Source organism: Protomyctophum parallelum (assembly GCF_964188405.1).
Source record: "Protomyctophum parallelum genome assembly, chromosome: 1".
In the NCBI taxonomy this organism is placed as follows: domain Eukaryota; kingdom Metazoa; phylum Chordata; class Actinopteri; order Myctophiformes; family Myctophidae; genus Protomyctophum; species Protomyctophum parallelum.
Window position 1 is genome coordinate 91,837,087 of NC_139697.1, and position 144,179 is coordinate 91,981,265.

Sequence of the window (144,179 nt, forward strand, 5' to 3'; positions counted from 1 at the left end):
AAACCTTACCCCCCCACATAGGAGAATAAACCTTACCCCCCCACATAGGAGAATAAACCTTACCCCCCCACATAGGAGAATAAACCTTACCCCCCCACATAGGAGAATAAACCTTACCCCCCCACATAGGAGAATAAACCTTATCCGCCCACATAGGAGAATAAACCTTATCCCCCCACATAGGAGAAGAAACCTTATCCCCCCACATAGGAGAAGAAACCTTATCACCCCACATAGGAGAATAAACCTTATCCCCCCACATAGGAGAATAAACCTTATCCCGCCACATAGGAGAATAAACCTTATCCCCCACCTTATCCCCCCACATAGGAGAATAAACCTTATCCCCCCACATAGGAGAATAAACCTTTGCAGGAGAATGCTGGAAACACCAGGAGAACAGAGAGCTGCAGCAGGACATTAGAGAAGTGGCAAACACAGAGAACACAAAAAACTGGGGTTATATAGACACGGGGATAACCAGACACAGGTGAACACAGCTGCCAATCAACACAGGGATTGGCTCTAGGGACAACCAGACACAATTCTGGAAATTTTGGGGCAGAGGTTCATCGTTGGCATCCAGGGAGTGTGTGTGCAAAATTTGGCATCGACCAGGTTAACAGTGGCCGAGATTAGCTGCTCACGGACACACACACACACGGACGGACGGACGGAGTGCAAAACATACTCTCCCCCCATGCCTTCGGCCTGGTGGAGACAATTAGGGGTCCGTAGGCTAATGCATGTCAAGCTAAAAAATATATATGGCTGAGCCACGGCAGGAATTGGAAACAACAAAGATGTTATCCCCCCACATAGGAGAATAAACCTTAACCTTATCCCCCCACATAGGAGAATAAACCTTATCCCCCCACATAGGAGAATAAACCTTATCCCCCCACATAGGAGAATAAACCTTATCCCCCCACATAGGAGAATAAACCTTATCCCCCCACATAGGAGAATAAACCTTATCCCCCCACATAGGAGAATAAACCTTACCCCCCCACATAGGAGAATAAACCTTATCCGTCCACATAGGAGAATAAACCTTATCCGTCCACATAGGAGAATAAACCTTATCCCCCCACATAGGAGAAGAAACCTTATCCCCCCACATAGGAGAAGAAACCTTATCACCCCACATAGGAGAATAAACCTTATCCCCCCACATAGGAGAATAAACCTTATCCCCCCACATAGGAGAATAAAACTTTGCAGGAGAATGCTGGAAACACCAGGAGAACAGAGAGCTGCAGCAGGACATTAGAGAAGTGGCAAACACAGAGAACACAAAAAACTGGGGTTATATAGACACGGGGATAACCAGACACAGGTGAACACAGCTGCCAATCAACACAGGGATTGGCTCTAGGGACAACCAGACACAATTCTGGAAATTTTGGGGCAGAGGTTCATCGTTGGCATCCAGGGAGTGTGTGTGCAAAATTTGGCATCGACCGGGTTAACAGTGGCCGAGATTAGCTGCTCACGGACACACACACACGGACGGACGGACGGAGTGCAAAACATACTCTCCCCCCATGCCTTCGGCCTGGTGGAGACAATTAGGGGTCCGTAGGCTAATGCATGTCAAGCTAAAAAATATATATGGCTGAGCCACGGCAGGAATTGGAAACAACAAAGATGTTATCCCCCCACATAGGAGAATAAAACTTTGCAGGAGAATGCTGGAAACACCAGCATTCACATATATAATATATATATATATATAATTAAAAAATATATGTCTGAGCCACATTGGAAACAACAAAGATGTTATCCCCCCACATAGGAGAATAAACCTTATCCCCCCACATAGGAGAATAAACCTTATCCCGCCACATAGGAGAATAAACCTTATCCCCCCACATAGGAGAATAAACCTTAACCTTATCCCCCCACATAGGAGAATAAACCTTATCCCCCCACATAGGAGAATAAATCTTATCCCCCCACATAGGAGAACTAGAACTGCACTCTGTCGAGTGCATACTTGCTTGTTGCACACTAGTAGGCCATAAATGGCCAACTAGTGCGCAAGCAGAGCGCGCATGTAATGTTTTCGCCCGCTGTAAACTGCCAAATCTCAGTATCTCTGTGAAGGAATGTTTGAATATTATACTCGTATTTATCTGTGCCCGTATTGCTGGATCAATGATGACGAAATTACCATATTTCTTACGTCATCATTTAGAGCTAGTCATACATCAAATCTGTACCCATATTGCTGGACCAATGATGACGAAATGACCATATTTCTTACATACACACCACGTACTCTAGTCCCAGCAGATCAGGCACAATTTGGTAAAAATTTTTTTTATTGATTATGTATATAGTATACGTATGACTATCTCTAAATGATGACGTAAGAAATATATATAGTATATATAGTATACTGTATAAAGTGTGTAGTTGTAAGTTGATTAGCGGTATTCTGTGGTCACTTTGGTCCAAAAACCGTGACAGCCGTTCCGCCATTTCAGGACCCCCCCAGAAAAACATCAAATCTGTGCCCGTATTGCTGGACCAATGATGACGAAATGACCATATTTCTTACGTCATCATTTAGAGCTAGTCATACACATATTTCTTACGTCATCATTTAGAGCTAGTCATACACATACACACACATTTGAGGCTTACGCAGAAAAACATAAAATCTGTGTCCGTATTGCTGGATCAATGATGACGAAATGACCATATTTCTTACGTCATCATTTAGAGCTAGTCATACACGTATTTCTTACGTCATCATTTAGAGCTAGTCATACATCAAATCTGTGCCCGTATTGCTGGACCAATGATGACGAAATGACCATATTTCTTACATACACACCACGTACTCTAGTCCCAGCAGATCAGGCACAATTTGGTAAATTATTTTTTATTGATTATGTATATAGTATACGTATGACTAGCTCTAAATGATGACGTAAGAAATATATATAGTATATATATAGTATATAGGCATATACTATATATGTATACTCTATACTCTATACTGTATAAAGTGTGTAGTTGTAAGTTGATTAGCGGTATTCTGTGGTCACTTTGGTCCAAAAACCGTGACAGCCGTTCCGCCATTTCAGGACCCCCCCAGAAAAACATCAAATCTGTGCCCGTATTGCTGGACCAATGATAACGAAATGACCATATTTCTTACGTCATCATTTAGAGCTAGTCATACACGTATGTGTATGACTAGCTCTAAATGATGACGTAAGAAATACGTGTATGACTAGCTCTAAATGATGACGTAAGAAATATGGTCATTTCGTCATCATTGGTCCAGCAATACGGGCACAGATTTGATGTTTTTCTGGGGGGTCCTGAAATGGCGGAACGGCTGTCACGACAAATGGACCAGGCCGATCACATTACTTGCGCGCTCTGCTTGCGCAAGTAATAAACCTTATCCCCCCACATAGGAGAATAAACCTTATCCCCCCACATAGAATAAACCTTATCCCCCCACATAGAATAAACCTTATCCCCCCACATAGAATAAACCTTATCCCCCCACATAGGAGAATAAACCTTATCCCCCCACATAGAATAAACCTTATCCCCCCCACATAGGAGAATAAACCTTACCCCCCCACATAGGAGAATAAACCTTACCCCCCCACATAGGAGAATAAACCTTACCCCCCCACATAGGAGAATAAACCTTACCCCCCCACATAGGAGAATAAACCTTACCCCCCCACATAGGAGAATAAACCTTACCCCCCCACATAGGAGAATAAACCTTACCCCCCCACATAGGAGAATAAACCTTATCCCCCCACATAGGAGAATAAACCTTATCCTTATCCCCCCACATAGGAGAATAAACCTTATCCCCCCACATAGGAGAATAAAACTTTGCAGGAGAATGCTGGAAACACCAGGAGAACAGAGAGCTGCAGCAGGACATTAGAGAAGTGGCAAACACAGAGAACACAAAAAACTGGGGTTATATAGACACGGGGATAACCAGACACAGGTGAACACAGCTGCCAATCAACACAGGGATTGGCTCTAGGGACAACCAGACACAGGTGGAGATAACTGATAATAATCACAGGGAGGCGAGACAACACAGGTAACAGTAACTATAGGGCAGACACCAGGAACCTGCTGCAATACTACAAAATAAAAGGAACACAACAGTGAAGTAAAAACGAATATCCTAACTAGAAAAAGTGCCCTTCTGGGCACAGGTCTCCACCAGGATAGAAATGTAGGACATTGCAGCTTGCCTTCATCTGGTGGTTGGATAAAAGGGCAACAAAAGTAAATTAGAGGTAAAAACACTTTTCGGCCAGTTATAGCGCCACCTTGAGGCTGAGTTGAAATTGTTCATGTGGCATTTCTTCCTCGGCCTGGGAATGTGCCTGCACAATTTCACGGAAATCACGCGGTGTTCATGATTTGCAGCATTTTGTTTGAAACTGAGCACTCCTGTGAACTTTGGAAGCCAATCTTAACCAATCAGGATGGAGTCTGAGAAATCTGAAAGACCCGTTTCGTTGAATGGCTCTAGAGAGACTGTGTACCAATTTGTGCGATGTTTGGACAAAATCTGTAGGTGCACTGTGCAAAAACTTGTTTTGCACAAAGCAGAGTCCAGTGGAGTAGCAGATTCCAGTGGAGTAGCAGATTCCATTGGAGTAGCAGAGTCCAGTGGAGTAGCAGATTCCAGTGGAGTAGCAGATTCCATTGGAGTAGCAGAGTCCAGTGGAGTAGCAGATTCCAGTGGAGTAGCAGATTCCATTGGAGTAGCAGAGTCCAGTGGAGTAGCAGATTCCAGTGGAGTAGCAGATTCCATTGGAGTAGCAGAGTCCAGTGGAGTAGCAGATTCCAGTGGAGTATCAGAGTCCAGTGGAGTAGCAGATTCCATTGGAGTAGCAGATTCCATTGGAGTAGCAGATTCCATTGGAGTAGCAGATTCCATTGGAGTAGCAGAGTCCAGTGGAGTAGCAGAGTCCAGTGGAGTAGCAGAGTCCAGTGGAGTAGCAGAGTCCAGTGGAGTAGCAGAGTCCAGTGGAGTAGCAGATTCATTGGAGTAGCAGAGTCCAGTGGAGTAGCAGATTCCATTGGAGTAGCAGAGTCCAGTGGAGTAGCAGATTCCATTGGAGTAGCAGAGTCCAGTGGAGTAGCGGAGTAGCAGATTCCATTGGAGTAGCAGAGTCCAGTGGAGTAGCAGAGTCCAGTGGAGTAGTAGAGTCCACTGGACTGAGTGAGCTGGGTCGGTACTACAACAACAACAACAACAGATCCACCTGTTGGTGGCGCTGTAACTGGCCAATGTGAAAAGGTTGGGATATATTCCTCATATATTCCTAGTATGAAAGTCTGAAAGATTCCACGTAAATTGCACACTGCCTTCATGATTTGAGTCATTTTCAAAAATCCACCTGTTGGTGGCGCTCCTGTTCTCCTGTTGAAGTAGACCACTGGCCTATGAAATAATGCAGCACCAATGTTAAGTTCCTTTTGTTTTGTTTATTTAAAAAAAAACATGTACAAAGGCAATTTAAATAAATGTAAGCCACCTTAGCATATTTAATATAACAGAAATGCAATTAATATAGGCCTACGTGTAAATAATAATAATAATAATAATAGTAATAGTAATAATAAAAAATGATGTGATACTATTTAATACAAATAATTATTTTTGGAAATCTCTATGGGAAATATGAATAGGGTCTGGAACGATGGCACCAGAAAATGGCCACAACTGCTATGCTTATACAGTATATTTGATTTAAACTTTTAGAGTAGAGAGCAGAACATTGCATCTGGTTTTGAATGCTAGATAGATGTATCGTTTACAATATAGGACATAGCCTACATGTATGAGCCAATATTACCATGCAAGTCACTGTGGGTTTAAACTAAAGCAGATTGATTGAGGAGAAGTTATAAGTCCTGTGTATGTGCATGAAGCGATATCTCGATGCCATTTTAAAGCTCTTGTGTATGCATAGCATATTGTTACTGTCTTATTGTATCATTTTGTCACCCTCGGCAGGTGTGCAACCCCTTTTTTCAGTGTCAATATCATGGTCAGTATCGTGGTTATTGGTCAGTATCATATGGTCAGTAGGCTACGTGGCATGGTCAGTATCATGTCAGTAATAAATCACTAATAAATCACTGGAAAATAGAACAATTCAATTTCAAAATGCAATTTAGTAGCGGAAACTTGCTCTAAATGAATAATAATGCAACAATGTAATGATGCTGCCATTATCTACAAGGAAATTCAATTTTGTTCGTGGTGATATGCTGGAAATATTTGAACGTTAAAATAATATGATGCTGACAAAACACCAAACACACACGTCCATGATTTGTTTAATAACATTAAATACATGATAACAGAAATGCCAGGAGTTAGTGAATGACTCCCTGAGATATACTTCCTTCGAAAGCCTGATGTGTACTTAGTCGTACGATGCTGTTGTACGCCAAAAATAATCAAGCTTATTGGCTATTTTGGGCATGCGATATCATCATACAATCGAGCATAAATTAGGCACAATGGTTGTAAGGAGACAAAGGAGATGATGATGTTATTATGGAGATAGCTCGAAATGCAATCCAATACAACACATTTTATATTCATTTACCGGTGCTTTGAAACTGCATTTTGAAGGCTTCTTTTTCCTTCTACTTCTTTTCCCCATTTATTTTTTATTTTTTACTACAAGCCATTCAACACAGTAATTACTCAACAAACAAAAACACATTTAGGCAAATATTATGGTGGTCTGCTAGTGCTAGGTATAATCTAAAAAGTGTCCTCTAATTCTGTATAAAATGGACAGAGGGACCCATTAGTTCTGTATAAAACGTATAGGCAATCAGCATAACAAACTATGACAGCAAATGTGTTTTACAAAAACGTAGAGGGTAAGACAACATGTGGGGAAGGCCATGGGTTCAGCCCAGCAGTAAACATAAACAACATTAGCTAGTTGGGTTAAAGCGGCACTATGTCACTAATTAATTTTATAGCAAAGGGCCGATGCACACCTCAAAAGGCTGGTGACAGGTGTGTAGGGCAATAGAGCATACTGTATATTAAAAAGGGTATCTACAAATAAGAGAGGTCAGATACTTGCGTTTTTGCGTTTCGTTCAATTAGACCTTCATCAGGACATACTGATGAAGGTCTACTCTAAGGCTTAGAGTAGACCTTCACTCTACCCACTAGGCCACTGTCTGACGTTTTGGTCGCTTAGCGTCTAAGCGACCAAAACGTCAGAGCGCCCTGAAACTGGGAGGTCGGGGGTTCGATCCCCGGGCGGGTTATAAGCCTACCAAAGACCCAATGCATCGCTGCTTGGCACTCAGCGTCAATGGGTTGGATTGGGGGTCAAATCAACTAATGATTCCCGAGCGTGGCACACGCTGCGGCTCACCGCTCCAAGAGATGGGTCAAATGCGGAGAACAAATTTCACTGCGGTAACGTGTGTGACTAATCGTACGACTTTGACTTTGACCTAATAAAGAGCAATTTTTTTTGGCAAGTGTCTGACAGTGTGCAGGACCTCTTCTTTGTTTTTCAAAGGTACCCTTTTTAAACGTTTTTATGAATAAAATGTAATTTTGTCCAATCTATATGGTAGAGTATGTTAATACTCTACAGCTACATACTCTATAGCTCAATGGTGAAAATGTCAGCACATGTTCAGGAAACCGGGTTCAATTCCAGGGAGAGGAAAGTTACATAGTGCGGCAAACAAATCACAGATTTATAGGCTCAAAGGGTGACGTGTGAACTTCTAAATCACTGATTTATAACAACGTACACAGTATATAGGGTTGTAGATTCTGGCCCAGACCGCTGGCGTAGCAGTCCGGGTACCTAGGCTAGCCTGACAGCGCGATGCCGCGATACTGACGGCCTTTGCTGCGTGTCACTCCCCATCTCTCTCTCCCCATTTACTGTCACCCTACTGTCTATCTATTATATAGGCATAAAAGCCCCCCTAAGAAATCTAAAAACAAACTTGGTAACCGTGTTTGGATATCAATATGGCTCAATTTGAATGTGCCAAATTTGATATAAACCTCAAACAGCCTGGGTTTGATTTGATTTTATTGAGAGTGTAGCCAAATTACTCAAATCTCAGTATGTTTAATGGCCAGACAACTTCTTATACCCACATTAAACATAATCATTTCATGAAAATACATACATAGACATATAACTATTTCAGGCACTGCATAAACATCAGCATAATGATGAACACAGGAGGTCTACACTACGTGTGTGGTGTCTATGATACAGTCATTACAGTGAGTTGTTAAAACAACAGTGAGTTAAAACAAAAAAGAAAAATCAGAGGTGTTGAGGAAAAAATGAATCCATGACTTCAACCTCAGAAAGAAGGTCTTAGAAAATGTATGCCATGATTTACGAACACGTTTTATTCCACTGACTGTCCAGCTTGCTTACGAAGTCCTTCTCAAATATTAACTGCACTTAGAAAAGGTGTTTTGTTGTTGTTGTTGTTTTTTCCCATTAGATCCTTCAATGTGCTGTGCATCCTTCCCAAATAATACATCTGTGCGTTCCATTTCAAAAGATTCATACAATACAGTACATGGGTCTCTCTTTCTCTGCATTTTGGAGGGCACAAAAGGTGTCTCAATGGTGATATGTTGTCGGGTTCCATGCGCGGTACCAAGACCTGAAAGACAAACACAATATCTTAGTTCTCTTAACCCATTCAGGCCTAAGGCCGATTCTAAAAACGCCTCTAAATCCTGACCTAAGGTTTCTGAAAAACTTCAAATATTGATAAATAGTATTTTTTTACATTTTTGAATACTGTACAGAACCCAAATATGGGTGCCCGGCCTGAGGGGGTAAGATACAAATAGGGGTTCCCGCCCAGAAGTATAATGCTATGAAGCTATAACAGTTAATTTGTACCCAGTTAGCCAAAAGGCCATGATAAGCATTAACATCAACCAGTAAGCCAAATATCATTGAAACTTGAAAGGCAACTTTGCTTGATTTTATCATTATTATTATTATTATTATTATTATTAGTATGCCCCCATGTATACCGGTCACTGCCCTACTGATTGGTTTGGAGAGGTACTGTAGACATTGTGGTTCCTCTGATGTAGTCGATAACCACTTCTTTTCACTGACTCCATTCATTATCATTAGTGTCACCAGGACTTAACGCATGCTATCCTCCCAGTTGCACTCCCTGCTGAACAAGTGATCATGCACCGGCTCTACCAACCTGTACAAGTAGCTGGCAACTCATACAGAGATGTACTGTATTAGGTATGATGATTCCATTGAGAAATTTGAGATATCTGTTTTGATCAACACTGAGGAGCAATGTATACAACGGAATTGTATGCCGTTAAAGTATCATGGTCAGTATTATGTCAGTATCATGGTCAGTATCATGATTCAGTATCATGGTCAGTATCATGTCAGTAACATGGTCAGTATCATGTCAGTATCATGGTCAGTATCATGTCAATATTATGCCTTCATTCATTGAAAAGTAACAACTAACAAGTTACTTTTATTTAAAAAGTTGCTTTTTGAGAGTAATAACCATTAACTACAACGAGTTACTAAATCACTTTACAGTAATTTTCCACCTATATGTGTCAGTGGTGTGCAGGGAATCTCCTACCCTGGTGGTGAGCTGTAGGTTTGGTTGACCTGAGAGGAGAGCGTATTGGAAGCTAAGGACAGGGTGTTAGGCGAGGCTCCGCGGCTTGCACTGTTAGGAGATGAACTGGATGACACTAGAAGAGAGCGAGAACAAATATGAAACTCAGTTCACAGTGATCCTGTCACTGTGTACACATACCGCAAACGAGAAACAAGAAACAACATGAGGCTAAAGCACACGTGTATTCTTTTTTTACACGCAGGTGCCTTTGTCATTCTTTATCATTCTTACTTTGATAGTATTTCATTCCTTGAAACACACCTTTTTTTTGTTTTCTTTTTTTCATAATGGGAATAATTTTCTGTTATTACATATTGGCCTATTCATGATTGTTATTCAAGTCTGGTGCCTCTCAAAACATATCTTTGTTTTAGGGCTTTTATACATTTATTGATAGTACAGTAGTTTGACAGGAAACGGGGACTAACTTCATCAAAATGCTATTCTGGTGATGGTGTTCTGACTTGGTGTGATTTGGGCCTAGTGTGCCATAGGCTAGTGCCCAGTCCCATGCATATTCAATTCAATGACATTTTATTATAATGCCAAATCACAACACTTTGTTTCAAGACACTGTAAATATAGAGCAGAGGTCGACGTTTTCCTTTTGTGCAAGCATTTGTTGACAGAAGACGTGGAAACACGTGGAAGGAACACGTTATTCCGACCAGTTCCTTCCTTTCCCCTCCATCAGGCGCCCCGCCTGACACGGGGAGAATATGCAAACTCCACACAGAAAGGCCCTTTCGCCAACCCCACCTCGGGTATGGGCACTGATGACGCGTTGGAGGGAACAAATTAATTGGGGTCCCAGAGATAGAAATGCCATTAAATATGGGCCCGTAGCCTAATTCAGGTCAAACCGGGGGCCCTTGAAATGAAAATGGTTGAGATTCACTGCTAGAGCCATAAAGATATTCTCTTATGGGGGTCCTTGGCATATATTCCTCAAATGGGCGTCCGCGGGCTAATGAGTGTCATTTTGGGGGTCCTTGACATGAAAAAGTTTGGGGGCCACTGCTATAGGGTTCAAGTGGTTAAAGGAACACTCAGGATATCGCTGTGCAGTATTACTGACAAATGAGCTAAAGGCACTTGCCTCCTCCTGAAGGACTGTAGGACCTGGATGTCGTGGCCTGAAACAACATGAAAGTGTGCATGACAATACGTAATATCACATGACAATATCATTATGTAACAACTAATATACTGTTTTATTATCAAAGTATCTCCAGGAGCACTTAGGTAGCACCAGGAGCACTTACCCTACCCCCTTAGATAGCATTTCTGTAGACTTAGATAGCATTTGATACAGACTTATAGCATGTTATGTAGACAGCACTATAATTGCATTGTATGTAGTCATAGCACGTCATAGTACATATGTATAGCATAGTAGTATATATGTATAGTTTATATGTATAGTTTCATTATATAGATATTCCACTGTTACTTTCTTAGCTTACGCATGTTTCATGATAAATGCTTTTATGTGATGTATTCCCATGCTTTTTGTTCTTGCTTAATGTAAATCGCTCTGGATTAAGAGCGTCTGCTAAATGCCTAAATTGTAAATTGTAAATTGGAGCAGCAGTTTTCTGCTATTCGGTTAAAAATAACACACTCCTCTATGAGAGTGGTTCTCAAAGTGGGCTCTGGGGACTGCTAGGATATCTGTAATGGGGTTCCAAGGGATCTTCGGCAACACTGAGTTACAGTTTAAATTAAGTCCCATTTTAGGCTATATCAAAAGTAGGCAATCTACAAGTTCACAACGTGTAGTATTCTCTTATGGGGGTCCCTGTACAGCATCTTTCTGGGGGTCTGCGGCCAAATACATAATCAATTGGGGCGTCCTTGACATGAAAATGTTTGAACCATGATGTTCTATGGTGTGTAAAGATTGCAAGGTGCTTGGAAATGTGGCCTGCTCCAATCATTGCAATTTACAGTAATACAAACTGTCAAATGCAGACAATTTCTACAAGATTTTCTATTATTTTATAATGCTTAAAGATGCTTAAAGTATTGTTACTGTATATGTTACAGTTCTGTATTCAGATAGTAATCATTGCTGTACTGTGTTCACACAGGGGTCTCTCCAACATGCTACTGCTAGTAAACAGAAAGTATATTTTCAGTTAAGGATACTAATTTAATCCAAACAGAGAGGAAACCCATACAGGATACAGAATGTAGAGAAGAATTGCACTCAAATTAAAGTATTGTTACCGTAAAATAATAATGAATCGACAATCAAGTAGAAGTAAGCGATCCAAATAATTACTTGGGTAAGAGTAAGACAGTATCTAGTGAAAAAGAATACTCAAGTCAATACTGAGTTCATCAATCAAATTGTCCCTTATATTACTTAAACCTTTACTTTTACTCCTTCACTGTACATGTGACCCAAAGCGAGTAAAAGTTAAAACAAATTCACAAACATACTTAGTTTAAAGTATGTTGCATTAAAACTACTCTAACAAGTAGGCTACAATTTATTCAAAAAGTTAATTAAGTAAATGTAACTCGTTAGTAGTAGCATTGCAGTAGTAGCACTGTGCAGTGGTGCAATGGTAACGTATTGACAATATATGAATATAACTTAAACATATAATGAATGACGTGCAATGGAACTGACCATTCTGGAGTTGAAGCTGTGTGATTTCATGGGCAGGTTGGCCACCGGGCAGTAGATCCTCTTCTCTTTCTGTCGACGGTTACAGAACCACACTCGTACCACCTCCTTCTCCATGGCCAGCTGCTCTGAGATCAGTGTTATCTCCTCTGAGTTGGGCTTGGGGTTCTGGGAACAATTAATACATAGAAAAAACTATTTGTCTCACGTGCGTCAATTCAATTTGAAAAAAGGTAGGATATGCACATATTTGCTGGACCCAAACATTGTTCCAGATTCTTGGTTAAAATATAGAAAAGACAGGAGAACAGTAGGCTATATCTTGGGTGGCCATTCCCTTCTTCTTCACTCAATTCAGTCTGTTCACTGTTATATTTGAGGCATGTTCTGCTTACGTTATTCTCTGTTGTACGACCACCATTTAACATCTTAAGAAGTATAAATTGTTCTTTCATAGATAGAAAAGAGATGACTGCAGTATGAAATTAACATTGCAGGATGTTACAATGATGGGATTTTGACAATTACAGTATACTTTATCAAATAATTTATATTATATGGTTGCTGTTGGGCAAACAACTTGTATATCCACGTTTCAACTTTTAGTTCTGAATCCATTCCAAGCATTAGTTTTGCACGAAAAACACTCCTTGTGCTAAATTCATCCATAGCCACTTTCCCAAATGTGCTGACCTAATCACATTTGTGATGACGGCTATGGCTGTCAAACCCCCTAATTTGACACCTCACATGCTACTTAAAGCATAATAAAATGTTGAACATTTTGCCTATACATGGTACAGATGTAGGCTATAATGTTGTAGCCTACATGTATTTCTTATTTTTCAGTTAATAACCCATTTAGGACTGAAGCCGATTCTAAAAAAAAGCCTTCTAAATCCTGACCTGACCAAACTTCAAATATTTATGCAAAAAAGTATGTTGCTATATAGTACTGTACATAGCAACCCGTCTTGAAAGGTAAAAACCCCAAAGGGATTTCTTGCCCCTGTGCTCTCTTGTACAAGGAAGCCTGACATCCGTGTGAAAGTTATGACACCGTCAAACAGAATGAATTAACCCATTCTGAACGGGAACCCATTTTGGTGTCAGCATCATGTTGTGCTTTAGCTATTGAAAAATAGCAGATCTACAAGCGCATAGCGCGCCACTGAGTGGCGTGCTACGAGCTTGTAGGTCTGCTATTTTTGAAAAATCGAAGAACGACTGACATTTTTAGAATCTGATCTCAGGTCAGAATGGGTTAATCAGACCAGTGTGTGTCCAGTGGAAACCTTCGTATGAATCTGATCTCAGGTCAGAATTAATTAATTGACTCACATCGAGAAAGCGCTTCTCCAGTGTCAGCTTGATGTTGGTTTCAATACTCGTCCTCTTCTTTCTCTTGCGTCCGTAACCTTCCATTAATGGTGGCAGGCTGGCAGAGTTGTTCATCGAATCATTGGGCGAGTTTTCTAACATGAAAGACAAAATGGACTTTAATCATTCATAGTAGTTTCCTGTTATTTCAGCAATCTTTTAGCATTAACCGGGCTTATTCGGTCAGCATTCGTGTTACCAATTACCATTGCTAACTGTACTCACGGGGGGATTCAGTTGAATTATTATTATTATTTATTTATTTATTTATTTTATTTATCCAAGCCCAATACTACAGACCTTATCTTGTTTGAACCAGATATTATCTCGTTTGAACAAGATATTATCGGAAAACTATTAAACCCATCCATCATTTGAACCCCAAACTAATCACCCTGGGCAAGACCTAAGCTGAAAAGACAGCGGAAGTTGCGGGAATTTAGCGGAAGTGAAATCGTTGATGCTTTACAAATCAGTTTACATTCTCCGCGAATGAAACAAGTGTTGTGATTGGTCGGGAAAATATCGTATCCGGGGGAAATACATTTGACGGCTGTTCCGGAGGATACAACCGCCGATAGCTTCTCTGCCTTAGGTTGTGACCAGGCTTTTCTTTTCGCAGATAAGTAAGCCTGGGACCGAGGCTACAAACTAATCCATTTCATTATGTTGTACAGTATACCTGCATCACTGAGCCATTTCTCCAGCAGAGGCTTCAGCTTGCACATGTTCTTGAAGCTGAGGTTGAGAGCCTCAAAGCGGGAGATTGTGGTCTGGCTGAAGTCATTACCATACAGTTTCCCCATCGCAAGGCCTACATCTCCCTGTTTGAAGATACACGCACACACGCACACACACACACACGCACGCACGCACGCACGCACGCACGCACGCACACACACACGTTTTTTATAGTTGAATAATAGGAATTATATTATGAAACAGATTTTTAAGGTCGGTATAGCTTGTGTAAACTCATTTTGCCATTGATCAGCGGGATTTCATTTAACACCTGCATGGCCACAAACCGAGGATTCACCAAAGTAGGCCTACTTCCTGCCACTGCATGTTGGGTACTACTGAGAGTAGAAGTCATTATTTTGAGGAGAGGATTTGATGATTGGGTTTGGTTTGACTGACTAATATTATAGTGATCTACTACTACAGAATGGATGTGATATTTACTCCTCCAGGGACAGCTGTGTCATTCAGTTCATTGGCTGGGGTGAACTGAACAAAGAAATCATGTCAAAGACACCCAAATTAATATGTATTTGCAGTCAGACCCCCATCAGAAAATATTTTGTGCCAGGGCCATGCAAGATTTGTGTTGTAAAATAAATGTTTCAATGCATATAGCGTTAATATAGCCGATGTATAGGGTTAAATTGGTTAAATCATGCTACATTAACACATTTAGCTGGGAACCACACTTTGATAAACCATGCAAATAGACAAGGATAATTTCACATCTCAAATGTTCACTCTAGAACTACTAATATTAGTCGCGAAACAAACAGCCACTAAAACGGACCTGAGTGAATCCCAGTTTGATGCGTCTCTGTTTGAAGGCCTTGGCGAACAGCTCTAGCTCCTCCAGGTCACTGGGCTCTTCCTGCTGCGGTCCCGTCATGTGTTTGGGTATCTGCAGGTGGGACATGTCCATGTGGTTGTCCATCGACTGGCCTGCCAGACCTGAGCGACTCATGGCCTGAAACAAGAGACACAGGTCTGATGTGGACGTTAACATCGTTTGAGGTCTAAATAGGCCTAATAAAGAATAATCCCCTTTAATGCCAGGTTTATACTTGCATGCCGTAGCACAGGGGGTTCCCAAACTGTGGTGCGTGCACCCCTTGTGGTGTGCGAATGCCCTATATATATACTGTAAGTGATTAGGCTAAAGTGGCGTTTACCTGTGGAGCCAGAGCCAGTCCAGGCTGGTGTTGTAGAAGACCAGATTGACTCTGGCTGGGGAGGGACAGCAGGTTCTGTTGAAGTAGCGCTACAAAGGAAACACAGGCTTTAACAAATAGAAGCCGTTCTTGACCATGTCAAGTTCAATGTGAGATTACTTAGGTCAAACGAAGGCCTTCATGTAAAACAAGGCTGAAAACAAAAGGTTTTGCGTTGGGTTGCCCCACTCGCATTTATTTGTGCTGTTATTTTGAGGGGTCGGCTTGGCACTTTTTGGCACATCGGCGTGTATACGTAGCGAGGGCGCAGAGCCCCTATACTCTCTGGAATGACTCACCACTGTCCGTCCCTAAAAAATGCAGAGTCAATCGATGCCTTTAAAAAGCTGCTAAAACTGCATGTTTTGTAAACCTTATGGTTTGTAATATTATTTATTTATGTACGCTACAATTTATTTAGATGTATTGTTTTATGCTGCTTTGTTGTAACCCATTTTATTGTTGCCCTATATGCTCTTGTATCATTTCATGTTATTTATTGTACAGCACCTTGTAACATTTGTTTTGAAAGGAGCTTAATAAATACATTTACCTTACCTTACCATTCATTTTCTCTGTCTACTCGCTCTGTGTCTCAGAGGAGGGCTGTGGGCAGTTCGGAAAACCTGCCTACCAGAGACATCATCAATAGGCAGCTTTGAAAATATAATATTTTATTTTATGAACAATGGGGTCCATTTCAGCATGCTTTCCAAGAAGAGTAATCCCCATGGATGATGTCATTGTTGGCAGGTTTCTGAACTGCCCACAGTCCAGTGAGCCCGCCAGTGAGACACAGAGTGTGTAGTAGACTGCGATTGTGGCATCGTAGTATGAGCAGCATTATTAGCGAGAACCAATTATACGAAGGTATGGTTGAAAAATGGGTGAAGTGCCCTTTTAAAGACAATCAATAGATCAGACTCCCATCCAACTGCTTTTAATATATTTTCTCCATTCAAAGTTTGTTCATGTGTCTGTTGCAAAACTAGGTTAAACCAACAGAAGGAGCTGGTGTGACATGTTTGGCGTGCATGGGTGCATGCGTGCGTGCGTGTGTGTGTGTGTGTGTGTGTGTGTGTGTGTGTGTGTGTGTGTGTGTGCATGTACCTTGGTGACTGCTCTGTGACTGTGACAGCAGGAAGGGGGAGGAGGATGAGAGGTGTGATGGAGGCATTAGAACCAACTGCTGGTGAAACGACGGCAACTCCTGCTGGCAACACAACAACAGATACTAGTCTACATTGTAACATTGTACAAAGTGCCATAACAATCTAATTGAAGCATATGGCATCTATCTGGCTAGCTTCATATTTGACACACGTTCCACACCACCACAGGGAGTTCAGTGCCCGGCCTTGAGTTGGTGGTACAGTATACACCGTTGTCCAGTACAAAAGCCTCTGCCTGGGCTCTGGACAGGGCCCAAATTAACTAATTGATCACACCTGGTGATCACCCCTAGATCTCCATATACGGAGCTGGCTTGTTCTGACATCACAGACAGTGTGTCATAGACAGTATTGTTTTGTACTAGTCATCAATCTTCCAGAACCGATTTCTCTCAATAAAAGCTACAGGCTACGAGAGCTTTTATTCTTATTCTTCCGGTTTGAGGGAAAATAAAGTTCTGTTTGATTGTTCCTGCCTGATGACTACAAAACAATGACTACAACATGACGTAGCGATATCATCCGTTCCAGACCGGTTCACAGGGCACTTTTGGAACAGAGACGAGGTTAGCTGAGGCGAGGCGAGGTTAGCTTTACGCCTTTACCCCAGTCAGCTGTCCAGGCAGAGGCAGCAATGAGCTCTGCGTCAGGTGACATGTCTTGAGTGACGAGGTGGAATGGGGTGAGTCGTTCAAGTCCTCTGTCTTTATCTGAGACACCAAAGACAGGCACACACACACGCACGCACACACACACACACACACACACACACACACACACACACACACACACACACACACACACACACACACACACACACACACACAAGTTTTTGAGAAATATAGCAGCATCCACAAGCAGAACTAACATTTCTGAAACAAAACACTGGAGATGTATAGACCGGAAGGTTTGTTAGAGCATGAAGCAGAGGGGCAATATTCTGATGCAATTGAGCACCCTCCACAGCATTCAGAAGCAATCTTATTTCCCCAAGAAGAGAGTCCAGCTCCTTCGTCCTGTTTTGGTCTGGTTTTGTGGAGATGTAATGGGAAAAGGTAGCCAAGTGCATGAAGGTCTTGTTTTTGTCAGTTCAGTCCTTATAGGGCTACAGTCACGCTGTCAGTGTCAACATGTTTGAAGCATCTATCTACACCTTCTTAAGTTGAAAATACATTGTTTTGTTGTCTGGCACGGCCAGGTCAGAGAGCAATAAGGGTCACATTAGCCGCATCGGCCTCCCAAAACATGTGAGCACAACGGGTATTATTAGGTTCCCAAGTTGCATCGTTCTCAAGTAGGCCGGTGGCCGACGGGCACGTACAGGTCTAGTAATTCCAAAGACATGGAGTGAGATATTGTCCTCTAGTCTAACTATAAATGTGCCACGTCTCTGTCTGAGTGTGTGTGTGTGTGTGTGCGTGTGCGTGTGTGTGTGTGCATGCATGCACGGTTGTAATGCACGTAACTCGAGAACCGTTTGTCCCACCGACTTCAACTTCGACACACACATTCCACACCACCGCAGGGAGTGTAGTGCCCGGTATCGAGTCGGTCAGACCCACGGTTGTCCAGAACCACCACAAAAGGCTCTGGTCAGGTTCTGCCAGTGGGCCTATAGGCCAAGTCCCCTCACCTGTGCAATTTCCAGCCTCTGCCTCAGCCAATTGATTGCCATGGCAACCCCCAACCTGACAATTGATTACTTAACCAGTACACTTTTCACAGTCAGCTTGCACTCTTCAGACACAGGCCGACAGGCAGATACAGAGATCACACAGACAGTTAAAATGGGTGCCTATGACAACGCATATTGCATACTACAGAGATCTCCATATACAGTATGGGCACAAAAGGGACACAGATAGTTTAAATGGGTGCTGTATTATTGGTTCCCAAGTCGTTCCCAAGTAGGCCAGTTGCCGACGGGCACGTACAGGTCTAGTTGAAATAAACTGCATGAACCTTCTCCCCCCCAACCCCCCCCCCCCCCCCCCCCCCGGAGGCTTGTTGACACTTTTTTACAAACTGACAAAGTTTAAAACAAAAGATATTGTCTTTATATAGTTGTGGCTATGCATTTTTGTACATATATACAACATTGTTTCAGTTACTTTGCATTTTTGTTCTTGTTTCGTTTTTTAAGTCTAGTTTTTTCAGCTTAGTTTTATTTAACCCTAATAAGAGGAGAAACAAAGTGTGCACATATTCAATACCCTGGGACCATTCGCTCGACTTTTTAAACAAAAGCCCTCACCCTCCCCTCGGGCAGGGCAGTATGCAAATACCCCCTCCCATCCCCTGAACCTGTGGTAAGTTAAGGACAGGAATGACAGAAGAGCCGTTCAAAGCCAAGAAGACTATTTGAGGAACTATCTAAATAGCTCTGAACTATTGACGATACGTATTAATTAGACGTCAACAATGTGGAAAAATAAACAACCACTGGATTGTCCCGCGGACATGGACATGCCAGAAAGTCAGTTTCACCTGAGGTTCTGGGTTGACTGTCAAAACCGAACAATCGGCTTTTCATATTGCAGTGCAAGCTATCTATGGACATCTTTAGACAGAAAATATCCCAATTAAATTATCCTTTTATTTCCCAACTAGAAATAAACCATGTTCAATAAGTATTGTCAAGTTAATTGGTCTTAACTTGTTAATGCTGCTAAATGCATGCATGCTTAACACAATACATTAGGCCGATAGGACTACTGTAGCACCTCTTTAAACCACCAACTCCAGTAATACAGAAACCAGAATACTACATATCTCATTAAAGGCACCAGCCCACTGCTAATAGTTAGGATATAACTCAGGACAAATTTAATGTACAGTATGTGCAGTATATACTCCGTCAAAATAAAAACAAATGCTCATATTATATATAGTGGAAGTGTGTGGAGAATTCACTGCGACAGGGACACGTAAATGACAAATCCATTTGATTTGTTCAAATCTTTGTGTTCACTTAATTCAACAGGTGTGATGTGTGGCTACTAGTACTTTGTATGGACATTATTTACATCCCTCTGTCCTTATTTGGTGCCAGAAATCACTCAGTATATCTTTGATAATGTAAAGAAAAAAAGAAAGAAAAGGGAAATACTGTGGTCTATTAGTCTATCAACCTTTCTAACAGGTCTTTCTACTGACGTTGCTTTGAAGTGAGGGTTGGCTCAGGTGACATGATTAATCATGAGTGTGAGACATGAACCTGCTTTAGGCTAGATGCTACAGTAGATAAATACACAATTGAATAATGGAATAAAGACTATACCTGAAATGTTCAGTGCTACGACTCGACAAGTTGACATAGTCATTACTGCTGAGCATTTCCCAAAGAATGTTTTAGGGATTCCATTCATTTCCGTTTCTAAAACTGCTATAAGCAATAATACGTAAAAAATTGAATTATATTTTTTGTATTCAGACAGCCAGCAATGGATAAAACGCTCCCCGCCAAAAATGTGTCTGTGACACATCTATAGCGGCCGCAATCTGCATTCAAAGATTTTCCTAGAAGCTTTGTCATTGGTCAATTTGCCTGTCTACTTCCTGATTGGTTAGTCATTTTTCAAAAAAATAAAAAAGTCATTAAAAGTATAATTATTATAGACGCTTTAAATGTTCTGTTTACTTTGGGAGTGAACAGCGGGAGTGTAGCTTTTCAGAAATACTGTCACTGTAGCTACATCTGCTTTACTTGGAGATGATCGTCACAAGTCATTTCCAATTTAGGCATTTAGCTGCTGTTCTTATCCATAGCAACTTACAGTAAGAGGGTAATCACGTGCAGAGAGACAGTCAAGTGTAGTGCCTCAATCATTTCGAGCTCATCACACACTCCCTTTTTTGCTGTTGAACACACACTAGTGTTGAATCTACATCACCTACTGTAGCTATTTACACAAGCCAAAGCACAGACATGGACCGCTTCCACCCCACTTCGGACACTACACAGTCTCATCAGAAAATGTACAACTGATACTTAATGACCACTTAAAATAGCATCAAGTCAAGTATTTCTGTAGCCATTATGTTTTATGTATGTAATGTAAATGTAAAGATTTAACTTAATAAAGTCCTATATTTTGTTAAATCAAAACAAGTCCTGGCCTATATTCTGACATTCTGGCTTTGCTAGTATATAGAGCAGCGGTCCCCAAACGTTTTTTGGCCGTGCACCCCTGTTACCTATAGCTGACACACGCCCCAACGCTCAGTCCCGTTATATTTGGCCGAAAATAATAAAAAAATGAATATGATTATGGCAAATAATCACACAGAACTTCACTGCACTAAGAGACATGCAGCTGCTCTATACATCTCCTTACAACAGTGGTTTTACCAGATTTTGCCGTTTGTGCTAAATAACACCATAAAACCGCCATTACCCTTTTTATGTCACGCAGGTAACAAGACTACTCGCCCCGTTTCTGTTTTCCTCACAGAATTTTCCCCAGTGAGGGGTGGGAGAGGCTGGACAGCAGACGGTTGGACTTTGAATTTCTCTAACTATAAACTTTCATGACAGCAGACAGCCTAAGTACAAATATAATTTATGAAAAGCTACTACAGTGAAGTCTGTTCACAGAAGTTGTTGTAGGATATGTGGGGATTATCTGACGAGGTACCATTTGAGGGGGAAAAACCTTACATATACTGTACTAAATAATACTAAATTGTTTATAGGTTCAATATAAGTCAAATAATATAGCCTTTCCACAGGAGTATCTTTTTATATTTTTCCAAAAAGAATACAAACAGCCAATAGCATATTACAAAGTTATCCCCTGGGGAAAATTCCGGGAGGAAAAACGGGCAAGCACCGGGGCGAGTAGTCCAGTATTCGTCACGCACCCCCTTATAGAGTGTTCAGTAACAGGAGTCTCCCCATCTCTCCAGCTCTTTAATAAACAGAAAATACATTTTCAGGTGGACGAAGGTCATCCAATCAGGAACCCATTAATCAGCTTCAAATTTATATTTTCTTAGCTAAACTTTTGTCTACTCATTTATTATTATTTTCATTCCAATTTCAATTGTTTATCACGTATCCTGTTTTTTCTCCAATTGTATTCACAAACAGACTATAGCAATAATTAGTAGGCTATACAGTCTACAACACGCGTGGAATTATTTTCCCTATATTTCAGTTGGGAACACTACAGTGTGAACACTGTGTAAGCTTTGGGCATAACTTTCAGCATAATGTTACTTACTTGTCGGGTGAAGTCAATTCCATTGTGTTCTAAATCTGTGTGAAAAAGGGACATACGTGTAAAGATATTTCATACAGTAGCACACATGAATACAATTCAAAACAATTCAGTAGGATTCAATAAGATCATTCATCAAGTCATCGTCTTATCCTCAAGCATTCCAGCTATGCCTTGACGATTAGTGTGTGACCATATTTTCCAAAACCCAAACTGGGACCCTTAAATCACTTATATAGCATGACAAAAATGGCAACACATTGTATTGCTGTTCTAGTTACTTTTGACCTCTTTTTATTTATTTATTTTCAACTATGGTGAAACAATTTGGTGTTGGACACCAGAACATTTTAAAAGTGTTAAATTAACACTCTGGGTTTAATGTGTCTGCTCTGTTTATTTCGACAGGCGTTTGAATGTATTTCAGAAAGACTCTAATAGCTTTGGCTGCTTTAGATAACGTGATAACGAGATAACGTTTACTGGTCACAAGTTCATCATACTCCCTTTTTGCCGTTGAACACATGTGTTGTTGAATCTACAGAAGCAGGCTATTTACACAAGACAAAGCACAGATGAAAGCTCTGGTCAAGAGAAAGACTACTTTCACTTTCCAGGCCCCCCGTACTGGTACCTCTCTGAATGTATCCAAAGCCGCATGTCCCCTCCCGCTCCCTCAGGTCGGACACTGCCAACCTACTAGAAATTCCCACTGCCAGTCCCAGACTCCCGTTCCCACAAACATGCAGAGCTGCCCCCACCCTCACCACGTTCAAAGCCACACTCAAAACCCACCTTTTAAGACTTGCACTCCCTACATAATTCCCAACCCCCCTTTTGTTTACTTTCCTCTGGTTTTCAGTTTTTAACCAAAACACAGGGTACCAGTCCCTCCCCCTTTCAGAACAACGAACGGCCCAGGAAATGAAATGCAATGCATTCTGACCATAGGATTTTCTTTAAGTATTTATTTAAAGACGGTTACGCCGCGGACAAAGCCAACTCGGATCGTGACAAATCATGACAATAAACACAATATTTTGGGCCGATCAAATCATTAGAAATAAGAAAATAAAGGCAGGAGACAACACTATTTGTTTCGTTTTTCTTCTTATAAATTATTTGATCGGCCCAAAACATTGTGTTCATTGTCATGATTTGTCACGATCCGAGTTGGCTTTGTCCGCGGCGTAACCGTCTTTAAATAAATACTTAAAGAAAATCCTATGGTCAGAATGCATTGCATTTCATTTCCTGGGCCGTTCCTTGTTCTGAAAGGGGGAGGGACTGCGCTGCTCTATAGTCCTGTGCCACATGTTGGCCTTGAATTGTTTCCACCCACAGTAAAATGCAGTTAGTGCACGCTTCTCGCCCCCTGTAACTCAGTTCATACAGAACCCAGCGGTAGAGTTCTCAACAGGCCTGTAAATTAAGGCCCGGGCCGGGCCTTGGTTCTGTATGAACGACAGCTCGAGTGTATGTGTGAGTGAGTGAGTGAGCGAGCGAGCAGTGGCACAACACAGATGGAGGTCTGCGGACAAATTTACAGGCTTGAGAACCAATGGTTTGAACAACATTAGGAAGAAAGCCCAAATAAGCAACTACACTATAGAAGCAAGCCCGAAAACTGCAACCCACAACTACTGTAGGCTACCAATATTTACAGAAAAACAAGCCCAAATAAGAATAAAGCAGACTTGGCAACACAACACAGGTATTTACTGTATATTATGACAGAAATGGGCTTGCGGTGCAATGGCCTCGTTGTTGACTAAACCCCATAGAACTTGCATAGGGTGGGAATCAGTTATGATCTACTCCCAACTTGCATAGTGCAATTGTTTTTGTTTTTCTAATCCCACAACTTTGTTTCAATGTATCACTGCACTGGCTTCCGGTTGTTTTCAGGATTGACTTTAAAATTCTGTTACTTGTCTATAAAGCTCTCAATGGTCTCGCACCTCCGTACCTCCGTGACTGCCTACCTAGATATGTCCCTAGCCGCCCCCTCAGGTCCTCCAACGCTGGCCTACTTGAAGTGCCTAAAAGAATGTGCACAAAAAAGTACGGTGAGGCAGCTTTTTGCTTCTATGGCCCAACAGCCTGGAATAAACTCCCATTCGAGCTCAGACACGCACCCTCTGTAGACATTTTTAAATCTCAACTCAAGACTCACCTCTTCACCCTTGCTTTTAGTTGAGTTTTATTTTTTTTATGTGTTTTTATTTATTTTATGTTCTTATATTCGGTTTTGTTCTCTGCTATTGTTCTATCATTTTAACTACTTGTGTTTTATTGTATTTTATTTTTGTGTCCTGCCCTGTGAAGCACTTTGAGCTGCATTTTATGTATGAAAAGTGCTATACAAATAAAGTTTATTATTATTATTATTATTATTAATGTAATATATTTACATACCAGTATGTATAGAACTGCGCTTTTTTTTATTGTCGTTAATTTCAATTTAAATACTTCCACCATAACAACTTTCATTTAAAATGAATGGAAAGTAGCATATCTAAAAGCTCACAACACATGGCATCATAGCGTATAGATTGTATGCGCATGCATAAAGAGAATGGCAAATCGAGTGGAAAAGTGACTTGGCAAAGTGAGTTTAATGTCGCTTAACGTCGTTTGGATGTAGACCTGCTTTTTCTGAAAAATGACAAATGTTTTAAAGAATTGTGAAATGAGACATTCTGCAAACTGTGTACTTTTATGTTTGTTAGGTTCCGTCAGTAAATATTGATGTGAATACTAAATACTATACATTTTTTAATTACTGTATGGTACTGTATGTCTGTATGTAAGACATTTCACTTCTACTACTGTATAGCCTATTAGGGTATTGCTCGAAGCACAAATGACACAGTGGTTCCCAAACCTTTTAGCTCAAGACCCAAAAGAGAAAATTTATGTCTCCCAAATTAGTGAAAATAATGAATCTTTTCTGGACCCTGGTCACTCCGTGTTGGAACTGTTGCCATCAGGTAGACAATAAAGAACTGTTGCCATCAGGTAGACAATAAAGAACTGTTGCCATCAGGTAGACAATAAAGAACTGTTGCCATCAGGTAGACAATAAAGAACTGTTGCCATCAGGTAGACAATAAAGAACTGTTGCCATCAGGTAGACAATAAAGAACTGTTGCCATCAGGTAGACAATAAAGAACTGTTGCCATCAGGTAGACAATAAAGAACTGTTGCCATCAGGTAGACAATAAAGAACTGTTGCCATCAGGTAGACAATAAAGAACTGTTGCCATCAGGTAGACAATAAAGAACTGTTGCCATCAGGTAGACAATAAAGAACTGTTGCCATCAGGTAGACAATAAAGAACTGTTGCCATCAGGTAGACATTCCCGACACACAGGAGACAGCGGTATAAGTATACAGTACTGCTGACAACCTCTAGGCCTGAGTGGGACGTGAGTGTCTATAGACCGATTCCGTACCGGTTTCATGGTTGCAGCCTACGTATTTCCTGTAGGCGGACTCGACATAGCTGCGGGAGTAAAACCCTCACCAGGCGCACCTCTTCCACTACAGTGAACGGCAGAGTGACTGATTTTAGTTTGCCTCAAACTTTACTCCTTTACCTGCTTTTTTACTAACACTAACATTACAAAAATGCCCAGAACATCGAGATGAACCTGTGTAGTTTATGGCTGCTCCAACAGTAGTGGCAACATAAAAAAAAAAAAAAAAAAACGGAATGTCTAATATCCACCTCGGTGGCGGAGACCAGAGCCATTGAGTAATGGTTGAGACAAAGCAGTGAAGGGTCCTGAAAGATACGTAATTTCCCAATACCCAATCTTTCTGTTTTATGAACACAAGGCTGCTGTATTTTATACCTCATACTAAGCATTTAAAGTATGAGGTATAAAGTACAGCAGCCTTGTGTTAATAAACAGAAAGATTTGGTATTGGGTAAGACTTGCGTTATGTATCTTTCACTGCTTTGTCTCAACCATTACTCAATGGCTCTGGTCTCCGCCACAGCGGTGGATATTAGACATTCCGTTTTTTTTTTTTTTTTATGTTGCCACTACTGTTGGAGCAGCCATAAACTACACAGGTTCATCTCGATGTTCTGGGCATCTTTGTAATGTTAGTGTTAGTAAAAAAGCAGGTAAAGGAGTAAAGTTTGAGGCAAACTAACATCAGTCACTCTGCCGTTCACTGTAGTGGAAGAGGTGCGCCTGGTGAGGGTTTTACTCCCGCAGCTATGTCGAGTCCGCCTACAGGAAATACGTAGGCTGCGACCATGAAACCGGTACGGAATCGGTCTATACTGTGGCAGCAGAGTTTATGATCTCTAGCAGTGGAGGATGAACCATTGACAGTGCAGAGCAGCACCTTGCTCTCCTGCCTCACACAGAGAGAGAGAGAGAGAGAGAGAAAGAGAGAGAGGCCCTATTTTCAGACAAAGTTCTGCTCTGGTTCACAGACTTCACGTGCTTCATGACCCTTGGCTTGGTTAAGCAGAGCAATGCAAGTCACATTCACTTCCGTTAAAAAGCCAAATGTGAAAAAGCACGCGTGAAAACAAATTAGCCTAGAGGCAGTATAGTGATTGCGACATTGTCTTGACAAAACCATAAAGGAAAGCATGGATACGAGCACCCGAGTTTTAAGGTAAAGCACAGATGAGAGCACGGTCCGCACAAATCGGCGTCGCCAGGCACGTGTGTGTACAACGGTTTGCGTTGCACGCGACCTCAGACCAGCTCATACATAAGGCGTTTCAGTGGTTGAGGACGACTATATTATGTTGAGTGACCGACCAAATGCAGACATATATAGATATAGAGTGTTTGGAGACAGACACACACATCGATAGATAGATGCAGTGGACGGTGAACAAGAACATCCAACGGAAGACGGATTGCCACAAGCAACAGGCCATCGCCGTGGCGGTCGGCGACAAGGTGTACTCGCTGCACTACACCAGCAAGCTGTACCAGAGCGACGCCGACGTGCAGATCGTGATAAGTGTCCTCAACACGGTGTCCATGCGCTGGACCAAGCTGTACCCGGCGGCAGCGATGGAGACGGCCGCGACGGTGGGGGGAGTAGGAGGAGGACGAGGAGGGGAGCGATCATCCCTGGATGTCCCGTCCAGGCGATACGGCCACTCGGCCGAGCTCATAGACAACGTCATCTATGTGTGGGGCGGCGTGAAGCACACGGGCGGCTACTGCAACGTGCTGTACGCGTTCGACGTGGACGCGCGCCGCTGGTTCAAGCCGGCCGTCTCGGGCACCGTGCCGCAGGGCAAGCTCTACCACTCGGCCTGCGTCTCCGACCAGAAGATCATGTACATCTACGGCGGGTGCAACAGCGTGACGCAGTGCAACAACGACATCTACCGGCTGGAAGCCGCCGCCATGACCTGGTCGGTGGCCTGGTCACTAATCAACACGCGGGGCACCCCGGGCCACTTCCTCGAGTGCCACTCGGCGACCATGATCGGCACGCGTATGTACGTGTTCGGCGGCCACGTGGTCCTGGGCCACGAGGACCAGGACAACAACATGCGCGTGTTTGACACGGAGACCAACTGCTGGCTGAGCATGCCGTCGGCGCAGCAGCGCCCGGGGGGCGGCCGCTGCCACTCGGCCGTGGCCCACGGCGGCGAGCTGTACATATTCGGCGGCCACATCCTGGGCCAGACGCCCAACGACCTGTGGAGGTTCAGCCCCGACACGAGCTCCTGGCGGGAGATGGAGCCGAGGGGGAAAGGCCCGCGGCGCATCTCCAAGGTGGTCTGCTGCAAGGTTTCCGACCGCGTGGTCGTCTTCGGGGGAAACAGTCGCGTGGCCAAGTCCGACCACATGTACATCCTGGACCTGCGGCCGAGCCTGAAGACACTGTGCAAGGCGGTGGTCATCCAGCACCGCCTGGAGCAGTCGGAGCTGCCGCACGACCTCCGCTGGGAGCTGGGGGCCATGACAACCATCAGGAAGAGAAAGAGGAAGACCAGCATAGACGACACGGCCCAATAGAGGCGGGGCTCTCTGACATCATCATCATATAAAAGATGGGTGGGGTGCGTCCTTGTCTCGGTGGGTTGTTCGTTCTGAAACTTGCCGCCCACGGGCATTGGCCATTGCCGCAGGAAAGGAGGAAGTAAATGTTTCACTTTTCCCAAATTAACCGATTCCATTGACTCCAGCACTCTGGACAATAAAGAACTGTTGCCATCAGGTAGACAATAAAGAACTGTTGCCATCAGGTAGACAATAAAGAACTGTTGCCATCAGGTAGACAATAAAGGACTGTTGCCATCAGGTAGACAATAAAGAACTGTTGCCATCAGGTAGACAATAGAGCGCAATCAAATTAAGGACAAACCGACTTCGAACTGTTTCTATCCCACAACGATAATCACACTCAATGCTATACTAAAACATAATCTCTTGTCTTGCTACAATACATTTCAAGTGCAATGTGCAATGTGCTTGTGAGAACAGAAGGATGTATGGTTCTGCTTATTTATAGATTTTTAGCATATTTACAGTATATTATCTTAGGGATTTGATGCATTGATCAATCGGTTGGCACTTTTAATTTCGTTCTACATGTTGCAATGACAATACAGATCTATTCTATTCTATCTTTTGATTATAAATTGTTTTAATTTGATGATTGTTTTGTTACATCATCATGATCTTTGTAATAATCAAAAATGTATGCATTGACAAATATTTACTACTACGCACAGTATGGTAAAAGTGGTAGTTAGAAGCTGGACGTGAAATGCAGGAGAGAACAGTATAGGAGAAGATGGGAGTTCAAAGGTCTGCTTTTCAGAGGTATAATCTTGCATGATTTGAATGTCAAATGAACCTGGGGGTGTCTGGGCTGGGCATCGTGCCTAGTGGGAGCCATACTATGAAAACTGACCAACCAGCACCTGTACCACACACACACACACACACACACACACGCACGCACGCACACACACACACACACACACACACCGGCAGAGCGAGCCAAAACTTCCATTATGGAAATGATCACGACATGCAAATAAGCTTGTAGCCTTGGCAACCTCTTCTTTTTATAGGCTCTTAACTTGGCCTGTTGTGTTGATGATGTAGTATAACACACACACACACACACACACACACATGCACACCACACGTGACTTTGGAGTTCATACAAAAGCATGCATGTAAAGCATGCGTTTATATTGCAGTGGTTCTAAAACTTCTTCATGTTACGGACCCCCACCTGAAAATGTTTTGTGCCAGGGGACCCCCATAGAAGATTAGTGTTCTATTCAAATTGTAGATCTGATATTTTCGAATAGACGTTGTATATACTGTAGAGTCAAAGAGGTTAAAGTGATTTTGATGCCACATTAACTCATCTAGCCGGGGACCCCCTGGAACCTCCTCAAGGGGATACCGGAGAACTCGCCAGTTTACCAAGTCGCCGCGGCGAACATTCTTCATTGTTATGCAAACATGCTGTCTTCATCAGTGTGGTATATGTCAAACCCACAGATGTTATAGTTAATTTCCAAAGTGATCAAATTATTTTGTGCAATTAAATTGTCAGCTAGAGATAATGATAAAAAGGTGAGTATGTGAATACCAATAATAAGTAGGCCTACCTATGTCAGGATATTGTTTACTATATTACATGTTTCGGTACTTTGGTGTTTAAACTTTTAGCATTCCTACTTTCTCAAGTGCTAACTCTAAACAACTATCCTCTCTCTCTCTCTCTCTCTCTCTCTCTCTCTCTCTCTCTATCTCTCTCTCTCTCTCTCTCAATTCAATGCAATTTAAATGAAGGTGAAGTAAAACTAAAATTCACTAAATTGCGGCGAGTTGGTAAACTGGCGAGTTCTCCGGATACCCCTCAAGGACCCCTAGCTGAGGGTCCCTGGACCCCACTTTGAGAACCACTGCTACTGGGCTGGACTCTACTACACTGTGAAAGTGAATGAGTGTAAAATAAGAATTATAATATAATTATATAACATTATAATTTCAATATATTTCTCTAGCCTCAGCAGACTTTTCTCCCAAGATATTTTAGTGATGTCTTTATTTGCTATTCCATTTCACTTGATATATTGTTTTCCAGTGTCACTGCACTTTGTAAAGTTCTCAAGTAAAGGGTTTTTTATAAATAAAGTTGTGGTGATTCATGGAATTAGCCAATGATCACGTAAAAAATTACTTTTAGATTGAAAACCTTCTCATTTAAGAAATACATTTTCTCTTTTTCAAATATACAAACAGTGGGTTAGAGCATGTTGCAGGGGGAATGTCATACTGAGCAAGGTTGCATGTGAGCCACAGAGACGGATGTACAAACACACGTTTGGCATTTCAATTCGAGGTCTATATAGAAAACAGACAATCAAAACAAAACATCCACTTCTCTCACGCGTGCACAAGCTCTTTCCGAATCTAAAGTTCCACATTTTCCCAGCCGGGTTCCGTATTTGGCAGACTGGTTTGTCTCGGCGGCCGGCCTCAGGCCACGGAACGTTTGGTTTGCAAACAGCCCCAGGCGACATCCTGGTACGACACATACCAACTGACACACTGCTAACATGTTGTTGCTGTCGGGCATGAAACCTCTTATCTCCACTTATTTCCTTTTTGTGGGTTTTTTTTATTCGTAAATGAATGTCCAAATGGTAATATACTGTCATGTTGGACAAATGGCAACGATTGCATTAAAATTCCCCTTCTGAAAAGGGGCTACATAAGCATAGGGGATTTTTATTTATTTATTATATAATTTTTAATTATATATTTTAGATTTAGATTACTAAAAGTATGATAGGCTAATAGTTTTCATAGAACAAAAAATTATGTTGTTGGAGAACTGGAACATTGCTTTAAATTATACTGTGTACAGTATGTGTGATATTCTCACTATTCACACTATTGTAGGCTATTTGACTGAATTCTCTAATCTGTTAATCTTTGAAAATCGTGCGAACAATCTCCATGTCTCCACAGAAAATCCTCTGTGTCAATGTATCCACTTGTAGGACTGATAGTGTACAAATTAAATAATCCATATGGTTCCATTTGTAAAAACTTAAATAAGCACTCAGGATTTTACAGTGAATTAAGGCCCGGCAGATGATAAGATGTTTGTATATAATGTTCATTAACAGAAGAACAAACCACATAATTGTACTTACTACAAAACAAAAAGCTTGCTGTCTGTGCAGAAGAAAAGTCAGCGTTCACCCTCAACATTACTAAAGATTTAAAGAATTAAACCTCCATCTAGACCACAATGTTCTGTAAAATATATGTCTCTATGAAGTTAACCACTTGAACCCCACGCAGCATATAGATATTCTGGGGAAATATGCAAAAAATAGCAGATCTACAAACTCACAACGCGCCACAGACTCGGCTTTAAGAGATTTGTATCCAGGGGGAAAATAGCAGTCCATTAGTAGAGATATAGCCAACTCGGGTCCAGTTTACTATACAACTCTAGACGAGAGGGTTTAAGTGGTTAAACTGTCTTCACAGGTGTAGAGAAAGGAAAGCAGATTGAAATGCTATCGCTCACCTGCTTGCCGGACGGTACTCTCTGAGTGCTCCGCTGCCTCTGTGCTGCTCATCTTAATATCTGTAATGATAAATATGGCTGATTTTCCTAAAGGATTGTAACTGTGCGGCACTCTGATCAGCCAGGAACATGATCTGGAGCTCATTCTAATGCGGTACCCCCCATCAGCATACCACACACACACACACACACACACACACACACACACACACACACACACACACACACACACACACACACTGGCACGCACACACACGCACACGCACACACACACACACACACACACACACACACACACACACACACACACACACACACACACACACACACACACACACACACACACACACACACACACACAGAGTGGACAAGTTGCCCGTCCACTCTGTTCCTGACCTCTCACAGTCACAGGCTCCCATAAGTCACCTTCCAGGCACTGTCACAGAGATGGTGACTATATAATTGTAGCTCCCAAAGTGGCAAACTTGCCATTTTGCCACTTGTCACAGTTGCAAAACCTGCCACTCTGTATGTAACTTTATACACAGTAGCGCCGGTGTCTATGAATGAAACCGGAAGGTTCCACTTATAGACATCCAAGGCTACTGTGTATATGTACAGTATGTGTACATTGAGGATTTTATGACTAATATGTAACCTTATTTCTGGATATATTATAAATTACATTTTTAGAGTGTACATGTGTGACTCACCCGAGTTGAACAGAACCGCTCGCTTATCTCTGGGATTGTCTCTCTTCGGGTTTATTTAAAAAGGATGCTAATATGGAGATCTGAAAAAAAAAAAAAAACAAGAAAGAAGTGTGATGGGAGACTCCACGGAGGCTCATCTGCATTTTGCTCAGTGAGGGTTTTAAGTGGAGGAACGCTGCAACCCTTTACAGTACAGGTTACACAAACACACACACACAGACACACAGGCCTATTTGCATAAGACTGTGCGTGTGTCCTATCCAGCTCTAGACGGTTTGCATAAAACAACAATGGGGTTACTGCGAAGAGAAGGGAGTGAGTGAGCTCCTCTCTGAGTGCGTGTGTATGCACGTACGCGTGTCACGTGTGTGTCTGTGTGTGTGTGTGTGTGTGTGTGTGTGTGTGTGTGTGTGTGTGTCTATCTCTCTCACTCTCTATCTCTATCTTTTTTGTGTTCATGCGGGCGTGCGAGCAGCCGAGCACACATGTTCATACATAGGGTTAAGGAGCCGTTTATGATCATCAGAAGGTGGCAGGATATAAGAACACATAAAATGTCTTTTCAGGACCCATAGGGGAGGGGACATTGTTTTTACAGCCTCACCCAGCTAATGGCTGCTGATACCGATATGGTCATTGATGAGCACATATGAGGAAGCTGTCGAGGGCTACTGTACTGTATAGTGTCTTGCTCAAGGACACTTCAACACATACAGTATACTGGTTGAGTTGAGGGTAGAAGAACCGGCGACCTTCTGATTCCCAGACTGATTCCTCTAGTATAGTCACTCAGATACAGATGCACTTACTCAACTCCCCATGGTGGCTTCTGTTCCAACTGCCAAGAGTCTGGCTGTTGTCCTCCTGATCAGTGAACTGTCCTTCATGTCACTCACTCCTGTAGGTTTACACTCTGTAAAGGATTAGACCCTTCCTTATACCCAGGAGTCTGCCCAACTACCCAGGAGTCTGCCCAACAATTTACAATTTAGGCATTTAAGAGCGTCTGCTAAATTGTAAATTGTAACTCCTTACCCAGGCCTCGAGTCATCTCAAAGCTCGACTACTGTACAGCAACTCCCTCCTTACTGGCATCCCGGCAGGCCGGCCAAGATGTTCACGTCTCCCCCATTTTCCGCTCGCTCCATTGGCTCCATTGGTTGCTGCCCGCACCAAGTACAAAACACTGATGTTGGCCTATACCAGGCAACCAAAGGCATGACACCCGCATATACCTTGATTTAGACAAATTGATTAATACGGTATTAAGATTATGGTGCTAAATTTGTATTCTGAGTTCAATTTCCAGCAAGTCCTCTGTGCCTTTTCTTATATTGTTCGTGTTTCCCGTGCAACATTGTGACCAAGATCCAAAGTTCCAAGTTTGTATAATTCCTGTGCATTCCAGTTGTATTCATTTGGGCCATCAAAGTGGCTGTGGTTCTGACTCAACAACACATCACATCCAAAAATGTGTTCATCTGATCTGTGATTTACACTTGTCACCTGTACTTGTGATGAATGGGCTTACAGTAAATGGACCTATACAATTACAATCTGGATCGTTAATATAACTTTGAAAGTATAAAAACTAAATGCTATACAAGTACTGATAGGTATTTTCTATGCATTTTGTATTTTGTGGGTGAATGTTCAGTGATTCCTTTGACCTTTTAATCTGGCTGCCCTGTGCTCCACTCATATGTAGAGATTATTACTTCGCGCTGTCTCAGCGTCTAGAACCCTGCATGTAACTGACCTTGAAGGCCGGGCGCTCCTTTATCAGCTTGTTGCCGAGACTGCATGACAATTTATCCTTAAAAGCCGGGTGCCATGCATTGCCAACCTCTGTGCTCTTCCGGTTTAGGGTCTGTTGGTTGGCCAGTGATTGAATTATGAACTACAGGTCATTCCCAAAACTACATATCCCAATACATTGGTTAGATGCTCCTCTGTATTGCCACGTCTATTTTGTATCATTCTCCATTTTGAGTTAAGAAGTAGGCCTATAAATACCCAATGCCATTTTGAAACGGCATTGAGAGACCACGTTGGACCGCCCCTGCGGGGTCGGTCTAATTTGATTGTAAATTATTATTATGCTGAATATGTGGATCTCGTTCTGTCTCTCTGAATCAATATAAAATATGACTAAAACCCTCACTCTGAATGGATCTCTCGTCTGTGGTGAACTCAGGTAACATTTCGGTATTTATAAGGTAATTCTCCTAAAGTAACATTGTTTATATTGGCTATTTACTTAAAGTATCCTGGTAAAAGCTAAAGCTAAGTATATATTGTAATTCGATTACTTCTAAAAGTATTTCCAGAGTTGCGGTGTTTCGGAGCTCTCAGTTCCCAGTATCATAGCTCTGCTGTCGAAGCTATTTATAGTAACTAATTTTAATACAGTCCTCAGTAAAACATATGGTCGAAATATATCCATCAAGTACCATAAGGGTAATTTTTATAATACTTTCTTAATTAAACTCCACAAACCATAGTGTGCTGTGTACAAATTGTATGTTGACTGGCTAGACAGGTCTGGCTAATCATTATACTGACAGTATTCAAATCCTCTCAAGTCTATATATAATTGGTTGATTCAAGTTGCAATGCGATAATAAACACTCTAACATTATTTCCTCTTATGATATGAGTGGATACTTAGCCTATGTATTTATTTAAGGTTGGGTTAAAAGGGGATGTGACACAAACCTCAAACCACATGAGGTTTGACTAAATGCATGTGACAACAAATAAACATACTGTATAGGAAATACTACCAATTGTCGAGTGCTTTACTGGGATATGCTCTTGGCCCAAATAATAATGTTATTTAATGTTGTAATGATGAGGACATGAGGTCAGCACATTTGCGCAAGTGGCATTTGTCTACTGTATATAACATTCTACCTTTTAATTGAATTGTTTGATTTGAGAGAACCCTTTGATCAAGCTGATTGTCACCTGAACTGTAGACTGAATCAGCTGAAAAGGTTTTTGGACAAAGGCTGTATATCAAAGAAGTGTAAATGATTGAATCAGAGAGAAAGAGAGAGCAACTCATATATAGCACATCATGAACTTCAGTTCAGTTCACACATTGTGGCTTGAGGTTTTGACCAAATGTATATGAGCTGTTACAATTACTATACAACTTACTTTTGAGAATATGTTAGTTTCTTCTACCCAGGCATTGTTGGATATCCTATACTAAAGCCAAGTGAGTAAGAACATTTGTATTGGGTTTTTCATATATAGCCTATAATGCACCTTGTGTTAGAATGTAGTAGTGAATGAATGGTAACATTGTATGCTAGCTAAATCGCTCTGTGAACTTTTCCTTAACTCGTTATGCTACTGATAAAGGCTGCAGTGAACTTTTAGTACTAATTTAATGTAAGTATAACAAAAAAACGTACTTCCACTGAAACCAACAGATACGTTTCTGTCCGCATTTGCAACATTGCTTAGCTTGTTTAGTTTCCTGCAATTTTCAGTTTATCCAATCTTCTGTTTGAATTCCAGCAAGATGTTACAGAGTGCTTATTGCTAGATATTTGCGGTATGCAATTTGTAAAATGTTGCTATTATTTAAGTAACAACCATTTATAACAATAACAATATTGACCTACATCAGTATTTTATAAAAGTGACACTTGTATTTTTATTCCACTTTAAACGTGGTGTCCCTGTTTGTAGAGGGAAACTTTCAAACATTTTTGTAATATTCAAAACTGTCCAAAATGTTCGAAAATATTTAGATTAACAAGCTCACAAGCTTCCGGATTTGAAACGTTGTGATTGTGATGATTGGCTAAGGGGAGAATGCCTCACATGTGTTTTCGAACCACTCCAAGGAACAGCAATGTCCCTATATGTCCATCCCTGTGTCTGTATTCTGTATGTCCCTATGTTTAGGGTACCAACAGGGGGCGCTGTTTTCTTGTGATGTCTGTAGGTTACTTGGGGCATAAAGGACAGCAACAACCACTAGACTTTGAAGCAGGCGACAGAGGAGTGTTTGGCTATCGGAGAGCCCACTAATGTCACAGTACCAAGAAAATATCTCCTCCTCACCTGCCTCCATCGAACGCCCAGTCAAATATGGGGAGCTCATTGTCCTGGGGTATGAACCATTAATGTATTAATATTCATTGAATAGGTTATATATGCACAGCAGCCATATTGCAACGAAATTGGCCTCCTCAGTTTCATTCACAGGTCTTTGTCTTACCAATTATACTAATTAGGTTTCTGTTCCATTCTGGTCAAACAGTGTCAGGGTGCTGATATAGTGCATGTTGGCTCACTGGAAACACTGCTACACCAGGGGGAAACAAAATGTGGTCCAGCTACCATCAGGTGGTGCTGCCAATTGTTTCGAAAATTAAAAAGTTTGACATCCACTGTGCACTAAATGGAACAGAGCATTCATTAGAATAATTGGTTACAGTAGCTGTGCATAGCCATATATAGAGATTATGCACATGCGTCACCTTTCTACCAGGACACACCCTCTCATCTAGACTGATATTAAAGGAACTGCCTGTATATGTAATTTGTAAGTTGATTAGCGGTATACTGTGGTTACTTTGCACCGTATGCACCGTCCCAGCATTTTCGATGCGTATGCACCGTCCCAGCATTTTCGATGCGTATGCACCGTCCCAGCAAAATTACGTAATGACTAGTTGTTCCTGATAAAACCAATGGTTTTCGATAGTGGTGACGTAATGATGATATGTTTTAGTGTCGGGAGGATTAAAGGTAATGCTCCTATGTATACATGTATGTAATCTGGCACCACTGCCGTATCAGGCACAAGTAGTCATTACGTCATTTGCTGGGACGGTGCATACGCATCAAAAGTGCTGGGACGGTGCATACGCATCAAAAGTGCTGGGACACTGGGACGCGTCCTGGGCAAAACTAGTAGCCTACTTGCGCGCTCTGCTTGCGCAAGTAATAATAAAACAAAGTGAACTTACTCCAATCATGCCATTGGTTGCAGGTAACAGTGGTGTTGCTTTAACCAAAGTCTGCTCAAGCAAAGAAATGTAGCGTATTGGTTTTACATTCATTGCTGTCATTGTCATACAAACGTGGGGAAAAAGTAGAGAAAATAGCCAATCTTCAAGCTCACACGGTGTCACAGTGTGAAGCATTTTGAACTTGTTGATTGACTGTTTTCACTAGTGAAAGTAGTTTAGTTTGTCTGTTCGTTGTTGACAAGAGCTTATGACTTAATAATAACTATATCATTTTGTATTTGTATTATTGGCAAGTACAGGTTTATACCCGACAGTGGTAATGGGAATTGTGTAATGTAGAGACAGATAGCTAGTTCAAGGGCAAGAGGCATGGCATCAGAATTAACAGAAGCAGACCTACAAGTTCATAGTGCGCCACCGAGTGGTGAACTTGTAGGTCTGCTATTTATCAGCCACCATGGGTAAAACAACAATTATTGTGTTTACTGCAAACTTCTGTTCGCAGGTACGGCTTCCTGCCCAGCGGGGACGAGGCCAGGATGAAAAGCGACTTGGCTTTGTGCCAGAGACTCACGGCCAACGGTGTGAAACCAAGCACTGTACCCATGTACTGCAACCGACAGGCAGCTAAGGTACAGACAGAAGCACTCAGATTTGTATTAGCATCATAACAATATTTTTAGTATCAAAATGCAGCATGGCCACTTCAGAATCACACACCATGTTAGAGGCAAATCATTATTGGTCAGAGTTAAATATGCTGGAGAGTCTTTTTTTTTTTTAAATAACTTTGTTTATTGGTTTTTTTCATAGAAGCATTATTGAAATACTGAGTTTGAAAAATAATAATTAACATTAACAGCTTCTCTTAAATAAACCCCACAAGTATGACATAAAAGAGTAAACACATTGAATTTTCACCCCAAAGAATTGTATCCCAAACCTCCTCAGTTATCTCCTCTCCTATATCCACCTCCCAACGAGCCTTTAATGAATCCAAAGACTCTGGGCGCAAACAACAAATCTCATCATAAATACATGAGATCGCACCCTTCAAGGTTGGCAACGGAGTCAGAAGGGTGTCTATAACAGAGTCATTAGGTAAATTTGGAAACGTGGGAAATGTTTTCTGAACAAAACTACGGACCTGTAAATATCTAAAAAAAGTTCTGTTTGGGAAGTGTATATTCGACTGAGAGTTGCTGAAAGGATGCAAAGACCTTCTCCATATATAAGTCCTTAAAAGTATAAATCCCAAGACTTTTCCAGGTTGAGAAGGCACCAACTATCAAAGAGGGATGGAAAATATGATTGGCTGCTATTGGGGCATTGATAGAGAGTGAGTGCAATCCGAAATGGCGTCTAAATTGGATCCATATTTTTAGAGTCTTTTTAACAATAGTATTTTTAGTGTATAGGGCGGTTGAGGAGAGAATGGGAGAGTATGTTAAAGCCTTCAGTGACACTGGACCAGCCGAGTTTGCCTCCATAGCTAACCACGTTGGAGGGGGTTCCGCTATTTCATATAAGATCCAATATTGGAAGATCCTAATGTTGGAGGCCCAGTAGTAAAATCTAAAGTTAGGCAGAGCCATTCCCCCAAGAGATTTGGGCCTCTGTAGGTACTGCTTATGCTTATGCTGGAGAGTCTTAAGTGTTTGAGTTCAGCATGACTTGTAAAATAACGATTGCACATAAGATGGTGGTGTTATTACTTGATTTCAACGTAAGACCTGGAAATAACAAAATAGGGCCCCCAACCTCAGGTTGATTTGGTTCCTAACTATCATTTACCTGGGGGACCCTGGAACCCCCTCAAGGACTCCTGGGACTACAGTGGCTAGAGTACTATAGGTCTTTTGTCTACAAGACACATTCATTGTACTTTTCACTCCACTCCACTACTATAAATTAACCAGAGTCCTATTTCAAATCTATTTACAATTGCTGATCTACAAGCGTAGATATGCTGACGTTTTTCATTACTTTAAGTACTGAGGTTGTTAAGTCCTTTGTGAACTTCTCTGTGTTCCATATAGGCGATCAGCATCATAGACCAGCACAGCATATCCTACGCTGTCTCCCCAGTCTCCATGGCCGTGGTGCAATACGCTCCTGACAGCGACACAGACATGTTTCAGGTCTGTACGATCCATTGCACATCATACATTATATTTAGCACTAGTATAGCGATTTGCAACCTGTGGGCCGCGAGAACATTGTTGCAAGAGGGCCCCCAAGTAATTGCCAAAACACTAACATTCTATTGATAATATGACCGATAAATAATTTAAGGTATATACACTACGTTAGTGACTACTGATCCAATTAGAACACAATCGATTGATCATTAATAACAGAACATGCTCTGCTCTCTGTACTTATAAATAAAGTGGATTGGTTTGGATTGGATTGGATTGGATTGGATTGGATTGGATCTGTGCATGCTGTATTCTGATATTTTTTCAGCACGTATATTTTCACCAAACAATGAGCAGACAAAATTGTAAACTACCTTATGTAAGAATGGTGTTTGTGGGGTTCTCTCTCCTGATTCATAGATGAGAGATAAGCGTCTATAAGTGTCTGCTATATAATTACATGCCCAAAGTATAGGGACACTAGGGCCCAAGTGGTTATATTAATACAGTGTATGAATGAATGAATTGTTTTATTTAAGTGTCATGCCACCTCGTGGCCCATCCCTCATGGGATGATATGACACCTTTTCATACAGTTACAATTATTCAGATATACAGTAGGCTACACTTCTTTGGTTACACTGGTTACCGGCATTGCTGATCGCTATACAACATAAATACAAATACAACAAATCAAAGCAAAAGAAAACAGTGTAGGCCTACTACTGTACACAAGCTGTAAGTACTGTGCAACCCCTTGTGTGTTTGCCTATAACAGATCGGTCGGTCCGCGGAGAGTCCCATTGACTTTGTGGTGACGGACACAGTGCAGGGTGGCGACAGCAAAATCTCGCGCTTCGCCTGCCGCATCATCTGCCAGAGGAGCACACCCTACTCTGCACGCATCTACGCCGCCGGCTTCGACTCCTCCAAGAACATCTTCCTGGGTGTAGGTTATATGGAATGTCAGATGGAACGTCTCATAAACGATTGTATCTGTGTGTGACTGCGTGTGCAGGGATTCATAACTTAATTAATAACTGATTAATTAATAATTGAACGATCCATTATGAACAAAATGCATTAAAAATGAATACCTCGGCAATAGGCAATCACATTGCGTTGCAATGCGACGTGTTGTTAAATCTGACTGCTATTTTGAGAAAGTGTGGTACTTTTACGTACTATAAGTACACATATTTGGATGCCGATACTTTTGTACTACTGCTGTCGGGAATAAACCACCTAACTCCAAATTTTTCATTTTTCAGGAAATGAAGAAAACCTTATATTTTGAAAACAAAGCATCCAAGTTGGTGTTGTGACTTTATATATTGTCAATTACTTGCATGAGAGGGGGAGAGTTGGTGCAGTTAGTTGCTTTAGCTTAGCAGACATGGTCCAATGGAGTTAAGAGGTTTTGTCCGAAGCGCTTTTTTACTACTTTTCATTGGTTCAATAATATTTTTTAACCAACACACAGACATAAAAGGTGTTCAATATAATTTATTCATACAAAAAAGTGGAGTTAGGTGGTTTCCTCCCGACAGCATTAACAAATATAGTATTTTGTGGTATTGCTGCTTTTTCTTAAGTAAAAGAATCTGAGGATTCTTTCACCACTGTCTTCCTCCCCCTGTAGGACAACGCAGTTACATGGAAGATGCCTGATGGACAGATGGACGGACTGACCACCAACGGCGTGCTGGTGAAGCACCCGCTGCATGGCTTCACTCAGGACGCCCAGCTCGGCGCGTGGAGGGAGATCTCGGTGTGCGGCAGCGCCTTCACCCTCCGGGAGGCAGGCTCGGCTCGGCAACGGGGGAAGCGGGTGAGGATCAGTGGCGTGCACAGATAGACACTAGGGGGTGCTAGAGCACCCCCTGCCCTTTTGGCAATGTGCTCTAAAAAAAGAAAAGAAAAAAAAAAACGTCTTTTTCTTAATTTGTAGTGTGTGGACCATGCGGTGACATTGATCAAATCTTGATAAAAAATGCTTCTACTATATTATTTAGGCCCCCACAATCTAAAGCTATGTTTCTATGTCATTGGTTCTTCGATTAAAAAGAAAATAGCAGACCTACAAGCTCGTAGCGCGCCACTCGGTGGCGCGCTATGAGCTTGTAGATCTGCTATTTTTCAATAGCTAAAGCACCAAAATGGGTTCCCGCACCAAAATGCGCTGCTCAAAGTGCCCTTTTTTTCATTTGAGCACCTGCCCCTCTAAATGTCTGTGCACGCCACTGGTGAGGATTATATACATTATACATGTTCACAACAAAACAGTGTACGTACACTTGCACACACAAATGATTAAAACAAAAACGTACGCTAAACGGAAATCAGAGGGTGACACAAACTTCCGTTTTGACTTTTAGTGCACCACATTTCTCCCTTTGTACTTAAAGTAATGATGCCCCTCTAAATGTCTGTGCACGCCACTGGTGAGGATTATATACATTATACATGTTCACAACAAAACAGTGTACGTACACTTGCACACACAAATGATTAAAACAAAAACGTACGCTAAACGGAAATCAGAGGGTGACACAAACTTCCGTTTTGACTTTTAGTGCACCACATTTCTCCCTTTGTTTCATACATAAATAAAGCACACACGGTGCACATCCACTCACTAATAACCAGGTGCTGGGCTGAGATCAGAATCCAAAGAGAATAAAGTTTGCAATAAAATTAAATGACTGGGGTCCTCCGGGGGTCTATCATAATTTTGTCCCCTCCCCTTTTCCCCTCTACACAAAATCCTTTGGCTTGTTTTCATCGAATGTTCGCATATTGTGACATTCCCAGAATAGGAATGATCTGGGGGTTCATGGGGTTAATATCAGCTAGGCGTATAACCATCATTGTGCTGAGTTGTGAGTTGTAACCCATGTGGCCATTTTAGTTATATTGTAATAAAATCACACCCGTGTGAAGTGAGGGCCGTTCATCATCGTACATATCATCTCATTCCGGCCAATCAGAATTTGCGTCCTCACCTTCGTCTTCAATGTTTATGTTACGCAATGTTTGTGTTTATACGAACACTCAAAATTGTCCATTCATTGTCAATGACATTGACACATTTGTGTAGGACAAAGTTTGTGTTTGCACACACAGTAAAAGTTGGACATAGGAGGGGATAGCGCGCGCCCCTCAAAAATCACACTTGTGTGAAGTGAGGGTCATCCATCCTCCCATACTGGGGGGCATACTTAAAGCAAACATAAAAAGTCCATAGACTTGGCTGCCACATGAAGTCACGCGTGGCGCACACACACACATAAGCCTGGTGTTATATATGAAAGTATTTATTATGTATCTATTTATTTTTATTTTATTACCCTCCACATGTGCACATACTGTACAAGCAGTAGTATACTACAACATGGAAATAAGCTCCCAAAATTATTTGATTTCTATCCTTTTGACAAATGTAAAATATACGTTCATCAGTATATGCATTATTGTCTACAAAAACATGTTCTCATGTTTCCGTCCAGGTGGACAGCATGTCTCAGGAGCTGGTGGACGGCTCGCTGATCGACCTGTGTGGCGTGACCCTCCTGTGGCGCACGGCCGAGGGCCTGGCGCGCACGCCCACCAAGCCCACCATGGAACACCTGGAGGTCCAGCGAGGTCTCGAGATTTACGCCGGGCGGCCCTGTTTTGTTTACAAAGCCAAAAAAAGTACATTTGTTTATTATGTTCTCGCAAATTATATATATATAAAGTGTCACATGTGCCGGGCGCAGGGCGCCTGTATACGTGCATAATGACATAGACATACGTTGAACAATGGAGCATGAGGTCAGTGTCGTGTTCTTCATATATGGAGACGGTCATATATTTTATGGAACATGTCACGAGACGTGACTGACATGAAATGCAGATTTTCATACTAAACTGAAACCTACGGTTGCAATTACTTTACTTTACCTCTTTCCAAACCCCAGGGCCAGTATATTGCATGCAGTTTTATGAAAAATATTTGTCATCCTCTATTCAGACATAATATTGAACAATGAAGCTCATATACTGTACAATACTAGCCTGGGTAAACCCCTCCCCCTTGCCAGATTTGCATTCTGCCCTCCTGGCAGAATGAAATGTTGTCCAGCAGGGGGAGTGGGTTTACCCAGGCTAGTACAATACCATACTGTGCATGTTGTTGAAATTAAATAACATGACTGTGTTCAGTGTTGGAAAAGTTGAAAACGTTTTCCTATTTCAGTTACTATATAAAAAAATGTCTTATTATTACTTTACTTATTACTCCCTGTCAAAAGTAACTAGTTACTTATTACTTAACTTAAAAAAATATTTTACTCCCAGGTGTTATATATTATCATTAACCAATGATTTTTGTATAAATTGTTCCTTTGTCTGTCACTATAATACTGATGAAACCCTAAAAGGTTGAAACATTGTGCCAGTAATACAGTACGTTTGTGGAGCTTAAACCCCATTTTGGGCGGGAACCCCTTTTGGTGTTAGCATTATGTTATGCCTTAGCATTTGAAAAATGAGCTTGTAGATCTGCTATTTTTAGAATCTGATCTCAGCCCAAAATGGGTTAAAAAGAGTGTGCAGACCTCTACAGTCTACTCTACATCATGCTATGCACAGATCCCAGACTTATAGTGCCCTCTACTGGTGAGGTTGTGTGACAGACAAGACAAAGCATCTTTTCAAGCTAATTCTCTGACCTGCTTTCTGATACTGTACTGATATTGTACCTGTACACTACACTTCATACATAGAGGACTTTCACTGATGGAAAAGTTCAAAGTAAACTAGTTGGAAGCACAATAAGGGTATATTTGCAACACTCCCTTTCCTTGAATCACTTGTATTACTTAAACTAGTACATTTTTCTTACTTGAACAATCTATGTTACCATGACTCCGTCCAGTTTGCATGAGCCTTAGCCTTAACCCTGATTTTGTTATAGGGTTCATTTAAATGTTTAAATTACAGCCTTTAATTAGTAAGAATACAGCTGTAAAATGGATTTCATAACCAGTTATTGCATTATACCACTTGGCACTTTTACTGTAAAAAACTAAAAACTAAACAAAAACACAGCTGTTTTAGGGCACCGCACTTGTATTATACCTATGAGGGTGGATTCTGCCAGTGCATTTCAATGGGAATGGAGCAGTTTTCTGCCATTTGTGGATTTCTGCAAAAACAAAACGCATTGGCAGAATCCACCCTCATACAGTAGGTAGAATAAAAGCTGTAACAGTGTTTTCTTACCCTCCTGCCCAACAGAGACAAACAGCTCGCACTTTATTGGAAAATAAATCACTCACTCTTCAAAATGATCTGTAATAAATTGTAATAGGCCTAGCTATGTGAAAGTTCTTTTGGAGCTCTCTGGGAATAGATTTCAGACTCAAAATACATTTCTCCTGAATTTCTCCCAAATCTATTATTTGGGTTTTTTTTTTTTCTTTTTTTTAAATCTTTTTTCCTCTCTGGGTCATTTTAAGGCAAGACACCGAGCCCATCCATCAGCCGCCAGGCCAGCATGGAGACGGACCGGGTCTCCAAGGACTTTATGGACTTTTTGAAGAACCTAAAGAAGCCTGGCCGGAAGATCCACAAGAAGTGCCGGGCCTTCATCGAGAGCATGGCCAACAAAAAGGTCTGCCCTCATGCAAAACTATAACCACTTAATCAAGTTGACCGGGGTCCCACAGGGCTCTTTACTAGCTCTGCTGCTTTCACCCCCCGCAACAGCAAATTATGTTTTTGCCCCAGACCCCAACGAGTCATATCAGGGGAGTGGTGCAGTGTACAGAAATGACCCTGTACTGGCAGCATATCAATGTTCCTGGTAGTACTAGGCTACTATACGTTTCAACTATAGCAAACAAAGGTTTCATTTGCTATAATTAAAAAAATTGAGGAGTGATTTTGAGAAGAGACATCAACAGACAAAAGAAAATCATACCTAGGACAGACACTACCCCTACTACACAAGGCCCAACACATTGTCATCTAATCTAATTAAGCTTGAACAGACTTTGGTCTCTTATTGTATGCAAACAAACAAACTATTGAGGGATTTCTAATAGAAGACACATCAAGAGTCAAATCTAATCTTGTGAATTGTTTTTTAACTTGTATGCATACTGTAGAAAAATGAAACTCAACTCACTTGTCCTCATACTTGTCCTCATGGACAGATCGCCAAAGCAGGGATGATACCATCAGGATTTTAGTGGGGGCTTCACCAATCACCACTGAAAACTACATTCTGCGATAATGCAGCTTCATTTACTCCACCTATTTGCGAATTTGAAACTTGCCATCTGAAGTTACATCAAGTTCCTCTATTTGAAGCAATCATGAACAAACATTTATGAACACAAATCCCACACTGTGCCCTTGCTCAGCAGCGGTATTATTCAAATTGACATGACCCTCTGGACCTTCATCAGGAGTGTCAGGGTTCAGAGGGACTGAAACGTCATGTCAATTTGAATATAACGGATGCTGCCGAGTGCGGGATTTTTGTTCATGGATGTTTGTTCATGATGGCTTCATTTGTCACTGTCATGTCCTGTAGATATGAAGTGGATGTGCGAAATTTGTCTTTGCAAAGTTATTTCATTTCAAATGTTTATCAATCAACCTGGTCATCATTTTGGTATTCAATACAAAATCAACTTACTAACCAGACCAATGAATTGAACTGCCCATAACTGGTGCGTTTTTGACTGTTGACCAGAAGAAAGAATCAAAGAACAGAGGCTGTTACCTTTTTTTTGTGCCTAGTTTGACCTATGTCTGTCAGTCTGTATGTCTGTATGCACTTCATGGTAATAGTATAGAACATTGACAGTGATTTACCAGTATTTATGGCTCATATCCTTGTGACCTTTTGTCTTGACAGGACCTTGGTGCAGATGAACTCTCAGTGTGTGTTCAAGACTTCTACCAGATGCTTGGTTTGATGACCCACTTTAAAGGTTAGTGCTTGGAAGCTTCATCCATAGAGTATAAACTTGTATAAACATGACCCACAAATCCCAGGAACGTTACGATAACAAAAAACCCCCCCATAAAATGTAACCATGAATATGTTCCCTATGCAATTCCAATGGTTAGCTGTGTTGTTTTCACCTCATGAAGCAATGTCGGATTCGGACACGCCCTGAAATACCCATATGTGTGTCTCAAAGAATAATGATGGCAAAGAATCACTCATCATGTCCTATAATGACAAACGTTCTCTCTGTATTTCTATCTGCATTTGTTTATCTTAATAATTCCCAATTGAACGACGGTTTCTTGCAGACAAACTGATTTTCAAGTTACTGCATGCGACAATTTGAAAATGTGTTCATGTCGACAAACATCATTGTACTGCATAAATTAGGCTTAGTCACCCTTATCTAATATGGTCTATAGAGAGTTTGATAGAATAAGTCAGTAACATGGTCGAATAATGTGATCCCTAAGGCAATTCAGAGTGTGTGGAGCGAGTCATGGACCAGGTGGAGAAATACATCATGACCCGTCTGTATAAGACTGTGTTCTGTCCAGAAACTAGCGACGAGGAGAAGAAAGATCTGGCAACGCAGCACAGGATCAGGTGAGTCGCCTTTTATAGAAAAACACAGTTCACCGATATTCGCTACATGGTCATTCTTGTACTTTTTTGAACTATTAGAAAGGCTCTTAAAAAGTGCAAATCAATGAATGTTTATTCTCAGTTATGACATTGAGTACTGTGCTCATCTTTCTTAGTTAATTATAAAGAAATGTTGGATTAAGACTTGTCTCAATCCAATAATCCAATTAAGATTGGTCAAAGGTTGATCAGATCTCCCCATTTTTTGGGCATGTCATTAATAAATGATATAATAAGTGTGTGTGTGTGTGTGTGTGTGTGTGTGTGTGTGTGTGTGTGTGTGTGTGTGTGTGTGTGTGTGTGTGTGTGTGTGTGTGTGTGTGTGTGTGTGTGTGTGTGTGTGTGTGTCCAGGGCGTTGCACTGGGTGGACATCGAGATGCTGTTTGTATCATTCGATGAGGAGCAGCCAGAGGTGTCTGACAACGTGGTCAAAGCAATAACAGGTCTGACAGCACAGTGCTGGTGTTGCTTGTCTTAATTGTGTCATACTGTATGTTAAGGGTTCCCAAACCCAACAAATAATCATATTTGAACTGTCGACCCTCCACCCTGACAAGCAGTTGGAACTGTAGGCATTATATTTAGTTCCAAAGATAAATATTGTGATAAATATTATGAAAATAGCCAAACTACAAGCTCACAACGCCTCGCACTGTGAGATGTTGTGAGCTTGTAGATCGGCTATTTTAACAATGTTTGCCTCATTCTTGTGTAATATTTGCCAATTTGACCAATTTGGTATTAAAAAGGTCTTAAAAGTCATTAAATTGAAACTTGTGGGCAGATACATATGTCGGTTTGTTTACTGTTGAGTGAGAAAACAATGTTGCACATTTAGCTAATCATCATGGGGAATGTGACCCGTCCGAAATAATGTTCGGATCCCCCATTTGGCATAATATGCCAAAGTTTCCTGACCACCATTTCCTGTCATTCCGGCCTGTGACTAGAGGACTAATTACATCAAGTGAATGCAATTCACTTGATTGCAAGTGAATTGCAATCAAGTGAATTGAAGTGAATTGAATTCAAGGATAGAATCTGCAGTACTATAGGCCCTGGTAGGACAGAAAACGATAGTTACGTATGTAACTACGGTTCTATGAGTCCTGAATGACCGCCAGAGGCGGTGCTTTAAGCACTGAATACGTCCCTTCGCGCATGCGCAGTCGAGTATTTTATACCAACAATGTCGGTTGACCCCGTGATGACCCGGAGTCGTCTATAACTTCCGGCAGTCATCCGGGGCTCAGTCCCTACAGAATCTTCTCGCGAGAACACGAGGATTCTGAGTGACAAGAGTGCCTCTGGCGGTCATTCAGGACTCATAGAACCGTAGTTACATACGTAACTATCGTTCTATTTCGTCCCTGCTGACCGCCAGAGGCGGTGCTTTAAGCACTGAATGACTTATACCAGCCAAGTCACGAGGAATCCTGATTACAGACCTCAAAGGGTAGAACCGGAGGATTCGGGGAAGAGGGCCACGTCCACTGGGTGGGGAGTGGCAACATTCACCCTGTAGTACCTTGAGAAAGTGCCTGCCGAAGCCCATGAGGCGGCGGCACAAATGTCCTCCAAGGGCACCCCTCTCATGGCAGCCCATGATGTGGAAATGCTCCTTGTAGAGTGGCACCGTACCCCTGATGGTACGGGGAGGTTACTTGCCTCATAGGCGTGGCTGATTGTGTCTACAATCCAGTGGGACAGGCGCTGCTTGGAGGGAGCGCCGCCTTTGTTCACACCACTATGGCAAAAGAACAGCTGCTCTGCTCGCCTGATGCGTGCAGTAGCTTCAATGTAGGCTCTCAGGGCCCGGACTGGGCACAACAGCTCCAGTTTGTCTGTCAGCTCCCCAGGTGGGGGGTTGAATCGAGCCAGCCTGATAGGCCGGTTGAGGTGAGCCTGCGACAGCACCTTCGGGAGGAATGCTATGTTTGGCCACAGCGTGACCCCCGAGCCGTCTGCGTTCCACCTCAGACATGATTCGCTGACTGACAGAGCGTGCAGTTCACTGACGCGCTTTGCCGATGTAATGGCCAGGAGAAGGGCTGTCTTGCATGACACCCACTTCAGCTCTGCCTGTGCCAAGGGTTCGAAGGTAGGCCCGCACAGGGCGTCCAGTACCCGGTTAAGGTCCCATGAGTATGAGAATGTGTGCTATAGAGCGGAGCGCACCACTTGCCGCTCCAGCACATTGCCGTGTTCGGCCCAGTAGACTGGCATAAACTTCATAACCCTGTTGGGTCCCATCAGATTCAAGACATGTCGACACCCGTCTGTCTTGCGTCACGAGGAAGTATGTAGATCGGACTTCCCTTAGTGTGACTGAGGATATACAGCCTCTGTTGCGCCCTTGGGCAGGAGGACACATCACTCCTGGTCTGATAGTAGGGCTCTCGTCATGTTGCTGATAATGGCCATTTTGACCCGCCGGATATGGGGGGCTGGCGTCAGAAGGCACTGCACAGCCCGGAAAGTCACAGTCACAGTCAGGTCCCTGCGTGGGACGCCAGGGAACACGCTGGCCTCTAGTGTGGGCCGGCGGTGATACGCGAGCTCCGAGGGCAGTCAAGATGATTTCATCAATGTTGGAGCTCGGCCCTTTGGGAGGCGGGATGTGTCGTAGGCCTGCAAGCTGCAGCCTGGTCTTCCCCCCCTGGATGGTTCGCTCCGGCGATTCTCGCCCGGCTGAACCACCTAGTGCTCCTGGCTCCTCAGGGAGACTACGGAGAGTTGGCCTAGACTCATCAGTCAAGCTTGACTGTGAAAACCCGACTTGGCGACGGGCTAGAGATACGATGGACATCAGCCGCCCACGCTCTGAGGACATGACGCCAATGCCTCCAGTGACACACCAAAGGTGACTGAGCCAGTATTAACGTTGCCACTATTAAGTGTGAACGGGAGGCCCCAGTGAGCAGGTTGTCTGTGCTCCTGCACTGGGGTCGAGGTCACCTAGCGTTCTGCCGCCGGGCCTCGTTGGGGAACACAATGAGGGATGCAATGACAGGCTTGGTGGCTGGCATGTAACCCAGGCCAGCCCTTATCGCCTTGTGCGTTCAAATCTATTAAGGTGTCACGTCGCAACGGGTTGTCTCAGGACACTTTTCCCAATCAGGGCAGGGCTGCCAGGATTTCACCATCGGTATAGAGATGGGAGAGGGCCCTGATCGTTCGCCCGGCAGGCCTGTAGCTGTCTCAGGTACAGGCGTGGGGGACGGCGAAGACAGCAAGAAGAAGGCGCTTGGAGGAGCCGACTGCCTGCTTTAGTATGCGTTCCACGGCTATGCGCATGAGCTGAGAAGTGGGAGGCCGGCTCTGATGCCTGGGAGGCACCGCCTTCTGCATCTTCCTCATAGTCATGGAAGTGCGTAGCTTAAGCTGTCGGGGAGAGCACATCAACCTCGAGTCAGTTGTGGCATCGGAGAGGTAGGCGCTTCGGCACCCTCCGAGGTGCCTAGGTGTAATCTGAAGTGAGCATGGCCCTCATGCGGGCCAACTCTGCAGATAGCTGAGCCCTCTCGGATCTGCTGTAGTCAGCGGTCAGACCTTTTCCTCCTGGCACACGGGGCAGGACCAAGGTCGGCTCACGGCTGAAGGAGAGCTTCACACGAGGTACAAAAGTGGGAGCTCTCCATTGTGGTGGCACCGGTTACTCTGGACCGGCCGGTGCACACAAGTCCCAACTAGCCCAGGGCGCGGACGCTACTGGTTGCTAGGTGTTGGCCATATGCTTGAGGGAGCGCATACGCTGTCTGTACCAGCAGAGGCTTTCGAGGTACGAAAGTGGGTGCTCTCCGTTGTGGTGGCACCGGTTCCTTTGGACCGGCCGGTGCACGCCAGTCCCAACTAGCCCAGGGCGCGGACGCTACTGGTTTGCTAGGTGTTGGCCATATGCTGCAGGGAGGGGGCGCGTACGCTGCCTGTGCCAGCAGAGGCTTTAACTTAGATCGGCATATAATGACTTAATCGAAAAACTGAATGCTGCTATACCTGCCGCAGCATGCGAGTATGCATTTACGTTTATGCAAATGCTCATTGCAGCACTTTGAGATTCAACCAGATGTAAAGTGCATCATAGAAACAGCACACAAACGTTGCTGTTAGATAGACTTTGCGACCTGCATGGTCGCGGTGGGGGAGGGGAGCTTTACGCTACCTGTACCCCCGGCGGAGGCTTACTTATAATTTATGATAATAAAGTAGCCTTCAGTCAAGGTTTGGACGCTGCTATGTAGCAGCTGTAGTGTTTCCTATGTGACCGTTTATCACGGCACTATGACGCTTATCCAAACTCCAGTGCATTATTATTTATGTTTGCTAGTCCAGAGCGAAACAAAAGACACTTCCAATACACTAGTCACGTGTGCACTACTACGCATTCATGCTGGGAGGAGGGAGCGCTACCGCTGCCTACCCCAGCCAGGTTCGGTTAAATAAACCGACACAAGCTAGTTTTGGAGAAAAGGCTACAACCGATAGCTCCACCGATAGGGGCCACCTGCTGAAGGAAGGGAGCGCGTACGCTGCCTGTATCAGCTGCAGCTAATGAACATAACAAGCTATACACCAATAGCTGTTAATAAATGCTTGAGCTAACAAACGATTAGTAGTAAGTAACATCAAGCTGGCCGTATGCTGGAGGAGCGGAGCGCATACGCTGCCTGCCCTGTACCAGCTGGGCCAACAAACAGTAAGGCAAGCTATATACAGATAGCTTTTTATCTTCAATAGTATAATAAGCGCTTGGGCTACAACTACAGGTAGCAGCGCCAGTTAGAGAGCTATGCTGGAGACCAGCTAGGCTACTAAAAAACAAGACAAGCTATAGCCTGTTCATACACAGCTTTAACTTTAAGCTACTGGTAGCAGCTGTGAGCTACGCTGTCAGCAGCGCCAGATACTCTGTGCTGGGGACCAGCTGGGCTAATAGGACCTACAGGTACCCAGGGGCACTAATCCGACCTGTGGGAACAAACCAGGTTGCACCCACTGTATATGCAAAAAACTGTTAATGGAGCTTTGAGCTCCAGACATACTGGTAGCAGCTTCAGCTAGGCCCACTACTGGGGGCCAGCTGGGTTAACAACCAGACAGGCTATGTACACCAGTAGCTGTTAGTACTATTTTGCTACAAACTATACTGGTAGCAACATCAATACCCTGGGAGGACGCAGGAAGCTGCTCCTGTACCGGGCTGATAATAACAACAACAATACAGCTATTCGCAAAAGCAGTTAAGCTTGAATGCTGCTTTGGCCAGCAAGGCTCTTGCCATCACCAGCAGGGGCTAAACAAAGCTTAAAAAGTAGCGTGTTTAACAAACGAAGGTAATATGACAGTGTTCTTATCCTTCGGCAAGTCTTATAGTCGCTTATAATAAGCGCTAGCGTTCACAGTCGAACAGACCTCGTATGCAGAGCAGGGAGGCGGCGCGAACGCAGCCTTTACCCACACACAGGAGGTTATGCCATGATAAGTATATGATATCATATGAACGTCTGTTTAGCGGGGATAGCGCCGCTTTAAACGATAACGTACCTTCTGTCCGGGGAGGGTTTTGTTAGCCTTCATTACCGGCGAGAGAGATTGGACGCTCCTGCGTCCACGTGACATGGGTTGTCACCGAGTGCCTCCCTCAGATGTTGGGGGCCAAGGCACCCAGGGCAGAGGTCATGCCCATCCTCTGGCCGCAGAGGAGCCTGGCAGGAGGTGCACAGGTGGTGGCGGGGTTCGTCCATTGGAAACCCGCAGATGTAGCCCAGAGCGCGGACGCTAGTGGTCGCTAGGGGTGGAGCCGTAAACTGGTAGGAAGGGAGCGCGGACGCTGCCTGTGCCAGTAGAGGCTACTGTAGCTGCTAAAGGCCGCTTAGCTGGAGGGAGGGGGCGCGCACGCCGCCTATGCCAGGTAAGGGGTGCTCTAGCAGAGACCAGTATATATGATATATATATAATGATATAGTTATATATATATAATTTCAGAAAAACCAACCTATAAAGTGGCAATGGCTCTGTGCCGAAATTAAAGTACACTATTTGAGAACAAGTGACTAAATCAGTCAAGCCAATTCATATAACCGGGGTTACTGACGTAACCTCGCGGTGGTGCTATATAGCTGGCCAGTGCCAGCAAAGACTCATTCAGAGAGGCAGAGTAATATAGCAGTAAATAAGTACACTTATAAGTAGTATAAGTATAAGTAGTATAAGTATAAGTAGTAAGCAAATAATAATAGCGTCGACTCACGTGCTGGGAGCGGGTAGCGCTAACGCTTGCCGTCACCAGCACTGCGGCGCAGCCTTCGTGGGAAAACAAGACAGCGTAAGCTGTCAAAGAGAACGAGCTATCCGTTCAACTTTGACGGGTGCTAAACGGGACGCTCAGGTCGCCGTTTGTAGCACGCGGCGGTGCTATATAGCTGGCCAGTGCCAGCAAAGACTCGCTCAGAGAGGCAGAGTAATATAGCAGTAGATAAGTACACTTATAAGTATAAGTAGTATAAGTATAAGTAGTATAGGTAAGTAGTAAACAAATAATACTAGCGTCGACTCACGTGCTGGGAGCGGGTAGTGCTAACGCTTGCCGTCACCAGCACTGCGGCGCAGCCTTCGTGGGAAAACGAGACAGCGTAAGCTGTCAAAGAGAACGAGCTATCCGTTCAACTTTGACGGGTGCTAAAACGGGACGCTCAGGTCGCCGTTTGTAGCACGCTGCACGCAACCGTGTGTGTTGCAGGGAAGCAGCGCGCACGCAGCCTATGCGAACAGGGGTTGTCTGCTTACCTTGTTCCCACGGGGAAAGAAGACGATGTGAAGCCCAGCTCCACTCGAAAACGATACAATAATAGTAATATTAAGTCGCAGTCCCTGGAGGGCGAACGCACGCGTCACAGCTCCGACCAACAATGGTCGCGGGACTACCGGCGACTTAGTAGTAGCAAAGCAATAGTTCTGTTATCGTGCAGTTTAATTCTGCTGTAGAACTCTGTGCTATGTACAACTTGCGCAAGCGAGAAGAAATTAGGGACTGAGCCCCGGATGACTGCCGGAAGTTATAGACGACTCCGGGTCATCACGGGGTCAACCGACATTGTTGGTATAAAATACTCGACTGCGCATGCGCGAAAGCGCGAAAGCACCACCTCTGGCGGTCAGCAGGGACGAAATAGAACTAGCAGTACTAGAGGTCCTGGTAGGACAGCAAACTAGCAGTACTTGCAGTACTAGAGGTCCTGGTAGGACAGAAAACTAGCAGTACTAGAGGTCCTGGTAGGACAGAAAACTAGCAGTACTTGCAGTACTAGAGGTCCTGGTAGGAGCAGCAGTCCTGGGGGTCCCAGACAGGCCCGGCGCCAGGATGAAATGACAGAGGGGGCAATCGGGGGCAGGTATTGGACATGAAGACAATGCGCCACATTTGCATATCTATAGAGGGCGGAGGCACACGATTTCGTTGGCTTCCCTCCTTTCAATGCCTGGAAATGTACCATTGTTTTGTCTGTAACTATTTGATATAAGGGGGCAAAGAGGTTGATTTAGGGGGGCAAACACCCCTTTGCCCCCTCGTGGCGCCGGGCCTGGTCCCAGAAGTCCAGGTGAGGTGATCAGACCACATCATTGTAGCTGCTGATGTGTGTCTGTCAACCCTTCACTTGCTCCTCAGACATCATAGAGATGGACTCCAAGAGAGTACCCCGAGATAAGCTGGCGTGCATCACGCGCTGCAGCAAGCACATCTTGACTGCCATCGAGATTACCAAGAACAAGCCGGCGTCTGCCGACGACTTCCTCCCTGCCCTCATTTACATCGTGCTGAAGGCCAACCCGCCTCGTCTTCAGTCCAACATCCAGTACATCACACGCTTTATCTGCAACCCCAGAAGGCTGATGACTGGCGAGGATGGATACTACTTCACCAGCCTGGTCAGTGTGTGTGTCTGTGTGTATACGCCTTCATGTTCTTTAAGTATATCAGCGACGGCTCCAGAATATTGTGACTGGGGGCTGGCTATTTAGAGGGGGGGCTAATGAATCTTGGTTTACATAGAAGTCAGTCAATTTGGCTTGTTTGGAGGGGGGGTTAAACCAATATCGGCTCATAAGATCACAAGATTTGTAACCACATGTTTTTTTTGTGTGTGTCACATCAACGCAGTGCTCCACTGTGGCCTTCATCGAAAAGCTGGACGCCCAGTCTCTCAACCTGTCCACGGAGGAGTTTGAGCGCTACATGTCGGGTCAAGCCTCCCCGCGGCGGCTCGAGTCGGAGGACGGCTGGCCGCAGACCGGTGGCGCCCCGGCGGCGGGCCGCGCCGCCGTGAACCCCGTCCTGGCCGAGCTCCACCAGAACCTGGAGCTGCTGTCGGGCCTTGACGGGCGGCAGGAGAAGCTGATGGCCATCGACGCCGACAACATAGAAAGGTGAAAGCTAAGAAGCACCATTGTCATGATCTGTCACTCCACAGACCATGTCTCCTCCCTGGCCACTCCCTCATTCCACCTGTGAACAATTCTTCAATCATCCTTATGGTCACATTCTCATCTAATACTTCGGTAGACTCAATGCGAATTGGCGGAGAATTTCGGATTCTTGCATATTTAATTTGCTGCGGTTTTCCTTCACACTGTCATCCGCAGCAATTGGAAACGCAGCAGGGGGAACCTTTATCAGTGTGTTCCATTCATAAACTAGCCTACACAGTGAAATCTATGGTGATAAAATTATACTCATAACGTGCATGTGTCGTGCCGTCTGGGACTGGACACCCCCCCCCCCCCCCCTCTCTCTCGTTCTCTCACTATACGCATGCAGCCACTGACGCACTGTTCTTTTGGGCATGGAGGCACAGCGCTGAGCGCACTGATATAACAGACAGCAGCGCAAAATGTTTACAAGTTTATCGAGATGAAAGTCGCTACTCCCCAGTCCCCACACAGTGACAGCCACTCCATGTTTACGGCACGCACCGACAGACAGACAGACAGACAGACAGACAGACAGACAGACAGACAGACAGACAGACAGACAGACAGACAGACAGACAGACAGACAGACAGACAGACAGACAGACAGACAGACAGACAGACAGACAGAATATTCTGTAGGCTATAATACACTGCAGTGTTTTTATGTGTTTTCTTAAGCAATTGATTAATGTACTCGTCCTCATTTCGATCAGGGCTTCAGTCTCCTCATTCGACCACGTCTATCCACGGTAACGGGACATCTTTGCGCTGCGTAAAATATGCCTTCTCCGTCTCCAACTGTGTTCAGCTCCTCGCCACATGGTTTGCTTCATTTCCTTTATATACTGCGGATTGCATTCACACCTGCACCGAATCGTAATCAAGTGCGATTGGAAGCGAAGCGAAACGAAACCCCCGTTTTTGCTCGGGGTAGAATGCGGTTCTTTGATACGCATTAGGATTCGAATGAGCCTTCACACCTGCCAAACGAAGTGTACTTTCTGAAATTGCGCAGCAGGATTAGTTTTAATCGCAGCAAAGCTCTCTGGTGTGAATGTGACCTAAGACTGGACTCATTGTAAACATTCAGTTGTCAGTTCATAGTTTGTTGTAGCAGATGCATGTTCCTGGTTTTCCTATTGTTCCTGTTTTTTTACTTTTGGACATTTTCTGATTTGCCTGATTCCCTGCGTGCAACTTCCGTGTAAGAGTTTTCCCCTTCTTTATTAAATACTTTTAAATCTAAGCTTGTTTCCTGTGACTCTGCATATTGGGTTCAAATATCTCAGCATCATAACAACCATGCCGCCAAGAAGGTAGCAGCTAAAACCTCAAAGAAGAGGAAGAAAGGAAGATGGGAGAGCTCAAGAAAGAAAAGGATCAGCATTTAACACCTGATAATTTTAGGCAATTTTCATTCACCCTCTCTAAAATCATTTGTTTTTTGCATTATGAATATTGCCTGAGTTATTATTGCCTAAAGGTTTTTTTTGTATTTTTGAGCCATTGTTTCCTATTTGATGAGGTCTGTGCAGGGCCTAGCCCCTTTCGGAACCCTCCATAAAGCTTTTCTGAAGTTTGGACCTCGCTTTATGTAGGGTCCCTTATCAGTTTGTAAGCAATCAATAGCTGAGACAGAGCAGATCAGAGGCAGGGACGTAGGGACGCGCAAGCTAGCCACTCTCGGTGTGGGAGGCGGTACGCCGGTACAATGTGAGGTCAATAAGGAAGTCAAGGAAGTGAGGAAGAGACAATTTCAGAGCAGCCAAAACGGTCAAACAAGAAAATACTAGTGCCTAGTGCCAGAAGTAGGACTTGATGCTACACCCCTACAGTTTGACCCGACTACGGATAAAGCGGTTGAAGATGGATGGATGGATTTACTCCTGAACTCAGTTGTGATTTAACGGTTCTTAACGGTTTTAACAATGTTCTTGTTAAAACAAGTTAAATATAGGCCTAACTCAATATTCTGATGGCAATCATTGATCACAGAGATTGCAGCATAAACTATAATTTGTCAATATTATATTGCATTGACAAATTCCATTGTGTGTATAATACACATAATAATAAAATACCAAATTGCTGACAAATCAATTAATCAGCATATTCTCTGTGTATGCCCTCTCTCAATATCTCCATCATCATCATCATCATCATCAATTCATCATGATTATGATCTAGTGACAGTCCCTGTGGTCTCTCAGTGGTCCTTTGATTTTAATTTACAGCACTTTATTTATACATTAGATCTGATGCAATAGTTGCAAAGTGCAGAACTGCAGACAGAAACGGACGGTAGCTGTAAATTCCGGGCTGTAGTACTGTACTATTGAACGCACCTCATCGCATTCCATCGTGCGTCAAAAAGGACAGATCTACAAGCTGACCGCGACGCCTTGTGGGTCGAAGTTGACAGCTTGTAGATCTGTCCTTTTTGTTGACAGCCATGACAGGCGACGCACGCGCAGTCTGCGGCAACAGCAGCAGGACAGATCAGGCTGTTGTTTACATTCATTGTGGAAGACAAGTCGTCCTTGAAAACAAAGACAGGTGAGAATGTAACGACCTCAATAAACGACATTATAAACTAGTATTGGATGACTGTTAGACCCTGTTGTTGTTCTTTAAACTCCCGTTAGTTAACGTTATAGATAGCACGACGTTTCAGCTATGTTGTTGTGTGGGGTTAGCATTGTGTAGCTTAGCTGGCTAAGCTATCAATGGGTCTACTGGATTTCTAGGTCGAAATAGGGTTGTATTTGTACTTTTGCGAATCCCACCACTATAACCTCAATTTAAACATTGATTTACTGTTTGATAACCAAAACAATTCATATATTCAATAAATCTACATGGAATTGAACACAATTGGTTTAAAAACGTGGTTAACTTCCCTAAATTCTTGAGAGGAACACATTCTGTCAGGGATAACATTTGGCAGGTCCGACCTGTTGTGAGCCTATAGATCTGCTATTATCATATTCTCATGGAGTGGTTCATTCGTCTCATTCAGATTGAGTGGGAGGAGAGGGTACTAGGAGCACTGTTTCTATAGTGTGTGCAGTTTAATTCAACAGTTTTTAAAATATAATCTTTGCTTTAGGACTGTAAAAAGTGTGGGAGACAAATGTTGCCTTTTGAAATGGCATGTCTGGTATTGTTGAATATTGCCTTGACTTGTTAATGTTCTCTAGCTTCAGCCAAACTGTACCCCCCAGTCTTGTCAGTGGTAGAATTCTGATCTCAGCTGGATTTTATAGGGAAGCACCGGTGTGATATTTCTGACCGATAACCGATGTTGGTTATGGTTGATAACCGATATTTACAGATATTAACCTGTATAAAAACAAGTTAAGATGTCCTTTCTTGGCCCAGGCCGTAGCGTAACGGTCTGGGCACCGGACTGGTAATCCAGTCGCAGTGTGCCGCGGGTTCGACTCCCGGACCCGACACGGCCTTTACTGCATGCCATCCCCCCATCTCTCTCCCGTTTCCTGTCAGCCTACTGTCTGTCCCTTCAAAAATCAATAAAAGGCGTAAGCCGCAAAAAAATATCTTAAAAAAAGAAAAAAAGATGTCCTTTCTTAAAAAAGCATATATTCCAACATAAACTTTGATGTACTTTTTTTATTAAAAATAAATAATCAACTTGAAAAGCTTCCCCAGAAAACTGAATCTGCAGCTTTCAACGTTACAAAAGGCTTTTTCAGCCTCAAACATAATTATAAAATAAAATATCGGCTAAAACCCGATTTATATTACAATATTGCATTTTAAAGCCAACATCGGCCAATATTTAATTAATTGTCCATCCCTAGCTGGATAATGTATCATAAAATATCTGATAACTTTGTTGCTTATATATTTGATTTTCTATTTGTGTAGTAACACCTGAACTAAGTCAGGATCGGGATGCTACATCCACTAGTGGATACACTCGCGAGTACTGAGGTTTCCGAGTACTGAGGTTGTAAACACTAACTATTAACTAAAGACACACAGTATAGTCACAAATATGAATCATTACAAAATACATTAACTAACTAGAAAAAGTGCCCTTCTGGGCACAGGTCTCCACCAGGATAGGAATGTAGGACATTGCAGCTTGCCTTCATCTGGTGGTTGGATAAAAGGGCAACAAAAGTTAAAAAATTCCAGGCAAAGGTTCTTCCTTGGCCTCTAGGGAGTTGGCATACAAAGTTATCCACAGATCCGTGCAGTTAGAGGTAAAAACACTTTTCAGCCAGTTATAGCGCCACCTTGAGGCTGAGTTGAAATTGTTCATGTGGCATTTATTCCTCGGCCTAGTGGGAATGTGCGTGCACAATTTCACGGAAATCACGCGATGTGTTCATGATTTGCAGCATTTTGTTTGAAACTGAGCACTCCTGTGAACTTTGGAAGCCAATCTTAACCAATCAGGATGGAGTCTGAGAAATCTGAAAGACCCGTTTCGTTGAATGGCTCTAGAGAGACTGTGTACCAATTTGCGTTGAATTTGAATATATAGGTTACTTCTTTCCAAAACAAAGTCACACATGGCTTTGTGGCACATCTAGAAGGAAAATGGAAGCGCTTTCTAATCTAAATGGTACTTTTCAAAACGAATAAGCAAACTGATGATGTGAGGAGTGTGAGCTCATGTTGTTTTCCTCCCCAGGCAGGCCACCCACCCAGCACCATGAGTCAACGGACGGAGAGGCGCGGGATCCACGTGGACCAGTCGGAGCTGCTGTGTAACAAGGGCTGTGGTTACTATGGCAACGTGGCATGGCAGGGCCTGTGTTCCAAGTGCTGGAGAGAGGAGTACCAACGGGCCCGCCAGAAACAGATCCAAGAAGACCACGCCCTGGCTGAGAAGTAAGGCCGGCCTTCCACGGGATGCACACGCAGATTAGACACACCGACGGACAGACATGCAGAAACAACGGTCGGACATGTGGTTGAACATTCACTGCTCCCGTGCTCGCGGTTAGGGTTAGGTTAGGATTTGAGGTAGGTTAGGGTTTGAGGTAGGTTAGGGTTAGGGTTAGGTCAGGGTTTGAGGTAGGTTAGGGTTAGGTCAGTGTTTGAGGTAGGTTAGGGTTAGGTTAGGGTTTGAGGTAGGTTAGGGTTAGGTCAGGGTTTGAGGTAGGTTAGGGTTAGGGTTTGAGGTAGGTTAGGGTTAGGTTAGGGTTTGAGTTAGGTTAGGGTTAGGGTTAGGTCAGGGTTTGAGGTAGGTTAGGGTTAGGGTTAGGTCAGGGTTTGAGGTAGGTTAGGGTTAGGGTTAGGTTAGGGTTTGAGGTAGGTTAGGGTTAGGGTTAGGTCAGGGTTTGAGGTAGGTTAGGGTTAGGGTTAGGTCAGGGTTTGAGGTAGGTTAGGGTTAGGGTTAGGTCAGGGTTTGAGGTAGGTTAGGGTTAGGTTAGGGTTTGAGGTAGGTTAGGGTTAGGTTAGGGTTTGAGGTAGGTTTTCTGTCTAATGACAGTCGGACCAATAGTATGTCTAAACTACAGCCTGTACCCTCTTCCACACACTATGGAAGCTAAACTATCCCATTGTGTGATTAAGAGGGATGTGTAAAAGTGTCCAAAATGAAAATCAATTACTATAATTCAATATTAACGATTCATTGATTAATGGCACTTCTGCGGCTCTGCGCTGACTACAGAACTATATAGTTCTCAAGAATCGCCTTTGCTCACGAAAGACTGAATACATAGTTTTGCTGTTCTTTCTGGTTCTACTTAGCCATTTTTCAAGACTACTACAAGACAGCTACAGTACATTCATATTCATCAGATAGTGAACATCACATCAATCACCATCACCCTTGTCTTATTATTGACATAATAAATTAAGAAAAAAGTCTTATAAATATCAAACGGATCTGTGACTTTTAAATTTCACTTTTTCCTCGCGGTTGAGATTTTCAGTTCCTTCGTCCTTTTTCTCAGTTTCTCACTCTCAGCTGGAATCTAATCAAACAATTTGTGGTTTGTCCAAAAGAGTTCCCTAAGACCTTTCTTTGTCTTGTCTGAGAAGTAGTCGCTGACCAGACAAATAACTTGCATTACATAACAAAATGCTGCTGACAGCACTTTATCTTTACTTGTTCTTGTTTGAAGATATTCATCACAACACTATTCGTTAATTCTTGCTATTTTTTTTAATAACCTTTTAGAAACCTTTCGCCTATGATGTAGTAAGCCTTGCAGAGCCATGAGGCCCATAGGGCCTCTCCTGTTTCCGTAGCGTGAGGCAGCTTGATGTACAAGTACACCCCCTGAACATGATTATTTGAGCGAATCAGCAAGTACAGTAAAACGTCATCATCCTCCTGACAGCCCTAGCATGTGGCTGTGATGCTGATGGTTTGGTTGTGGTGACTGCACACAGGCTGCAGAGGGAGGAGGAGGCAGCCTACGCCAGTATCCAGGGAGCCCAGGCTCCGTCTCAGGCTCCGTCCCAGTCCCAGGCCCTGCCACCACAGGCCCAGCCCAGCCAGGCCTCTCTGGGACCCTTCTCCAAATTCGAGGAGAAGAAGACCAACGAGAAGACTCGCAAAGTGACCACTGTCAAGAAGTTCTTCAGCCCGTCGTCCCGCACAGCCCCCAAGAAAGGTACAGACAACTTTATCTTTAGACACGGGTACAAAATTACCAAACCTGACAACCTAATTTATACACACAGGTACCAAAATACCAAGCCTGACAACTTAATTTATACACACTAAAATACCAAGCCTGACAACTTAATTTATACACACTAAAATACCAAGCCTGACAACTTAATTTATACACACTAAAATACCAAGCCTGACAACTTAATTGTTATGCAAATGTTAGTACCAAAATGCCAAGTCAGACAACTTACTGTATCCGCAGATCCTTAAAAGGATCCATGGCTAATAAGACTTGTATTGCTTCCCAGCAAGCCAAATGACGTCATGATGACATTATGACGAGGCCAGATGAGGCCAGATCACAGCCCATATGGTGATGATCTTTACGTCATTTCCAGGACGTCTTCACAGGTTGAAATAATATAGCTTATTCTGGGCCAGATCTGACCAGTTATGATATGACTTAAGTTGATCTGGCCTCTATCAGACTCTCTCTGATTCATCCAGGGACGTCCGTCTTAGTGGGCAGAATCTACTGTATGTTGGTTGATATTCTGGGCCAAGATCTAACTAGTCTTGGTTTGACTTGATCTGGCTGCAATCGAGACGTCACTAATTCGTCCAGGTCCTGGCCGTGCTTGCTGGGTTAATACATTATACTTGCCCTCTATAACTAAAAATGTAAATGAAAAGCAGTCACCATAAATATTTTATTTATTTTAGAACTAGTACGTCTTTCACTCTATAGAGAGCGCTCCCGTCGCAAGTTGATGTCATACAGTATGTTCATGTCCATGTGTAGTCCTGCCTGGAGAAATGATCTATCTGCTGGTCAGTGCTCTCTGGGCATTGTCCCCAAACAAAGTACAGGGACATCAGGGACAAGAATAAGACGCCATTTGGAGCAGTTGGTGCTGCTAACGTAGCCTAACTGATTATTTAGGGGGGTACATTCATCACTCCACCATTCATCACGCTTCACCTTTGCTTTCATTCTTCCGTAGTTCATTAACATGCATTCAATCATTGTTTTACTCTTGTCTTCCTTGTGTATGTTTTTTTTTTTCATTCTTTCTTTAATGTTGCGTCTCTTCACTTTTAATGAGTTCTACACCTAACACCTGTCTGTGTAATTCATTCCAATTCCAATTGTGTCTGTGTGTGTGGCTTGACCATTGTAACCATTCATTCCCATTATTCTAACCCACCTCACCCCCGTCTCAAAACAACCTGTCTCCTACTTTGGAGATCACTTCGTCCCACATCGTGCTCTTTGGCTTTCCCTCACGTCTTTCCTCCCCTGGCCCCTCCATTCCTCCCATTTTGTTCTCAGCCCCCTCTGAGAGAGAGGAGAAGAGCCATAGAGACTGGAGAGGAATATTTACCCCCTCCTGGGAAATGGGTTCCCCCACTGAAGGTAACGGCTTAACCCTCGGAGAAAGGGAGACCTCTCAAAGGTTTACTTAGCTAGGAGACTGTTGCTTCTGCAGTAACTGCAGTAGCTCATGTTTATATAGATGGTTCGGTTCAGAATGTCATTCAACTTTGCAAACGGAGCTGAATGCCATAGTAGACTGACTGCTGGTGCTTCCTATGGTTTGCAGTGGGTTTGATGTGATGCAGGCCTGCCGGCTAGTGTCCTGGCCGTGTGCATATTATGAACTATGTACAGTAGTGGTGTCACTTTGTTTTGTGTGTTTAATGTTTCATTGATTTGGATGTTGCTTACTTATCGTTTACTGTCATTGTATCCCCTCACATTGTGGCTGTTCTGGCAGCGCTGGTGGCCAGACTAAGAGGTGGGTGTGTGTGTGTGTGTGTGTGTGTGTGTGTGTGTTGCACTGGATGTGTTGCACTGGATGTGTCCAATTAGGCAAAAATACACCACATGATGTCCTACAGGCCTTGAGTCACACTCATTCTATAATATTTCTTCCAGTTACGTTGCCGAAAATGGAAAAGACTGTGTAGTGCATTTACAGTACATAGCAGCCATGTGTAACCCCTACCTCTGACTCAGTAGAGTATTAGACCCCAGATCATCAATTTGTCTCCATTGTTGTTTGTCTTTCTTCCAATATTATTTGTTTTGTATTTTCTTAGAGATGGGCAATAGAGAGACAGTAAGTAAAGCATCGGACAGGGGGGTAGCGTGACCCTTTATCAGATTTGATCCAGGGATGTTGGGATGATAGATGCATTAGGTATGTACAGTCTAGGGGGGCAATATATTGTTATTGTATCGATATTGTGATATGTGACTAGATCTCATTGTCTGGGATTTCGTACTATTGTGTTATGGCATACAACACTTGCCGGTAACCCAATAATAGTGAAAATAGCCGATCAGAAAGCTCACAATACGTCGTGATGCGACACAGTGTCAGCTTGTAGATCGACTGTTGTCGCAATATTGATATTGAGCTATTTGGTAAAGAAATATCATGATACTTGATTCAAATAGCCCCGCCCTACAATACAGTCCGGAGAACAAACCCCACCCATTGATTGGAAAACATCACTTAACAAAGACCATACTGTATGCATCTGTGTCATCGAACACCAACAGTTGATTGAATGCTTGGTATTCTGCTTCTCATTTGCTGCTACAGTATGAAAAGTCTCACTAATGGGTTCTGCTGTGAACATCCCATCCCAGAGGTCTCTCAATAAGGTCATAGTTAGCCAGCCGTGAAGATTGAAGCAACTAAACAAAGCATTCCTCCTCCACAGAAACCCAAGAGGGCAAGACACCGAGCCCGTCCATCAGCCGCCAGGCCAGCATGGAGACGGACCGGGTCTCCAAGGACTTTATGGACTTTTTGAAGAACCTACAGAAGCCTGGCCGGGAGATCCACAAGCAGTGCCGGGCCTTCATCGAGAGCATGGCCAACAAAAAGGTCTGCCCTCATTCAAAACTGACCATTTAATCACTATTATACTTGGTTGACCGGGGTCCCACAGGGCTCTTAGTCTTTACTAGCTCTGCTGCTTTTTTTCTCTCCAACAACAGCAAATGTAATTTTTGCCCCAGACCCCAACCCAACAGATTATATCAGAGTGTTGTGTGGTTCAGTGTGACGACTTCAGGAATTGCTTCGGGGACTGCCGACGTTTTGTTTTCAAAGGGGGAAAAAAGCCTGGGCTAGCCCAGCAGGAAAAGGCGGGAGTGAACCTTGTATTTCGCTAACCAATAAGAGTGCAGAGGGGCGTCGCTCCAAATGTGGCGACGTCAGTGTTCTCCGCTGTCTGGTGGACCATCAAAACATTACCACGGGGGTGGGGAGGTGGGCACAATGGGAAGGCGGAGTCGCTTTCCGGTGCTAGTTTGATCCGACCCAGTATGTCAGTCTGTATGTCTGTCTTGCCATGCACTTCATGGTAATAGTATAGAAAAATGACAGTGATTTACCAGTTTATGGCTCATATCATTCATCCTTGTGACCTTTTGTCTTGACAGGACCTTGGTCCAGATGAACTCTCAGAGTGCGTTCAAGACTTCTACCAGAACATGTCGGACCGCTTGATGACCCATTTTAAAGGTTAGTGTTCGGAAGACTCTCCCTTTCTGACTTGTCCAGGAACTGTATGTATCACAGTGACACGATTCATTATTACTAAAGCGGATAACAAGGATACACTATCGGGTAAGGTTAGGTAACGGCGGCCATAGTTGAGAGGGTAGAGAGAATGTCTATTTATTTATCAGAAGCTTGCCCGTTCACCCCCAGTCTGCCCTGTCTAAGTGTAGCGAGACACACTGCTCCTGATAGCTATGATGCGTAAATGTAGAGCACTATTTCTCAAACTTTTTCGTGCGAAGGACCCCAAAATGAATGGGTATTTGGCTGCGGACCACCTCGTGGCACGAAATATCTTCGTGCCACAATGTGCCACAGAGTTAAACGATAAAGGAGACTCAAGTTTGGTCCCGGAGAAGTGGGGTCCCATTGGGACAGCTTCAAGCACACTCTAGAGCAAGGATTAATTTATTCACTCGACAGGAGTATACATTTTAAAAACTATTAAAAGCCACCAAAAGCCGACTGGTTTCGACAGACACATATTCTTCAGGTCGTGGCTATAGAGCTGAAGTTCGTTCCCCTCCACTTAAAAAAAGTCCATCCCCCTTCAAACAAACAAACAAATGTAACTCACCTTCTATCATGTATAAATAAACCCACATGTATAAAACTCATGAATGTAAACAGACAGGCACGGTCATGTTCCTGCAAAGCCACGCACATTGGCTCATTCAGACTCAATCATGTGTCACGTCACTGGCGTGACTGAACAGGGATACAGAGAATCTTAGGTCAAAGACGTTGTCTGCCATGTTATTGGGTTTCCAAAACTACACAAGATTGTTAATTTAGGAAGATGCATCATCCCAACTGGAGCCACTAGAGGTGGCTATAATGGTACACAAATCCTACAAATGGTGTCCTAAGTAGACGACAGACGGAAAATCTCGCCTATGGTTACTGGTGCTAGATCCCGCGAGAGTGTGTTGCTGGAACAGAGAAAAGTCAATAATAAAGTAGCCTACATTTTCTCCTGATTTGTCTGGGGCTAAAGAATTTTAGAATCTCCTAAAAAGGCGTCCGCCCACTTCACGCAGATGCGGGAAGTAAACAGGAGATGTTATGTCTTAACTATAAATGCAACACGTCTCTGTCTGTCTGTCTGTGTGTACGGTTGTAAGTAAGCTGGTGACCGACGGGCACAGGTCTAGTATCCTCTAAATGGCAAAAGTTCTTTCTGTATTCTGTTCCGGAAAAGAACTGAGATATATTTTTTGCTTGCTTACCTTTCTCTCGTTTTAAATAATCCATCGCGTTCTTATTTTGTACGAGAAGCAGTTGAGAAGTCAGAGAGCGCCCTAGATTAGGAGAGACGAGGCATTCTTTCTGCTGCGGTACACTAGGAAGTGACCGGGGCGGCTGGTGAACGAAGAGCGAAGCGTACGGTGGCCTTAGGGTCTAACTAAAAAAATATATATAATGAATATTATTCTCTCGCCTGATATCATTGAAGATGCGCTAGGACGTGTACAGACGTCCTTTGAATCCGTCGGTTGGATTCCCTAGGATGTGTGGACACGTCTGAACCTGTAAATGTCGGCAAGCAACACCATTGTACTACTACAGAGTATAAATTAGGCTTACCCTTTAATATGGTCCATACTGAGTTTGATAGAATAAGTCGGTAATATGGACTAATGTGATCCCTAAGGCAATTCAGAGCGTGTGGAGCGAGTCATGGACCAGGTGGAGAAATACATCATGACCCGTCTGTATAAGACTGTGTTCTGTCCAGAAACTAGCGACGACGAGAAGAAAGATCTGGCAACGCAGCACAGGATCAGGTGAGTCGCCTTTTATAGAAAAACACAGTTCACCGATATTCGTTACCTGGTCATTCTTGTACTTTTATTCAACATTGAACTATGTCAGAGGAGTTGTGTGTAAAAAAGTCCCCCCCCCCCGTCCCCCGTCCCCCGTTCTGTGTAGCCTAGAACTGGAGGTCTCTGTGATCAGTGACATAAGGACTGTGTACTTTTTGGTCTGCAGAGTACATCTTCCCTATGTCACTGATCAAGTTGACCCCAAGTTCTAGATAGGTTAGTATATAATGGTTATTCAGTGTGCTGTTTCTATCACGCTCCCAGAGATTGTGAGTCAATAATGGCTTTATGCATTACAAGCTATAATATGAATGTATAGATGACGATTTGCGCCTGTACTATATCTAACCCATTGTGTGTGTGTGTGTGTGTGTGTGTGTGTGTGTGTGTGTGTGTGTGTGTGTGTGTGTGTGTGTGTGTGTGTGTGTGTGTGTGTGTGTGTGTGTGTGTGTGTGTGTCCGTCCGTGTCCAGGGCGTTGCACTGGGTGGACATCGAGATGCTGTTTGTATCATTCGATGAGGAGCAGCCAGAGGTGTCTGACAACGTGGTCAAAGCAATAACAGGTCTGACAGCACAATGCTGGTGTTGCTTGTCTTAATTGCCTCAAGGGCTCTCAAACGTGTTAGTTGTCAGGCATGCGACCTCCCAAAATAATCATATTTGAACTGGGGACCCTCCACCCTGACAAGCACTTGGAATTGTAGGCATTACATTTAGTTGCAAGGATAAATATTGTGAAATTAGCCAAACTACAAGCTCAACCCGCTTCGCACTGTGAGGTGAGCTTGTAGATCGTCTATTTTCACAATCTTTGACAATTTTGGCCAATTTGGTATTAAAAAGTAACTTAAGCGTACCCTCACAAAAAACATGCAGAAATCCTGACAATGTTGCACATTAAGCTAATCATCTGGGGACTCCCCAAAATAATGTGGGGACCCCCAGTTTGTGAACCACTGCTGTATGTCATGTCATGCGTAGAAACAGTTTCAATGCCTCAGGACAAGGCTAACCATTAGCTTGCATACCTTATTGGATTTGAATTTTCATAGCATGGCATTGAAGGCTGGTCCATTGTTGCTCTACTCATTGTAAAAAGCCATAGTTTGGTTGCAAGATTCCTGATCACCATCCATGTCATTCCGACTTGTGACTCGAGCACTACCGGTAATTAAATCAAGTGAATGCAATTAACTTTGATATATCCGAAACTTTGATATATAACCACCAGTACTGTGGGTCTTGGTAGGATAGAACTTGTAGTACTAGAGGTAAATGGTGCATTTATATAACGCCTTTATCCAAGATGCTTTACATAGATTGTGCATTACACTTACCCATTGACACACCCATTCATAGGGCGATGACAGAGGGAACCATGCAAGGCACCAACCTGCATGTACATCGGGAGCAATTAGGGGTTCAGTGTCTTGACAGGTCTTGGTAGACTAGGTAAACTAGAGGTCCTGGTACCCAGGACAGAAAACTAGAGGTCCTGGTACCCAGGACAGAAAACTAGCAGTACTAGAGGTCCTGGTAGGACAGAAAACTAGCAGTACTAGAGGTCCTGGTAGGAGCAGCAGTCCTGGGGGTCCCAGAAGTCCAGGTGATGTGATCAGACCACATCATTGTAGCTGCTGATGTGTGTCTGTCAACTCTTCACTTCCTCCTCAGACATCATAGAGATGGACTCCAAGAGAGTACCCCGAGATAAGCTGGCGTGCATCACGCGCTGCAGCAAGCACATCTTCACCGCCATCAAGACTACCAAGAACGAGCCGGCGTCTGCCGACGACTTCCTCCCTGCCCTCATTTACATCGTGCTGAAGGCCAACCCGCCTCGTCTTCAGTCCAACATCCAGTACGTCACACGCTTCTGCAACCCCAGCCGGCTGATGACTGGCGAGGATGGATACTACTTCACCAACCTGGTCAGTGTGTGTGTCTGTGTGTACACGCCTTCATGTTCTTTAAGTATTATGCTGAACTTCAATCTATGAAAAGAATGAATGAACAAGTAAATATCTATAAGCTCTAGAAGCTTACAAGCTCATAAAGTGTCACAACAATTTACGGTTTATGACGTGCCTAAAATATATGCACTCCAGGTTGAAAGTGGTTAAAAGTCAGGACACAATATCAGCTTCCGATAATTTTACTGTCAATATCGGTCGGTCTCCAGTAATAAGATCATAAGATTTGTAACGACATGTTTTGTGTGTCACATCAACGCAGTGCTGCGCCGTGGCCTTCATCGAAAAGCTGGACGCCCAGTCTCTCAACCTGTCCACGGAGGAGTTTGAGCGCTACATGTCGGGTCAAGCCTCCCCGCGGCGGCTCGAGTCGGAGGACGGCTGGCCGCAGACCGGTGGCGCCCCGGCAGCGGACCGCGCCGCCGTGAACCCCGTCCTGGCCGAGCTCCACCAGAACCTGGAGCTGCTGTCGGGCCTGGACCGGCGCCAGGAGAACCTGACGGAGGCCGCTCAGAGCCTGCAGAGCGACCTCCTGTCCTGGCAGGAGAGCGTGGAGCGGGAGGTGCAGGGCATCCTGCAGAAGTATCCGCTGGAGATCCGGCCGCCCGCCCCCGCGGCCATCGACGCCGACAACATGGAGAACGACCGGCTGCCGCCGCCTCTCACGCCCCAGATGTTTGCTGGGTAAACGAGTCCAACAGAGTTCACCTTCTTTTCTTTTCTTTTTTAAAGATGTAACCACTTGAAAGTTGAAATCTTGTGTCCCTGTGCTGGCCACAAATGTCCGGCCTGTTCTCAGAAAAATTTTTTTAGTGTAGAGCAAAAACAAGACTGGTCAAATAAGTATAGGGTTTACGTGGTTAAATAGCAAGTGGGTCGATGGTCGACGTATTGCACTGAACCAAATATTAACAGGACCACTATGCCTTTGAATGCATACTCCTGTACTAACATGTAGGAAATTAACTAGTACATTGTAATAGGTTTCCTGCAGATATCCACAGCACATTCTTGTTCTATTTCTGGCCTAAATCTTGTAAGTTTCAGGTCTTTGCAGTCACTCCATGGTATTCACATATGAGGAAAAAAAACAACCTTGTAGTCATAGAAGATTAGTTTTTGAGCTCATACTGCTGAGGGAAACCGGGTTATTTATTTTTAGCTGGACATATTGGGAAATTGCTGAATGCCAAACGATGCAGTATGAGCTCTGCAGGATGTAGTCATCTTCTGCTGGTGATTTCAGTTTGTTTCACTGACAAGGGAAACGGGTTTCCCTACCACGTTTATTTTGCCGCTGTTCAAAACCACAGGTTTGTCAAACCTGAATATACTCCGATCGCTTGGTGGTTCACCAAATGTAGCAGATCTACAAGACGTCAAGTTGGTGTAGGCGGATGAAAAAAGAGCGGACCAAGTTCAGAGCCGACCACGGACAAATCTAAGCCTAACTCCAAGTATTGAGGGTTTAAGTGGTTAACTTGAGGCTCATAATTTTACAGTGTGTATAGCCTTAAGAAATCAAAAGGAAAGGGAATTTATTGTCCTATACTGTTGACAGTTGACCCTGTACACCCACATGATATTTAACACTGAGTGTATTTACATGGACATTGGACAATGCCGCTCCAACGCATTGGCTTTGTGTGTGTTTTTTTACTATGAACTAAGCTGGGTGCCACAGTAAACTATGGCGTAGTGGCAGCCAAGTCTGTGGACTTTTTGCGGAACGACACTTCATACACTTCATACATTCGGCCCCAGAACACTCCTTGTTTCTTTCATTTTGCTGAATTGTTTTATATCTTGGCTCTATTTTTAATTAGATTATTTTCTCAATATTGACGATATTTCCCACACTGAACATGATAGGTGTAGTGTACACAGTAACAGTAACTTTAAATTTTAATTAACTTCTTTTAGAGAGAGCGAGAGACCAAACAAAATTCCTGTTTTCCTGTTTAGTCTGTGTGCTCGTTAATGACAATTTGACTAAAATGAAGGGTACACATGGGAGGTTAGAGGATTATCTTCAAATTAACATTTGAATATCGATAAATATCACTATGTGTGAAACACAGAACAATTAATAATCTACAGTATATTAGAGCAGTGCATAACACAATTTTTTTTGTTTTCAACTACATGAGTAGTCTTCAAACATCTACGTGTTTTCAAGAATACGATACAATACGATACAATACTAAAACCTATAATTAAAACATAATACTGGGCTGTACAAATCATTCACGACTTTAAAAGGGATACAACTTCAGAGTCACATAGTTGTTATAAGCTAATGCTAACAGGTACTCCACTAAAGACACTTTGAGCCTCAGTCCATAATTGCCTTATTAAGCAGTAGTAGATACGGTATGTAAGCCTTAATCACTAATACTATTGTCTTTGTTCATTTTTAAATGAGTTTGAAACATTTTTTTTTTTTTTTTTTTTTAGTTCAGTTTTAATACAATGACTGATGGCATCAGACAGCTTAAAGTGAAGTTGTTAACCTATTCTGTGTATAATCGTTTGATTGGAATCATATTGTTGTTATATACAGTATATCTGTAAACAAAATATTTTTTTGAGTTTTTGGGACTACAAATCTGTATGTATTTGTCAGATTATGAAACCATTATTTATAATGTATACGGTACTAATGATACAAAATTATGTGTTGAATTGAATGCTTGTGCTATGAATAAAATGTCTTGGATCCATCTTTGTCATATTGACACCTTGTGGTGGTATGGAAACACTACAATGCATTGCTTCTAATCTCCCCACATGAAATTAGGCGTCTGTTTTATTTATACAGTAAACTCTACAAGTTTAATTTTAGAATGTCTTTGACTTCACAGTGTGGATTTTGTTTGGACCACTGTTTATAGAGGAATCATGCAGTGTGTAAAACTCTTCCATTCCCATTTGCTCTGGTGACTTGTTCCACATCCTAGGCTTCCTGTGTGTGTGTGTGTGTGTGAATCCTTAAAAATTCTGGTTAAGGTCAGTATGGGATAAAAGACTGTTGCAGGGCTTTATTTTGGTTGGGGTCAATCTTTAACACTTCCTTAAAGGGGGAAGGCTTATGTTAAAGGAAAGACTCAAAGTGTAGCCTGCCCTACTTGTCTTGAATAGCCTTTCGCCTGGTCTGAACCAAATGTGTCTGTGACTGTTGTCTCTGTGCAAGTGATCTTCCAGCCTTTACCAAATGCACCACTCATTCTATTCTTTGTAGAATTAGATTAGCCACATAAGAGGATGGATGGATTTAGGAAAGCCATTTGTGCCTCCTGTGAAAGATAGAGATAGTGCCCAGCAGCCCAGGCTTATACTGATACTAAATTGTGCTGTGTGAACTAGGACAAGAGCCTCTCTCTCTGCAGCTAGACTCAAATCTATTCAGGTTCACCATGGGACATGAAAAAACGAAAGACATTCTTGATTGTATATGTAGGCCAGTTCCACAGTGGTTCTATAGCGCCTTCTGAAGAGTTATTTTACTGTGCTGCTCCTCGCAGTATAGTCTAAGGCACTGGTTCTCAAAGTGGGGTCTGGGGCCAGCGGTCCTTGACAGGGTTTCAAGGGTCCCCGGCAAAATGTGTGAATAGCATCACAATCAGTTTAACCAACCCTATTTGTGTACAATTTACAATTTAGGCATTTAGCAGACGCTCTTAATCCAGAGCGATTTACATTAAGCAAGAACAAAAAGCATGGGAATACATCACAAAAAAGCATTTATCATGAAACATGCGTAAGCTAAGAAAGTAACAGTGGAATATCTATATTATGAGACTATACATATAAACTATATATCTATACTACTATGCTATACATATGTACTATGGCGTGCTATGACTATATACAATGCAATTATAGTGCTGTCTACATAACATGCTATAAGTCTGTATCAAATGCTATCTAAGTCTACAGAAATGCTATCTAAGGGGGTAGGATAAGTGCTATGGGCCATGATGGAGTCTGAAAAGGTGGGTTTTCAGACTACGGCGGAAGATTGGGAGTGATGCTGCAGTTCTGACTGCAATGGGAAGTGCATTCCACAGTTTTGGAGCCAGAAGGGAGAAGAGTTTGGGACGTGTGGAGCGTTGTCCCGGCGTTTTTAGTGAGGGTACTTCCAGCTTCCCTGCGTTGGCTGATCTGAGTGAGCGGGAGGGTTTGTAGGGTTCAATCATACTTGCAAGATAAGGGGGAGCCAAACCTTTGGTTGCTTTGAATGCCAGCATCAGAGTTTTGTATTCTGTGCGGGAAGCGACCGGGAGCCAGTGGAGGGAGCGGAGCAGGGGGGAGACATGTGAGAATTTTGGCTGGTTGAAGACCAAGCGAGCTGCGGCATTTTGGATCAGCTGGAGAGGCTTAAGTGCACATGCTGGTAGGCCAGTAAGGAGGGAGTTACAATAGTCGCGTTTTGACAAGACTGTTGTCTGGATTAGGAGCTGGGCTGATTCCTGGGTGAGGAACGGTCTAATTCGTCGTATGTTATAGAGTGTGAACCTACAGGATCGAGTGACAGCTGTGATGTGAGCTTTGAACGAGAGCTGACTGTCCAGGACAACACCGAGATTCCTGGCTGTTGGGACAGACGTTACCAGGGCGTTGTCTACGGAGATAGTTAGCTCCCGCATAGGGCAGGACTTAGCTGGGAAGAAGAGAAGCTCAGTCTTGTCTGGGTTCAGCTTGAGGTGATTGGAGGACATCCACTGTGAGATGTCAGCCAGGCATGCAGTGATGCGCTCTTCCACCTGAGTGGCAGAGGGGGGGAAGGATAGAAACAGTTGTGTGTCATCGGCGTAGAAGTGATAGGATATATTGTGAGCAGAGATGATAGTGCCAAGGGATTTAGTGTACAGTGAGAAAAGGAGGGGACCAAGTACAGATCCCTGTGGGACCCCAGTTTGGAGGGTTCGGGGGGATGATAACAGACCTTTCCAGGAAACCTGGTAGGTCCGGTCGGTGAGGTAGGAGGAGAACCACTTTAGTGCCGTTCCACCGATGCCTAGATCCGCTAGGGTGTCTAGGAGCAGCTGGTGGTTCACTGTGTCAAATGCTGCCGATAGGTCTAGGAGAATCAGTACTGCAGAGTGGGAAGCAGCTTGGGCAGCATGTAGTGCTTCTGTGACTGCCAGCAGGGCAGTTTCTGTGGAGTGGGCCTTCTTGAATCCGGACTGGTTGGGATCCAGCAAATTGTTCTGTGAGAGATGGAGAGAGAGCTGGTTGGAGACAACACGTTCAATGGTTTTAGAAATAAATGAAAGGAGTGATACCGGTCTGTAGTTCTTGACATCTGAGGGGTCTTGGGTTGGTTTCTTGAGGAGTGGTGTTACTCTGGCTGACTTGAGGGCAGATGGGACGCAGCCTGAGGTTACTGAGGTGTTGATGATGGAGGTGATGAAGGGGAGCAGATCAGGTGCGATGGTCTGGAAGATTGGAGACGGGACAGGGTCAAGAGGACAAGTGGTAGGTCTAGAGGATGTTACTAGTTGTAGAACCTCGTCTGGGGAAAGAGGAGAGAAGGAGGGCATGCATTGCATGGTATTTTGGGGTTAGTGTTGGTTGAGTCAGATGCCACTTTACGTGGGAGGGGAGGAAAGGAGCTGCTGATATTTATGTATACTTTACACATAAAAAATGGCCTACAATAGGGTTAGGTGAAGAAAGTTTCTCAATACAAATGTTCTCGTATGGGGGTACCTGTCCACTATACAGCCACCGGCAAATTAATTTTGGTTTCCTTGACAAGAACCCCAGTCTATAGAATATGTGGTAAAATATGTCAGTTTTTTTTATTCCTTCATTTTTAAACTTTAGTCTCCACTTGTGTTGTACTTGTAGGCTACTTTCATCTCTGTCTGATCACCAAACAAAATGCATTTTTGCTGCTAAATGCCTAAATTGTAAATTCGTAATTCAATGTGTGATCTTATCCAAATAATCACTCAAAATTAGATAACATGTGATCCTGGGCACACAAAATAAAATAAGATATTCCCTCAATTTGCATTATAGTTGTAAGAACTTATGTGCTGTAATTGGATCAGTAGGCCTATCCATCAGTTCGTTGCATGTGTCATTGCTTTGTATTACATTTTTCCTAAATCAAATCGAAATGTTTTGACAGTCAATGGCACGTTAATAAACACGCACACGCGCGCGCGCGTGCACACACACACACACACACACACACACACACACACACACACACACACACACACACACACACACACACACACACACACACACTCTCTCTCTCTCTCTCTCAAACACGCTTTTATTGTGGAGGACAACGCGGTAAAAGCCGGAAGTATTGTGACTACTTTAATCATCTTGTTGTGACAGACTCAGTCAGACAGTGATGTTGCTGACCTGATATCAAAGCCAAATGCGTTGCCTGTGAACAGTCAGTCAGTCAGTGTGAAGTAGAGAAGGATACGACTACGGCTAAAGTGTTGTTGGTGTTATGTGGACATGATGCAGCGTTACTGCTGATCTGCCGGGCCAGGTATAGGTGTCATTCAGGAAGCTTGACGGACAACAACACAGAAAGGAAGACGAGGGAGGGAAGGAGAGAGCAACCCGAGTCCTCCTGAGAAAGGTAACCTAGCTACCTGCTGGCTAAACGGCTGTTACACCGCGAACAGCGACCTATCGAATTATGTGACTCGTTGCCTCTAGCCTCGGTGCCCCACATGCTTTAATTTGCATTCGCCTCAAAGATAATTTCCACCATGTCATATCTTTTGGCCGTTGATTAATGTTATTTCTAAATAATGCTGTGACACACACACACAATTATATAGTTGATGTCAAAACCCCATTTTGAGCCATGATTGTACTTGACCCAGCTAGCTAGGAACATGGCGTAATTCGATAGGTCGCCCATTCTGATGTAACAAGTGGGCTAGCTCGCCTTCGTGCTAATGGGTATTTTAATGCGATACATGGACACATTTCTACAATGTTTTCCTTTGTGTTGTTCAGCTAAACCCACAGTGCTTTCGCTCCACGAAAATGTAAACAACGTGAGTTTAAAATGTGGAGTTGCTGTAGCAAATGGTTGCAGACAGTAAGCTGTCACTATGCGTCGGATGCTGCAGTCTCTCTGCAGGGCTCATGGTGATGTTTGTAGTAGCTAACCATAACCAGGTTATCTGCAGGGCCCAGTGATGTTTGCAGGTAACCATGCAGGAATCCCATTTTCAGGGCCCATGCACATCTGCTCTGCAGCAGGGATCAAGAGCACTGTACAACAGCACAGTTTTTATTCGATTGTGTATGTAATATATAGAGTAGACCACACAGTTGTTTGTATAGCTTATACATGCATGCTGGGCCTCGGTTTCTGTATGACATGATAACATCATTACAAATTTGATTTGATTTTGGCATCATGGTGGTGCAGTGCAATAACCTGCAGTGCAAATGCAGGAGAGGTAATGTAGCTCCCTAAACTAAAGTCCATGCACCACAACAACAGTACAGTCGTACTATACAGTAATGGTATATAAAAACCATGCACCATGACAACTGTAGAGTGGTACTGTACAATGTATGTACGCAATACAAAAACATTCATGCACCTCAGTACAGATAGGCTGTCTAAATTGCAATACATTATCAGTACATAAAAATTCAACCCATGTCATGTTTAGCTAAAATTCTAGTATTGAGATATGGCTTGATCGTGTAAGACATCATCATGTAAAGACAAAACAAAGTCATCTAAATAAAATGGTCAAACTAATGTGTATGAGACACACAGCATGATTAGCATTGTAGAATAATGTTGGCCATCACCCCCCTGCATGGAGGAATGTAAACAGTTGTTGAACTCTTTGTTGACATTTGGTGCAACCAAGGAAACAAGCGGTGGCAACAACATTGGGGCTTTGCGAATGATTTTGGCCAAACACTTACTCAATTAATTGTAAAACTGACCATTGCCTATTATTTCTATTTAGCAATAAAGACGTGGGGCTGCGCTGCAGGCCAATAACCAGGACCTGCTGTGTTCTCAGCCACCTCCCTCCCCAGACTGTCTGGAAATCCCAGTAGGATTACCATTATGTTTCACGGTTAATGCATTCATTAAATTAATAAATGTTGATCAAATGCAAATTTCTCGTTGACATTAAGGCTAGGCGTACCGGTATGTAAACATATTATCCCCCGCCCCGATGTGCGTCATTTCCCTCCCACATTATGTCAAACATGGCTACCCACGGGTGCTGCGGTGATGGCATGCTACAGTATCTACGTGATGAATAAATTATGTCATTGCCTGCGGTCATACAGTTTACAAATGACACTGGGCATTTAGCAGACGCTCTTATCCAGAGTGACATGAACCCTAGTCAACAAAACGACTGGCGGTCAAATTAATAAGAGTGCAAAGAAAACAATTAGCCTAAGTACTAAAGTAACTAGGATACTACTGTAGGTAACCCAACATCCGTTTAAACATCTTCTAAATAACATTCTTATAGCATGTGTGGTTGAGCAAACGTATCTACATGTCTAAATAACATATGAACATTGACAACATAACTTATATAAAGATTTGTTTTTGGCTTTTCTGCCTTTTATTTTTATAGTATCAAGTGAAGATAGACAGGAAAGAGAGAGGGAGAGAGAGAACACGCTGTCAGGCCAAACAAAGCCTATATTTGGCCAGCGGGCGCCCGCCAATATAACTTATATATTATCATGCTCATGCATACTATATGCAGGCTATTGGTTACAATATACAGCGTTACAGTCGGTCAGTCACCTTTGTCACATTACACAGAATTTCATGGTGTGTTCGTCGACTGTAACATCTCATCGTATCATAACTATCATTCTTTCTAGGCTCTTGTTTGAGACTGCCTTTGATTTCTCCTCCATCAAGAGAACCAAAGTGTCGGAGATGGATGAACAAAGTGTTGAGGTACAGTGTCATACTTCATGTGGTGTCTTATTATAATGGATATTTGTCATGTCTTTAGTTTAAATCATGCCATGTAGAATTGATGCGATCCCTTAGGTTCTCCATAAGTAGACATTTTAAAATGTAACATGGGGCAGCTTCTCTCTTTTTGTGGAGAAGATCGGTAAATAAAGCCTAAAATGATCAATTTCTTCTTTCGGAATTCTATTTCCTACATTCATGTTAAATAGTCAACATGGCACCTTTTTATCCCAAAGCACTTTACAATGTGCCTTGACATTCACCCACACACCAACAGCACAGAGGCCACCACGCTCATTGGGAGCAGTTAGGGGTTCGGTGTCTTGCTAAAGGAGTCAAGGACACTTCAACACTTAAGCCAGGACGGAGGTAAGGAGCTGGGGATTGAACCCGGGAACCTTCCCGTGCCCAAACCACTCCTCCACAGCCATTGCTGCCAGACAGAATACCTTCCTGACCCGTTCCTTCATTATTCCTCATGTTGACTCTTTAGAATGTAAATGACGTGTGTCTCCTTTGTGTCCGGCAGAGTATTGCGGAGGTGTTCCGCTGTTTCATCTGCATGGAGAAGCTGAGGGACGCTCGCTTGTGTCCACACTGTTCCAAACTCTGCTGCTTCAGCTGCATACGGGTGAGAATCACACCAAGTCAACACTCGCCTACACAGCTGGGTTAGTGGGGTGCTAGCTATGCTACTGTACAGTATGTCTCCTACACAGCTGGGTTAGTGGGGTGCTAGCTATGCTACTGTACAGTATGTCTCCTACACAGCTGGGTTAGTGGGGTGCTAGCTATGCTACTGTACAGTATGTCTCCTACACAGCTGGGTTAGTGGGGTGCTAGCTATGCTACTGTACAGTATGTCTCCTACACAGCTGGGTTAGTGGGGTGCTAGCTATGCTACTGTACAGTATGTCTCCTACACAGCTGGGTTAGTGGGGTGCTAGCTATGCTACTGTACAGTATGTCTCGACCCATTAAGACCTGATGCCTTCTGAATCAGAATCACACACAAATATAAAAAGTGAGTGGTGCAACAGTGCCCCCTGTTGGTACTCTAAACATAGGGACGGACCATAGACTGTAAAAAATATGGACAAAGCGTTCCCCGGGTCTAACATGGACGTAAAATGAAGCCTGTCATTCCTTGCACTGTAAGTCGCCATATTTCTAGATCCGTTTTGGCCCAGCTGGCCATTGGCTGGCCCAGACAACGAGGCGGGACTTCCCCCCCCCTTACTCTTCGTTGGTTTGAGTATGGATTTCAGACTGTTTAGTTTTATGCACTAGGTCCCTGGTGGTGTTGAACTGGGGCTGCATGATTAACCGTTCATAACATATCAGCCAATATTTACTTAAACATATGCAACATTATTAAAATCAGCATTGTCAATTTTTGTATTTTGTGACGTTTGAAGGCCGCAGATTCAATCAGTGTTCCTCGTGGAAGCTTTCAAAAGGGTCTGTAGAATACATAAAAGCAAATGTTAAATCTTTACAAAGTTTAAGTAGTTTGAAAACAATGCACCTGTTTTAAGATGTCTACACAATGCACATGCAGCCATAATCACAGTACTGCTTTACAACAGGTATTAGGTAAACCCCACTGGAAACATGTATTGTAATATCGGTATTGGTATTGATAAATCTGGCCGTTTCAGGATATCGACCAAAATTTAAATATTTTGCAAGTCTCTGGACGTACGTGTGTAATCCACGTAAATCGAGAACCGTTAGCCCCACCGACAAAATTCAAATTAGACACACACATTCCACAGCATCACAGGGGGTGCAGTGCCCGATGTCGAGTCGGTCGGACCCACAGTTGTCCAGAACCGCCACAAAAGGCCTCTGCCCGGGCTCTGGACAGGGCCCCTGCTCAGCGTATATGGAGCTGGTCTGTTCTGACCTCACAACACTCCATATTTGGGCATGGCTGACACAGAACTCCATAAAAGGGACACAGACATATCTGGGTGTGTGGGGCATGCATTTCCAACTTGCATCATTCCAAGTAGGCCACAGTGCCCAACGGGCACCGCCGTAGAGGCCCCACGGGCACCGCTCTAGTGAACAACAATACAGTGTCATCTTCATGAAAGGATTCATTCATGCAACCTAACGTTGTCCTTTTCACAGCGGTGGCTGACGGAGCAGAGAGCCCAGTGCCCACACTGCCGGTAAGAGCCTCTCCATAAAACTCACTGCAGTCACACAGTACCACAATACAATCCTCACCTGTAAAGAACCCTTGGTCATAGGTAAAGGGTTCCCAAAGTGGGGGTCTCCAGATGATTAGCTTAATGTGCTACAGTACATTGTTTTCTCAGTTTCTCCCTCAACAGTAAGCAAACCGACATACTGTGACAATTTATGGACTTTTAAGACCTTTTTGATACCAAATATTGCAAGAAAGAGGCAAACATTGTGAAAATGGCTGATGGCGTTGTGAGCTTGTGGTTTGTCTATTTTCACAATATTAACTGTGGAACCAAGTCAAACTAAATGTAATACCTACAATTACGAGTGCTTGTCAGGGTGGAGTCCCCAGTTAAAATAGGATTATTTTGGGGGGTGGTGGCCTGACAAGTTTGGGAACCCTTTCCATAGGTCACAGTCATAAGTTAATCTGTTTATATCCAATGCCCTATACTGTATTGCCATTTGCCAATCTACAAGCTCACAATGTGTCACCAAAGCGTTGTACAGCTCTGCTTAGCAACAAAGTACCGGTAAATGCATAATAAATCTGACATAGGTTTTGGATTATAGCTTTATTTTTGGAGAGTACCTAGAGCGTGTGTGTGTGTGTCTGTCCCCATCCCCAGGGCTCCATTACAGCTAAGGGAGCTGGTGAACTGTCGCTGGGCAGAAGAGGTGACACAGCAGTTGGACACGTTGCAGCTCTGCAACCTCTCCAAGCATGAGGAGAATGACAAAGACAAGTCAGTGACCATATCATTTTATCTTCCCCTGCTATCGATGATCCTCTGTTCCGGACCCGTCCCACTGTTCCCTCGTCCACCATTACTCACTCAGGAAGCACATTTTGCTTGTTTTAGTAATTTCTTGTATTTGGGTTTGAACTGTACGTATGTGTAAAGTATACTATAGATTTATGAAAATAATATAATTACTCTGCTCGCATGGATGCTTGGCAAGGTTTTACCCCTGCCTGTTTGTCTGTTTAACAAAATAACTTGAGAACAAATGGACAGATTGTTAAAAACAAATTGTGGTGTAAATTAATTGAACAAACAGTCACCTGGTGAACCCTGCCTGGACATCTTGTCTTGTTCTATGTTCTTTTTGGTGCAAAACCCACTGATATATTAGGGGTTTCCCACCAAGACAATCTGCCCATCTGCTCTGGAGTTGTTAATATCTATGATACCCTGACACCTTGGGTCTCCCACGCTTGCAGGGTAACAACCAACCAAGTTGGTGCATAGCAAGAGATATTGGTGCGGGCAGTAGGGTTTACTTTGCATTTTTAATGAATGTTCCTACTAGCAGTTTTTCCCTTGGAAAACTGTGGGCTGTAATATCAAATCTGATCTGAACTAGAATTATGTCAAATTACTTGAGGATAGGATATGGCATATTTTCCTTTCCCCACCATATTGATAATTTCAAATTAGTGTGCACTGCATTTTGTATCATCAAGGAACGGCTGATGTTGCTATTTTTGCTGTTTATCTTACAGTTTTTATACTTTGTCTTACAGTGGCATAAAGTATAACAAATATGCCAGTGGTTAATCACACTAATCGATTTACAAAGGATTTTGTTGATTAAAAAATGTAAACGAAAATAATCGATTGTTGCATCCCTAATTAAATGCACATTTTCCTGTGGTATTGGTGACTAAATAAGTTATGTACCGGTAGTTATTATACGATTAACACGTTAGCTCCTCAGCATTCGCTTGATTCGGAGTAATGATGAACTAAGGAAGTTTCAGTTCTGTTTTGTTGCCTGTCTCAACTCATAGACGCACGTAAAACTCCACTCTCCAACTATATAGTTTATTTCTATATCTGTTTTTTATTCCAGATGTGAGAGCCACCATGAGAAGCTGAGCGTGTTCTGTTGGACTTGTAAGAAGTGCATCTGCCACCAGTGTGCGCTATGGGGAGGCATGGTAAATGCACACTCATTGCTGTTGTGAATGCAGGACTTGTGATGCATGTGATTACAGTAGGTAGTCACTGAGGATAAGTGGTGTGCATGCTTCCCTTGACAGACTTGATTTAATCCTTATTGGCTACTTGATGGATACAACGTATAGTTAAACTATTGTTTTCATACAGTAACACAGGGGTTCTCAACCTGTGGACCCCCCCAAAAAAAAACATTTGGGGGGTCCCCAAATTATTTAAAAAAAAGTTTTTTTGAATGGCTGGAAAATGGCGCGAGGGGGTCCCTAGCCAAAAACGTTGAGAACCCCAGCAGTAACAGTTTTTATCAGTTTTATGTGTGTTATGCTTCTACAGTAGGTCTTACTGTAGAAGCATAACACACATAAAACTGAAATGGAGTAGACAGTCTAGAGTCTAGACTGTAATCATCTCTTTATGTTTTAAAGCAGTTTGTCTAGCAGCTAGACAAACTGCTTTAAAACATAAAGAGATGATTAACCATGGCACAATAGTCAGCTAGACTCTAGCTGACTATTGTGCCATGGTTAATGTCTTGTTTTAACTGATCTTTAAGGACCTTAATAATCTCTCCCTTTGTTTCTCTAATTTTCACCCTGTCACTCTCTCTGTTCCTCTCTGTTCTTCCTTTTTATTTGTCTGAGATTATGTGTTATTATTATATCTGCTGTCGGGAGGAAACCTAACTCTAAAATGTTCATTTTTCAGGAAATTTTAAATATACATTTTTCAGGAAATGTATAAAACCTTTTAACAATGCAATACTGCCTCATCAAAGTTGGTGTTGTGACATTAGATATTGTCAATTACTTGCATGAGGAGAAAGGTGGTGGAGTTAGCTGTTTTAGCAGACAGTTTGAGGGTCCAGTGGAGTTAAGATGTTTTGTCCAATGCGTTTTTTACTACTTTCCATTTGTTCAATATTGTCCGAAACAACACACAACTTAAAGGGTGTTCTATAGCACTGATTTATGAAAAAAAATACAAAACCTCAAAAATTGAGTTATGAGGTTTTCGCCGGACAGCAACGTGTTATTTGTTTTCTCAGTCTATAAATGTTTTGTCCCGGACAAAACACCCTGGAATTTCACTGAATTGTTTACTGGGGCGTAAATTGCTAGGTACCTGGCGATTCGATTCTGAGGGCTACAATTCAATTCATTCTGATTAATTGGGCTACAATTTGATTACCAATGCATCACGATGCCAATACATGATTAATTTCCCCCTCACTGTGTGACTAATAAACAAAGTGCTTTCTAATGATCAATAATAAAAACAACTGCAATATTGGACAATATCAACAACCTCTCAGCTCACAGGAAGATAAACAAGTCCTTTGTAAAATAATATCAAATCATATTTTCTGAGGGCCGCTAGCCCTAGGTCCAGCTTTCCGGTTTTGTATGAACACAAACATTGGCTTGTGATAGGCTGATCACCCCATAGCGATGATTTGATTGGCTGAGAAATGTACATATTGAAGATAAAAGTGAGTTCAGAAAAGTGAAGACACCAAAAAGTGATTGACCGGAATAACTTTTGTGGTGGATATATTTCGGCTGAGCACGGAATGTGATATAATTATATGATGATGTATTATAATAAGAGTGCCCCTCACTTCACACGGGTGTGATTTAAAAGATCAATAAAATAGATTTTTGACATTTGTGAATCGATTAATAATCGTTCATGTCGGCATCGCCATTAATCTAAGATCAATGAATGTCCCACCGCTGTTGTTTCCGTGTGTGTGCCTTCATTGTGTGTTGTGCTGTGTGCTACGTCCAGCATGGTGGTCACACCTTCAAGCCGCTGGTGGAGATCTACGAGCAGCACGTGACCAAGGTCAACGAGGAGGTCGCCAAGCTGCGCCGCCGCCTTATGGAACTCATCAGCCTGGTGCAGGAAGTGGTGAGGAAACCCTGGGCTGCATTTAGACGCCGTTACTACGATGGCTTGTGGATACGTCATTTTCGGCGTACGACGCCGTTGTTTATACAACTACTGTACAGTATGTTTGACATGATTAGTACGGATATCGATATGCCATCAGAAGTAAGACCCTCACACAATGTCTTTTATAGGGCTTGTGACAACAAATCTCTAATTGTACTAAATTGAAGATTTCTCCCTCTGTGTCATAGCCATAAGTTGGCCATTTGTCGTACCGCCAATCCGACCGATATGCCCATATATGGAGATCTATGTATCTGTCAGTCCTTGTCGCTGACTGATTTGTTTGTGCCTTTGATGCCATTGACGACACAGTGAAGTTAGACAATGAACTCCATATTTGGGCGTAGCTGCATTGGGAGCTCTCTTATACGCTCTACAGCAAACACCCTCTACCTGGCCTGATTATGTTGCAATGCAGACAATTTCCACTAGATGGCAGCACGTTATCAATTTTCAGACATGGTTTAGAGTGAGGTTTTAGAACAGCTTTACAGGGTGTTGTTGGGCACAACACAGAGCCGACTGTCTACCACCCTGATGTAAAATCACCCTAAAGAACTGCTTCCTGACTGACTGTTGCCTATTGCTTTTCTAAAGCAACTAAACATTTCTTTAATTTAATGTCACTGCAAGAATGGCAACATTAAAGTCATAAGACATATGTTATCCCAATTAAAACAGTTTTTTATAAATGTCAGTACAAGAATAATGTCTAAAAGAATGTATAGTCCCCAAATACTCTGCACACAAAAAAGGAAGTTGCTCTAGTGGTACATCATGAATAGATGATGATCTCCGTGAACTGGTTGGCTCTATAAATGCTGCTCAACATTCGGCTTCTGACATTGCCTCTTCCTGACTCCCCAATGAATGTTACAGCAGTCGCCGACTCGTTCCCAAACATTTCAGGTCGAGACCGAAAAGAGAGATTAGAAGTTTGTCCGGGACCCGTCTTAGACTCACTAAATTGAGAAACGACGCAATCATGTCATCCTCCTGGGATACAATACTGTACTCGGTACTGTACTCTAACGTCGTTGAAGTAGGACTCTTAAAATGTCCATGGGACCCATGTTAAAGACCCCTTCCCCCCCCCTGGGTTCTGACTCCTGGGAAACCTATTTACATCACTGATTGAAAATAGCAGATGTACAAGCACACAGCGCGTCAGGCTTGTAGAGCGTCTTATTTTCACTACTTCTTAATAATTTCTTTATTTGTGGAAATTCTTAGATTTTCTTTTTTAAATGTATATGAAAAAAATAAATAATAATGCAAAATTATTAAATGCAATTAATAGATTTATAGCAAGCTTTTGACCTTTTGTCGGTCATAATCAAACGGTGAGATAGGACAGAATATAGGGAGAGAAAATCTTATTTTTCCACGATTGGTGACCCATAAACCCCCCCCCCCCCCCTCCCCCTCCCCCTCCTTCCGGCAGGAGCGCAACGTAGAGGCGGTGAGGGGAGCGAAAGACGAGCGTGTGAGGGAGATCCGCAACGCCGTGGAGATGATGATCGCTCGCCTGGACAACCAGCTCAAGAACAAGCTCATCACCCTCATGGGTAAGTAAGAACAAGCTCTTCACCCTCATGGGTAAGTAAAGGCCTATTCATAGTCTGGTTTTTCGGTGGTGAGGTGACCACCGCTCCCGTGGTGAGCTGACCACCGGAGCTGAAATAACGTTGAGCGGTGGTGAGTAAAAACAGAGAGAAGGGCTGGAGTGGTGGCGGTGATTTGCTCTTCACCGTGGCTCGTGACGTTATGTTGTAGTTCGGTGGTCACCTAACCACCGAAAATCCAGACTATGTATGAGCCTGTTAGTGGACAACGTGATTGAAGCACCATCTAGGAAAAGGAAGAAATAGAAAAAGAGAGAGAGCACTCTGAACTCCCACTCTCCCACACACTCATCCACACATGTCCTTTGATGTGCACGCACACACACAAACACCCACACACTTAGTTGAATACCATCTCTGTCAGGTGGAAACCTTGTATGTCCAAAACCGTTCCATATAAAAAAAGACATGTATATCCCCATTGGAGCGCAATAGTGCCACACACCGATAACATCCGACTCGGGTAGCCAGTCTGGCATTTGTTTCCATGGGTGGGGAAACTTCTCTTAAGTAGCTCTTGGCTTTATTTACTAGCCCATTATCCCCAGACGTAATGTAGTTATATCTGAGGAGCAGCTGTATGGTGTTCTTCTGTACGTCCAGCCATGTCTGTGTACAAATGGAACAATGTATAAGTATGGGTATCACGATACATGTTTAACGATACATGGGCAATATTGGTTCATTATGGCCATTCAATTATTTAAAATTGATACAGTAACTATTTAGCAAAGGCATTAATTCTGTGTGAAACGTATGGATAGTGCAGGTTTTTTAAGGGAAACTGTATGAATAAATAAATGAATGAATGAATGAATAAATAAATAAATATGAATAAATAAATAAGCACAGTGATTATCTGGCCAATACATAGACATTATATTTGAACACATATGGACAAATCTGTACCTTGACATGAATACAGAGAATACACACATTTATCCACAGACCAGGTCTAGTTATATGGAATGGAAAAGTAATTAAACTCCCTTTTCTTTTTTCTTCTTAAAATTGCTAATTACAACGCACAAGTACTTAGTATTGTTACAATTTCTTATTTGCATTGCAAAACGATTCGATACCGATTATTTTCATTGCAAGACAATATGATACGAAACAAAGTCAAACGATACAATTTGTTGTTTTCATTTCGATATATTTTAAGATTTTTCGATGCAGTTAGTAGTTAGTATATCGTTACAACCCTAGTGTATAGTACTACTGGTACTACTGGTGCAGAAATGCAGGAAAACAAGCTGTACGTTTTTTGTGTGCCTATTTTCTTTTCTTTTTTAACGACTTTCTATCTCCCCCATTTCACTTTTGTCTGAAAAATGCAGGATGTGCAATTATTATGCAAATGAACCAATAAGCTGTTAAACTAAGCATGTCCATTTTAGCAGCTGAAAATACCATAGAAATATCCTTGACTAACCTCGCCTGGACTTCAGAATAAATCCAGAAATGTGTTTTTGACATGTATCTGTGACTCGTGTGGACCATTTATTTTTTTTGCTGGGACTGAGTGCTTTGAAAGTAGCTTTCTAATGCTGCATGTGGTGACAACACAGCAGGCTACGAGTCATTTTCAATGGAAGCCAGCGACACAAAGCTATAAACTGATGCCACTTGCCGCTGTGTGACAAGTGTGCGACAAGTGGGTTATTTTTTCAGCATTCCATTGAAACTCATAAATCGTATGTTTTTTTTTGTTTCATATAGTGTCTGTTTTTTCTTATTTAGTAAAAATATGGTGTTCTGCCCGACGGAAACTATATGTTTTTGCTGCTGTTAACCGATTCCCTCTGCTATTTCAACCCTACCCTTGAGCAACACATCAACTCCGAACCGGGCAGCACTTTAGTTGAACGTAGTAAATGTACTTAATTTCCTTCCTCCCTACAGGTCAGAAGACTTCTCTGACTCTTAATTTCCTTCCTCCCTACAGGTCAGAAGACTTCTCTGACTCTTAATTTCCTTCCTCCCTACAGGTCAGAAGACTTCTCTGACTCAAGAGACGGAGCTCCTGGAGTCTCTCCTACAAGAAGTAGAACACCAGGTTTGTAGCCAAGGAGTTGTATCTCCCTTAACCTCTTTAAACCCTATACATCGTTGACCGGGGTCCCCTAGGGGGCTATACTTGGTCCACTCCTTTATTCCCTTTGCTGAAAATAGAAGATCTACTATACTATACACGCTCATAATGCGTCACGAGGGCGCTTGTAGATCGGCTCTTTTAGCTGAAGGTTTGCCCAGAATAGAGACGGGAGGCTTAAAGGGCAGGCAGTATACATACATCAGCCTGTGACTGCAATTTGTTCTTGTTCGCGGATGACTCGGCTCTGCTGGTCTCGGACAGGGAAAAATTGCAGGTTGAAATAGCCCTCCTATAATAGCACTCCTATCACGTTCCAACCAAGATTTGGCTCAAACAAGGTGTTAAATTAATTTCTTTCCTATGCCACGAAAATGTGGAAACGCACTACCAATAGTCGTAAAGGAATGTGAATTCTTACACTCCTTCAAAACCGCTCTCAAAGAGCACTTGCGGCACCAGTAAAAAGTCAAAGAAACCCCCCCCCCCCCTACTGTACTTTGTTTTTTAACCATTAAATATATTTGAAAGTCATGAAATGCTTTGATGAATTGAATATGAAGGACTCTAATGGAATCAAGCCATAGTGCTGTCTTGGGTTATGAATCCTCTTAGCAGACCTTGTATTTAACTGTACCTCCCTTTGATACTTTATTAACAGTCTGCAGGGAAAAAAAACAATCAGTTTGAACATCAACACCAGTATTGCAAAGTGCCATCGTAACCAATTTGGTCATATCACAAATCTCATTGTTCAGGCTTTATTAAAAACGTGCATATCAATATTAAGTGCTATACGATTAGCAATTCATTCACTCGGTTTCTCCACTAATTTTTTTTTATTTCCGGCTTCTAACTGTAATAAAAATAGATTGAGAAATGACTGTTGACATTATGAATTTTAGGCCACTTTGCTATGTCGACTACAGCGTTCATCCCAATTTATTCCGTACGGGAACAGTGAAAGACTGCTGCTCCATACTTCGCATCACTATTTGGCCATTTCTTCTACCCACAATGTCCTGTTTTGAGCCTGTAGCCTGTCCATAATGATGTGTGTGTGTGCGTGTGTGTGTGTGTGTGTGTGTGTGTGTGTGTGTGTGCGTGTGTGTGTGTGTGTGTGCGCGCGTGCGTCTGGCAGCTCCACTCCTGCAGTAAGAGTGAACTGATCTCCAAGAGCCCAGAGATTCTGCTCATGTTCCAGCAGGTCCACCGCAAGCCCATGCAGTCCTTCGTCACCACACCTGTCCCTCCTGACTTCACCAGGTAACGGGAACAACCCAGAACCTTCCAGAACCTGTGAAGTTCTGTGATGTTTCGTTGCTGTTGGGCAGAAACCTCTTATCTCTAATTCTATCTCTATATATGCCCGATCTGCTACTTTTATTTTATGTTTAGAACCAGGGAGATACTTCATAAAAAGAAAAAAAAAGTGTGAGCTTGTAGATCAGCTATATTGTTCATTCCTCACCAATAACTGTACCGGAGTAAATAAGTACGACATTTGCCTCTGAGATGTAGTGGAGTAGAAGCACATACAATCGAAGAATGGAATAATGACTCTGTGTGACTTTCTGCTGCAAGCTGTGCCCTAGTTTAATTATTATTATGATTTTTCTGCTTTTAACTGTGTTCTTGTACTGCTTTTAATCTGTACGGCGACCTTGAGTGCCCTGAAAGGCGCCTTATAAATAAAATGTATTATTATTATTATTATTATAAAGTAAAAGTACCGCAGAGTTGTACTTGAGTAAATCTACATAGTTACATTGCACCACTGATCTCTACCATGGCTATAACCTCCTACGCTCCTGTATACAAGGAGAAGTGAAGGTGTTTTACTTGAGTAACTCTACATGGTTACATTGCACCACTGATCTCTACCATGGCTATAACAACCTCCTACGCTCCTGTATACAAGGAGAAGTGAAGGTGTTTTACTTGAGTAAATCTACATAGTTACATTGCACCACTGATCTCTACCATGGCTATAACCTCCTACGCTCCTGTCTACAAGGAGAAGTGAAGGTGTTTTACTTGAGTAACTCTACATGGTTACATTGCACCACTGATCTCTACCATGGCTATAACAACCTCCTACGCTCCTGTCTACAAGGAGAAGTGAAGGTGTTTTACTTGAGTAACTCTACATGGTTACATTGCACCACTGATCTCTACCATGGCTATAACAACCTCCTACGCTCCTGTCTACACGGAGAAGTGAAGGTGCTACAACGAGCCTTTACGTCAAGCATGAATTAGTCATCATCCACAGGAGATATTTTTATGCCCGACGTTGACCAGTATCCACGGCTACTGTTTTCATTTATGTCACTTTAACGCCTCTGTCTCCGTCTGTCTTGTCCCCACAGTGAACTCGTTCCAGCCTATGACTCAAGCACTTTCGTCCTGGCCAACTTCAGGTACTGTCCATCACCGTCTGGTCACTTCCACCGTGGCAGATTAATAATGGCAAAGTTTACATTTTTGGGGCCAGAGAGTTTTCTGATTTACTGATAACAGAACAGAGCGATATCTTCTAGTTTTTATTTATTTATTAAGCAATAATGTCCATTGCTCTCATCTAAATAATACCAAATGTGGAGATGCCAAAGACACACACACACACACACACACACACACACACACACACACACACACAATCTCCATATTTCAAGTAATGTTTTTACGTAAATTAATGCCTTAATTCATCATACAAACATACAAAAATGTCAGCTCTATTTCAGCTCTTTCTGCCAGGATTGGAGCATCTTGGTGTGGCTATTGTCGTGGCAGAGCCCTGAATCGGGGTGTGCGCCATGTTAGTTGAGGATCGAAGTCTGTGTGTCACGTTTGTGACATCACCGTCCACCACAGAGGCAATTTCAATCTATAAACCAACTAAATGGAATAAAGCGGCACTCCAAAATACAAGATGCAAGACTGGCTAAGATGCAATTTCTCGTGTTTATTTGCGAACGTGCCGTGTTTCGGCAGAGCCTTCTTCAGAGCAGACTAAAAGGGTCGCGTCTTGAGCCAATCTTGTGTCTTTTATGTTGGTGTGCCACTTTTTCCATTTAGTTGGTTTATGAGTCAAGTTATTTTCAAAGCTGAAAAATAACGCGACCAAGGGCAGTTTCCAGAGGAAGCGCACCCGTTTTTCTTTCTTTATCAATTCTGATCTTTATTTGTCAATATTGCGCTGATCAGAACAATGTTCAGCGCGTTGGGGCCATTTGAAGCGTAGTATTGAAATGTATGTTTTTGCTTGTGTGTTCTCATGGCAAACTCACAGACAGTGACGGAAACTAGTTTTCCATCGTTCTCTGTAGCTGCTGGTTAGTATTATGAATCTCAACGCATCCATGTTTTTCAATGGCTTTAATGCAACTTGTAGCACTTGTTGCTCTTTGGGTCGCAGGTGCAGTCTCTCTGCTAATTAACCTGTGAGTCATCATGAATTACTATCATTTTCATTGACGTGTGTGTGTGTGTGTGTGTGTGTGTGTGTGTGCGCGTGCGTGTGCGTGTGCGCGTGTGCAGTACTCTGAGGCAGAGGGCAGACCCGGTCTACAGCCCTCCTCTCCAGATCTCTGGACTCTGTTGGAGACTCAAAGTCTACCCGGTGAGTAATCCGTGTAGTAAAATGAGGAGCTGTTAATTTAACTGTGTTCATGTAACCCTTACAGTCCAATCTTCCAAATTGTACCCCCGATTTGACAGATTTTACACCGCTTTACACTCTCACACTTAATTGAACACTCCGCTCCCTTTTCAACCCATTTTGGGCGGGAACCCCTTTTGGTGTTAGCATTATGTTATGCTTTAGGTATTGAAAAATAACAGATCTACAAGCTCATAGCGCGCCACCGAGTGGCGTGCGACGAGCTTGTAGGTCTGCTATCTTTGAAAAATCGAAGAACCACTGACATAGAAACATAGCTTTTTCAGAAAACTGTCAGGGTGTAGAAGACATTTTTAGAATCTGATCTCAGGTCAAAATGGGTTAACTGTGTTCCTCAACCTTTAATTAAATGGAGTTTCAGAACATAATTGTAGTTCCTGTTGTCATCTGTACTTAACACCAATTTAAATTGGTTAAATCCTGCTTCATGTGCATAATACGGCAGAAGCGCCAGAAATACATTTTCTTGATGTCACAGAATAGAACGAATGTACAGTATATCAACGCATCATAGATGGATGAATGGTCAGGTGTACAATAAATAGTCAGGTTTGAATCATACATTAGATGGTCAGTACCGTATTGCAGTGGTCAGATTAGAGCGCCATTGCGATAATAGTATAAGGGTAAAGGGACAGGCGTCTCCAGAAATAAACAAATTATTATGCTGTTAACCTGTAACCCAGTTTTCAATTTTCAGGATGGGATGTAAATATTATGTCACGAGTTATTGGTCCATACTGAATGTCTCCTCCTTACTGGTCAGTGGTCACGTAATAAACTCTCCATTCTTTAGTTTTTCTATCCACGTTCTAAGGCTACTACTGTACATGCTGTCGATGTGTGGGAATGAATGACTCCAGAGGAAATGTGTTCCTGGCTAACATTACGTGCCCCGAAGGGAAGTGCAGTTCAAACAAGGGGAGGGGAGGAGAGACGTTTGTGAGAATATACTGTATTTGTTTAAAGTGTGTGTGTGTGTGTGTGTGTGTGTGTGTGTGTGTGTGTGTGTGTCCGTCCGTGCAGGATGGTAACGGTGTCGTTCGTGGAAACTACCTCTCTGTGTTCTTGGAGCTGTCTGCCGGACTTCCTGAGACTTCAAAGTATGTCTGTTACATTGTCAAATAATCCATTTTATGTTCAACCATTTGAAAATATGTGGTGTGTGTATTAATCATTTACTATAATATTTGTGAGGGAGAAATTGTGGCTAAAGTATAGTAGAATTTGAGTAATAGACCCTGGTCCTCGCAAGAAAAATAGTTGTTTTGTGGTTTAAACATATTTGGGGTTGGAGTTAGGATTAGACATGTAGTTGTTGGGGTTGTAGTTATGGCAATGGATACTTAATTGCGCATTATTGTCACGTTGTGAGCTTGTAGATCAGCGAAGTGGATTTAGTTTAGCAGGCATTTGGTAAGAATGTTTTTCCAAAAATAGCAAAACTCGCTGCTATCTACATGCTTACTCACTTTGTGAAGCGTTGTAAACAAAACGTTTTTTGAAATTATAAAATCAAATAATGAGATCAGATCAAATGTGTCAGACAGTCATTTGACTTTGTATATTTAAAATTATTTGTCATTTTATAAGCCCTGTGCGTTTTTTTATTATTATGCAGCCTAAAAGTCAAAAAGTAATTACATTTCTATTCATAATTTTCCAATGTTCAAATCGTTTTTTGCATGACAACTAATCGTCACTGTAAATGTTGTAATCCTGTCTGTCTGTGTCTGTGTCTGCCTGTCTGCCTGTCTGTCTGTCTCTCTGTCTGTCTGTCTCTGTCTCTCTCTGTCTGTCTGTCTCTCAGGTATGAGTACCGTGTAGAGATGGTCCACCAGGCGTCCAGTGACCCCACCAAGAACATCATCAGGGAGTTTGCGTCGGACTTCGAGGTGGGAGAGTGCTGGGGCTACAACCGCTTCTTCAGACTGGACCTGCTGGCCAGCGAGGGATACCTCAACATGCAGACGGACACCCTGGTCCTCCGGTACGAATGGGAGGCTTTTTACAGCGCTGTTTGGGTCGGGACCCAATTGTGTGTCACGCACAATGTTTATGGGTCACGACTCTATATATATATATTATATTTTTTTAAATTTGAGAGCAGTTTTTACCATGCAATGTGTAACGCAACGAGAATATATATTTTTTGGGAATATACATTTTAAAATCAACGGAGCGACTACTGAGCAGATTTCAGTTTGGAGTTGCATCATGGCAAGCTAACTTACCCTTCCCAAACTTCTCTACCACTGTGTCCGTTGGCTTTCAGTCTCTCGAGACAGACCGTTGAAAGGAAAACTAGAGGGTGCTGTTTTTCCTTTATCCTTTGCCGATGGGTTCTCAGATTAGTTGGCTTTGAACCGTGGTTTGGAAAACACATTCAATCCGAATGGATAATTGTCAGCCGTAATGTCAGGTCTATGGTGAGTCATATTCGGTGGGTAAGCAATGCATGCCTGGTCTGGCAGGGCCTTTTAACCCAGTTGAAGGCTTTGTGCTGTCATTTCTGTAGATGTGAAATGATGTTGGAACTGCTGTAAATGATGCAGTTGGACTGTTGGAACTGCTGTAAAAGCAAACGTAGAAGCCAGCATGTCTTCTAGGGAAGCATGTTTGCTATCAATTATGTCCATACATTTTTCTTTAGATTTAGCTTGTTTTGGCTAGTGATGCACCGAATATTCGGCCGCAGAAAATATTCGGCCGAAAATTGCTAAAAATGCATTTTCGGCCTATTCGGTTTCCCATAATAGTGATTATTATTTAAGTTAAGTTTTGCCATAATCATGTCTTTTGCCATAATCAGGTAGCTTTAAGGTACGGCCACGATGGCAATGGTAGCCAAATATTATATATATTTTTTCCTAATCGTTTTTCGGCCAACTGTTTCCTTTATTCGGTATTCGGTTTCGGCCAAGAATTTCCCTTTCGGTGCATCCCTAGTTTGGCCATTGTACAACATTCATTTCTTTGTATATCATTGCTGTCAGGCAGAACCCCCCTTTTATTAACGTTTTACTTGATCATACTACAGCGTCTCACAAAACAAAAGCATAAAAGGTTTTGAACTTGTCGATCTGCTATTTTTTAATTTGAAAAATACCAGTTTTCCACCGGACAAGAGACTATATTCGAAGCTTAAAAGACTAAACCAATTTTTTGTTTTTATGTCTCAAATATTCAAAGCAAAAAAAAAAGCACAATGGGATCATGATCATTACAGCCCTAGTAGCCGGACCACTATTCCGCAATCTCTGAATGATTTCTATAGAGTCTGGACCTACACCTCCTGAAAGCCAAGAAAGAAAGCTATCATTTCTGTCCCCGAAAGTGTATTTTTTTAATAAATATTTTAATTGTCCAGCAGCAAGCTATATATATGCTTTGAATAATTTTATTTACATTAGGGCAAATTTACATGTTTTTGGCAGCAAATTTCTATTTTAGTTTTAGTCATAGTCTCTTGAATAGTTTTCACTTAGTTTTAGTCACATTTTAGTCACCTGGAATGTTCTAGTGTTTAGTCTCGTTTTAGTCGACTAAATGTCATACGATTTTAGTCGACTAAATCTACAGTTGATTCAGTCGACTAAAATGTGTTTTGACAGGCCTTGATGTCGTTGTAATGACATATTTTACACTTTGGTTGCATGCTGAAAATAGCAGATATACAATCTCACAACGCGTCACGCGACGCGTTGTGAGATTTTCTAGTTTTTGTTTGTTGACGAAATTGTCAGTATATTTAGTCTTAGTTTTAGTCATCATAGATTCGTTTTTATTTAGTTTTTATTTAGTTTTAGTCAGTGAAAAATGGTAGTCGACGAAAAAATTTAGTCTGATTTTTAGTCGACGAAAACAACACTGGTGTAGACTGGGAGAAACAACGGTCCAAGTACAGTTGGAACTCGTGTCCTTTTTTCTAAGAATAGTGGGTTTAAGTGGTTAAGTCACGACATGCTATGGTCTATTATTACTCAACACTGCTGCTCTGCCTCTGTTAACGTTGCTATGGAAGCGGGGACTTGTAAGCCATTTAAAATGTTATATTTCGTGTCAAATTATTGATTTTGTTCATGTAATAAGTGGGATAATATACAGCGAGGCAGTTATTGGACAATTGACCGCTTCAGGACCTCGGCTCATCGCTGACAGTGGGGTAGCTCTGGTCCATAGCGTGAGCAGGACTTCAGGACCTCGGCTCATCGCTGACAGTGGGGTAGCTCTGGTCCATAGCGTGAGCAGGACTTCAGGACCTCGGCTCATCGCTGACAGTGGGGTAGCTCTGGTCCATAGCGTGAGCAGGACTTCAGGACCTCGGCTCATCGCTGACAGTGGGGTAGCTCTGGTCCATAGCGTGAGCAGGACTTCAGGACCTCGGCTCATCGCTGACAGTGGGGTAGCTCTGGTCCATAGAGTGAGCAGGACTTCAGGACCTCGGCTCATCGCTGACAGTGGGGTAGCTCTGGTCCATAGCGTGAGCAGGACTTCAGGACCTCGGCTCATCGCTGACAGTGGGGTAGCTCTGGTCCATAGCGTGAGCAGGACTTCAGGACCTCGGCTCATCGCTGACAGTGGGGTAGCTCTGGTCCATAGCGTTAGCAGGACTTCAGGACCTCGGCTCATCGCTGACAGTGGGGTAGCTCTGGTCCATAGCGTGAGCAGGACTTCAGGACCTCGGCTCATCGCTGACAGTGGGGTAGCTCTGGTCCATAGCGTGAGCAGGACTTCTCCGTAACACTATGGGACTTTGAAGCCTATGTGAGTACACTAGGGCTGACCTTCGATGATCGACGCTTCTAAATAAATTTTAGCAGAGAAAAACGCATGCAGTGAGCACTAGTGACTCACAATTAATTTGGCTTAAACAATGATATAGCAGAGAGAAACGCATGCTTGGAGCCTTGCATTGGTCTAATTTATTTTAAATGATAAGCAACAATTGTTGCTTTCGCCCAATTGTAGCAGCCTTCATGAAAGCAGTGACGCACAAATAATTAGGCTTACAATAAAACATCCGACCGTAACAAGTAAACATAAAATAAAACATTACCTCTCAAATAAAAGAATATATATAGTCCAGAAATTGTAAAGGAAAGGCATTTTGCTTCTCTTCAGATTGAAACTCAGATGTGAAAACACGAAACAAACACCACCTGACCGTAACATGAATGAACTCTTTATTTTTTCTTCTCCTCTTGCCGTAAATAAAGCGTCATTTAATCGAGGGCTTATTACTTTTGATGAATTGAACATGCAGGGGACCCTCTTGTAAACCAGTGTAATGCTTAATTGGGTCGTCCACTCACAGTTAACAGTCTTTGTATTTAGTTTGTGCTTGAAATGTAGCCTACTGTAATTCTGCAAACTGTTAATACATATTTCAATCAATCAAACTCACAGCAGCAATTGCGAGGCGCACGCATGCGGCTCGCGGAGCAAAGGAGGAATTGAGGAATTAAACACAATAGTATCAGTGCAACACTATACAGAAAATATGAACAGAGGCATTACTTCTCTTATAACATAACGAAAACAAAACTCACAGCCGCAATTGCGATCGGGACGCACGCATGCGGCTCGCGGAGCAAAGGACGAAAATCGGATCCAAACCAACAGCAGTGAGTAGAGTGACAGTCGTCATTGTGTCAATCAAGGCCTATAGCTAAAGGCAAGCTCGGCCTATATTTAGCCTACTTATTGTTTTCTTTAGTTTTTAATTATACTTTGTCTTTTTATTTGTGTTCATTCAAGAATGCCATTTGTTTTATTTCGTTATACGGTATTTAGCCTCAAATGAAGGCACAGCACAGTGAGCACACAGGCCTGCACTTTGTTTTATTTATGTAATAAAAAAGAAGTAATGCTGCACTTTCGTTTACTCATGTTAAGAGAAGTAATGCCTCTGTTCATATTTTCTGTATAGTGTTGCACTAATACTATTGTGTTTAATAACTCAATTCCTCCTTTGCGCCGCGAGCCGCATGCGTGCGCCTCGCAATTGCTGCTGTGAGTTTGATTGATTGAAATATGTATTAACAGTTTGCAGAATTACAGTAGGCTACAGATGAACCATCCAGATTTATCGCATGCACCTAAAAACATAATGATAACAATTAGCCACGTGTCTAACCTTACATTAGCCATGGGGTATTATGTTTCGCCTCCGAAGCACGTTTTGTTTATTATAATACTTGTTCCAAGTGATTTTTCAAACTCGTCGTGGACTTGTGATACGCCAATTTCTTGTCACATATTTGACACACTACTTGTTCTTTGTTGTCTTGGCATATTCTAAAATGCAACCACACTTTAGATTTATTTTGTGGCGGCATGACTGCAGGCTGCAGCTGTTCTGTGTGTTGACTTCCTTGTTGTTACCACGAGTGAGGGGGAGAGGGGAGGCGGCGTTGCGAGGTGCTGCGAGGCGCGAGCATAGCTCGCGGACCAAAATGGGCCGTCTCGCGGACCAAAAGCGGACGCTTTTTAAAAAAATGACTATTCGATTCAAAATTTCAAAATCGATTCCCGTGCGTATCGATTGAACATCGATTAATCCATTTTTTTGGGTCAGCCCTAGAGTACACGCACGCATCACAGGCTGAACAGCCGGTCAACTTCATTAAAAAACAAAAGTACACTTTCGCTACTCACCAATACAAAGAGCGTCTTATGGAGTTGAAAGCCTACTTTCCCTAGTGGGAACACTCTTGAGTCTGGGCCCCCACCTCACATCTAAAATGCAGCTTTTGGCCAAAATGTTAAATAATCCACTCGGCGGTGAGGAGACGACTCTTCCTGGTTGAGCGATGTTTTAACGCTATGGACCTAGCTTGTGCAGCTTTCCTTTTCGGGTTCATGATCCGGTCGGGAGTGGATGACATCGTTACGTCATGGTGTTGTAGTAATCAGGCCGGAACCCTCTAAACCAGAACTTCCATTCCCTCAAACCGGAAGTATAATACCGTCCCAACAAAAACGTGACCCGCACTACGCCGCATCAAGGCCTGATGTAGTTGAATACCGCTGACCTACTGTCTGCTTTTGTGTTTTTACGAAAGGACTTAAGACCTGTACATCCTCCACACCCAAAGTTGCGCAGGTGCTAAGCAAAAAACATAAAAGAGAACGCTTACAAAAACTGTGGGCTCCAGTTGCAGAATTCTTTATTTCTCCCGTCCCGAGTGCTGCACTGCTCTGTGACGTTTCGGGCTCTCGCCCTACCTCAGACTTCAGACCGTTTTTGTATTTTTAACAGCAGATACTCTTGTGTCCATCCAAACTTCCCATTGGGACAATACAGTCTATCCTAACGGTGACTTCAAGGTGGTTGTTGCTGCAGGTACCAGGTGAATTGTCTGCTTGTTGTGTCCCATAACTGTTGTGTGTTGCAGGTACCAGGTGAATTGACTGTTTGTAGTATTATGTGTCCATTGCAGGCACCAGGTGAATTGACTGTTTTTTAGTATTATGTGTCCATTGCAGGCACCAGGTGAATTGACTGTTTGTAGTATTATGTGTCCATTGCAGGCACCAGGTGAATTGACTGTTTGTAGTATTATGTGTCCATTGCAGGCACCAGGTGAATTGACTGTTTGTAGTATTATGTGTCCATTGCAGGCACCAGGTGAATTGACTGTTTGTAGTATTATGTGTCCATTGCAGGCACCAGGTGAATTGACTGTTTGTAGTATTATGTGTCCATTGCAGGCACCAGGTGAATTGACTGTTTGTAGTATTATGTGTCCATTGCAGGCACCAGGTGAATTGACTGTTTGTAGTATTATGTGTCCATTGCAGGCACCAGGTGAATTGACTGTTTGTAGTATTATGTGTCCATTGCAGGCACCAGGTGAATTGACCGTTTGTATTGTGTGACTAATTGCAGGTACCAGGTGCGCTCGCCCACCTTCTTCCAGAAGTGCAGAGATCAGTACTGGTATATCAGCCAGCTGGAGGCCGCTCAGTCTAGCTACATCCAGCAGATAAACAACCTCAAAGAGGTGTGTGTGTGTGTGTGTGTGTGTGTGTGTGTGTGTGTGTGTGTGTGTGTGTGTGTGTGTGTGTGTGTGTGTGTGTGTGTGTGTGTGTGTGTGTGTGTGTGTGTGTGTGTGTGTGTGTGTGTGTGTGTGTGTGTGTGTGTGTGTGTGTGTGTGTGTGTGTGTGTGTGTGTGTGTGTGTGTGTGTGTGCATCGTACCATGATGATCAGTGAGCAATGTGAACCCTGCCTTATTTTGAGATTGGAAAATGAACCCTGAGCATTGTTGATTATGTAACGATTTTCAGTTTAATTTCACAGAGGCTCTGCAAAGTAGTACTCTAATTAGCCCGGTTAGGATGATGTTTGAAACATTGTCTTCTCTAATCAAGGATTACAGACTCTGGTGATTTGGAATAGACAGTGGGCTGTTGGAGACATTCAAGTTGCTAATATTGTATTATTCCACATCCCAAACCCATTTTAGACTAGCAATGTAAAAAGGAATACATGTAAACAAAAAAAAACAAACATTGAATTTAATCATTTTATTATGAATTTACTGGTGGGATTCTAAAGTTGACTTGTCACCATTGCTATACATACGTGTCACAAGCTTCCCTTTCTCTGGGCTTTAATTGGAGACACTTTGACATTCTTCTGCACCATGGGTGGTTGGCTAAATATAGATATCTGGTTTTGTATTCAGTTGTCAGTCATTAGCCACATGAACCCTAGCTAGCATGCCGATTCTGGGCCAAACATCCACTGTATCTGTTCTACACGCTCCAAACACACAACGCAACACCGAGACCCTGCATCTACATGTTTAATGTTCTACTTCATCATGTAGTGTTGCACAAATGTCGTGAAAACAGTCAACCTCCTACAGGACAGCAAGCCACCAACTCCAGAGCTTGTTAGATGAGCTGTTTTTCCTATAGTGCCACTATAGAGAGAGACATACAAGCACAATACACATTGTTCATTGCAATTGTTTGTGTGACAATTAACACAATTGTTATTTTTAACCAGCTTTCTGTGTGTATCACGGATTTGAGGATTAAAAAGGCAGGACAGAAAAGTGAGGATGCCAATTGTGATTGGCGGAATGTGATGATGTGTATGATGATAAAGAGCGTCACTCTCACTTCACACGAGTGTGATTGTTTTTTATTAAATGTTTTCGTTTCAGAGGCTGGCCATCGAGTTGTTTCGCAGGCAGACGTCTCGCAGCTCGTCCCCTCCCGACATGAGGCCGGGGACGGGGTCCCTGGCCTCTGAGAGAGACCCCCGCATGGGGTCCCTGCCCTCTGAGAGAGACCCCCGACTAGGGGGATCGCTGGCTTCCGAGAGAGACCCCCGCACGGGGAAGAGCGACGACGGCATCCACGCGAGCGCCGGAGACGCCAAAGAGTGCGAGGACGAGGACGAAGACCAGAAGACCCAGCACGACGACTCCAACGTGAGTGTTGGCACCAAACCCAGCGCCACTATAGAGAGGGCATTATCGTCATCATACCTGGAAGTTATGCAGGAACGCCTACTGACTGGCTAAAAACTACTTTCTGGCCTTGACAGCCCATACATCCAAACAAAAAAGTCCCATGTGACCCTATGACGATGTCATCAAGATGTGATTCACCATGTTAATGATTTTTATTTCAGACCTACAGTTCTAGGAAACACAGAATGAGGACTTTTTCACCAGGACCACAACGGAAACAAGCCTCACAGCTTTCTTGTGACTCAATCCTTTTGAAATGTATTTTGCAATAAAGTAATCAATCAATCAATAAAAAAAAATCCACACAACAACTCTAAGGTATATTAATGACATAGTAAAATGTTGAAAATAAGTGGAATTCCCCTTTAAGTGGTGAGATTGAATAAGCAATGTCCAACCAAACAGGGGTTCCAACACCCACTTGGCATTGATCCCACTCTTTTAACAGTAAATGGTAACTGGTGCATTTATATAGCACCTTTTATCCAAAGCGCTTTATTTACATAGATTGTGCATTTCATTCACCCATTCACACACCGACGGCAGAGGAAACCATGCAAGGCACCAACATCCACTGCACATCGGGAGCCATTATTAGGGTTTCAGCGTCTTTCTCAAGGACACTTCGACACCAACTCTAAGGGGGGAGCCCGGGATCAAACTGGTGGTGACCTCACAGTGTGACTGTGTGTGTGTGTGTGTGTGTGTGGTCCAGGAGCTGTCCGATGGGGACCTGGAGGTGGACTTCCTGACGGAGGAGGAGGTGAACCCGCTGGACGGGAGCAGCACGTCTGGCAGCTCCACGGCCACCAGCAACACGGAGGAGAACGACATCGACGAGGAGACCATGTGAGTCCTGCTCGTTGTTTTAGAGACCATGTGAGTCCTGCTCATTGTTTTAGAGACCATGTGAGTCCTGCTCGTTGTTTTAGAGACCATGTGAGTCCTGCTCATTGTTTTAGAGACCATGTGAGTCCTGCTCATTGTTTTAGAGACCATGTGAGTCCTGCTCATTGTTTTAGAGACCATGTGAGTCCTGCTCATTGTTTTAGAGACCATGTGAGTCCTGCTCATTGTTTTAGAGGAGACCATGTGAGTCCTGCTCATTGTTTTAGAGACCATGTTAGTCCTGCTCGTTGTTTTAGAGACCATGTGAGTCCTGCTCGTTGTTTTAGAGACTATGTGAGTCCTGCTCGTTGTTTTAGAGACCATGTGAGTCCTGCTCATTGTTTTAGAGACCATGTGAGTCCTGCTCGTTGTTTTAGAGGAGACCATGTGAGTCCTGCTCGTTGTTTTAGAGACCATGTGAGTCCTGCTCATTGTTTTAGAGACCATGTGAGTCCTGCTCGTTGTTTTAGAGACCATGTGAGTCCTGCTCATTGTTTTAGAGACCATGTGAGTCCTGCTCATTGTTTTAGAGACCATGTGAGTCCTTCTCATTGTTTTAGAGACCATGTGAGTCCTGCTCATTGTTTTAGAGACCATGTGAGTCCTGCTCATTGTTTTAGAGACCATGTGAGTCCTGCTCATTGTTTTAGAGGAGACCATGTGAGTCCTGCTCGTTGTTTTAGAGACCATGTGAGTCCTGCTCATTGTTTTAGAGACCATGTGAGTCCTGCTCATTGTTTTAGAGACCATGTGAGTCCTGCTCATTGTTTTAGAGACCATGTGAGTCCTGCTCGTTGTTTTAGAGACCATGTGAGTCCTGCTCATTGTTTTAGAGGAGACCATGTGAGTCCTGCTCGTTGTTTTAGAGACCATGTGAGTCCTGCTCATTGTTTTAGAGACCATGTGAGTCCTGCTCATTGTTTTAGAGACCATGTGAGTCCTGCTCATTGTTTTAGAGACCATGTGAGTCCTGCTCATTGTTTTAGAGACCATGTGAGTCCTGCTCATTGTTTTAGAGACCATGTGAGTCCTGCTCATTGTTTTAGAGACCATGTGAGTCCTGCTCGTTGTTTTAGAGACCATGTGAGTCCTGCTCGTTGTTTTAGAGACCATGTGAGTCCTGCTCGTTGTTTTAGAGACCATGTGAGTCCTGCTCATTGTTTTAGAGACCATGTGAGTCATGCTCATTGTTTTAGAGACCATGTGAGTCCTGCTTGTTGTTTTACAGACCATGTGAGTCCTGCTCAATGTTTTAGAGACCATGTGAGTCATGCTCATTGTTTTAGAGACCATGTGAGTCCTGCTTGTTGTTTTACAGACCATGTGAGTCCTGCTCAATGTTTTAGAGACCATGTGAGTCCTGCTCATTGTTTTAGAGGAGACCATGTGAGTCCTGCTCATTGTTTTAGAGACCATGTGAGTCCTGCTCATTGTTTTAGAGACCATGTGAGTCCTGCTCGTTGTTTTAGAGACCATGTGAGTCCTGCTCATTGTTTTAGAGACCATGTGAGTCCTGCTCGTTGTTTTAGAGACCATGTGAGTCCTGCTCATTGTTTTAGAGACCATGTGAGTCCTGCTCATTGTTTTAGAGACCATGTGAGTCCTGCTCGTTGTTTTAGAGACCATGTGAGTCCTGCTCATTGTTTTAGAGACCATGTGAGTCCTGCTCATTGTTTTAGAGACCATGTGAGTCCTGCTCATTGTTTTAGAGACCATGTGAGTCCTGCTCATTGTTTTAGAGACCATGTGAGTCCTGCTCATTGTTTTAGAGACCATGTGAGTCCTGCTTGTTGTTTTAGAGACAATGTGAGTCCTGCTCAATGTTGGCATTTTGGCAGCAAATTTTAGTTTTTAGTTTGAGTCATATTCTTTGGAATTAAACTTGTTTTAGTTGGAGTCATATTTTAGTCATCTGAACTGTTTTAGTGTCAGTCTAGTTTTGTCGACCAAAATGCAGTTTGCAGGCCTTGATGGTGTTTCAAAGTTTTCGGTTGTACATTCAACTTCTCCAAATAATGATGGGATCAGGGGATCACCCTCACCGCTGCTGCTCCACTCATTTCCTTCTGCCAAAACATTGCTACGAATATAAATGATACGCAATACGCGTCGCACTCGTTATGCAAGGATGTTTTGCGTGACGTGCACAAAACGCAGCGAAAGAAACGCGTCATATTTATGTGCAAACACCTTTACTGTGCCGTTGGATCACAGACCGTAAGTGCAAGCTGACCATAACCGTTTAATTTGTCTGGCGCTCTTTTGACATGTTAAGTCATTGCGGCCTAGTAGGTACCTACTAGGTATGACATTAGAGTTGTACGGGAAGGGTCCTGTCCTAAATAGGTTAACCCATTTTGCGCGGGGAACCCCTTTCGGTGTTTTAAAGTAACAGGGTTTTTTGCTGTGCATGGAGTGCCGCTTAACCAGCTGTCTGACATTTTGACTTAATCGACTTCCGTCCCCCTACGAGCACATGAGCGTCTTCGAACAACGAGCACTCAGGCCGAGGTGTGTGACATTCACACGCACACACACACACACACACACGCACACACACACACACACACACACACGCACATGCACACACGCACATGCACACCGGAAATAAAATCTCTCTAAATGGATGCTATTTTAGAGTGCAGTGCCCTCAGGCCATCAGGAGTTCCCCGCCCCCACCCCCACCACTATCCATCAGTGCCACTCTAGTTTCTATCTCCCCCACAGCCCACACACACACACACACACCCCTCTCCTCTCCCTCCGCCCTAGATGATGGGCGGGCAGGCACCCCAACACGCACACACGCACGCACACGAACACACACACAGACACCAAGTGCCTCTTTGCCTTTTTATATCTGTGGAGTGAGAGTCAGAGCTGGTGAGTCATTCTCCATGAGCTCCACTGGCTGAGACAATAGTTCCGTACGCAGACATTATCTGCCACCCACCTATAGTAGCATGAAAGAAAAGAGAACCGTACATCTATGCCTAACAGTGCTGCTATTACAACATTTAGATTGATGGTAACAATTCGGATAACTAATCACGTAAACGTACATTTTTTATTTTAACGATACATTTTTACAAAACGATAGAATACATTTAGTGGCAAAATCAGCATTTGTGATCATTGTTTACGAGTTAGTTTAAGATCAGGTTTGGCATTTAAAACTCATTCACTGCCAGACGAAATGCCTACATTTACCACCCACTGCCAGCTTTTTTTTTTTTGTATTTCCTTATAAGTAGCCACTTATCTCCACTACGATCACACCCCTGACCGTTGATAATCACGGAGCCGTTCACTGTGCATTCGCTACGTAAAAGAAAGTTCGTAAAGCGGTCCACGTCGAAAATGCAATGCTGGTGGAACGATATGGAGGCGTTGTGTTTCTGAGGCTTTTTTTGTATAGTAATTAAACAGTTTTTGGGAAAATGCTACTAATTGTCCCAAAAGTGACCACAAAAGATTTCTGCCATTTGTCTCCAAGAAGCTTTTATACCCTTTGTGTATATATAACGTCGCACTGTGACATAACATTATTTAATACAGAAGGATGGTCTTCCTGCTTTCTTTGTCGCACCTCCAACGGTGCCATGGAGGACTATGCATGGCTTCCCTGAGCCAAGCCTAAGCCTGACCGCATACCAGTACTGTACCCCCTCCAACTGTACTATAATACTTTCCCCATTTTGTTTTCTTGAATAGTTTTCATTATGTTTTGACACACAATGTAAGCGTACGTTTTCTCATGCCAATAAAGGTTAATTGAATGCAAATTGCAGGTCAGGGGAGAACGACGTGGAGTTCAATGGGGTGCTGGAGCCAGAGGAAGGAGAGATGTCTGAGGACCTGGCCGGGGCCACAGGTAACAATGCATGGTTCATTATCATAATGAGGACCTGGCCGGGGCCACAGGTAACAATGCATGGTTTATTATCATAATGAGGACCTGGCCGGGGCCACAGGTAACAATGCATGGTTTATTATCATAATGAGGACCTGGCCGGGGCCACAGGTAACAATGCATGGTTTATTATCATAATGAGGACCTGGCCGGGGCCACGGGTAACAATGCATGGTTTATTGTCATAATGAGGACCTGGCCGGGGCCACAGGTAACAATGCATGGTTTATTATCATAATGAGGACCTGGCCGGGGCCACAGGTAACAATGCATGGTTTATTATCATAATGAGGACCTGGCCGGGGCCACAGGTAACAATGCATGGTTTATTATCATAATGAGGACCTGGCCGGGGCCACAGGTAACAATGCATGGTTTATTATCATAATGAGGACCTGGCCGGGGCCACAGGTAACAATGCATGGTTTATTATCATAATGAGGACCTGGCCGGGGCCACAGGTAACAATGCATGGTTTATTATCATAATGAGGACCTGGCCGGGGCCACGGGTAACAATGCATGGTTTATTATCATAATGAGGACCTGGCCGGGGCCACAGGTAACAATGCATGGTTTATTATCATAATGAGGACCTGGCCCCGGGGCCACGGGTAACAATGCATGGTTTATTGTCATAATGAGGACCTGGCCGGGGCCACAGGTAACAATGCATGGTTTATTATCATAATGAGGACCTGGCCGGGGCCACAGGTAACAATGCATGGTTTATTATCATAATGAGGACCTGGCCCCGGGGCCACCGGTAACAATGCATGGTTTATTATCATAGATATGATCCAGTTTTTGGTTATGGCAGTATCAGACTGACCAATTACGTGTGCATGTAAAAGCATCCACTTTCTGAAATAACCTACATTACCCACTACCTCTAAAATACATCCTGTTCCGTGTCAATATAAAATACATGAAGGCCATCCAATCGCTTTTTATATTCCACAGAATGTAGGTGTGAGATGAGAGGAGAGGTGCTTTGGGTGAATTATATTCCTCTTTAAAGGTACTATGGGCAGTCGGATGATTGGAAAGCAGGAAAACGATATGCACATCCCAGTTTCAGAACACGGTGCTGGATCCCAAAAAAAAAGTGGAATGAATGGAATGGAACACGATATAATTCTGCCCCCCGTCTTTTTTTATTTCAACCTATAAATACAATACAACGTTTCGCCCCTCCGGGCTTTCTCAAGTTCAGGAGGGGCGAAACGTTGTTGTCAATGGCAAAGATTTAACCTGGCATGGCCAGACTAGGAAAGATTTATTTCCAAGGGGCGGTTACAAACGGAACATCACAGCAAGAAAGTCTCAGGCTCTGACTGGTGGTCACCCAGAACTCTGGGGTGAGCCAAATGTAATTCAATCTTGAGGAGTGCCAGACCATTTTCCCCCCCAGGGATTGTTTTTTCAGTCTGGTTATACAGGCTATACAAAATGTTGAGAATCACCGGTTCAGACCCAGTCGTACGGCGGTTGTCCCCCGCACCACACAAACGGCAGATCTACAAGCTCAACGACCCGAGTCCTCCTCCTCAGGCCTGGTGTGGTTGTCTAAACGTGTGGTCTGGGGGGGGTGCGGTTGCAGGTGGTTCGAGCCCCAGCGTGTGCCTGCTCCACCGCAGCTGCAGCGCAGTGGGGGGCTGCGGCGCCGTGGGCCCGGCCGGCGGCGGCGCCGGCAGCCTCCTGGACATCGACCCGCTCATCCTCATCCAGCTGCTGGACCTGAAGGAACGCAGCAACGTGGAGGCCCTGTGGGGCCTGCAGCCCCGCCCCCCTGTGTCCCTGCTGCACAGCCAAGGTACACACACACACACACACACACACACACACAGCCCCGCCCCCCTGTGTCCCTGCTGCACAGCCAAGGTACACACACACACACACACACACACACACACACACACACACACACACACACACACACACAGCCCCGCCCCCCTGTGTCCCTGCTGCACAGCCAAGGTACACACACACACACACACACACACACACACACAGCCCCGCCCCCCTGTCTCCCTACTGCACAGCCAAGGTACACACACACACACACACACACACACACACACACACACACACACAGCCCCGCCCCCCTGTGTCCCTGCTGCACAGCCAAGGTACACACACACACACACACACACACACACACACACACACAGCCCCGCCCCCTGTGTCCCTACTGCACAGCCAAGGTGTGCACTCGCGTGCACACACACACACACACACACACACACACAGCCCCATCCCCCTGTCTCCCTGCTGCACAGCCAAGGTACGCACACACACACACACACACACACACACACACACACACACACACACACACACACAGCCCCGCCCCCCTGTGTCCCTGCTGCACAGCCAAGGTACACACACACACACACACACACACACACACAGCCCCGCCCCCTGTGTCCCTACTGCACAGCCAAGGTGTGCACTCGCGTGCACACACACACACACACACACACACAGCCCCATCCTCCTGTCTCCCTGCTGCACAGCCAAGGTACACACACACACACACACTCACCTTTAGGCCCGTCACAATTATTACATAATCGTCTAATCGTATTTTCTTTTTTTTTTGCATAGTCATTTCCATGTTTCCAACATTTGCAATGCAACATTTTCCAAAAGGAAACGGTGGAAATAGCAGATCTCCAAGCTTACAATCTCCTAGCTTATAATGACTAATATTCAACGTTTTGTTTTTTATGCTCAAAGTCGTTACATTTAAGTTATTCGTCATGTTTACGAAGCCTAAAAGCCAAACGGAAAATGTCGTTTCTATTCATAGTGTTCCAATGTTTGACGACGGCAGAAACGCAATTAAATTGATAATTGCAATTTTTGGAGCGACGGTCGTCAAGGAAAATGGCCCTACACTCACCAGTGGTGTATGGTCTGATACTTTGATAGATGGATTGAATTATTCAGAAATGTCACGGTTCTCCCAAGGGCCAAATTATGCCTACGTTACCATGCCGACATTGCACAACCTGCGGACAGATTGAAGATTAAGATGCTTAGGGTGGTACTGATGGTAAAACTTGTATGCTGTAACTTGGCAGATGGACATACAGCATCTCTTAACAATTTATTTCTAAAATACACGTCCTCCTTGTTCATACACTACAGCGTCACAAAAGCATCAACTGTAGCAGATCTGTTACTTTTGCTGTATTTCCATCCTGAAAAGTAACAGTTTTGGACATATGATATGAGGTTTCCACCTGACAGAAGATACAATAAAGCGGATTTGATTTGCACTTTTTCAAAAGCTGGGTTACAAATGGCTTCGCACAGAAAAGTAAACGCTCATCTAGAGATAACAGCACGGGAGACGTATAAAGCATGAGTTGAATACACTAGGGCGATTAAGCATCAAGAGAAACTTGATTTTAAAGCGAGACACAGACTCATTCAGCGCGTGCCTGACATGCTCAGGCAGGGATCTCCAAAAGTGTGGGAGCTCTCATTGATAAAATAAAATGCAATGGGCTGTATTTTGCGTGTCTTAAGTACCAGGTCTTATTACTTAACTTAAGACCTGGAGGCGTGGTCAATGCTCTTTGGCCACTCAGAATAGCCAAATGGCATTGATCACGCCTCCAGGTCTTTAAGTTAAGTAATAAGACCTGGTACTTAAGACGCGTAGTATATATAAAAAATAATTGACTCATATTTTCTTCTGGGGCAAAATATTTCTTATACTTAAATTTTGGGGGTGCTTGACATGAAAATGTTTGACAACCACTGACATGGCAACATCATTTCTTTTCAGAAAACCCATTAATACCTGAGGTCGATTCTATGAATGCCTTCTAAATCGGAAGTGTTTGAAGAACTGTTCTTCCATCCCCCCCCCCCAGCCCACCCCCACCACCCCAGGAAGGAGCGAGGAGAGCGTCGGCCGCAGGCCGTGCGCCGCTCGGCCCCGGACTCCGGCGTGCTGATCCGCCTCAAGGCCCAGATGGCCGAGGTGCGCAGCAAGATGTCCGACATCAAGTGTCAGGTGATGGAGGCGCGGGGGACGGGGGAGCCCCGGCCGGGGCCCTCGGGGGCCTCCTTCGGCGTGGAGCAGGGGCCCTCGCTCCTCCACCTGGATCCGGAGCTGGCGGCGGCCTTCCACAAGAGCAGCCAGCTGGAGATGCTGAGGAAAGGTTCTGCCGCTCGGTCCAAGCACTGCCGGCCCGGTGAGGAGACCACCGTGTCCCCAACAAGCGCTACATTTGGTTACATTTGCACACAGTGTTATGGAGGTCATGTCTGCTATTTTCAAAAGAATCTTGAAGAAACATTTGTGAATATCTTTGAATTTTAACAGAACTCCTGTATAGACCATACAGATCGCAGCCATCTTGCCATTAACCCATTCTGACCTGAGATCAGATTCTAAAACAGTTTGATTTTTCAAAAATAGTAGACCTATGAGCTTGTAGATCTGCTATTTTTCAATAGCTAAAGCACTGCATAACATAATGCTAACACCAAAAGGGGTTCCCGCCCCAAAATGGGTTAAGTTAATGGCAGGGTGGCAACTTTGGCGTAGCCGCAATTTGCATTTGACATTGCAGCTGTACTCTATCTGCATAGTGTTTCATAAAAAGTACCACCTGTTTTGAAATGTTACATAATGCAGGAGGCAGCAGGACGTTGCTTTACTGAAAGCAAGCGCTTCTAACCGGACACTTTATTAGACAGGAAGTAGCTCCTAACATGTCTACGGTGGAACACTTTGCAGATGGAAGAGGATAATTCGAGATTTTTGTACAGCTGCAATCTTGTTGAGTTTGACTTTGTTTAATACAATCAGATAGGACTTTTATGTTTGGATGTCAATTGCAAATTGCGGCTACTTGCCACCCTGTCATTAACTTAATGGTAAGATGGTGTATGTACTGTATGGATCCCTGACACAAATGGTTTTCAGGTGGGGGGTCCTTTATGACATTGGTTCTCGAAGGGGTCCGTGTGGGTGGTTCCAGGGGGTCCCCCCCCCAGCAAAAGTAGTTAATGTAGCGTCTCATCACTTTAACCACTTTATCCATTTATACGTTGGCTATTCAAAAATAGCAGATATACAAGCTTGCGCCGCGTCACTTTACAATGGCAAAGAATATTGAAACTTTTGAATAATTTTTTAACTTTTTTTTTAAACATCAATCTTCTCTCCTGGGGGTCACTGCCTGGCACCAAACATTTTCAGACGGGCGTTCCGCTGTCAAAAAACATATCGATGTGGGTGTCCTTGTCACAAAAAAAACCATTTGAAAACCACAGCTTTGTGTTGCTTTGTGCTGAGACTTGCTGTCGTTCCGCAGCCAAGAAGTGCGTGTCCCCCAAGCCGGAAGCCAGCAGTACTCTGGTGCTGAGGAGGGGTAGCAGCACGGACGGCCTGGACAAGGAGCTGAGAGGAGGAGGAGAGGCAGGGCAGAGTGGAGGAGAGGACAACCTCCTCTGTCCCCGAGCAGAGGGTCAGTATCACAACCTCCTCTGTCCCCGAGCAGAGGGTCAGTATCACAACCTCCTCTGTCCCCGAGCAGAGGGTCAGTATCACAACCTCCTCTGTCCCCGAGCAGAGGGTCAGTATCACAACCTCCTCTGTCCCCGAGCAGAGGGTCAGTATCACAACCTCCTCTGTCCCCGAGCAGAGGGCCCGTATCACAACCTCCTCTGTCCCCGAGCAGAGGGTTCGTATCACAACCTCCTCTGTCCCCGAGCAGAGGGCCCGTATCACAACCTCCTCTGTCCCCGAGCAGAGGGTCAGTATCACAACCTCCTCTGTCCCCGAGCAGAGGGTCAGTATCACAACCTCCTCTGTCCCCGAGCAGAGGGACCGTATCACAACCTCCTCTGTCCCCGAGCAGAGGGTCAGTATCACAACCTCCTCTGTCCCCGAGCAGAGGGCCCGTATCACAACCTCCTCTGTCCCCGAGCAGAGGGTCAGTATCACAACCTCCTCTGTCCCCGAGCAGAGGGTCAGTATCACAACCTCCTCTGTCCCCGAGCAGAGGGTCAGTATCACAACCTCCTCTGTCCCCGAGCAGAGGGTCAGTATCACAACCTCCTCTGTCCCCGAGCAGAGGGACCGTATCACAACCTCCTCTGTCCCCGAGCAGAGGGTCAGTATCACAACCTCCTCTGTCCCCGAGCAGAGGGTCAGTATCACAACCTCCTCTGTCCCCGAGCAGAGGGTCAGTATCACAACCTCCTCTGTCCCCGAGCAGAGGGTCAGTATCACAACCTCCTCTGTCCCCGAGCAGAGGGTCCATATCACTGCTGCTGGAACCATTCCACTGTCTGTTTGTTTTTAGGTGACATTAACTTAGGATTTTCTTTTGTAATCGCAAAAATCTACAAAGTCGGTGAAACTCTTTTGTTTTTGTTTTTCAAGTGAGAAAGTTAAATTGGTTCATGTTCATGTTCATGTTTATTTCATTTATGGATAGCATTACATACATTCATTTTGCATATCTTACTTTTTTTTCATTTTCCATAAATGAAAAGGGACAGGAAGAAGATAAATCTTATTTATACCTGCCCCTCTACACACATTAATACATCAAGTACTAACTGTCGGGCTAACAGCCACGACAGCACATCACAAAAAAATAAAAATAATAATGAATTTGAACCAAACCAAAACGAAAAGCAAAACAATAATTAAACCTCTAATTCATAATTTTAGATTTTCTCCAATGTAAACAGTTTCTTAAACTGAAATATTGCTTCACAGCTTTTCAACTCCCTCTTTTTTACATTCCATAACTGTATTCCTATGACGGAAATACAGAACTGTTTTAATGTTGTTCTCGCAAACCGGTGCTTAAAGTCATGCTTTCTTCTATGATCCTCATTTTCTGAACTGGGCACAAACAGTTTTTGTAACTGCTCTGGTAGGTCTCTGCTTTTTGCTTTATGTACTATTAACAAAGTTCTAAGTTCAACCAAATCCGTAATTTTTAGCAACCTTGATGATATAAAAAGTCTATTAGTATGTGCTCTAAAATCTTCATTATGAATAATTCTTAAGGCTCTTTTTTGTACGACGATATATTATGCTTTAGTCATTTTTATTTCAGGCCAGTATGAAGCAAAGCCATAGACCATAGAGCAATGCTCCAAAGTGCCACCCCACTAAACTAGCGTGGTGACAAAATCTAAAACTACTACAAAAAACAGGATAAACTTGACAGTGCCGTGCCTGCCTGCTCTCACATTGTTTTGATCAAATGAGAAAAAAAAAATCTGGACTTGGTCTCGACTCGGACTCTACCCCCTCCTCGGCTTTGACTCGGGTCTCGACTCGGACTCTACCCCCTCCTTGGCTTTGACTCGGGTCTCGACTCAGACTCTACCCCCTCCTCGGCTTTGACTCGGGTCTCGACTCGGACTCTACCCCCTCCTTGGCTTTGACTCGGGTCTCGACTCGGACTACCCCCTCCTTGGCTTTGACTCGGGTCTCGACTCGGACTCTACCCCCTCCTTGGCTTTGACTCGGGTCTCGACTCAGACTCTACCCCCTCCTCGGCTTTGACTCGGGTCTCGACTCAGACTCTACCCCCTCCTTGGCTTTGACTCGGGTCTCGACTCGGACTCTACCCCCTCCTTGGCTTTGACTCGGGTCTCGACTCAGACTCTACCCCCTCCTCGGCTTTGACTCGGGTCTCGACTCAGACTCTACCCCCTCCTCGGCTTTGACTCGGGTCTCGACTCAGACTCTACCCCCTCCTTGGCTTTGACTCGGGTCTCGACTCGGACTCTACCCCCTCCTTGGCTTTGACTCGGGTCTCGACTCGGACTCTACCCCCTCCTCGGCTTTGACTCGGGTCTCGACTTGGACTCTACCCCCTCCTCGGCTTTGACTCGGGTCTTGACTCGGACTCTACCCCCTCCTCGGCTTTGACTCGGGTCTCGACTCGGACTCTACCCCCTCCTTGGCTTTGACTCGGGTCTCGACTCAGACTACCCCCTCCTCGGCTTTGACTCGGGTCTCGACTCAGACTCTACCCCCTCCTCGGCTTTGACTCGGGTCTCGACTCAGACTCTACCCCCTCCTCGGCTTTGACTCGGGTCTCGACTCAGACTCTACCCCCTCCTCGGCTTTGACTCGGGTCTCGACTCAGACTCTACCCCCTCCTCGGCTTTGACCCAGGTCTCGACTCAGACTCTACCCCCTCCTCGGCTTTGACCCAGGTCTCGACTCAGACTCTACCCCCTCCTTGGCTTTGACTCGGGTCTCGACTCGGACTCTACCCCCTCCTTGGCTTTGACTTGGGTCTCGACTCGGACTCTACCCCCTCCTCGGCTTTGACTCGGGTCTTGACTCGGACTCGCTTTTTGGTGGACTCGACTAAAGCACTAGTCTGCCGTTTTATTGTTTCCGAGTTTAATTGTACACTTTGTGTTTTGATTTAAAATATTTGAATTGCTGTGTTTTTATCCCTATCGTATCGGATGTAAAGCACTTTACACTTTTCTGTGAGAAGTTCTGCATAAATCAAACCGTGTTGACTTAACCCATTTTGGGCGGGAACCCCTTTTGGTGTTTTAAACATTATGTTATAATTGAGCTATTTTTGAAAAATCGTGAACATATTTATTTCAGAAAACTGGAGGATTTAGAAGAATTTCTTTTAATTTCGAGGTCAGGCCTGTGGTGTCCAGCAGCAGCAACCTGATTCCTGATGTTGTCCACATCCCTCCCTGGTCCCCCCCCCCCTCTTCTTCTTCTTCCTCCTCCTCAGACAAGCAGCAGCAGGCAGCAGCGGAGGAGGCTCCGCTTCAGTCGTACAGAGGCCAGTGTCCCTCTTCTGCCGGGGGCGGGGCTGGCAGCGCCCACTACGCCCTGGTGCTGCCCAGCACCACCACCACCACTACCACCACCATCACCTCTGCATCCAGAACACTGGGGTATGTAATAAAGCACCACCATCACCTCTGCATCCAGAACACTGGGGTATGTAATAAAGCACCACCACCACTGCTGCATCCAGAACATTGGGGTATGTGTTAACACATTGACTGCTTGAGGTATTTTCAGTGAGGTGCCTCTATTCAAGGGGCAAAAATTACCCAGATCACGGACCACAGACCACCCGAGGCATGCATTTTGTTACCGCAACCAGCTACGCAGCCGTAATCGGCCGTAAATAAAGCTTGTTTTGATTGGAATATGGAGTCCAAGATAAAAGGGTGTTAAGGTTCCAGCTATCCTTGAAGTCAACGATTGGGAACCTTTTTGCTGATGGGCGGACCACTTCCAGTTTATCTCCTAGACATGGAGACGCTGATAGACAGTACCGGTAGTATAGCGCCATTCTAAAACTGAATCAATATAAAACATTAAAAGACGGAGATCTCCGTCCATGGCAGTCAGCGGTTGGATTTGAAAAGATGGAGAGCTCAGCTCTGTCCATGACACTTAATGTGTGTTAATTACATATTTAGTTGGTTTGAATTGTGTCTTACGTATGATTCATGAGACTATTTCATGTCTATGATGTGTCATGTTTTTTTCTTGCTTACTGTAAATCGCTCTGGATTAGGAGCGTCTGCTAAATGCCTGAATTGTCTGCATTTTATTCATTGTATGTCTGTCTGTACCTTGGCACCCTGGAACTGAGGGTCTGCCCTCAATGTGTTCTCCAAGGTTTTAAATGAATTAATTGAATGGTGTTTCTCTCAACCTCAGGGTAGGGCTGTTGATGGACCGCTCTCCAGAGGCTGAGGAACCGGCTAGTGTCCACCTGCTGTCCGTACAGGAGGGCCCCTCCTTGTCACATCTGGAAGAAGGTCAGTTCAGTTCTCTCGCCACACCAGGGACGTGCAGAGAATGTTAGAGAAGCAGGGGCACTTTTAGCAAAAGAAAATAATAATAATCAGCTATCAGCTACTTTTGAGGCGCAACCCCGCACTCTTTAGCTACTGGAGGTGAGGCGTACGACATGCACAAATTCTTTCAGCGCAAAATGCTGCGTTCAAGTTCAGCAGAGTTTGGATAAAGGCCTGAATGCTCCCTCCGGGTATGGCATGGAAAGGTGGGGGCATTTGCATTTCTTTCACCATAGTAAATGCTGCGTTCATGGAGGATTAGAAGAAGGTGACTGAAACAATGCAAATCCAAGGATATTAGTGATCTGCAGAACATTGAGGAATGGATTACTGCCAGAAGCTGGTTGTCAGGCTAAGCGTCACGTTTTCAGCAGGTCAGCAGAAGGCTGCTCTACTAAGTGCTTCAGTACACACACTTTCTAAATTTTTATCCCACGATTTTGTAACCCAGTTTTCTTTTCACCCAGTGCCAATTATCGAATGTAATCCTGGGCGCTACACTTCCTCTGCCAACCTGGGGGGGGCAGCGGACTGACCTCATGCCTCCTATGCATGAGGAGTCCAGGCTGCTTCTTTTCACCTGACAGAGGGGAATTTCCCTGGCCGGACGTAGCGCGTGGAAGGGACACGTTATTCCGACCAGTTCCTTTCCCCTCCATCAGGCGCCCCGGCTGGCCAGGGGGACACTTGTCATTTTTGATTGTGGCAATTTGTGTTAAATTTGGAGAAACCACTTATATTACTTGTGTTGTGTATTTAAATTGCTCTTGTTTGGTTTGTTAAGCAATTGACAGTTTGTGCATTTTGGCACTACTTTTAATTTGCAGTGGGAGCTGAATAATTTCAAAATGGAAATGTATGCGTGTAGCCAGACAATATGCTGTGTTCTGCCTAAATGTGTGTAGGATTACACTGCAGTCCAGATGGTACACAGTACATCCAACAATATTAGACGGGTGTTGCATCACACAGGGCAAAACTGGAGAGAAGAAAGGATCCGCACAGCGTCTTAGATGCTCCCATACAGACTTTATTAAAGGAGGGAAACAACGTGGTCAGGCAGCAGAGGCCTAAATGTTGTTTTTCCCGCTTGAATAAAGTTTCTATGCCGATCGTGTCTTCTCTTTAGGGTGTCTCAAAACAACCACAGTTAATTAACTCTGTGTTTTGCTTTACAGTGTAGCCGTAGTTATAGTTATCCAACTTCTGTGTGTGTGTTTGTGTGGCGTGTGCGTGTGTGTGCGTGCGCGTGCTGGAGCAGGCCAGAAGCAGTGTGTGCGCCTGCTACCGAGCGTGAGCAGTGACAGTGACATCGACTGTGACACAGACAATGAGGACGAGGCCACCGACGGCCTCTACGAAGACCAGCCTCAGGCCTCGGCAGGTAAACAACCCCCCACCATGTCTTCACTCTAAACCAGGAGAAGGAGAAGTAGTAAACAACCCCCCACCATGTCACCACTCTAAACCAGGAGAAGGAGAAGTAGTCTGCATGCTGTTTGGTAGCTCCCACAGGAAATGTATTTATTTAGAAGGATGACAACGTTTCGACCCCCTATGGTCATACCTGACGAAGGAGGAGCTACCAAACAGTGTGACTACTTCTCCTGTACGTATCCTTTTGTTCAGCACCTGAAAGTTTTTTAGAGATGTGCGTACTTTCCTTTGGATACCACTCTAAACCAGCACACACTCTAGCTTTTTACTAATCTCAGCACAAAAAGTTCGGAAACTTAACTTTGGTCCATTATTACTCCTAAACTCACTAAACATTGACTTGAATTGAATGTAAAAAACACAATCTGCCAGGGACGTGCAGAGAGTGTTAGAGACACAGGGGCTGAAATCCCACAAGAGGACACAAATTGCGAAAATAGCAAATCTACAAGCTCAAAACTTGTGAGCTTGTAGATCAGCTATTTTCGCAGCGCAAAATGGATTTCTAAACAAATTATTTCAACACAAAATGCTGTGTTCAAGTTCAGGAGAAGAAGAAAAAAGCAATTCTCCTGAATGCTGCCTTCCGGCATGGCATGGAAAGGAGTGGCATTTGCATTGGAAAGGGCAGTTGTTTTACAGACAGACATCAAAGGGGGCTTCAGCCTTTTACCCATGTGTGCACGTCCCTGCAATCTACATCATGTGGATCTTAGACTTAATGTGGATGTATCATGACTCCATGATACAGGTTTCAAGGGCCCCTCTGTATTCAATACATTATAAAATTATAGTAGAACATTTTAAAAAGTACAGTATAATACTAGCAGAGTGCATTACACTTTTGCCTCTTTAGTCCAATGTTTTAGATGCACAACACACAGCCATACTGTAAAACGCAGGGGACCCAGTACAGAACCCTGGGACCCTTTGTCAGAGTACCTGTTGTACCTGTCTGTCTGTGTCCCTCCCTTGTATGCCCATGTATGGAGATCCCTGATGTCATTTTTTCTTAAGCTTTTAATACATTTTTCTACTGTACCGGTACATCATATACATTGCGGGTTTTCAGCGAGCCCATGCAGTTTCTGCAGGAACTGCTTTTCGAGTTAAAGGTTCATTATCGTAACGGAAGCTTCCATGTCCTCCCCAGGAGAGCAGCTCCTTCTCTCTGACGACCTGGGCCTCGGCTTCGCCGTGGGAGAGCCCACCGAGAGGTGATCTGTAAGGAGGGCCCACCGAGAGGTAATCTGTAAGGAGGGCCCACCGAGAGGTGATCTACTAAGGAGAGGTCTTCTCCAACCCGTCTTCTTCTCCTGGCCGGTTCCCACAGCAGTATGAGAGAGAGGAGGAGAGCAGGACACCACCTTGTAGAAACTAGACCTTCTAGAAACCTCTTAGCTCCATATTCTAACATTTAGTGTCTTTTTTCCCCAGTTAATTGATACCCCACTTGATCATACTACAGCGTCATACAAAAGCAGCTAATCTACAAGCTCGAAACGCGGCACGAAGCGATCTGCCACCTTTTCCGTTTTTGAATTTTTGGATTCTGAAAAGTACCGTGTTTTGGACGTAATGAGGATTCTACCCGACGAGGACAATTTGCATGCAAACACCACTTTGGACTTTGGAGACGACATTACCGACTGCATTATTCCTACATATTATTTGTGAAACGGAAAAGACTGAAAGTTTTGGTATTTTTGACGTGAATGAACCCCTTTTCATGGCCACCTTTTATTGAACTCTCTGCGGTCTCACTAATGAAGCTCTAAGTACGAGCTAAATGAACAACCCTTCAGTTCTATTAGATGCGAGTGGTTATTAACATGGACCCTCGAGGGAGGTGTACGTATGTGTACAGAGAGACTGTTATAGCTGCAGTTGCAACAACATTGGCGGTGGCTATTCGGGTTGGGAGCTATCGGGGGTTGCAAATGGACCCTTTACAGGTCTGTAACTATGTGAGCGTATTTCTACTCTCTCATAGTTATGGTGTTCCTTGAATTCAAAGGTTTGAAGAACCACTGGTATTGTAATTGTATAACAGACTCTGGTTCCTTCCGTTCCCAAACCCTTACCTACATGTGACAATTCTGTACATGACCGAACTCCAGTTGTCATCAACTACACGTTTGCTTGTGAGCGCCAACTTTCCCCACCGAACATACTTTGAGGTACCATCACTAGTCGGCACCTCGTGTGTCCGGTTTGTTTGTTTGCGAGGTCTTGTGTTGTTCGTTTGACCTCCGGTGTTTTTGGATAGCCGCCTCTAAATGATTAGAGCACGTCATTGCCACCGCCAAAGGTTTTGTTTAATCAGTTTGACTGAAATAATCTACGCTGTTGACATCATTGTACATGTGTTTGTAAAGTTCACTCGTTTTGCACTGTAGATGATCTTAATTGGCGAGTAGAAGCTTGTTGTCACATAGAGATCCATGAAGGATAGTTTTTCTTTCACCGTTCATTGTGCCTAAAACACTGCATGGCTTTTATTGGCTGCATTCGGAGAGGCTTTTAGGCTTAGTTTATATTCATACGGCGGTGTGGCTCGCCCCAAAAATAGCCATCCTCCATTGGAGATTTTCAGCGGGCAACACCCAGGCATAACTAAGTAGACTTAATGCGTAAAAGACGCAGCTGTGTTCTTCGAGCCTAATGTCACAATCCATCAATACAGATTCCTCTGTTTCTTTCCTGCACAAAATCCAGTGTTAAATTAACACTGTTTTGCTGACCAACATGTTTGTTTTTGTTATGTTAAGAGTGGAAGTGTGTGTACTACGCAGTAGGTACATGAGCATGACATGTGATTTAATCATGGAGTATCTTTGCTGTTTGTTTCCACTCGTCTTGTGTCTGTGCTATTTCAGCCATGTTTGCTTTATTTTTTATTTCATTTTATTTTTTACAGCAGAATGCACATTAGGATTTTTACTTGGTCGTGTACATTTATTTCATGTAACTAACAGAGTATGAACTAATAAATTAAATATTTTATGGTTTCCTGCCAAACTGACCACAGTCATGATTGTTTTTTTTAGATGAGACTCCATTTCTGTTTTGTTTGTTGTTCTGTTTAACTTATGTGAAATGGATATTACTTTATTTTGAAAGCTGCACTTGCATCTTACTGTATGTCAGGCCAAATCTTTGTATTTTTTCTCTTCTCACATAACCATTTGAACCCTAGCATCCCTGTTTATGGGAAACATTAGCCGAAAATGTCTCACAACGGGTCGTTGGTGTAGAGGGAAAAAAGGAGCAAACAGAGTATAGAGCTCAAGGTCAAATATCGGGAAATGAACAAAAGCCATTAATTTACACAACACTGATAGTAGTGTCAAAGACGTCTATGAAAAAGTTTAATCTGCAACATAATTGCATTCAACATGTAGGGTTCTCTGCTTCGTCTTTCAGCTAAGGGGGTTAACCTTAACTCTTTACTTGGCCTGACAGACTAGACCCCCGCTCTAGTCTTTCTGTGTGTGTGTGTGTGTGTGTGTGTGCACACGCACACATGATGGCATATGGAAGACGGGGCTTGGCATGCTGAGCCAGCAGTCTAGACATTATGTGGGTGAGTGAACAGCGACAGAGCCCTCATGCGCGCACTAACACATACACATGCGTTCTCTTCCTCTGCCAGGTACAAGCAGGCTTTGATGCAGGTGGCTTTGAAGAGAAAGGTGTGTGTGTGTGTGTGTGTGTGTGTGTGTGTGTGTGTGTGTTCAGTCTCCACAGGCAGTGTCATGACGTGGCCAATTGCTGCCTGTGGCGAGTTGCTGCAAGTGGCGAGTTGTGTTTTTGAGCTTGTACCGTCTATTTTCAACAAAGATTTGGTATAGTGTGGGGGGGAGGGGGATTGCATAACCCTTGGGGGATGCCAGGTCAACGAAGAATATAGGAGTTACAGTAAGTGGTTTCATGCTGTGTGATGCTGACACGGCCAAAAATGTGGCGGGTGGAAAAGCATTCTGCCGCATCCAATAGTCTATAAAAGCACAGGAGAGAGGGCAGCACAAGCTGAGCGACTGACGCCGTACAACAGGTCATCTGGGGAGACCTTCTACCCACTCTACTGTCTACTGTATCCCGCTGTAGGACAGAAACCTCTTATCTCCATATTTTATCTTTTTATGCTTTTTAGTAAATTAACACCCTACTTAATCATACTACAGCTTCACACAAAAGCATCACAAATGGCAGCTCTGCACGCTCAAAATGCGTTGCCATTTTGCTACTTTGGCTATTTTGGAATGTGAATCCTGAAAAGTAACGCTTTGGACATGAGGTTTCCACCCGACAGGGACGATCTGTAACGGAGTGTGCATGCCATCCACTGTGTGTGTCAAGCAGAGTACACAGTCACGATCAGTCCAGGGTATGAGTCATTTAATCACTGCAGTCACGATTCTCTACATTTTACATTTCAAGGCCCCTTGATACAGTTCCTGTTATTATCTCGGGGACCACAGTCGGTAAACTCTGAAAAGAAAGTTACTTGGACACTTCAAAACAGACAGTTTCTAGCGCCCTTCCTCAAATAATCCGATATCTGCACTGTAAATTCCTCGTGTTAATTGAACTCTGAGAGTGTCCAAACTCTGACCATTACGTTAGAGTTACTGACCTGTAATGGTCCATTTGGTTCTAACCATCATACCAATGCCAAACCATCAAACCATGCCATTTATCGTACACAAAAAGACTGCCATTACATATGTTAGAGGTTGTCAACGTCTCGTCTGAATTAAAATGTATTGCATTTTATAGAGCGCTTACTCAAACACTTTACAATGGTCCCTTCCTTCATTCATACATTGGGAGGTGAAGCAGCGTCAGCGAACAGTCAACACCAGCTTCCTCACTTCTCACACCAAGTGGCAACCACTGTGAACAATTTAGGGCTTTAGACTAGTCTTGCTCAAGGACACTTCGACACTAACTCTGGTGGGGGAGCCCGACATAATTATAACTGCATGCTACTTGGCATGCAAGATCTCTGATCGTCCTAGCTACCTACACCCAAATCTCTACCCCTAAAATAGCTCAATGTGCTGTGTGAGCTTGTAGATCGGCTATTTTTTAGCAAAAAAAGATGTTCGCCCCCGGAATAGGGATAAGGTTCAAGATGCACAGTAACTGTTAGCAACATGTGGTCATTAACTGGAATCAATGCTAGAATTAACTACCAAACTCAGTAAACCGGTTGGCTCTATAAATGCTATTCCGCATCAGCGAACATTGCCAGTTCCTAATCCCCAATGAAGGTTACAACCATGGTTTCAAAAGGCAACCTTCAGTTGGGAAATAAACTTGTGAATAAACTTGATTACATTTTAACCAAGTAGCCTACCTGTAAATGTGAAATTGAAAACAATATCATACTCTAGGTGGGCCTAGTCTGGCATTGGTTTTCACGGTTTCATTGTTCATGGTTTTCGACGACATACTATATAGTTCATGGTTTTGACAACATACTATAGTCGCCCAATGCATTGTCAATGGCAATAGCACAAACTTTGGCACGCTATTAGTCCTACATACTTACACCCCATTCAAACTGTTCATCTTATGGTGGACAAGTTTGCCTGAAAATATGCAGTCCTAGGCCATGGGCTGAACTTGAACCCACAACCTCACATAGATGGCAGTTTATCACAGAGAGCCACCATGCTCTCTGATAATCTCCTCAGCTTTCCATCTCTTTCCAGTGTTCTTCTGGAAGTTATTCTCCAAAAATGCTGCAGAGTGAAAGTAGGAGGAACTCGGCTGGATTTGAACCCACAACCTCTGGCTCACATGGATGTCATCTTAACAAGGGTGCCACTGAGCTCTCTGTGATTTTAACTTTTAAAGTTCTTCTTGTTGTTACTTTTCAAATGGGGCCTTGGGATCATGCACAGAGCATTTTAATGGTGTTTGCTGCTGTGCATCAAAGGTGTTTAGTGCTTTTAAGTGTTATCATGGATGTTGATCAGATAATACAGAGGAGAAACCATGACAGAACACAGACAGCCTGGTAGCTCAATGTGTTAAGTGGCTGTCCATATGATCCAGATGTTGTGGGTTCAAATGCCACTCTGGTCTTTACTCTGAAACTTTACTTTGAAGGAAGAAGAAGTAAAAAGCGGACGGAAATCTCACTCAGTCAGGCAAAGGTAAGGTAGTGATGGTGCAGTTGGTAAAGAAAAGGACCTTGAAGTCACCTAGAAACTCCATTCACACTTTTTATAATTCAGCTTACTGAACTTGCTGGAACTTTTTACTTTGAAATGTTTTGTAGTTTCTGAGTTATTTAACTTAAACGCCCAATGCATTCTCTATGGCAATAGCACAAACTTTGGCATGCTACTAGTCCTACATACTTACACCTAGCAACCCCATTCTAGCCTACTTAGGTTCATCCTACGGTGCCTGAAAAGGAATCTTTGAAATGTTTCATAGTTTTAGAAATATAGTGCTTTAAAAATTTACAATGGGGCTCAATGGCAGACATCGGCACGTCAAAAATCACTTTCACCTAGAAACTCCATTCACACTTTTTATTATTCAGCTTACTGTGGAGACACATGCTGGAACTTTTTTACTTTGAAATGTTTTATAGTTTCTGAGTTATTTAACTTAAACGCCCAATGCATTCTCTATGGCAATAGCACAAACTTTGGCACGCTACTAGTCCTACATACAAAATTATGATAAAACAAAAAATCTAAAAACGATGGGCTATAACCCGTCGTTTTTTTTTCATTTTTTCACTTTTTTCAAATCCTCAAAAATGATGAAAAACGGCGTGCTATAGTATGCCGTACGGTATGGGCTATAGCCCATGGTCAAAAATGATGAAAAAGGAGGATTAAAAAAAAGATTCAACAATTCAAAAAACGATGGGCTATAACCCATGTTTTTTGTTTTTTTTTTTTTTTTTTCAAATCCTCAAAAATGATGAAAAACGGCGTGCTATAGTATGCCGTACGGTATGGGCTATAGCCCATGGTCAAAAATGATGAAAAACGAGGATAAAAAAAAAATCAAGAATTCAAAAAACGATGGGCTATAACCCATGTTTTTCATTTTGTTTTCATTTTTTTCAAATCCTCAAAAATGATGAAAAACGGCATGCTATAGTATGCCGTACGGTATGGGCTATAGCCCATGGTCAAAAATGATGAAAAAGGAGGATTAAAAAAAAGATTCAACAATTCAAAAAACGATGGGCTATAACCCATGTTTTTCATTTTTTTCAAATCCTCAAAAATGATGAAAAACGGCGTGCTATAGTATGCCGTACGGTATGGGCTATAGCCCATGGTCAAAAATGATGAAAAACGAGGATTAAAAAGAAATCAAGAATTCAAAAAACGATGGGCTATAACCCATGTTTTTCATTTTTTTTTTCATTTTTTTCAAATCCTCAAAAATGATGAAAAACGGCATGCTATAGTATGTGCCGTACGGTATGGGCTATAGCCCATGGTCAAAAATGATGAAAAAGGAGGATTAAAAAAAAGATTCAACAATTCAAAAAACGATGGGCTATAACCCATGTTTTTTGTTTTTTTTTAATTTTTTTCAAATCCTCAAAAATGATGAAAAACGGCGTGCTATAGTATGCCGTACGACGAATTAGACCGTTCCTCACCCAGGAATCAGCCCAGCTCCTAATCCAGACAACAGTCTTGTCAAAACTCGACTATTGTAACTCCCTCCTTACTGGCCTACCAGCATGTGCACTTAAGCCTCTCCAGCTGATCCAAAATGCAGCAGCTCGCTTGGTCTTCAACCAGCCAAAATTCTCACATGTCTTCCCCCTGCTCCGCTCCCTCCACTGGCTCCCGGTCGCTGCCCGCACAGAATACAAAACTCTGATGCTGGCATTCAAAGCAACCAAAGGTATGGCTCCCCCATATCTTACAAGTATGATTGAACCCTACAAACCCTCCCGCGCACTCAGATCAGCCAACGCAGGGAAACTGGAAGTACCCTCACTAAAAACGCCGGGACAACGCTCCACACGTCCCAAACTCTTCTCCCTTCTGGCTCCAAAACTGTGGAATGCACTTCCCATTGCAGTCAGAACTGCAGCATCACTCCCAATCTTCCGCCGTAGCCTGAAAACCCACCTTTTCAGACTCCATCATGGCCCATAGCACTTACCCTAACCCCTTAGATAGAATTTCTGTTGGCTTAGATAGCATTTGACTTAGACTTATAGCATGTTATGTAGACAGCACTATAATTGTATTGTATATAGTCATAGCACGCCATAGTACATATGTATAGCATAGTAGTGAATATGTATAGTTTATTATGTATAGTGTATGTATAGTTTCATCATATAGATATTCCACTGTTACCTTCTTAGCTTACGCATGTTTCATGATAAATGCTTTTATGTGATGTATTCCCATGCTTTTGTTCTTGCCTAAATGTAAATCGCTCTGGATTAAGAGCGTCTGCTAAATGCCTAAATTGTAAATTGTATGGGCTATAGCCCATGGTCAAAAATGATGAAAAACGAGGATTAAAAAAAAAATCAAGAATTCAAAAAACGATGGGCTATAACCCATGTTTTTCATTTTTTTTCCATTTTTTTCAAATCCTCAAAAATGATGAAAAACGGCATGCTATAGTATGCCGTACGGTATGGGCTATAGCCCATGGTCAAAAATGATGAAAAACGAGGATAAAAAACAAACAAAAAAAAAAGAAAACGATGGGCTATAACCCATGTTTTTTTTTTTTTTTTTTTTTTTTTTTCAAATCCTCAAAAATGATGAAAAACAGCGTGCTATAGTATGCCGTACGGTATGGGCTACATAGTATGCCGTACGGTATGGGCTATAGCCCATGTTAAAAAATGATGAAAAAAAGGATAATACTTTTTTCAAAAATTCAAAAAACGATGGGCTATAACCCATGTTTTTTTTTCCACTTTTTTTCAAATCCTCAAAAATGATGAAAAACGGCGTGCTATAGTATGCCGTACGGTATGGGCTATAGCCCATGGTCAAAAATGATGAAAAACGAGGATTTATTTTTTCAAGAATTCAAAAAACGATGGGCTATAACCCATGTTTTTAGTTTTTTTTCATTTTTTTCAAATCCTCAAAAATGATGAAAAACTTCGTGCTATAGTATGCCGTACGGTATGGGCTATAGCCCATGTTCAAAAATGATGAAAAAAGAGGTTAATTATTTTTTCAAAAATTCAAAAAACGATGGGCTATAACCCATGTTTTTTTTTCTTCACTTTTTTTCAAATCCTCAAAAATGATGAAAAACGGCGTGCTATAGTATGCCGTACGGTATGGGCTATAGCCCATGGTCAAAAATGATGAAAAACGAGGATTTTTTTTTTTCAAGAATTCAAAAAACGATGGGCTATAACCCATGTCTATTTTTAGACGTTTTTTATCCCATTTTTGACCATGGGCTATAGCCCATACCGTACGGCATACAATAGCACGCCGTTTTTCATCATTTTAGAGGATTTGAAAAAAAATCTAAAAATCTAAAAACGATGGGCTATAACCCATCGTTTTTTTTTCTTCATTTTTTTCAAATCCTCAAAAATGATGAAAAACGGCGTGCTATAGTATGCCGTACGGTATGGGCTATTAGACGAGCGTCTAAAAATTGGATAAAAACGTCTAAAAATAGACGTTTTTGATCCAATTTTTGACCATGGGCTATAAAAAAAAAAAAAACATGGGTTATAGCCCATCGTTTTTTGATTTTTTGAAAAAAATAATTAACCTTGTTTTTCATCATTTTTGACCATGGGCTATAGCCCATACCGTACGGCATACTATAGCACGCCGTTAGTTTTTCATCATTTTTGAGGATTTGAATTTTTTTTAAACAAAAAACAAAAAAACATGGGTTATAGCCCATCGTTTTTTTAATTTTTGAAAATGAAAATTAACCTCGTTTTTCATCATTTTTGAACATGGGCTATAGCCCATACAGTATGGCATACTATAGCACGCCGTTTTTCATCATTTTTGAGGATTTGAAAAAAATGAAAAAAACATGGGTTATAGCCCATCGTTTTTAGAATTTTTGAAAATGAAAATTAACCTCGTTTTTCATCATTTTTGAACATGGGCTTTAGCCCATAGCGTACGGCATACTATAGCACGCCGTTTTTTTAAAATCATTTTTGAGGATTTAAAAAAACAAAACAAAAAAAAACATGGGTTATAGCCCATCGTTTTTTGAATTTCTGGAGAAGAAAAATTACCTCGTTTTTCATCATTTTTGAACATGGGCTATAGCCCATACCATATGGCATACTATAGCACGCAGTTTTTCATATTTTTTGAGGATTTGGAAAAAATGAAGAAAAAAAAACATGGGTTATAGCCCATTGTTTTTTGATTTAAAATAAATAAATAATTAACCTTGTCTTTCATCATTTTTGAACATGGGCTATAGCCCATACCGTACGGCATACTATAGCACCTTTTTTTAATCATTTTTGAGGATAAAAAAAAAAAAAAAAAAAAAAAACATGGGTTATAGCCCATCCTTTTTTGAATTTTTGAAAAAGAAAATGTAACCTCGTTTTTCATCATTTTTGACCATGGGCTATAGCCCATACTATACGGCATATTATAGCATGCCGTTTTTCATCATTTTTGAGGTTTTGAAAAAAACAAACAAAAAAAAAACATGGGTTATAGCCTATCGTTTTTTGATTTTTTGATTTTTTTTAATCCTCGTTTTTCATAATTTTTGACCATCCCACTGAGCAATAGCCGGCTATTAGACGTGCGTCTACAAATGGGATAAAAAACGTCTAAAAATAGACGTCTAAAACACGTCTATTTTTAGACGTATTTTAGACGTCTATTTTTAGACGTTTTTTATCCCATTTTAGACGCTCGTCTAATAGCCCATATCGTACGGCATACTGTAGCACGCCGTTTTTCATCATTTTTGAGGATTTGAAAAAAATGAAAAAAACAAACAAACATGGGTTATAGCCCATCGTTTTTTGATTTAAAGAAAATAATAATTTACCTAGTTTTTCATCATTTTTGAACATGGGCTATAGACCATACCATACGGCATACTATAGCACGCCGTTTTTCATCATTTTTGAGGATTTGAAGAAAAAAAAAAAAAAAAAAAAAACATGGGTTATAGCCCATCGTTTTTTGAAAATTTGAAAAAAAACATGAACCTCGTTTTTCATCATTTCTGAACATGGGCTATAGCCCATACCGTACGGCATATTATAGCACGCCGTTTTTCATCATTTTTGAGGTTTTGAAAAAAATGAAAAAAAAAAAAAAACATGGATTATAGCCCATCGTTTTTTGATTTTTTTGAAACAAATAATTAACCCGCCCATCGTTTTTTGAAAATTTGAAAAAAAATGTAACCTCGTTTTTCATCATTTTTGACCATGGGCTATAGCCCATACTATACGGCATATTATAGCATGCCGTTTTTCATCATTTTTGAGGTTTTGAAAAAAATGAAAAAACATGGGTTATAGCCCATCGTTTTTTGAAAATTTGAAAAAAAAAAATGTAACCTCGTTTTTCATAATTTTTGACCATGGGCTATAGCCCATACTATACGGCATATTATAGCACGCTGTTTTTCATCATTTTTGAGGTTTTGAAAAAAACAAACAAAAAAAACATGGGTTATAGCCCATCGTTTTTTGAATTTTTGAAAAAAAAATGTAACCTCGTTTTTCATTATTTTTGACCATGGGCTATAGCCCATACTATACGGCATATTATAGCACGCTGTTTTTCATCATTTTTGAGGTTTAGAAAAAAATGAAAAAAAAAAAAAAACATGGGTTATAGCCCATCGTTTTTTGAATTAAAAAAAAAGAAAATTAGCCTCGTTTTTCATCATTTCTGAACATGGGCTATAGCCCATACCATACGGCATATTATAGCACGCAGTTTTTCATCATTTTTGAGGTTTTGAAAAAAATGAAAAAAAAAAAAACATGGGTTATAGCCCATCGTTTTTTGAATTTTTGGAAAAAAAAAGAACCTTGTTTTTCATCATTTCTGAACATGGGCTATAGCCCATACCGTACGGCATATTATAGCACGCCGTTTTTCATCATTTTTGAGGTTTTGAAAAAAATGAAAAAAAACAAAAAAACATGCGTTATAGCCCATCGTTTTTTGAAAATTTGAAAAAAAAAATGTAACCTCGTTTTTCATCATTTTTGACCATGGGCTATAGCCCATACTATACGGCATATTATAGCACGCCGTTTTTCATCATTTTTGAGGTTTAAAAAAAAAAAAACAAAAAAAAAACATGGGTTATAGCCCATCGTTTTTTGAATTTTTGAAAAAAAAAGTGAACCTCGTTTTTCATCATTTCTGAACATGGGCTATAGCCCATACCGTACGGCATATTATAGCACGCCGTTTTTCCACATTTTTGAGGTTTTGAAAAAAAAAAAAAAAAAAAAAAACATGGGTTATAGCCCATCGTTTTTTGATTTTTTGAAAAAAATAATTAACCTCGTTTTTCTACATTTTTGAACATGGGCTATAGCCCATACCGTACGGCATACTATAGCACGCCGTTTTTCATCATTTTTGAGGATTTGAAAAAAAAACTAAAAAAACATGGGTTATAGCCCATCGTTTTTTGATTTTTTTTTTTTTTTTTTTTATCCTCGTTTTTCATAATTTTTGACCATCCCACTGAGCAATAGCCGGCTATTAGACGTGCGTCTACAAATGGGATAAAAAACGTCTAAAAATAGACGTCTAAAAAACGTCTAAAAATATACGTCTAAAACACGTCTATTTTTAGACGTATTTTAGACGTCTATTTTTTGAAGTTTTTTATCCCATTTTAGACGCTCGTCTAATAGCCCATATCGTACGGCATAGTGTAGAACGCCGTTTTTCATCACTTTTTAGGATTTGAAAAAAAAAAAACAAAAAAAAAAACATGGGTTATAGCCCATCGTTTTTTTATTTAAAAAAAAATACCTAGTTTTTCATCATTTTTGAACATGGGCTATAGACCATACCATACGGCATACTATACCACGCCGTTTTTCATCATTTTTGAGGATTTGAAAAAACAAAAAACAAAGAAAAAAACATGGGTTATAGCCCATCGTTTTTTGAAAAAAAAAAAAAAAAATTAGCCTCGTTTTTCATCATTTCTGAACATGGGCTATAGCCCATACCGTACGGCATATTATAGCACGCCGTTTTTCATCATTTTTGAGGTTTTGAAAAAAATGAAAAAAAAAACAAAAACATGGGTTATAGCCCATCGTTTTTTGATTTTTTGAAAAAAATAATTAACCTTGTTTTTCATCATTTTTGACCATGGGCTATAGCCCATACCGTACGGCATACTATAGCACGCCGTTTTTCATCATTTTTGAGGATTTGAAAAAAAAAGAAAAAAAAACATGGGTTATAGCCCATCGTTTTTTGATTTTTTGAATTTTTTTTGAATCCTCGTTTTTCATAATTTTTGACCATCCCACTGAGCAATAGCCGGCTATTAGACGTGCGTCTACAAATGGGATAAAAAACGTCTAAAAATAGACGTCTAAAAATAGACGCCAAAAAAACGTCAAAAAATAGACGTCTAAAACACGTCTATTTTTAGACGTATTTTAGACGTCTATTTTTAGAAGTTTTTTATCCCATTTTAGACGCTCGTCTAATAGCCCATATCGTACGGCATAGTGTAGAACGCCGTTTTTCATCACTTTTTAGGATTTAAAAAAAAAAAAAAAAAAAAAAAAAACATGGGTTATAGCCCATCGTTTTTTGAATTTTTGGAAAAAAAAAGAACCTTGTTTTTCATCATTTCTGAACATGGGCTATAGCCCATACCGTACGGCATATTATAGCACGCCGTTTTTCATCATTTTTGAGGTTTTGAAAAAAATGAAAAAAAACAAAAAAACATGCGTTATAGCCCATCGTTTTTTGAAAATTTGAAAAAAAAAATGTAACCTCGTTTTTCATCATTTTTGACCATGGGCTATAGCCCATACTATACGGCATATTATAGCACGCCGTTTTTCATCATTTTTGAGGTTTAAAAAAAAAAAAAAAAAAAAAAAACATGGGTTATAGCCCATCGTTTTTTGAATTTTTGAAAAAAAAAGTGAACCTCGTTTTTCATCATTTCTGAACATGGGCTATAGCCCATACCGTACGGCATATTATAGCACGCCGTTTTTCCACATTTTTGAGGTTTTGAAAAAAAAAAAAAAAAAAAAAAACATGGGTTATAGCCCATCGTTTTTTGATTTTTTGAAAAAAATAATTAACTTCGTTTTTCTACATTTTTGAACATGGGCTATAGCCCATACCGTACGGCATACTATAGCACGCCGTTTTTCATCATTTTTGAGGATTTGAAAAAAAACTAAAAAAACATGGGTTATAGCCCATCGTTTTTTGATTTTTTTTTTTTTTTTTTTTATCCTCGTTTTTCATAATTTTTGACCATCCCACTGAGCAATAGCCGGCTATTAGACGTGCGTCTACAAATGGGATAAAAAACGTCTAAAAATAGACGTCTAAAAAACGTCTAAAAATATACGTCTAAAACACGTCTATTTTTAGACGTATTTTAGACGTCTATTTTTTGAAGTTTTTTATCCCATTTTAGACGCTCGTCTAATAGCCCATATCGTACGGCATAGTGTAGAACGCCGTTTTTCATCACTTTTTAGGATTTGAAAAAAAAAAAACAAAAAAAAAAACATGGGTTATAGCCCATCGTTTTTTTATTTAAAAAAAAATACCTAGTTTTTCATCATTTTTGAACATGGGCTATAGACCATACCATACGGCATACTATACCACGCCGTTTTTCATCATTTTTGAGGATTTGAAAAAACAAAAAACAAAGAAAAAAACATGGGTTATAGCCCATCGTTTTTTGAATTAAAAAAAAAAAAAATTAGCCTCGTTTTTCATCATTTCTGAACATGGGCTATAGCCCATACCGTACGGCATATTATAGCACGCCGTTTTTCATCATTTTTGAGGTTTTGAAAAAAATGAAAAAAAAAACAAAAACATGGGTTATAGCCCATCGTTTTTTGATTTTTTGAAAAAAATAATTAACCTTGTTTTTCATCATTTTTGACCATGGGCTATAGCCCATACCGTACGGCATACTATAGCACGCCGTTTTTCATCATTTTTGAGGATTTGAAAAAAAAAGAAAAAAAAACATGGGTTATAGCCCATCGTTTTTTGATTTTTTGAATTTTTTTTGAATCCTCGTTTTTCATAATTTTTGACCATCCCACTGAGCAATAGCCGGCTATTAGACGTGCGTCTACAAATGGGATAAAAAACGTCTAAAAATAGACGTCTAAAAATAGACGCCAAAAAAACGTCAAAAAATAGACGTCTAAAACACGTCTATTTTTAGACGTATTTTAGACGTCTATTTTTAGAAGTTTTTTATCCCATTTTAGACGCTCGTCTAATAGCCCATATCGTACGGCATAGTGTAGAACGCCGTTTTTCATCACTTTTTAGGATTTAAAAAAAAAAAAAAACAAAAAAAAAACATGGGTTATAGCCCATCGTTTTTTGATTTAAAATAAATAAATAATTTACCTAGTTTTTCATCATTTTTGAACATGGGCTATAGACCATACCATACGGCATACTATAGCACGCCGTTTTTCATCATTTTTGAGGATTTGAAAAAAAAAAAAAAAAAAACATGGGTTATAGCCCATCGTTTTTTTTATTTTTGAAAAAGATAATTAACCTCGTTTTTCATCATTTTTGACCATGGGCTATAGCCCATACCGTACGGCATACTATAGCACGCCGTTTTTCATCATTTTTGAGGATTTGAAAAAAAAAACATGGGTTATAGCCCATCGTTTTTTGATTTTTTGATTTTTTTTTTTAATCCTCGTTTTTCATAATTTTTGACCATCCCACTGAGCAATAGCCGGTGGGATAAAAAACTTCTAAAAATAGACGTCTAAAATACGTCTAAAAATAGACGTGTTTTAGACGTCAATTTTTAGACGTTTTTTATCCCATTTGTAGACGCACGTCTAATAGCCCATATCGTACGGCATAGTGTAGATCGCCGTTTTTCATCACTTTTTAGGATAAAAAAAAAAAAAAACATGGGTTATAGCCCATCGTTTTTAGATTTTTTGAAAAAAATAATTAACCTCGTTTTTCATCATTTTTGACCATGGGCTATAGCCCATACCGTACGGCATACTATAGCACGCCGTTTTTCATCATTTTTGAGGATTTGAAAAAAAAAGAAAAAAAAACATGGGTTATAGCCCATCGTTTTTTGATTTTTTGAATTTTTTTTTAATCCTCGTTTTTCATAATTTTTGACCATCCCACTGAGCAATAGCCGGCTATTAGACGTGCGTCTACAAATGGGATAAAAAACGTCTAAAAATAGACGTCTAAAAATAGACGTCTAAAAAACGTCTAAAAATAGACGTCTAAAACACGTCTATTTTTAGACGTATTTTAGACGTCTATTTTTAGAAGTTTTTTATCCCATTTTAGACGCTCGTCTAATAGCCCATATCGTACGGCATAGTGTAGAACGCCGTTTTTCATCACTTTTTAGGATTTGAAAAAAAAAAAAAAAGAAAAAAAACATGGGTTATAGCCCATCGTTTTTTGATTTAAAATAAATAAATAATTTACCTAGTTTTTCATCATTTTTGAACATGGGCTATAGACCATACCATACGGCATACTATAGCATGCCGTTTTTCATCATTTTTGAGGATTAAAAAAAACAAAAAAAAAAACATGGGTTATAGCCCATCGTTTTTTGAAAATTTGAAAAAAAAGTGTAACCTCGTTTTTCATCATTTTTGACCATGGGCTATAGCCCATACTATACGGCATATTATAGCACGCTGTTTTTCATCATTTTTGAGGTTTTGAAAAAAAAAGAAAAAAAACATGGGTTATAGCCCATCGTTTTTTGTTTTTTTGATTTTTTTTTTAAATCCTCGTTTTTCATAATTTTTGACCATCCCACTGAGCAATAGCCGGCTATTAGACGTGCGTCTACAAATGGGATAAAAAACGTCTAAAAATAGACGTCTAAAAATAGACGTCTAAAAAACGTCTAAAAATAGACGTCTAAAACACGTCTATTTTTAGACGTATTTTAGACGTCTATTTTTAGAAGTTTTTTATCCCATTTTAGACGCTCGTCTAATAGCCCATATCGTACGGCATAGTGTAGAACGCCATTTTTCATCACTTTTTAGGATTTGAAAAAAACAAAAAAAACAAAAAAAACATGGGTTATAGCCCATCGTTTTTTGATTTAAAATAAATAAATAATTTACCTAGTTTTTCATCATTTTTGAACATGGGCTATAGACCATACCATACGGCATACTATAGCATGCCGTTTTTCATCATTTTTGAGGATTTGAAAAAAAAAAAAAAAAAACATGGGTTATAGCCCATCGTTTTTTGAAAATTTGAAAAAAAATGTAACCTCGTTTTTCATCATTTTTGACCATGGGCTATAGCCCATACTATACGGCATATTATAGCACGCTGTTTTTCATCATTTTTGAGGTTTTGAAAACAAAAAACAAAAAAAATACATGGGTTATAGCCCATCGTTTTTTGAATTTTTGAAAAAAATAATTAACCTCGTTTTTCATCATTTTTGACCATGGGCTATAGCCCATACCGTACGGCATACTATAGCACGCCGTTTTTCATCATTTTTGAGGATCTAAAAAAAAACAAAAAAAAAACATGGGTTATAGCCCATCGTTTTTTGATTTTTTGAATTTTTTTTGAATCCTCGTTTTTCATAATTTTTGACCATCCCACTGAGCAATAGCCGGTGGGATAAAAAACTTCTAAAAATAGACGTCTAAAATACGTCTAAAAATAGACGTGTTTTAGACGTCTATTTTTAGACGTTTTTTATCCCATTTGTAGACGCACGTCTAATAGCCCATATCGTACGGCATAGTCTAGAACGCCGTTTTTCGTCACTTTTTAGGATTAAAAAAAAAAAAAAAAAAACATGGGTTATAGCCCATCGTTTTTTGAATTAAAATAAATAAATAATGAACCTCGTTTTTCATCATTTTTGAACATGGGCTATAGACCATACCATACGGCATACTATAGCACGCCGTTTTTCATCATTTTTGAGGATTAAAAAAAAAAAAAAAAAAAAAAAACATGGGTTATAGCCCATCGTTTTTTGATTTTTTGAAAAAAATAATTAACCTCGTTTTTCATCATTTTTGACCATGGGCTATAGCCCATACCGTACGGCATACTATAGCACGCCGTTTTTCATCATTTTTGAGGATTTGAAAAAAAAGAGAAAAAAAAACATGGGTTATAGCCCATCGTTTTTAGATTTTTTGAATTTTTTTTGAATCCTCGTTTTTCATAATTTTTGACCATCCCACTGAGCAATAGCCGGCTATTAGACGTGCGTCTACAAATGGGATAAAAAACGTCTAAAAATAGACGTCTAAAAAACGTCTAAAACACGTCTATTTTTAGACGTATTTTAGACGTCTATTTTTAGAAGTTTTTTATCCCATTTTAGACGCTCGTCTAATAGCCCATATCGTACGGCATAGTGTAGAACGCTGTTTTTCATCACTTTTTAGGATTTGAAAAAAAAAAAAAAAAAGAAAACATGGGTTATAGCCCATCGTTTTTTGATTTAAAATAAATAAATAATTTACCTAGTTTTTCATCATTTTTGAACATGGGCTATAGACCATACCATACGGCATACTATAGCACGCCGTTTTTCATCATTTTTGAGGATAAAAAAAAAAAAAAAAAAAAAAACATGGGTTATAGCCCATCATTTTTTGAATTTTTGAAGAAAAAAAAATAACCTCGTTTTTCATCATTTCTGAACATGGGCTATAGCCCATACCGTACGGCATATTATAGCACGCCGTTTTTCATCATTTTTGAGGTTTTGATCAAAATGAAGAAAAAAAAACATGGGTTATAGCCCATCATTTTTTGAATTTTTGAAGAAAAAAAAAGAACCTCGTTTTTCATCATTTCTGAACATGGGCTATAGCCCATACCGTACGGCATATTATAGCACGAAGTTTTTCATCATTTTTGAGGTTTTGATAAAAATGAAAAAAAAAAAAAACATGGGTTATAGCCCATCGTTTTTTGAATAAAAAAATGTAACCTTTTTTTTCATCATTTTTGACCATGGGCTATAGCCCATACTATACGGCATATTATAGCACGCCGTTAGACGTGCGTCTACAAATGGGATAAAAAACGTCAAAAAATAGACGTCTAAAAAACGTCTAAAAATAGACGTCTAAAACACGTCTATTTTTAGACGTATTTTAGACGTCTATTTCTAGAAGTTTTTTATCCCATTTTAGACGCTCGTCTAATAGCCCATATCGTACGGCATAGTGTAGAACGCCGTTTTTCATCATTTCTGAACATGGGCTATAGCCCATACCGTACGGCATATTATAGCACGCCGTTTTTCATCATTTTTGAGGTTTTGATAAAAATGAAAAAAAAAAACATGGGTTATAGCCCATCGTTTTTTGAATTTTTGAAAAAAAAATGTAACCTCGTTTTTCATCATTTTTGACCATGGGCTATAGCCCATACCGTACGGCATATTATAGCACGCCGTTTTTCATCATTTTTAAGTTTTTGAAAAAAATGAAAAAAAAAAAAAAAACATGGGTTATAGCCCATCGTTTTTTGAAAATTTGAAAAAAAATGTCACCTCGTTTTTCATCATTTTTGACCATGGGCTATTACCCATACTATACGGCATATTATAGCACGCTGTTTTTCATCATTTTTGAGGTTTTGAAAAAAAAAAAAAAAAAAAAAAACATGGGTTATAGCCCATCGTTTTTTGAAAATTTGAAGAAAAAAAATTAACCTCGTTTTTCATCATTTCTGAACATGGGCTATAGCCCATACCGTACGGCATATTATAGCACGACGTTTTTCATCATTTTTGAGGTTTTGAAAAAAATGAAAAAAATAACAAAACATGGGTTATAGCCCATCGTTTTTTGAAAATTTGAAAAAAAAAAGTAACCTCGTTTTTCATCATTTTTGACCATGGGCTATAGCCCATACTATACGGCATATTATAGCACACCGTTTTTCATCATTTTTGAGGTTTTGAAAAAAGAAAAAAAGAAAATGATAATAATATTAATAAATAAAAATAGACGTCTAAAACACGTCTATTTTTAGAGGTATTTTAGACGTCTATTTTTAGAAGTTTTTTATCCCATTTTAGACGCTCGTCTAATAGCCCATATCGTACGGCATAGTGTAGAACACCGTTTTTCATCACTTTTTAGGATTTGAAAAAAATTAAAAAAAATTAAACAAAAACATGGGTTATAGCCCATCGTTTTTTGATTAAAAATAAATAAATAATTTACCTAGTTTTTCATCATTTTTGAACATGGGCTATAGACCATACCATACGGCATACTATAGCACGCCGTTTTTCATCATTTTTGAGGATTTGAAAAAGAAAAAAAAAAAAGAAAAAAAACATGGGTTATAGCCCATCGTTTTTTGAAAATTTGAAAAAAAATGTAACCTCGTTTTTCATCATTTTTGACCATGGGCTATAGCCCATACTATACGGCATATTATAGCACGCCGTTTTTCATCATTTTTGAGGTTTTGATAAAAATGAAAAAAAAAAAACATGGGTTATAGCCCATCGTTTTTTGAATTTTTGAAAAAAAAAAATGAACCTCGTTTTTCATCATTTCTGAACATGGGCTATAGCCCATACCGTACGGCATATTATAGCACGCCGTTTTTCATCATTTTTGAGGTTTTGATAAAAATGAAAAAAAAACAAAACATGGGTTATAGCCCATCGTTTTTTGAATTTTTGAAAAAAAAATTACCTCGTTTTTCATCATTTTTGACCATGGGCTATAGCCCATACCGTACGGCATATTATAGCACGCCGTTTTTCATCATTTTTGAGGTTTTGAAAAAAAAACAAAAAAAAACATGGGTTATAGCCCATCGTTTTTTGAAAATTTGAAAAAAAAATTAACCTCGTTTTTCATCATTTTTGACCATGGGCTATAGCCCATACTATACGGCATATTATAGCACGCTGTTCTTCATCATTTTTGAGGTTTTGAAAAAAATGAAAAAAAAAACATGGGTTATAGCCCATCGTTTTTAGAAAATTTGAAAAAAAAAATTAACCTCGTTTTTCATCATTTCTGAACATGGGCTATAGCCCATACGGTACGGCATATTATAGCACGCCGTTTTTCATCATTTTTGAGGTTTTGATAAAAATGAAAAAAAAAAACATGGGTTATAGCCCATCGTTTTTTGAAAATTTGAAAAAAAACATTAACCTCGTTTTTCATCATTTCTGAACATGGGCTATAGCCCATACCGTACGGCATATTATAGCACGCCGTTTTTCATCATTTTTGAGGTTTTGATAAAAATGGGGAAAAAAACATGGGTTATAGCCCATCGTTTTTTGAAAATTTGAAAAAAAATGTCACCTCGTTTTTCATCATTTTTGACCATGGGCTATAGCCCATACTATACGGCATATTATAGCACGCTGTTCTTCATCATTTTTGAGGTTTTGAAAAAAATGGAAAAAAAAACATGGGTTATAGCCCATCGTTTTTTGAAAATTTGAAAAAAAAAAGTAACCTCGTTTTTCATCATTTTTGACCATGGGCTATAGCCCATGCTATACGGCATATTATAGCACACCATTTTTCATCATTTTTGAGGTTTTGATAAAAATGAAAAAAAAAAACATGGGTTATAGCCCATCGTTTTTTGAATTTTTGAAAAAGAAAATGAACCTCGTTTTTCATCATTTCTGAACATGGGCTATAGCCCATACCGTACGGCATATTATAGCACGCCGTTTTTCATCATTTTTGAGGTTTTGAAAAAAATGAAAAAAAAAAAAAACATGGGTTATAGCCCATCGTTTTTTGAAAATTTGGAAAAAAAATGTAACCTCGTTTTTCATCATTTTTGACCATGGGCTATAGCCCATACTATACGGCATATTATAGCACGCTGTTTTTCATCATTTTTGAGGTTTTGAAAAAAAAAAAAAAAAAAAAAAAAACATGGGTTATAGCCCATCGTTTTTTGAAAATTTGAAGAAAAAAAATTAACCTCGTTTTTCATCATTTTTGACCATGGGCTATAGCCCATACTATACGGCATATTATAGCACACCGTTTTTCATCATTTTTGAGGTTTTGAAAAAAGAAAAAAAGAAAATGATAATAATATTAATAAATAAAAATAGACGTCTAAAACACGTCTATTTTTAGAGGTATTTTAGACGTCTATTTTTAGAAGTTTTTTATCCCATTTTAGACGCTCGTCTAATAGCCCATATCGTACGGCATAGTGTAGAACACCGTTTTTCATCACTTTTTAGGATTTGAAAAAAAAAAAAAAAAAAAAAAAACATGGGTTATAGCCCATCGTTTTTTGATTAAAAATAAATAAATAATTTACCTAGTTTTTCATCATTTTTGAACATGGGCTATAGACCATACCATACGGCATACTATAGCACGCCGTTTTTCATCATTTTTGAGGATTTGAAAAAGAAAAAAAAAAAAGAAAAAAGAACATGGGTTATAGCCCATCGTTTTTTGAAAATTTGAAAAAAAATGTAACCTCGTTTTTCATCATTTTTGACCATGGGCTATAGCCCATACTATACGGCATATTATAGCACGCCGTTTTTCATCATTTTTGAGGTTTTGATAAAAATGAAAAAAAAAAAACATGGGTTATAGCCCATCGTTTTTTGAATTTTTGAAAAAAAAAAATGAACCTCGTTTTTCATCATTTCTGAACATGGGCTATAGCCCATACCGTACGGCATATTATAGCACGCCGTTTTTCATCATTTTTGAGGTTTTGATAAAAATGAAAAAAAAAAAAAACATGGGTTATAGCCCATCGTTTTTTGAATTTTTGAAAAAAAAAATTACCTCGTTTTTCATCATTTTTGACCATGGGCTATAGCCCATACCGTACGGCATATTATAGCACGCCGTTTTTCATCATTTTTGAGGTTTTGAAAAAAAAACAAAAAAAAACATGGGTTATAGCCCATCGTTTTTTGAAAATTTGAAAAAAAAATTAACCTCGTTTTTCATCATTTTTGACCATGGGCTATAGCCCATACTATACGGCATATTATAGCACGCTGTTCTTCATCATTTTTGAGGTTTTGAAAAAAATGAAAAAAAAAACATGGGTTATAGCCCATCGTTTTTAGAAAATTTGAAAAAAAAAATTAACCTCGTTTTTCATCATTTCTGAACATGGGCTATAGCCCATACGGTACGGCATATTATAGCACGCCGTTTTTCATCATTTTTGAGGTTTTGATAAAAATGAAAAAAAAAAACATGGGTTATAGCCCATCGTTTTTTGAAAATTTGAAAAAAAACATTAACCTCGTTTTTCATCATTTCTGAACATGGGCTATAGCCCATACCGTACGGCATATTATAGCACGCCGTTTTTCATCATTTTTGAGGTTTTGATAAAAATGGGGAAAAAAACATGGGTTATAGCCCATCGTTTTTTGAAAATTTGAAAAAAAATGTCACCTCGTTTTTCATCATTTTTGACCATGGGCTATAGCCCATACTATACGGCATATTATAGCACGCTGTTCTTCATCATTTTTGAGGTTTTGAAAAAAATGGAAAAAAAAACATGGGTTATAGCCCATCGTTTTTTGAAAATTTGAAAAAAAAAAGTAACCTTGTTTTTCATCATTTTTGACCATGGGCTATAGCCCATGCTATACGGCATATTATAGCACGCCATTTTTCATCATTTTTGAGGTTTTGATAAAAATGAAAAAAAAAAAAACATGGGTTATAGCCCATCGTTTTTTGAATTTTTGAAAAAGAAAATGAACCTCGTTTTTCATCATTTCTGAACATGGGCTATAGCCCATACCGTACGGCATATTATAGCACGCCGTTTTTCATCATTTTTGAGGTTTTGAAAAAAATGAAAAAAAAAAAAAACATGGGTTATAGCCCATCGTTTTTTGAAAATTTGGAAAAAAAATGTAACCTCGTTTTTCATCATTTTTGACCATGGGCTATAGCCCATACTATACGGCATATTATAGCACGCTGTTTTTCATCATTTTTTAGGTTTTGAAAAAAAACGAAAAAAACAAAACAAACATGGGTTATAGCCCATCGTTTTTTGAATTTTTAAAAAAAAAAGATGAACCTCGTTTTTCATCATTTCTGAACATGGGCTATAGCCCATACCGTACGGCATATTATAGCACGCCGTTTTTCAACATTTTTGAGGTTTTGAAAAAAAACAAAAAAAACAAAACAAACATGGGTTATAGCCCATCGTTTTTTGAATTTTTGAAAAAAAAAATGAACCTCGTTTTTCATCATTTCTGAACATTGGCTATAGCCCATACCGCACGGCATATTATAGCACGCCGTTTTTCATCATTTTTGAGGTTTTAAAAAAAAAAAAAAAACATGGGTTATAGCCCATCGTTTTTTGAAAAATAAATAAATAATGTAACCTCGTTTTTCATCATTTTTGACCATGGGCTATAGCCCATACTATACGGCATATTATAGCACGCTGTTTTTCATCATTTTTGAGGTTTTGAAAAAAATGAAAAAAAACAAAAAACATGGGTTATAGCCCATCGTTTTTTGAAAAAAAAAAAAAAAATGAACCTCGTTTTTCATCATTTCTGAACATGGGCTATAGCCCATACCGTACGGCATATTATAGCACGCCGTTTTTCATCATTTTTGAGGTTTTGAAAAAAATGGAAAAAAAATCGTTTTTTTTTTTATTTGAAAAAAGAAATGTAACCTTGTTTTTCATAATTTTTGACCATGGGCTATAGCCCATACTATACGGCATATTATAGCACGCTGTTTTTCATCATTTTTGAGGTTTTGAAAAAAAAACAAACATGGGTTATAGCCCATCGTTTTTTGAAAATGTTAAAAAATAATGTAACCTCGTTTTTCATCATTTTTGACCATGGGCTATAGCCCATACTATACGGCATATTATAGCACGCTGTTTTTCATCATTTTTGAGGTTTTGAAAAAAAACGAAAAAAACAAAACAAACATGGGTTATAGCCCATCGTTTTTTGAATTTTTGAAAAAAAGAAATGAACCTCGTTTTTCATCATTTCTGAACATGGGCTATAGCCCATACCGTACGGCATATTATAGCACGCCGTTTTTCATCATTTTTGAGGTTTTGAAAAAAATGAAAAAAAAAAAAAAAACATGGGTTATAGCCCATCGTTTTTTGAAAAATAAATAAATAATGTAACCTCGTTTTTCATCATTTTTGACCATGGGCTATAGCCCATACTATACGGCATATTATAGCACGCTGTTTTTCATCATTTTTGAGGTTTTGAAAAAAACAAAAAACAAAAAAAACATGGGTTATAGCCCATCGTTTTTTGAAAATTTGAAAAAAAATGTAACCTCGTTTTTCATCATTTTTGACCATGGGATATAGCCCATACTATACGGCATATTATAGCACGCTGTTTTTCATCATTTTTGAGGTTTTGAAAAAAAAAAATGAACCTCGTTTTTCATCATTTCTGAACATGGGCTATAGCCCATACCGTACGGCATATTATAGCACGCCGTTTTTCATCATTTTTGAGGTTTTGAAAAAAATGAAAAAAAAAAAAAACATGGGTTATAGCCCATCGTTTATTGAAAATTTGAGAAAAAAAATTTAACCTCGTTTTTCATCATTTTTGACCATGGGCTATAGCCCATACTATACGGCATATCATAGCACGCTGTTTTTCATCATTTTTGAGGTTTTGAAAGAAAGAAAAAACATGGGTTATAGCCCATCGTTTTTTGAAAATTTGAAAAAAAATGTAACCTCGTTTTTCATCATTTTTGACCATGGGCTATAGCCCATACTATACGGCATATTATAGCACGCTGTTTTTCATCATTTTTGAGGTTTTGAAAAAAAAAAAAACAAAAAAAAAACATGGGTTATAGCCCATAGTTTTTTGAATTTTTGAAAACAAAAATGAACCTCGTTTTTCATCATTTCTGAACATGGGCTATAGCCCATACCGTACGGCATATTATAGCACGCCGTTTTTCATCATTTTTGAGGTTTTGAAAAAAATGAAAAAAAAACAAAACATGGGTTATAGCCCATCGTTTTTTGAAAATTTTAAAAACAATCTGTAACCTCGTTTTTCATCATTTTTGACCATGGGCTATAGCCCATACTATACGGCATATTATAGCACGCTGTTTTTCATCATTTTTGAGGTTTTGAAAAAAAAACAAAAAAAAAACAAACATGGGTTATAGCCCATCGTTTTTTGAATTTTTGGAGAAAAAAAAACTGT

The 144,179-nt window shown here is 41.9% G+C and overlaps 4 protein-coding genes across 12 annotated transcripts; 3 read left to right on the forward strand and 1 right to left on the reverse strand.

Moving 5' to 3' along the window:
• Positions 1–8,342: 8,342 nt before the first annotated feature.
• pou2f3 (POU class 2 homeobox 3) lies at positions 8,343–32,514 on the reverse strand. Of its 5 annotated transcripts, none has more exons than XM_083781627.1 (13): positions 32,373–32,514; positions 31,660–31,719; positions 22,087–22,125; positions 17,471–17,565; positions 16,804–16,903; positions 15,655–15,743; positions 15,273–15,449; positions 14,421–14,562; positions 13,700–13,833; positions 12,362–12,526; positions 10,820–10,856; positions 9,679–9,793; positions 8,343–8,703 (listed from the first exon to the last, which is right to left on the reverse strand). In XM_083781627.1, exons 2-13 carry the CDS (start codon positions 31,709–31,711, stop codon positions 8,661–8,663), a joined length of 1,188 nt encoding a protein of 395 aa, XP_083637753.1. In that variant the 5' UTR covers positions 31,712–31,719; positions 32,373–32,514; the 3' UTR covers positions 8,343–8,660. The 5 variants fall into 5 exon arrangements, with proteins under 5 accessions (XP_083637753.1, XP_083637752.1, XP_083637755.1 ...); XM_083781626.1 differs by having other exon boundaries at positions 16,804–16,906; XM_083781629.1 differs by lacking the exon at positions 32,373–32,514 and having other exon boundaries at positions 15,273–15,469; positions 31,660–31,712.
• Positions 32,515–35,233: 2,719 nt separating this feature from the next.
• Positions 35,234–55,593, forward strand: LOC310855492 (rab5 GDP/GTP exchange factor-like; the record flags this gene model as incomplete). The annotated part of the gene is made up of 12 exons (XM_083760513.1): positions 35,234–35,238; positions 37,875–38,001; positions 39,409–39,510; positions 40,289–40,459; positions 41,153–41,341; positions 43,020–43,155; positions 45,015–45,169; positions 46,424–46,499; positions 46,993–47,125; positions 47,517–47,608; positions 54,832–55,091; positions 55,324–55,593. 12 exons carry the CDS (start codon positions 35,234–35,236, stop codon positions 55,591–55,593), a joined length of 1,716 nt encoding a protein of 571 aa, XP_083616639.1.
• A 2,523-nt stretch (positions 55,594–58,116) lies between these two features.
• On the forward strand, positions 58,117–72,346 carry LOC310873277 (rab5 GDP/GTP exchange factor-like). Of its 4 annotated transcripts, none has more exons than XM_083785612.1 (11): positions 58,117–58,190; positions 60,301–60,500; positions 62,016–62,239; positions 63,575–63,658; positions 64,020–64,040; positions 64,975–65,141; positions 65,702–65,783; positions 67,477–67,609; positions 68,121–68,212; positions 69,324–69,580; positions 69,885–72,346. In XM_083785612.1, exons 2-11 carry the CDS (start codon positions 60,322–60,324, stop codon positions 70,308–70,310), a joined length of 1,665 nt encoding a protein of 554 aa, XP_083641738.1. In that variant the 5' UTR covers positions 58,117–58,190; positions 60,301–60,321; the 3' UTR covers positions 70,311–72,346. The 4 variants fall into 4 exon arrangements, with proteins under 4 accessions (XP_083641738.1, XP_083641740.1, XP_083641741.1 ...); XM_083785613.1 differs by having other exon boundaries at positions 58,127–58,190; positions 60,305–60,500; XM_083785614.1 differs by lacking the exon at positions 64,020–64,040.
• A 3,660-nt stretch (positions 72,347–76,006) lies between these two features.
• On the forward strand, positions 76,007–120,726 carry trim37 (tripartite motif containing 37). Of its 2 annotated transcripts, XM_083782153.1 has the most exons (25): positions 76,007–76,238; positions 78,494–78,572; positions 79,123–79,224; positions 80,733–80,773; positions 81,422–81,538; positions 82,650–82,737; positions 84,545–84,667; positions 86,157–86,280; positions 88,329–88,396; positions 89,574–89,698; positions 90,805–90,855; positions 91,976–92,057; positions 93,144–93,220; positions 93,928–94,107; positions 100,012–100,126; positions 101,298–101,567; positions 102,325–102,458; positions 106,289–106,371; positions 108,013–108,225; positions 110,300–110,623; positions 111,752–111,904; positions 115,178–115,343; positions 116,125–116,225; positions 117,526–117,648; positions 118,855–120,726. In XM_083782153.1, exons 2-25 carry the CDS (start codon positions 78,552–78,554, stop codon positions 118,920–118,922), a joined length of 2,949 nt encoding a protein of 982 aa, XP_083638279.1. In that variant the 5' UTR covers positions 76,007–76,238; positions 78,494–78,551; the 3' UTR covers positions 118,923–120,726. The 2 variants fall into 2 exon arrangements, with proteins under 2 accessions (XP_083638279.1, XP_083638280.1); XM_083782154.1 differs by lacking the exons at positions 115,178–115,343; positions 116,125–116,225; positions 117,526–117,648; positions 118,855–120,726 and having other exon boundaries at positions 111,733–111,898.
• Positions 120,727–144,179: the final 23,453 nt, after the last annotated feature.

Bases quoted from the DNA above. Each gene is read 5' to 3' on its own strand.
- pou2f3 (XM_083781626.1), bottom strand. From the start codon at position 31,711: ATGAGCAGCACAGAGGCAGCGGAGCACTCAGAGAGTACCGTCCGGCAA. The intron at 22,126-31,659 runs GTGAGCGATAGC...TTTTTCACACAG, and splicing joins GAGTACCGTCCGGCAAGCAG to ATTTAGAACACAATGGAATT. The intron at 16,907-17,470 runs GTAAAGGCGTAA...TTGTGTTGCCAG, and splicing joins TGCCTGGACAGCTGACTGGG to CAGGAGTTGCCGTCGTTTCA.
- LOC310873277 (XM_083785612.1), top strand. From the start codon at position 60,322: ATGAGTCAACGGACGGAGAGGCGCGGGATCCACGTGGACCAGTCGGAG. The intron at 65,142-65,701 runs GTCTGCCCTCAT...TTGTCTTGACAG, and splicing joins AGAGCATGGCCAACAAAAAG to GACCTTGGTCCAGATGAACT. The intron at 69,581-69,884 runs GTCAGTGTGTGT...ACATCAACGCAG, and splicing joins GATACTACTTCACCAACCTG to TGCTGCGCCGTGGCCTTCAT.
- trim37 (XM_083782153.1), top strand. From the start codon at position 78,552: ATGGATGAACAAAGTGTTGAG. The intron at 93,221-93,927 runs GTATGTCTGTTA...TCTGTCTCTCAG, and splicing joins GGACTTCCTGAGACTTCAAA to GTATGAGTACCGTGTAGAGA. The intron at 100,127-101,297 runs GTGTGTGTGTGT...TTTTCGTTTCAG, and splicing joins AGATAAACAACCTCAAAGAG to AGGCTGGCCATCGAGTTGTT.